This window comes from Cherax quadricarinatus, chromosome 88 (genome assembly GCF_038502225.1).
Source record: "Cherax quadricarinatus isolate ZL_2023a chromosome 88, ASM3850222v1, whole genome shotgun sequence".
Classification (NCBI taxonomy): domain Eukaryota; kingdom Metazoa; phylum Arthropoda; class Malacostraca; order Decapoda; family Parastacidae; genus Cherax; species Cherax quadricarinatus.
In genome coordinates, this window is record NC_091379.1 from 2346160 (window position 1) to 2453447 (window position 107288).

General features: G+C 42.5%; 5 protein-coding genes and 1 long non-coding RNA gene across 7 annotated transcripts; 3 read left to right on the forward strand and 3 right to left on the reverse strand.

Annotated features, from left to right (window-relative positions):
* Window positions 1–31513: 31513 nt before the first annotated feature.
* Window positions 31514–57174, reverse strand: Ts (Thymidylate synthase). Its single transcript, XM_070103846.1, has 7 exons — window positions 56929–57174; window positions 54301–54348; window positions 53798–53933; window positions 53089–53372; window positions 51277–51519; window positions 36331–36543; window positions 31514–31998 (listed from the first exon to the last, which is right to left on the reverse strand). Exons 1-6 carry the CDS (start codon window positions 56998–57000, stop codon window positions 36334–36336), a joined length of 993 nt encoding a protein of 330 aa, XP_069959947.1. The 5' UTR covers window positions 57001–57174; the 3' UTR covers window positions 31514–31998; window positions 36331–36333.
* Window positions 47707–55306, forward strand: LOC138855286 (uncharacterized). Its single transcript, XR_011394491.1, has 4 exons — window positions 47707–48866; window positions 51363–51589; window positions 54224–54365; window positions 54680–55306. It is a non-coding gene; the product is annotated as an uncharacterized lncRNA (long non-coding RNA).
* Window positions 55355–68010, forward strand: RpS16 (ribosomal protein S16). Its single transcript, XM_070103848.1, has 6 exons — window positions 55355–55435; window positions 57921–58027; window positions 58140–58187; window positions 59805–59936; window positions 61920–62034; window positions 67827–68010. Exons 2-6 carry the CDS (start codon window positions 57980–57982, stop codon window positions 67970–67972), a joined length of 489 nt encoding a protein of 162 aa, XP_069959949.1. The 5' UTR covers window positions 55355–55435; window positions 57921–57979; the 3' UTR covers window positions 67973–68010.
* A 2051-nt stretch (window positions 68011–70061) lies between these two features.
* Window positions 70062–73625, reverse strand: RpS23 (ribosomal protein S23). The gene is made up of 4 exons (XM_053790927.2): window positions 73560–73625; window positions 72357–72516; window positions 70418–70602; window positions 70062–70173 (listed from the first exon to the last, which is right to left on the reverse strand). The coding sequence occupies exons 1-4, from the start codon at window positions 73561–73563 to the stop codon at window positions 70091–70093; spliced, it is 432 nt and encodes a 143-aa protein (XP_053646902.2). The 5' UTR covers window positions 73564–73625; the 3' UTR covers window positions 70062–70090.
* Window positions 73626–74389: 764 nt separating this feature from the next.
* On the forward strand, window positions 74390–89761 carry LOC128698595 (V-type proton ATPase subunit S1). 2 transcript variants are annotated; one of them, XM_053790925.2, is made up of 11 exons: window positions 74390–74512; window positions 75203–75320; window positions 76905–77045; window positions 78225–78354; window positions 79088–79170; window positions 79363–79508; window positions 82252–82383; window positions 83549–83630; window positions 85476–85604; window positions 87972–88227; window positions 88805–89761. In XM_053790925.2, exons 1-10 carry the CDS (start codon window positions 74415–74417, stop codon window positions 88176–88178), a joined length of 1266 nt encoding a protein of 421 aa, XP_053646900.2. In that variant the 5' UTR covers window positions 74390–74414; the 3' UTR covers window positions 88179–88227; window positions 88805–89761. The 2 variants fall into 2 exon arrangements, with proteins under 2 accessions (XP_053646900.2, XP_053646899.2); XM_053790924.2 differs by lacking the exon at window positions 88805–89761 and having other exon boundaries at window positions 87972–88752.
* A 270-nt stretch (window positions 89762–90031) lies between these two features.
* LOC128698597 (beta-1,3-glucan-binding protein) lies at window positions 90032–101060 on the reverse strand (the record flags this gene model as incomplete). Its single annotated transcript, XM_053790926.2, is given in 11 exon segments — window positions 90032–90414; window positions 91294–91410; window positions 92303–92432; window positions 92818–92889; window positions 93517–93619; window positions 93807–93884; window positions 95228–95283; window positions 95853–96043; window positions 96690–96764; window positions 98828–98940; window positions 101006–101060. Coding segments are annotated over 11 exon segments (1095 nt in total). The 3' UTR covers window positions 90032–90303.
* Between the last annotated feature and the right edge of the window lie 6228 nt (window positions 101061–107288).

Sequence of the window (107288 nt, forward strand, 5' to 3'; positions counted from 1 at the left end):
CTGAAATTTCCCTGATTATATTTCCCCTATCCGCGTTTTCATTCATTTCTTCCCATTAAAATAATATATATAATCTAGTCTTTCGGTTATCATGTTTGCTAGTTCCCGAAACTGGATTTGTTGATGGTTCTGGTGTTTTATTCGTCAGGAGAAATGTGTAAGCCTCTTGTGTGAGATACTGACCAGAATACTGTATAAGATATGATACTTCGTTGCTCGGTTGGTAGCGCACTCAGCTCACACACCGAGGTCCCGGGGTCGATTCCCGGTACGGCTGGGAAACATTAGGACGTGTTTCCTGCTGTCAGTGTTCACCTAGCAGTAAAATAGGTACCTGGGTGTTAGTGAACTGGTGTGGGTCGCATCCTGGAGACAAAATTGACCTAATTTCCCGAAATGCTCAGCATAACAAGCGGCTTTCTATATAGTAGTATGTCATTGATGTCAGCTATGGTCTGTATACCTTGTACATGTAGACAAAGATTATTATTATTATTATTATTATTATTATTATTATTATTATTATTATTATTATTATTATTATTATTATTATTATTATTATTATGACTACACTGGTGGTCAAGTATTGCGTATATACTTAGTGGTGAGGAGGTTACGTGGAGTCTTAATGACCCTCGTGTGGTGAATAGGCCTTGAAATCCCATTACTCAACCAGGACCTCGTGAACTATCTCCGAGGTAGCACTGTGTCATTGACCTGTGTCTCCTGCTGGTGGTGGTGCTGGTGGCTCTGCTGCTGTTGCTGCTGTTGTTGTTGCTACTGTTTATATGATTGCCGCTGTTACTGTTATTCTTACTGCAACTGGCTGGTTATTGGCGTGTGAAGGCTATCTATTATACGAGGGTTATTAAGACTTCATGTCACTTAATCACACCAGTCAAGAGTACTTTAATACCTAAAATATTTTGAGGTTATCCATGTATATCTCTCATGTGTATACACAGGGATCAGAAGTATATATACTCTTGTAGGGGTGTATATCTCAGCGTTTACACAGTTTACTCAAAAGTTTACATTATGAATTAAAGTATCCTTGACTGGATGGTGTACAGGTGACGTGCAGCCTTAAAGACCCTCGTGCAGTCGACAACCTCCAAACCTAATCCCTACACAGACTTCTCATTATATTTATACCAGTGTATTTGCAGTGGTGTAGGACGTGGGTCTCTCTCTACCACTGGTGAAAGTATAATCAGAAGCCGCCACCTGTTCGCCGCCACACCTACATACTTTCTCACGGACCTGTGTCAGGTGAAACTTAATATCCTTGGTCAGGTATCCCTGCAGTAGATGTAGCATATGATCACCAACAGCCTGGTCGATCAGGAAGAAGGGTCGAGATTGGAGGACTAGAGGGGTCCAGTCTCCATAAATTCCATGAGTTTAACGCAGGGGTGGGCAAAATACGGCCCGCCAAGGAATTTTGTCCGGCCCGTCACTGTATTTAACAATTTAAGAAAAAAATCCCGTGCCTCCAATATACGAAACAATTCCCTTTTAATTTTGACATGATATGAAATATTTGGATATTATTATTTCCGAAACTTTTCGAATACACAACAGGCTCTTCAGGTCGAAATGAGACGAATACAACACCAGAGACAGTAAAAATAGTTCTGATGTGATCAGTCTATTATCCCTGGTAAGAGGTGGTCAGTCCCTCCAGCCTGAAGCAAAGGTAAGGGGCCAGGAGACCTTGTATGCTAGAGCAGAAGTGAGGTGAAGCTGCCGGAGTTGTCTATCCATCATCTTGTCGGTAGTGAATACCATCAATAAATTGATTTGATTATATCCTTATCCGGAGCTGGTGTTGGTCAGTCAAAGCAACAAGACCTGGCGATGCTGCACGCACTGTAACCAGACTAGGTATGTGTTTCGGCTTAATATCAGGGGAGAGACATGTTTCTCGTGTGAAGGCAAATGACTGCTGCTGACAACTTGGGCGAAATGGACATAAATGCATTCAGTTATGATGCCTTTAATGAATCTCGATGATATTGGGTTGGATATTTTTCAATACAGGTGTCCTACACAGATGCATTCGTGTTCATTTTCCAAGGCATGTTTACCAAAGACACGTTTCCCCATAGACATGTTTCCCGAAGACATGATTCTTCTGATAACCCAAAGGTGAGCGCATGTCAGCACCACCTATGCTCCAGGTTTCGTACCTTCAGGGCCTCGCAGCTTCGATACGGCGCAAGCTGTCAGTGGCCCTATAATTCCCCAACAAAAGGTTGACTCAGCTGGTAGCTTATATATCCTCCATTATTTTCCTTATTGATCATTGTTTATTGGTGCCCCAAGAGGAAATGGTCCACTTTACCTACCATTTTCAACTCGTTACCTCTTCATTACTGATTTAGATTTGGACAATATATCAGATTTCAGGGAGTAGGGCTCGTACGGCACACGCCGCCATAGCCCTACAAAACAACAACAACACTGTTTTATAGGGCTTCGACTGCTTGAACCGTATAGGCTCTGCCCTTCCTTGATATCCCACTATGTACAACACATTCTCACATCTCGATTATACGCGCGCTTATTATTATTATTATTATTATTATTATTATTATTATTATTATTATTATTATTATTATTATTAATGTTACAAATGACTGTGTCTATATAACTCTGCGGACTAAGTCATCCTTGTTTCGTTGGGTTTTGCTCTTTGGCTTCACCATTTACATTTCCTTTAAGGTGAAGGGCTCTTGATCCGTAGAGTCGGAGCCATCTTTCCTTCCTTGGATCAAACCCAGACGCAACATGACCCTCTACGTGTGTTCTGTGCACTCTAGTGTCTAGTTAAGGTGCCCCGTGGCTGGGTTGGTAGCGCACTCAGCTTACACACTGAGGTCCGTAGTTCGATCTCCAGTACGGGTGGAAACATTAGGTCGTGTTTCCTTAAGACACCTGCTGTCCATGTTCACCTAGCATTAAGTGGGTACCTGGGTATTAGTCACCTTACACATGCTGTCCATGTTCACCTAGCATTAAGTGGGTACCTGGGTATTAGTCACCTTACACATGCTGTCCATGTTCACCTAGCAGTAAATAGGTACCTGGGTGTTAGTCGACTGATGTGGGTCGCATCCTGGGGACAAAATTAACCCAATTTTCCAGATATGCTCTGCATAACTAAGGGCATTCTATATATTAATATGTTATTGATGTCAACTATGGTCTGTATAAGTTATATCATGTGTTTGTAGAAATAAAGATTATTATTATTATTATTATTATTATTATTATTATTATTATTATTATTATTATTATCATCATCATCATCATCATCATCATCATCATCATTATTATTATTACTCAAGCGTATAGAGGATTACTAGAATAGGAAGGAGAGGTTAATGGTATGGAATGAGATATTGAATTGGGCAGTGGTGACGAGTGGGGTTCCCTAAGGATCAGTGCTTGCGACCCTTGTTGTTCCAGAGGAAAGTGGTTCCTACGTATCTCTGTTTGTAGATATTAATAAGGAAGACTCAAACAGACCGTGAAACACAATCCGGTAGATGGCAACTAGATATCAACCCCGAGAAGACCGGACACAAAACACAGTCAGCGAGGAGAGATATTTCAGACAACCCACAATGAGAAGGACCTGGGAGTAAGTATTACACTAAGCATATCACCAGAAATCCCCATCAACTATATAACTTCAGTGGCAATAGCCAAATTAGCTAACCTCGGCAAAAATTTATTCAGGCCCATCCTAGGGTCTCCAGCGCCAGTGTTGATCCGTGTCAAGCCATCTGTTAACACATGGGAAGGCCTAGACGTATAACATGACATGCCATTCTACACACATACACACACACACACCAGGGGCTAGGAGCTGTGAATCGACCCTTGTAACCACAAATAGGTGAGTACACACACACGGGAAGGCTCCACTGCACCAGGATCTCCAGCTTTCTCAGAGAAAACCCCCAGATCCTGTTTCCTTTCCTCTTCCCTTCCCCTCCCACCTATCATGCGTTCCCTCCTTGCGCTTAATAACTCACACGGGTTTAGCGCGTCACATAAAATATTCCCCCCATTAAGGAGCAGCGTGAGTGGTTCTAGCCTGGGGCAGACAAGAACCATCTTTGGTAAACAGGAAATATCTGAGGTACCCACAGCGTGAATGATAGCCTTGTGGGACGCTGTGATCCTGTGGTCTCTATACTGCGGTATGAGAGAGGGAGAGGGAGAGAGAGAGAGAGAGAGAGAGAGAGAGAGAGAGAGAGAGAGAGAGAGAGAGAGAGAGAGAGAGAGAGAGAGAGAGAGAGAGAGAGAGAGAGAGAGAGAGAGAGAGAGAGAGAACAGACAGTCAAAGAAGGAAAGGAGTGGTCTGTGTTAGAGGCTGACACAGTTATAAAGACTTTGATAAAACACTACACAGAGCGAAACATGGTCACAGTGAAAGCTTGCTCTGTACCCTATCGTGACCTGAACAACATGTAATAATAATAATAATAATAATAATAATAATAATAATAATAATAATAATAATAATAATAATAATAATAATCTTTATTTCTACCAGTACATGATACAACTTATACAGACCATAGCTGACATCAATGACATACTATTATACAGAAAGCCGCTTGTTATGCTGAGCATTTCGGGCAAATTAGGTCAATTTTGTCCCCAGGATGCGACCCATACCAGTCCACTAACACCCAGGTACATATTTTACTGCTGGGTGAACATGGACAGCAGGTGTCTTAAGGAAACACGCCCTAATGCTTCCACCAGTACCGGGGATCGAACCCCAGACCTGAATGTGCGTATCGAGTGCGCTAACAATTTAAGGTCTGGATGAAAGACCACATGATGCTCTGGTGACTGTTCATCTATGTATGGTGCATTGTCAGTGGGGACACCTATATATACAAATATAGATTCACTTCAGCATGATACATGGGTCACACAGGAATGGGTGACACTTTAGATAGGTCTAGGTTAGGTAAGGTTTGTCAGGAAGCAGGACAAGTGTTTCCTGACGTGGGTCTTAGTTATATGGTGATCCAATGCTGTAGCTTACGGTCATCTGACCGAGCACTTCCACTGGCTTACACCTCCGCCCCTTTAAAAATTAAAGTTATAATATCTATGCCACTTTAGAGTATATTGAAAGCCCATTGTTTAGCAGAGCATTTTGGGTCTTTGGTGTATGGGGCACACGACCTCCCTTTATCTTTTTCTCTCTCTCTCGCCTTATTATGTGAGATCTCCCGGGGAATATCATACTAGTCATCATTCCTGTGAGATACGACTGTACTATGGCTACTTTACCGGGTCGTGAACCTATTGTACCTATCTTTATCTCACATCTCTGGGTAGTAATGTCGTCAGCATCTCTCACCCTGACATTTGATCTTCACTGTGTATTTGTTTGATGCGTTTATATCTTGTCTTATGTCTTGGGAACATGAGGTGCACCCAGGTGTGGAAGGTGTGGAAGATGTGGAAGGTGGAGGTAGAGGTGGAGGTGGAGGGAGAGGAGAAAATGAGGTGGAGAGTGATGGACAGACAACTCCCCACCATAATGCTAGCCCTTCTTGTTTTCGGTTTATAGGGCCAGTGACGGCTTACGCCGTATCGAGCCCTATAATACTAGCTGGTCGACCACTGTAATAATAGTGGAGGAACATACCCGCTCCCCCCCCCTCCAATCACCATCACGCCTACATAACCCTTCCCTACTCCCTCACGCCCACTGCATCCCTCTCTCACGCCCACGTCACCCATGTTATCCCACATATTAACTTCTCCCACCCTCCTAAGCCTCGCATTTAGCCAAAAAAAAGCGTTACATAGAAACGTAGGAATACAGGAGAATATTATCTGCTGGACTAGAGATGGTATACCTCACGTCAAGACTTCACTGATAAAATGACGTTTCATTCTCAGTATAACTTTAACAAGTCATGATAACCCTCTTTACAAAGTAAAACGTTTCTTTGCAACCTGCGTCGTCTCTTCTGTGAAGAAAATTGGCCCGGTGCCCGGTGGCCTGGTGGCTAAAGCTCCCGCTTCACACACGGAGGGCCCGGGTTCGATTCCCGGCGGGTGGAAACATTCGACACGTTTCCTTACACCTGTTGTCCTGTTCACCTAGCAGCAAATAGGTACCTGGGTGTTAGTCGACTGGTGTGGGTCGCATCCTGGGGGACAAGATTAAGGACCCCAATGGAAATAAGTTAGACAGTCCTCGATGACGCACCGACTTTCTTGGGTTATCCTGGGTGGCTAACCCTCCGGGGTTAAAAATCCGAACGAAATCTTATCTTATCTTATCTGAGCTGGTAGCGCGCACTCGGTTCACGCACTGAGGTCCGTGGTGCGATCCCCGGTACGTGTTTTCGAAAACATTAGGGCGTGTTTCTTTAAGACACCTGCTGCCCATGTTTACCTAGCAGTAAGTAGGTACCTGGGTGTTAGTCGCCTTACACCTGCTGTCCCTGTTTACCACTGGTGTGGGTCGCATCCTGGGAACAAAACCTAAGTTCCCCGAAATGCTATGCATAGTTTCACTTGCCCAAAAGAGACAACTTCAGATGTCAACTTTAATCTGTTAACGCTGTTGGGTCCTAGTTCCTGGGACTTTTGTGTATCCGTATAGTCTAGTTCTACCATCCAAAGGATGGATACGGGATGCACTATGAACTAGCCACTAGCATCCACAGGATGGATATAAGGTGCACTATGAACTAACCACTACCATCCACAGGATGGATATAGGGCACACTATGAACTAACCACTACCATCCACAGGATGGATATAGGGCACACTATGAACTAACCACTACCATCCACAGGATGGATATAGGGCACACTATGAACTAACCACTACCATCCACAGGATGGATATAGGGCACACTATGAACTAGCCACTAGCATCCACATAATCGATATCAGGTGCACTATGAACTAGCCACTAGCATCCACATAATCGATATCAGGTGCACTATGAACTAGCCACTTCGGAAGGCAAAATCTAGGCTTAGTCTTGAGAGTGAAGGCGAGCATACGAATTAGGGAGGCAATCTACGAGGGTGGTGAGAGGAACTGCATGTAGGAATGTGAGGTAGTGGGTTGGGGAGAGGATGCCAAGAGTGGGTTGCAGGCCTTTCTGGTGGGTTGATTGAGGTTGCAAGGCTGGTTGCCGGGAGGTGGGTTTGATGCCAGGTACAAGAGGAAGGTGGCCACAGAGCCGCGGGGAATGACAAGTAGTACTGAGTGGAATGGACAAGGAGACTACTCACAAGAGGATTCGCTTACACCCTTCTCAACTCACACCTTTACACCCTGGTTCGGTTTACAGCACACTCAGCTCACACACTGAGTGCCCATGGTTCGATTCACGGTACGAGTGGTAACATTAGGGCGTATTTCCATAAGACACTTGCTGTCCCTGTTCACCTAGAAATAAAATAGGTACCTGGGTGTTAGTGGACTGGTGTGAGCCACATCCTGGGGGACAAAATAAGATAAGAGAGATAAGATTTCGTTCGGATTTTTAACCCTGGAGGGTTAGCCACCCAGGATAACCCAAGAAAGTCAGTGCGTCATCGAGGACTGTCTAACTTATTTCCATTGTGGTCCTTAATCTTGTCCCCCAGGATGCGACCCACACCAGTCCACTAACACCCAGGTACCTATTTGCTGCTAGGTGAACAGAACAACAGGTGTAAGGAAACGTGTCAAATGTTTCCACCCGCCGGGAATCGAACCCGGGCCCTCCGTGTGTGAAGCGGGAGCTTTAGCCACCAGGCCACCGGACCTAATTTGCTCGAAATGCTCTGCCTAACCGGGGCCTTTCTATACTGTACGTCATTGATGTGAGCTATGGTCTGTATAAGTTGTATCATGTACTGGTAGAAATAAATATTATTATTATTAACCCTTCTTACAATAGACGAGCAACCTGAGAGATGATCATATGATATTTTGTTTGTCACTGGAGACGTAGGGAATTTCACTCCAATCAAAAAATAGTTATTGAAAACCTGAAGGAAATCAATATCAGTGTTGTGTCGGAAAATTTCACGTTTAAGGAGCACAACAATGATATTATCGCAGGTGATAGAGGAAAATGATAGGTTGGATAACTAGAACCTTCAAAACAACAGATGCCAAGTCATTGATGATGCTCTTCCGGTCACTGTTTCTCTCTAGGCTGGAGATTTACCGTGTACTAACGGCCCCTTTCAAGGCAGACGAAATTGCTGGGATGAAAATTGTTCAGAGAACCTTCACAGTTGGTATAAACTCAGTCAGGCACCTAAATTACTGAGGTGACTTGGACTTGCTTAGCATGAGCCAGTAGTCCCGCAGTGATCCTTCTTTCTTATGCTCTTAGGTCCCTAGAACTGTACTCCTTAGAATGTAGGCGAGAAAGGTACATCATAATCCACACATGGAAGATACTGGAGGGATTGGCACCAAACCTGCACACTGAAATTATTGCTTATGAAGACAAGAGACTTGGCAGACAGTGCAGGATACCTCCAGTGACAGCAGGGAAGCGAGGAGTATACTGATTGGGAACTAAAGAAATGTATAGGGACCACGACTCTTCAACACCCTTCACGCATAAGATAATCTCACTAATAAACCCCTGGCTGTCTTCAAGACGGACTTCGACACAGTCTTCAAAGCAGCTCCTGATCAGCCGGGCTGTGTGCATACGTTAGACAGCGGGCGGTCAGCACTAACAGCTTGATCTATCATGCCAGGAACCAGGATGTCTTGTTTGGGACCGGGCCGTGGGGGCGGTGACCCCACCTGAAGCGACTACAGGTAATCATAGTCTGTGTGGGAGCTACATAGTGGGAACACCATCTTCTGTTATTGTTACCCGGGTCTGTAGGATGCTGTGGGAACTCCCACAGTGTACTCTATGTAATAATTACATGGAGTACAGTTCTCGAACTGGGCGAAACGTCAAGGAATATTTCCTTACACGTGCAACGTTTCACGCACCAGAAGGCTTTCCAGTCCTATTGTGGATCACATCCTGTGGAAATCTGGAACCCCTGTGGGACTAATACCCTGGTGTTACTAACACTGGTGTTACTAACAATGGTGTTACTAAAACTCTGGTGTTACTAACACCCTGGTGTTACTTCTCTTCCTCTTCCTTCTCCTCCTGTTCCTCCGTGTTCTGTGTGAGCCGCGCCTTCCCTGGACCGGTCTTGTGGTTATACTCGTCACCACAATACTTGAAGTCAGCCCAAGGCTGCTGCCGACCTTAAGTTGTTGAATTTTATCTTTCTTGTGCTGAAGTGAGTGGACGTGCTTGGTCACGCCATCTGAGACGCGCCACTGACCTGAGACATGAGGGGAGAAATGTGTGGGAGACGGTAGAGAGACAGGAGTCAGACTGGTATAATAATACAGCTTCGATGACAGGAACTGTTCCTGTGTTTTTTTTTCTCTCTCTCTCTCGTCAATAAACTAGGGTTACCGGCCGCGCTGGTCGGCGTCTGGACCTCCAGCCTCTTTATGTGACTAGGCCCACAGCCTCTATACGTGACTGGGCCCACAGCCTCTATACGCGACTGGGCCCACAGCCTCTATACGTGACTGGACCCACAACCTCTATACGTGACTGGGCCCACAGCCTCTATACGCGACTGGGCCCACAGCCTCTATACGTGACTGGACCCACAGCCTCTATACGTGACTGGGCCCACAGCCTCTATACGTGACTGGACCCACAGCCTCAGTATGTGACTGGACCCACAGCCTCTATACGTGACTGGGCCCACAGCCTCTATACGTGACTGGACCCACAGCCTCTATACGTGACTGGACCCACAGCCTCTATACGTGACTGGGCCCACAGCCTCTATACGTGACTGGGCCCACAGCCTCTATACGTGACTGGACCCACAGCCTCTATACGTGACTGGGCCCACAGCCTCTATACGTGACTGAGCCCACAGCCTCTATATGTGACTGGACCCACAGCCTCTATATGTGACTGGACCCACAGCCTCTGTACGTGACTGGGCCCACAGCCTCTATATATGACTGGGCCCACAGCCTCTATACGTGACTGGGCCCACAGCCTCTATACGTGACTGGGCCCACAGCCTCTATACGTGACTGGGCCCACAGCCTCTATACGTGACTGGGCCCACAGCCTCTATACGTGACTGGACCCACAGCCTCAATATGTGACTGGACCCACAGCCTCTATACGTGACTGGGCCCACAGCCTCTATACGTGACTGGACCCACAGCCTCTATACGTGACTGGACCCACAGCCTCTATACGTGACTGGGCCCACAGCCTCTATACGTGACTGGGCCCACAGCCTCTATACGTGACTGGACCCACAGCCTCTATACGTGACTGGGCCCACAGCCTCTATACGTGACTGGGCCCACAGCCTCTATATGTGACTGGACCCACAGCCTCTATATGTGACTGGACCCACAGCCTCTGTACGTGACTGGGCCTACAGCCTCTATATATGACTGGGCACTGGACCCACAGGCTCCGTGACTGGAGCCTCTATACGTGACTGGAGCCCACAGGCTCTATATGTGACTGGACCCACAGGCTCTATACGTGACTGGGCCCACAGCCTCTATACGTGACTGGGCCCACAGCCTCTATACGTGACTGGGCCCACAGCCTCTATACGTGACTGGGCCCACAGCCTCTGTACGTGACTGGGCCCACAGCCTCTATACGTAACTGGGCCCACAGCCTCTATACGTGACTGGGCCCACAGCCTCTATACGTGACTGGACCCACAGCCTCTATACGTGACTGGGCCCACAGCCTCTATACGTGACTGGGCCCACAGCCTCTATACGTGACTGGGCCCACAGCCTCTATACGTGACTGGGCCCACAGCCTCTATACGTGACTGGACCCACAGCCTCTATACGTGACTGGACCCACAGCCTCTATACGTGACTGGACCCACAGCCTCTATACGTGACTGGGCCCACAGCCTCTATATGACTGACTGGACTGGACCCACAGCCTCTATATGTGACTGGACCCACAGCCTCTATATGTGACTGGACCCACAGCCTCTGACGTGACTGGGCCTACAGCCTCTATATATGACTGGGACCACAGACTCTATACGTGACTGGGCCCACAGCCTCTATACGTGACTGGACCCACAGCCTCTATACGTGACTGGGCCCACAGCCTCTATACGTGACTGGGCCCACAGCCTCTATACGTGACTGGGCCCACAGCCTCTATATGTGACTGGGCCCACAGCCTCTATACGTGACTGGACCCACAGCCTCTATACGTGACTGGACCCACAGCCTCTATACGTGACTGGGCCCACAGCCTCTATACGTGACTGGGCCCACAGCCTCTATATGTGACTGGACCCACAGCCTCTATATGTGACTGGGCCCACAGCCTCTATACGTGACTGGGCCCACAGCCTCTATACGTGACTGGGCCCACAGCCTCTATACGTGACTGGACCCACAGCCTCTATACGTGACTGGACCCACAGTTTTTCTGCAATAAATCTTCACATATCAGCGAACTCTAGTTTACTGTGTACCCCGTCTCCATCTACTGTAAACTGGATGAGTTTCCTTAAGACACCTGCTGCCCCTGTTCACCTAACAGTAAAATAGGTACCTGGGTGTTAGTCGACTGGTGTGGGTTGCATCCTGGGAACAAAACTGACCTAATTTTTCCGAAATGCTCAGCATAACAAGGGGAACTGTCAGCTATGGTCTGTATACCTTGTACATGTACTTGTAGAAATAAGATTATTATTATTATTATTATTATTATTATTATTATTATTATTATTATTATTATTATTATTATATCCTCGTTCTTTACTCTTGCTGCCCATCCTGGTCAGTAAGACTTTTTAGGCTTATATGCCCATGTTGAGGCATAGCTCTGGGTCCATTACGTGCGCCTCTTCTTTGGACCTACCCGAGGCTTGGTCACAGACCGAGCGGCGGGGGCGTTGATCCCCGAAACCTCTCCAGGTATACCACTGGGAGAGACACAGGCGGGGCCAGGAGGTATGAATCAACCCCTGCAACTACAATTAGATGAATAACTGCTGGATTAATCGAGGTCAGTTTCACTACGAGTACGTAAACAAAAGGGGTCACACTTGTTTCTGCTTAATATTGTCTGGCTCCCTTCCCTTCTCGCTACAGTGTGTCTTGTTAATGGTTCACGTAGTCTTCTAGGTGAAGGAGGAGATTGATAGATAGATAGATAGATAGATAGATAGATAGATAGATAGATAGAGAGAGAGAGAGAGAGAGAGAGAGAGAGAGAGAGAGAGAGAGAGAGAGAGAGAGAGAGAGAGAGAGAGAGAGAGAGAGAGAGAGAGACAGAGAGAGACAGAGAGAGAGAGAGAGAGAGAGAGAGATAAATTACTACAGCTTGGCTACCACCATCACGAGTCCAAATAAACTACATGAACAACCCCCTACCTCCCCCTACCAACATTACCACCACCCCCTACAACCCCTCCCCATTACCTGCAGCCGCCCATCACTACCCCAGCATTCCCGTGTCTGCCGCCCACCACACCTGGGGAGTCTCTCACAACAACTACTACCATCACCTCCATCACATACCACCACCACTATTACAACTACCACCACCACAACTACCGCAACTATCACCATCACTACCACAATTACCGCAACTACCTTCACTATTGCCACAACTGTTGCAGCCACGATATTGTAGGTTAGTTGTGAATTGTTGCAATCACGGTATTGTGGGTTATTCTTTGTGTTGTTGTTGTGAATGATTTAGGGGTTAGTGGGTTGGAATTGTGAAGGACCTGCCTAGTATGGGCCAATAGGCCTACTGTAATGTTCCTCCTTTCTTATGTGCTTACGTAAATATTTTGTATACAGTCAGTATATGTAGTCGGTGTTAGGGAGTAGTGGTGGTGTTAGGGAGTAGTGGTGGTGTTAGGGAGTAGTGGTGGTGTTAGGGAGTAGTGGTGGTGTTAGGGAGTAGTGGTGGTGTTAGGGAGTAGTGGTGGTGTTAGGGAGTAGTGATGGTGTTAGGGAGTAGTGGTGGTGTTAGGGAGTAGTGGTGGTGTTAGGGAGTAGTGGTGGTGTTAGGGAGTAGTGGTGGTGTTAGGGAGTAGTGGTGGTGTTAGGAAGTAGTGGTGGTGTTAGGGAGTAGTGATGGTGTTAAGGAGTAGTGGTGGTGTTAGGGAGTAGTGGTGGTGTTAGGGAGTAGTGATGGTGTTAGGGAGTAGTGGTGGTGTTAGGGAGTAGTGGTGGTGTTAGGGAGTAGTGGTGGTGTTAGGGAGTAGTGGTGGTGTTAGGGAGTAGTGGTGGTGTTAGGGAGTAGTGGTGGTGTTAGGGAGTAGTGGTGGTGTTAAGGAGTAGTGGTGGTGTTAGGGAGTAGTGGTGGTGTTAGGGAGTAGTGGTGGTGTTAGGGAGTAGTGGTGGTGTTAGGGAGTAGTGGTGGTGTTAGGGAGTAGTGGTGGTGTTAGGGAGTAGTGGTGGTGTTAGGGAGTAGTGGTGGTGTTAGGGAGTAGTGGTGGTGTTAAGGAGTAGTGGTGGTGTTAGGGAGTAGTGGTGGTGTTAGGGAGTAGTGGTGGTGTTAGGGAGTAGTGGTGGTGTTAGGGAGTAGTGGTGGTGTTAGGGAGTAGTGGTGGTGTTAGGGAGTAGTGGTGGTGTTAGGGAGTAGTGGTGGTGTTAGGAAGTAGTGGTGGTGTTAGGGAGTAGTGATGGTGTTAAGGAGTAGTGGTGGTGTTAGGGAGTAGTGGTGGTGTTAGGGAGTAGTGATGGTGTTAGGGAGTAGTGGTGGTGTTAGGGAGTAGTGGTGGTGTTAGGGAGTAGTGGTGGTGTTAGGGAGTAGTGGTGGTGTTAGGGAGTAGTGGTGGTGTTAGGGAGTAGTGGTGGTGTTAGGGAGTAGTGGTGGTGTTAGGGAGTAGTGGTGGTGTTAGGAAGTAGTGGTGGTGTTAGGGAGTAGTGATGGTGTTAAGGAGTAGTGGTGGTGTTAGGGAGTAGTGGTGGTGTTAGGGAGTAGTGATGGTGTTAGGGAGTAGTGGTGGTGTTAGGGAGTAGTGGTGGTGTTAGGGAGTAGTGGTGGTGTTAGGGAGTAGTGGTGGTGTTAGGGAGTAGTGGTGGTGTTAGGGAGTAGTGGTGGTGTTAGGGAGTAGTGATGGTGTTAGGGAGTAGTGGTGGTGTTAGGGAGTAGTGGTGGTGTTAGGGAGTAGTGGTGGTGTTAGGGAGTAGTGATGGTGTTAGGGAGTAGTGGTGGTGTTAGGGAGTAGTGGTGGTGTTAGGGAGTAGTGGTGGTGTTAGGGAGTAGTGGTGGTGTTAGGGAGTAGTGATGGTGTTAGGGAGTAGTGATGGTGTTAGGGAGTAGTGATGGTGTTATGGAGTAGTGATGGTTTAAGGAATAGTGATGGTGTTAGGGAGTAGTGGTGGTGTTAGGGAGTAGTGGTGGTGTTAGGGAGTAGTGGTGGTGTTAGGGAGTAGTGGTGGTGTTAGGGAGTAGTGGTGGTGTTAGGGAGTAGTGATGGTGTTAGGGAGTAGTGATGGTGTTAGGGAGTAGTGATGGTTTAAGGAATAGTGATGGTGTTAGGGAGTAGTGGTGGTGTTAGGGAGTAGTGGTGGTGTTAGGGAGTAGTGGTGGTGTTAGGGAGTAGTGGTGGTGTTAGGGAGTAGTGGTGGTGTTAGGGAGTAGTGGTGGTGTTAGGGAGTAGTGATGGTGTTATGGAGTAGTGATGGTTTAAGGAATAGTGATGGTGTTAGGGAGTAGTGGTGGTGTTAGGGAGCAGTGGTGGTGCTAGGGAGTAGTGGTGGTGTTAGGGAGTAGTGATGGTGCTAGGGAGTAGTGATGGTGTTATGGGGTAGTGATGGTTTAAGGAGTAGTGATGGTGTTAGGGAGTAGTGGTGGTGTTAGGGAGTAGTGATGGTGCTAGGGAGTAGTGGTGGTGTTAGGGAGTAATGATGGTGTTAGGGAGTAGTGATGGTTTAGGGAGTAGTGATGGTTTAGGGAGTAGTGATGGTGTTAGGGAGTAGTGGTGGTGTTAGGGAGTAGTGGTGGTGTTAGGGAGTAGTGATGGTTTAGGGAGTAGTGATGGTTTAGGGAGTAGTGATAGTGTTAGGGAGTAGTGATGGTGTTAGGGAGTAGTGATGGTGTTAGGGAGTAGTGATGGTGTTAGGGAGTAGTGGTGGTGTTAGGGAGTAGTGATGGTGTTAGGGAGTAGTGGTGGTGTTAGGGAGTAGTGATGGTGTTAGGGAGTAGTGGTGGTGTTAGGGAGTAGTGATGGTGGTGTTAGGGAGTAGTGGTGGTGTTAGGGAGTAGTGGTGGTGTTAGGGAGTAGTGGTGGTGTTAGGGAGTAGTGATGGTGGTGTTAGGGAGTAGTGATATTGATGTTAGGGAGTAGTGATGTTGGTATTAGGGAGTAGTGATGGTGATGTTAGGGAGTAGTGATGTTGATGTTAGGGAGTAGTGATGGTGGTGTTAGGGAGTAGTGATGTTGGTATTAGGGAGTAGTGATGTTGGTATTAGGGAGTAGTGATGTTGGTATTAGGGAGTAGTGATGTTGGTATTAGGGAGTAGTGATGTTGGTATTAGGGAGTAGTGATGTTGGTATTAGGGAGTAGTGATGTTGGTATTAGGGAGTAGTGATGTTGGTATTAGGGAGTAGTGATGTTGGTATTAGGGAGTAGTGATGGTGGTATTAGGGAGTAGTGATGTTGATGTTAGGGAGTAGTGATGTTGATGTTAGGGAGTAGTGATGGTGGTGTTAGGGAGTAGTGTTGGAGATAGTGATGGAGAATGCGGCCACACCCCGCGGCTACCTAACAGATGGAACATGCACAAAATACGGAGCACCAACGCCTGTCTCACTAATTTCGAATCCCGAAGGTTTAATTTGATGGTGTACGTGAGACGCATGTAAACAGCTGCGGGTATACATAAAGCCGGTCCTACAGGAACGCCAGGCTGTTGCTGCTGGCATCTCAAAGTCAGAGAAGTCCCCCCCCCCCCCCCCCCCCCCCCGAGAGTGCTCCAGGATCACCAGACTGTTGCTGCAGGTTCCTCCATGCTGCTGATGTTGGCGTCTTTAGCCTGTCCTTACCGTCTAGCACTACAGGAACATCCGGCTCTTGCTACCTCATTAAGGATCTTCAGCTTACCCTTCCCGTCTAACGCTACAGAAACAGCCGGCTCTTGCTCCCTCAGTGAGGATCTTTAGCTTTTCATTCCCGTCTAACGCTACAGGAACATCCGGCTTTGGACATAGGCTTGTCTACGTGAACAAGGTTTTTGTGCAGCCGCTGACCCACGGTCGATCCTATCCTGCTAGGGGCCGGAGGCACGACACTCCAGCATCCCTCACAAATATTATTTCTACCCACATCCACCACCGACACGCGGATGATAGGCTCTCACATAAGCTTATTTAGGTACTGGCACACATAAATACAATTATCTTACCTAGTAACATATGTGTAAATTACAAATGATAACCCGAAAGATCAAACAAGGGGAATTATTTCCATTTGACGCTGTGTACCATGAAAATCACATAAAAAACATTAGCCAACAGTGTTATTAACCCGGAGATTTAATAATCAACCTTTTGTTTTATTTACAAAGGTGTACACGTCACCAGTGGGGTGTTACTCTGTACCATAGTCGCACACTGGAAACAAGAGTTGCAATTCCCTGTCATATTCCATCACTCAGGATGATGCCCATCCGAGGTGTTGAAATCTGTCAGCCTGAGCTGGGAGACTTCAGTGGGGTAATGAAGATATCGTCATTGTATGTCAGTGATGTCAGCTAGGCCTGCATACCTTGTACATGTACTTGTAGTAAATAAAGATCAGCTACGACAATATTAGAGGTTTCCTTCCAGCCGAGGTGCAGTTACTATCGCCTGGGAAGTACCATCCCTCGGGATATCCTATGCCATCCTCAAGCGTAATGGAATTTTTATGACGATATCTCCATCATATGAGAATGAGAGCATAAGAAATCATACATGGGAGACAGAGAAGTGGAGGGGAAGAAGAGAAGTTTGGATATAATATAAGTAACTAAAGATAAAGGAGAGTGGGAGGGAAAGTAGAAGGGCAGAATATCTAACTACATGTGTACAATAGTAGCTAACAACAGCGTTTGTATATCGTACCAAAAGGCACAATACGTGACTGGAACAACACACAAATAACCCTCATATAGGAGAGAGAGGAGTTGACGACGACGCTTCGGTTCGACTTGGACCATTTACAAAGTCACACTGTGACTTTGTAAATGGTCCAAGTCGGACCGAAACGTCGTCGTAAACTCCTCTCCCCTATGTGCGGGTTATTTGTGTACTGTATACTACATATGTCTTAGCAGAGCGTTTTCAGGGCAGTTTGACTTGATAGAACTGTACACAGGGCGACACGCCCTCACAAGCTTATGTCTGCATGTATATCTTCACTACTAACAAGTGTAAGAACACTGCTAGCCGTCTCGCTTCGCCCAGCAATCTAACCAGGGTCCCTGAGGTTGTGAGTCAGTCCCTCTCACCACCGAGCTGCATGTCACCTCTCCTGTTGTATCCTTCTCAAGGTGATCCTGTGAGGGGGGACAGGTTAGAGTCGGACAGGTTAGCACCTTCCTGCACAACACAAGCCAAAGTTTGCACTTGTCCGGCTAAACCCACACCATCATTCACGAGGACCAGCTGAGCATGACTAGGAGAGCCCAGGAGTGTACTGACAAGATACTGTGTCCACACGCCTCACCTCGTGTCAAGTTATCATATAAATAAGATATCTTTCCTGTGAATGTGTAGTGAGATCACACAGGCCCACCTTGGGTAAGCTTGATATCACTGCTGGCAGTGTGACCCAGTACACTGAGTACAGTGACCGTCGGATCACTGGACACAACAAGGATCGTCCTCCCTAAGGCACAATACCGTCTACTTACCTGGAGGGCATTCCAGGGATCAATCCCACCGGGGCCCGGTCCACAACCAGGCCTCCTGGTGGATCAAGGCCTGATCAACGAGGCTGTTACTGCTGGCTGCACTTCGTCCAACGTTCAAACCACACTGAATTTAGGTATTTGTCCAGTTCCCTCTTGAATACAACCAGGGGCCTATTGGTAATCCCCCTTATTGCTGGTGGGAGGCTGTTGAACAGTCATGGACAGACTGCAACAATACACAAATAACCCGCACATAAACTCAATCTGGTTGATGGTGAAGCAGGACCGAAACATCGTCATAACTCTGTCTCATAAGAATATGTTGAAAATGGTGTAAAATATTGACAACTTGAAGATTAAGACACATGTGCAACAGTTGGGTATATTAAATGTTGAAGCTTTTCGCCCATACAGTAGACTTCTTCAGTCAAATACAGAGGCAGCAGGTGTAGTGGTGAAATGAAGATGTAATCAGTCCCTCAACCTTGGAGAAACAGTATTTGAGGTGGTCAGTCCTTCATATCGGTCCAGACTATGGTGCTGAACTCTTCTCCAGGCTGAGGGACTGACCACCTCAAGGTCTGATAGACTGATTACATCATCTTCATTCCCCTACTACACCTGCTGCCTCTGTATTTGACTGAAGAAGTTGTTTAGACGAAACATTTCAAGAGTATAGATACCCAGCTGTTGCACACGTATCATCAGACACTGCAATAGGCCTACTGGTCCATACTAGGCAGTTTTTGTTTGTATTGTCTCCCCTTATCAACAAACATAGAGTTTACTGGTTCTATACGACTATTTCAATACGTCTTGGACGACTCTTAAGTCAGGACCGAGAGGACAAATATGATTAGTCTCTCAGTCGTGTTTGGTGACACTAGGAGAGACATACATGTCTTCTGGAGGTTTCTTTCTCAAATTGTGGGTTAGTTGTGGCTTGGGTTACTTGTGGCTTGCTGCAGCCACGGTATTGTGGGTTTCTGGGTTAGTTGTGGCTTGCTGCAGCCACGATATTGTGGGTTTCTGGGTTAGTTGTGGCTTGCTGCAGCCACGATATTGTGGGTTTCTGGGTTAGTTGTGGCTTGCTGCAGCCACGATATTGTGGGTTTCTGGGTTAGTTGTGGCTTGCTGCAGCCACGGTATTGTGGGTTTCTGGGTTAGTTGTGGCTTGCTGCAGCCACGATATTGTGGGGTTTCTGGGTTAGTTGTGGCTTGCTGCAGCCACGATATTGTGGGGTTTCTGGGTTAGTTGTGGCTTGCTGCAGCCACGATATTGTGGGTTTCTGGGTTAGTTGTGGCTTGCTGCAGCCACGATATTGTGGGTTTCTGGGTTAGTTGTGGCTTGCTGCAGCCACGGTATTGTGGGTTTCTGGGTTAGTTGTGGCTTGCTGCAGCCACGATATTGTGGGTTTCTGGGTTAGTTGTGGCTTGCTGCAGCCACGGTATTGTGGGTTTCTGGGTTAGTTGTGGCTTGCTGCAGCCACAGCATTGTGACATAGTGGGTTAGTTGTGAATTATCCCAAACAATGCACCATATTTCAGTTGAGTTGGTTAGGGCCTTACCCAGCAGTAAATAGGTACCTGGGTGTTAGTCGACTAACACCCAGGTACCTATTTACTGCTAGCGTGAACTGGAACAACAATGCACGAAAGCTCCCCAGCATATCTCCCCTCCCGTGGTGGGTAAACCTGTATGTTCTTAAACCTATATGTGGACCAGGACCTGATCAGTCAGTCTGTTGCTGCAGCAGTAACAGCCTGGTTGCTCAGGCCACCGGAGCCAGGCAGTAGTGACATCCAAGAGCACTTATTTTCCCAGATGCACCATAGACATGTGGCTCCTCCTGTGTGTAAGAATGATAATAGGACTGACGAGTGTCACTGTCATAAGAACATAAGAAAGAAGGAACACTGCAGGAGGCCTACTGACCCTCAATCTTAAGTCAGTTTAATTCAATTGAATGTCTTTGCACTGATCCACCACGAGGCCTGGTCACGGACCGGGCCACGGGGGCGTTGACCCCACGAAACCCCTCTCCATGTACTCCAGGTATTGTAACAAGCTGACTGCTGTTACTTGTAATGGAAGGCCAGGAGGACTATTTGTGTTGTTAGGTAAGACACAGTTAGGTATCTTTATTTCGAAACGTTTCGCCTACACAGTAGGCTTCTTCAGTCGAGTACAGAAAAGTTGATAGAAGCAGAAGAGACTTGAAGACGATGTAATCAGTCCATCACCCTTAAAGTTTTGAGGTGGTCAGTCCCTCAGTCTGGAGAAGAGCATTGTTCGCCTACTGTGTAGGCGAAACGTTTCGAAATAAAGATACCTAACTGTTACATATGTGTCTTACCTAACAATCTGTCGGTATTTTATACCATTTTAATGTTCACTATTTGTGTTGTTGGTAGCGGCGGCGACAAGCAAAGGTCACAGTTTTTGAAAAAGAAAAATGACCTTTGAGGGCGGAGTTTATAATATGATTTTTTTGGGGGGCTACAGATGGAAGAATAAAATTTTTTTTTTCATATATTTAGTGAAAGATTTGATCCTTAGGGGTAAAAAAATACCTTTCTTATAGATTTATGTTGCCTTATCAATCAAAGTTTACTTAAATATACAATTTTTGGAAAAAAATATTAAATAAAAAATGGTAAGCGAGGAGACACCATTCGCACGAGTCCTCCTGAGGCGAGGAAGGTGCCAGAGCTAGAGCTTGCTACCACCTGCAGCTCACAAGACTGCCATTCCCACGAGCCCCCTGGGGCGGGGAAAGTGGCAGACCAGAGGCCTAGCTTCTCCCTACGAGCCCCGTGAAGGTGATGAATGGGGCTAGGCCTGGGGACACTTGGTCCCAGAAGATGAGGAGGTACTTATACCTCCTCCCATAGAAGACAGGTCTGAGGGAGCCAAGACCAGGTCACCATCTGGAAAAGACCCGGACCGGGAGAGTACCGGCGGATCAAGAAGATAAGTCAATACAATATAACTTTTTTAAAGTGGTGGAGGGGTAAGCCAGCGGAAGGCCTCGGTCAGATGACCATAAGCTCCAGCTGTGGGTCATAATACTACTAAGACCCGCGTCATGAATTACTTTTCCTGTTTCCTGACACACATTATACCTACTTACCTCCGGGTTAGAGTACGGATACAATGTACCTGAGTACCGGATATATACGCACCTCCATGGTAGCGCAGTTGACGCATGTAGCTACGTCAGACGGCGGCAACACAGTGCTAAGAGAACCTCCTGTCATTCCAGTGGTTCTCAAGAGCATGTACATGTATATATCCTGTCTGACCTGTCGTTGCGTCAGGCAGTGTGGGTCAGCGTGAACCCTTCCACTACACGGGTGTCTGCAACAACACACGGGTGTCTGCAACAACACACGGGTGTCTGCAACAACACACGGGTGTCTGCAACAACACACGGGTGCCTGCAACACAACACACGGGTGTCTGCAACGACACACGGGTGTCTGCAACAACACACGGGTGTCTGCAACAACACACGGGTGTCTGCAACAACACACGGGTGTCTGCAACAACACACGGGTGTCTGCAACAACACACGGGTGTCTGCAACAACACACGGGTGCCTGCAACACAACACACGGGTACCTGCAACAACACACGGGTGTCTGTAACACAACACACGGGTTCCTACAACACAACACACGGGTGCCTACAACACAACACACGGGTGTCTGCAACACAACACACGGGTGTCTGCAACACAACACACGGGTGTCTGCAACACAACACATGGGTGTCTACAACACAACACACGGGTGTCTGCAACACAACACACGGGTGTCTGCAGCACAACACACGGGTGTCTGCAACACAACACACGGGTGTCTGCAACACACACGGGTGTCTGCAACACAACACACGGGTGTCTGCAACACAACACACGGGGACGTAGTCACCCTAGAAGCAGGAAGTGACGGTCCAGTATAGAGAGGTGACAGTATCCAGTATTAGGTGACACAATATCCGGTATAAGGAGGTGACACAGTATCCGGTATAAGAAGGCAACACAAGAGAATAAGTTAGTGATCGTCTCTAGAATATTAAGGACCGCTATAAATAAATGATTTACAAAGTCTGGAGTGTTGTCATGGGTTGGTGTAGTGTGGCCAGGGGTGGGTGTAGTGTGGCCTGGGGTGGGTGTAGTGTGGTCAGAGGTGGGTGTAGTGGGCATAGTGCCAGGGGTAGGTGTAGTGTAGTGTGGCCAGGGATGGGCATAGTGTGGCCAGGGGTGGGTGTAGTGTGGCCAGAGGTGGATAATAAATAACCATACCTCAGGAAACAGGACAAGTGTTTCCCGACGCGGGTATAGTCATATGATAACCCACAGCTGGAGCTTTTCGTCCTCTGTCTGAGGCCTTCCACTGGCTTACCTCTCCACCCTTGTAAAGATTAATTATATTATAATTAAAGCACCAACCAAAACTAGTTTATAGTACTTCGTGAGAAATAAATTGCAAATACATATAAGGAAAGTATGCAAATACACAGATTTGCTAGATTATTATTATTATTATTATTATTATTATTATTATTATTATTATTATTTGAAGGTCAGGTCTCCACTACCTGGTGTTAACCAGGTAGTGGTGTTACCCTGTCAGTCAGGGTAGACAGGCAGGGATGGAGGGTCCTGTCAGTCAGGGTAGACAGGCAGGGGAGGAGGGTCCTGTCAGTCAGGGTAGACAGGCAGGGGTTGGGGGTCCTGTCAGTCAGGGTAGACAGGCAGGGGTGGAGGGTCCTGTCAGTCAGGGTAGACAGGCAGGGGTGGAGGGTCCTGTCAGTCAGGGTAGACAGGCAGGGGTGGAGGGTCCTGTCAGTCAGGGTAGACAGGCAGGAGTGGAGGGTCCTGTCAGTCAGGGTAGACAGGCAGGGGTGGAGGGTCCTGTCAGTCAGGGCAGACAGGCAGGGGTGGAGGGTCCTGTCAGTCAGGGCAGACAGGCAGGGGTGGAGGGTCCTGTCAGTCAGGGTAGACAGGCAGGGGTGGAGGGTCCTGTCAGTCAGGGAAGACAGGCAGGGGTGAATATTTTGCCAGTCAGGGAAGACAGACGGACGGGTTGTGAAAGTGGGCAGAGTGTCTGCTGACCAGGTGGTGGTCATTAGTGTGAGCACGTGTGAGAGGGGGCACAAGAGAGAGTGGAGGGGGAGGGGGAGAAAGGAGGTATTATGTCCATCACGAGAAGTGGAAAATTCCTCCGGAGGAGATTATTATTTGGAATTGATCGGCTCAGTGGAGTGTTTGACCATGTCACCGAGGCCTTCTACTGGCCTACTGGTCCAGCGTATGCATGCAGTTTAATCTGTGCATGCAGTTCAGTGCACGCATGCAATGTATGCGTGCAATTTAGTGAAGTGACGGGTTTCGAGCCCGTAAATCTGGTGGCCGTATAGATACAAGCCAGATGTAATTCTAGGACCTCCAGATTACGGGGTTTAAATCCTCGTTATTATATTGAACTGCTCCGCGCAGGTTCATGTGTTTGAACAGTGGGTTTCATAGTGTTGAGGGCGGAGAAAATAAGCCACTGAATTTATTGGATTACACTTGGTTAAATCTACACTGTGTGCTTATGTGTCCATGCGTGCCCTCACGACCAGCGGCGGACTTACATTTTTGGGGCCCTGAGGTTTGAACTGTTATGGGGGCCCTTTCGCAACCCTTTCTCATACATTAGACCTAAAAAAATTTAATTGAAGCCTAAATAAAAATTCAACCCATGTATCCTTGCTGATCAGAAGCGGCTATCCGTTGCCTCTGGCTTCAGTATTCCAGGTGTTATGGAGTATCATTAGTGGGTTCTCTTACCTCTTCTCCTTGTGGCACTCTGCTGGTGGTCCTAACATTAGTCCAGGCGATCTGCTGGTGGCCCTGACGTTAGTCCAGGCGATCTGCTGGTGGCCCTGACGTTAGTCCAGGCGATCTGCTGGTGGCCCTGACATTAGTCCAGGCGATCTGCTGGTGGCCCTGACGTTAGTCCAGGCGATCTGCTGGTGGCCCTAACATTAGTCCAGGAGATCTGCTGGTGGCCCTGACGTTAGTCCAGGCGATCTGCTGGTGGCCCTGACATTAGTCCAGGTGATCTGCTGGTGGCCCTGACGTTAGTCCAGGCCACAACTGGCCATACCTACTTCGTTATTCCTTTGTGGGTCGCATTGCTCTACTGACGTCTTGGAGCTCCGGTTGACAGATTTCAACACCATGTTTGTAGCTCATCAAAGTAATTTTTAAAGGGGTGGACCGGTAAGTCAGTGGAAGGCCTCAGTCAGATGACTAAAAGTTCCAGCGGCAGGTCATTATATGACTAAGACCCGCGTCAGGAAACACTCGTCCTCTTTCCTGATGAATCTTACCTAACCTAACCATCCTAAGTGAAGGAATATAACAGGGAAACACAGCTAGCTTTCATTTGCATTGTGCAGTTATTATAGAGAACAAGGTAGCAACACGCTGTTGTTATTGGGTCAAATTTTGCAAAATAAAATAACAAGGTCGCATTTTGGGGGAAATGACAGGACGTCCACGGTAGTAAGTCCCATTGCTTGGTTTTCCGAAAAAGGTATTGTCGTAGCTAGCTAACGCAGTGGCCTGTGAATATTAGGACTCGCCATGGGTTCAAACGCCACCCGTTCCGTGGTTTGGTCGCTGTAGCTAGTAGTGATGTAGTGGTGGATAGGTGAGTGTGATTGATACATCAGTACTTTCTCTTACACTGTTGTTCCTTCCCTGGAACCATCCCCCTTACATCTTACCTCCAACACAGTTACCTGTCCCCAATACTTCGCCACCTAAGACCTCCACCATTCCTAGTTCCCCTTCTCACCACCACTCCTCCCAACAACAATTACCCTCCCAACAACAACTACCCTCCCAACCACCACCTTCTTACAACCATCCCTATCCTACTACCATTCCTTCCCTATTACCATCTCTTCCCAACCACCATCCTCTCCCTATCACCAGCCTCTCCCTACCACCACCCCCTCCCTACCACCACCCTCTCCCTACCACCATCCCTTCCCTACCACCATCCCCTCCCTACCACCACCCCCTCCCTACCACCATCCCCTCCCTACCACCACCCCCTCCCTACCACCATCCCCTCCCTACCCCCCTCCCCTCCCTACCACCACCCCTCTCCCTACCACCATCCCCTCCCTACCACCATCCCCTCCCTACCACCATCCCCTCCCTACCACCATCCCCTCCCTACCACCATCCCCTCCCTACCACCACCCCCTCCCTACCACCATCCCCTCCCTACCACCCTCCCCTCCCTACCACCATCCCCTCCCTACCACCATCCCTTCCCTACCACCACCCCTTCCCTACCACCACCCCCCTCCCTACCACCATCACTAAAGCACTAAACAACACATCAACACTCACGCCCACGACAACACTTGCAACATTTATATAGCCACTGCTCTAAAACCACAGGAGCCACACAGCGCCTGGGGAATGGGAAGAGAATCAGGTTGGATCGATGGATAAGGGAGCTCCAGTTCCTTGAACCAAAAGCCCTTGAGAGCAGCATCAAGGCACCTTGAAGGAGGCAGCTGACATAATATATGCATGTCACGTTCCCTCAGTGGGTACGATTTTAGGATGACTTGTGGGCAGGGGCATGACTGTCATGGTGAATCATGTATACACAGAGGTACACCCTCCCCCAACTCTCTCTCTCTCTCTCTACACTCTTGAGTGTAGAGCACTGGGCTTACAATCTCTTGGACCTGAATTCGATTACCGGGTGCAATTGGGTGGTTATGTTTTGTCAGATGATGAACCACGGATACTGTCTGTGGTTCAATCCCCAGGAAGGGTGGAAACGTTGGGCATGTTTCCTTACACCTACTGTTCCTGTTCACCTAGCAGTAAGTAGGTACCTGGGTGTTAGGTGACTGGTGTGGGTGGCATCCTGGGGGACAAGATTGAGGACCACAATGGAAATAATTATTATTATTATAATCAAGGGGGAAGCGCTAAACCCGGAGGATTATACAGCGCCTGGGGGGGGGGGGATGTGGAAGGCATTCAGGCTTAATTCGGGGAACTGGAGCACAGATCCAATTCCCTAAATCAAGAGCCCCTCACCACACAATGGAAATAAGACAGTCCTCCATGACGCACTGATTTTCTTGGGTTATCCTGGGTGGCTAACCCTCCCCCAGGTTATCCTGGGTGGCTATCCCTCCCCCAGGTTATCCTGGGTGGCTAACCCTCCCCTGGGTTATCCTGGGTGGCTAACCCTCCCCTGGGTTATCCTGGGTGGCTAACCCTCCCCTGGGTTATCCTGGGTGGCTATCCCTCCCCCAGGTTATCCTGGGTGGCTAACCCTCCCCCAGGTTATCCTGGGTGGCTAACCCTCCCCCAGGTTATCCTGGGTGGCTATCCCTCCCCCAGGTTATCCTGGGTGGCTAACCCTCCCCTGGGTTATCCTGGGTGGCTATCCCTCCCCCAGGTTATCCTGGGTGGCTAACCCTCCCCTGGGTTATCCTGGGTGGCTAACCCTCCCCCAGGTTATCCTGGGTGGCTAACCCTCCCCTGGGTTATCCTGGGTGGCTAACCCTCCCCCAGGTTATCCTGGGTGGCTAACCCTCCCCCGGGTTATCCTGGGTGGCTAACCCTCCCCCGGGTTATCCTGGGTGGCTATCCCTCCCCCAGGTGGGTTATCCTGGGTGGCTAACCCTCCCCCGGGTTATCCTGGGTGGCTAACCCTCCCCCAGGTTATCCTGGGTGGCTAACCCTCCCCTGGGTTATCCTGGGTGGCTAACCCTCCCCCAGGTTATCCTGGGTGGCTAACCCTCCCCCAGGTTATCCTGGGTGGCTAACCCTCCCCCGGGTTATCCTGGGTGGCTAACCCTCCCCCAGGTGATCCTGGGTGGCTAACCCTCCCCCGGGTTATCCTGGGTGGCTAACCCTCCCCCGGGTTATCCTGGGTGGCTAACCCTCCCCCGGGTTATCCTGGGTGGCTAACCCTCCCACGAGTTATCCTGGGTGGCTAACCCTCCCCCAGGTTATCCTGGGTGGCTAACCCTCCCCCAGGTTCAATATCCGAAGAAATTTTAGCTCTTATCAAGGTTTACTGTACTATGGTGATTTTGTAACTGCAAGTGACAAATTTTCATCCAAATTTGAATACGTTTTGTGAAGTCATTTACGTTAAACCATTTGGGGTTTATACAGTGCCTGTGGGGGGGGGGGGCAGGAATGGCAATAAGTCACTTCGACTTTTTTGGGTTATCCTAGGTTCTCTACACATGCTGCTATGTATGATAATCTGTGTAACTGTATTTGTGTATATCTGAATAAACTTACTAATTCAGTTTCAATTTCATTTTTCTTCAAGAACTTACATTCTGACATGAATTTTAGCCATACGGTGACTCCAGAATCATTATTCTCGCTAGTGAAATGCTCTGCATAACCAGGGGCTTTCTGCATGCACGGCCGATGTCACCCATCTCTGTACAAACATTGTATCATGTGGTCCGTCAGCTGGGGCACAGAGTGCCATCAGGCAGTTACAGTGCTGCAGTTTACACTGAATGAATGGCAGTACATTAATGTTGCCCAATGGCAGTACATTAATGTTGCACAATGGCAGTACATTAATGTTGCCCAATGGCAGTACATTAATGTTGCCCATGTGTGTGATGCTGGTGAACTGTTATTGTCATGGCAGAGGTGCATGGTTGTCTCCCAGTAAAGGCTGAAGGCCCTCGAAAAGGCCAACAGCTTCTTAAATAAAACAAAAATAATAATGACAAATCTCTCAGATAGGTCCTCAGGCCTCTGTCTTCCAGCCAGACTGCCACCCCTAAGCCTCTCCTGTATACAACCTCTAGACCCCTCAAGGAAAGTTCCTTGATGCTAGTGAGGGGCTCTTGATCTAGGGAATTGGATCTGTGCTCCAGTTCCCTGAATTGAGCCTGAATACTTTCCATTCACCCCCCCCCATAGGCACTGTATAACTCTATGGGTTTAGCGCTCCCCATGATTATAGTAACTTCCTGAGCTGCTCATGGGAGACTTACATATTTATGTGAAGCATTACATCCATGGACCATTCAATGCAAGTAGCAGTGGTAGTAGTAGTAATAGCAGTAGTTGTAATAGTAGTAGTTGTAATAGTAGTAGTTGTAATAGTAGTATAATCATGAGGGAGCACTAAACACACAGGATTATAAAGCTGTGTCAAGGAACCTCCCTTGAGGGTAGTAGTAGTAGTAGTAGTAGTAGCAGCAGTGGTATTATAATTATAATAATAATGGGGAAGCACTAAACCCATACGATTACAAGTAGTAGTACTAGTGTGTGTGTGTGTATACACAAATGCATGAAGTTAAGAGATAAGGCAGGTTGTACAAGCAGTACTACAATATATGCTTCTACGTTGGTTCAAAGATGAAATCTCTGCTGTCAGCCTCACTCTTCAACATCTCAGAAACTGTCACACATAATTTGTGACCTCGTAGGCCCCTAGTTTAACTGGGGAAGTGCCAAACCCATATGACCTGAGGAAGTATACGAGCTACTCAAATTCCTTGGATCAAAAATATTATTCAAGCAAAGCACTCCAATTCCTTGGACCAACTTCTTTACCAGTATCCAACATTATCCCCTCACAGGAAAGGGATGAAGCACTTTAGGAGGCATTCAGGTTCAACTCAAGAAAGGGGCAGTTAAGTCCCATTCCTTGGATCAAAAGCCCCTCACTGGAAGTGAATTCTGCTGGCCTGCTGACAGGCTGGACAATTTATTAAGAGATGTCGAAATGGCAGTGAAGCTCAACAGTCCTTGCAGAGCAGTGCTAGTTTTCCCATGAGGTGTCCACGAGTGAGGCGCATGTGGCCGATGCATACAGAGAAGAGTGCAGTCTCCCAGATATGACAGCAGTGGGAAGATATCTAGATTATAATTATAATTATGGGGGAGCACCTGTAGGATTATACAGCGCATGTGGGGGGGAGGTATTCAGCCTCAATTCGGGGAACTGGAGCACAGATCTTATTCCCTAGAACAAGAGCCCCATACCAGTGTCAAGAAACCTCCCTTGAGGGAGATGATAGCTAGAAACCTAAATGGTATGACAAAAAAGTTTGTTGGGGACCAACTCAGATTAACATTGTTGTCATTTGGCTGAGGAGTTGTCAAGATCACTGAAAAACAATCCGAGTAAAGAATCTTTCTTTTTCTTCTTTCTTTCAACAAACCGGCCAATACCTGTGGGAAATTGGGAGGTCATGAACAGCTGATTAAATGGACGAGTCTGCTTGTTCATTACCCTAAACATTGACACATCCAGGGATCCAGCAAAACTGATGTCTTTGCATTTACCAGAAATGTGGTATTAATCATATTTGAATGCGAAGGGTGATGGGAGTTAAATTTCTGGATAGCCTGTGATGCTCTATAAGAGTTCAAAACAATGAATGATGAGGCAGACATCAGCTGTACGTGCATAACAGCCATGAGAATTGCATATAACTGATTTGAGAATACAAGCAGAATCTTGTAATGAAAATGACCTCAGGTGATTTTTGTCAGGAAAAACTACTCCATATCCAACACCATCAGCCTATTTAGAGCCATCACTGTACACTGCAACAGCACGAGAATGAGAATGGAAGTGATCAAGAAAGAACGAGCATAAAATAATACCAGGCAAGTGAGCTTTCCCACATGGAAGAGGGAAAGAGCAAACATGAATCATCGAGATTTATCAAGGAGGAAGGGGAAAAGGAAGATGCAGGGTGAACATAGAGGGAAGGTAAATTACAGGAAGCCAACAGAGTGAATAGAGAGAGGAAAGGGGCACGACTATCAGTTTGAAGCTTATCAACTACACGTGGGTCACTAAAGTGACACTGGCACCAATCAGTTAACACTCAATGTACTGGACTAATGGGGGAAGTAAGTGACTGTTATCCCTTCTGAGGGTTCCTTGATGGTAGTGAGGGGATAATGATCTAAGGAATTGAACCTGTGCACCCCTTCCTTTGATCAAACCTGAATGTATCATATTCCCCCAGGCACTGCATGATCTCTACAGGTTTAGCACCCCCATAAAAGTAATAATAATGGTAATGCAGTTATGGATAGAGAAGCTGTTTTACTGTGATAGTAACAATAACAATTTTTTGTACCTAGTGGACATTGTTTCTGAATAGACTGACCCAATAAATTTTAGTTCCAGTCATCATATAGATTCACCATTCTTATACCAGTCAAATTAGAACTAGGCTCAAGTGTGTACCCCTTTACCATTTACAAAGTCACAGTGTGACTTTGTAAATGGTCCAAGTCGGACCGAAACGTCGCCGTAAGCTCCTCTTTTCTATGTGCGAGCTATTTGTGTATGGACTGTTCCTCCACCACTTCTCATGCTGAATAATCCACATGGATTAGGACAGTACAGTCTCTCCCCTACTTACAAACAGGTTCGGTTCCGAGCAGTCGTTCGTAAGTCCAACGTATGTATGTATACAGTAGTGTAGTATACAGAACAACCACTGTGAAAAAATAGTGAAATTCCAAGTGCTTTCGTAACTTCTCGCATTATTTCCTTGATAATGTGAGAAGTCACAGAAGCACTTTGAATTTCACTATTTTTCACAGTGGTTGTTCTGCATATTGTGATATCACCTGTTTACTGTAATCTAATTGCAGTAGTGTAGTAGTATATAAACATATGAACATCAAGTAACTTAGAAGTGTACATAGTTTAAACACATACAATACAGGAAAAATACAAAAATACGTACACCCACCATCCGACTTATGACCTGTTCGACATATGACCACTCGACTTATGACCGGGTTTTTTATGCCAAATTTCTGGGAAATAAACAACTGTTTGTGTTGTACACAGTGTTTATCCTAAACCTTACAGTATAAAATACAGTACTAACAGCATAAAAAGTAAAGTAAAAAATGAAATACCAAAATAAAACAATAAAATAAAGTCATTACAAAAAATGTGATGCTGATATTCAGTAGTAAGGTTCGACTTATGTCCATTTCGACTTACGACCGGTTGGTCGGAACCAAGCTAAGTTGTAAGTCGGATGGTAACCTGTACATTATTCTGTCCACTTTTGTTTCCACTGTGATGGCCTGGCACTTCTTAGTACTAATAGTACTTGCATCACCACTGCTTTTGCTTAACAGCAGACATATTGGGGGTTATAATAATCACAAATATCACTGAATTTGTGAAGAGTGCACAAGCACACATACTAACGATACCACTAGAGTAACCTACTACGTATCGTTTACATCTCTGCTCTTCCCGCAAATTGTTCATTATCAAAAGTGCACAACACAAATGTTCATATGTTTGGGTTTCTGTACTACAGAAAAATGAAATAATCCATATGAATTTATTTGTTCGCCCTGGCCAGTGTTTTCCTGATGATATGGTGATGTCTCTTTGAATTTAGTTAAATTGTACAGAATATATTGAAATAATCCAATGATAATTCACCACCAAGTAATATGAGGACAGCCATCACCACCTCATCAGTGTTTCAACATATTACATACATGTGCCTGAAATGTAATGCATGCTAGTGTTTTTTTTTTTGTGCTTAACAATATATGATTACATGTAAACTACATTTTCTATACTGCAGAAAAGACATAAACTTGTAATGTATGAGGCAGCAATTTATTGGGTTAATGTTGCTAAGTAATTTGACAAATCACTACTGCAATGGTTGGAACCAACTGCTTATGGGATAGTTGTTTTATACAATGTAGCAATAGTGTTTTTTTTAGTGTGTTTGCAGTGTTTTGTTGCCACCATGGTAATACTCTCTAGCCAATGAAATGCTAGAGTTGAGACTTTATATTGCATGCAAATGCTACTAGTCTAAGTGTTCCATTTAAAGATAAATTCTCTGCACAATCTGCCTGATGCCATAATGCAAAATCAACTGCTACGCCACAAGCAACTAGAATGCAACTGCAATATGCTACCTGCAAAAATGTACATAAAATTAGTTACATAATTGAAATGGATAGATGAGATAAAAACAAATCAGACAAGTTTTTCTATAATAAAATTTAAAATTTATACATACTAATACAGTGCTGTATGTGAAAAATGCACGTACACAAACATATACAGTCAAACTCACAAATTCCTGAGATTTTATAATCATTTTACTGAATTTAAAAAGAAAAACTTTTTTCTTTTTAGATCACCCTGCCTTGATGGGATACGGCCAGTTCGTCAATATATATATATATATATATATATATATATATATATATATATATATATATATATATATATATATATATACATATGTAAATATATATACAGGTAGTAGGTTGGTAGACAGCAACCACCCAGGGAAGTACTACCGTCCTGCCAGATGACTGTGAAACAAAAACCTGTAACTGTTTTGCATGATGGTAGGATTGCTGGTTTTCTTTTTCTGTCTCATAAACACGCTAAGATAACAGGGATATCTTGCTACTCCTACTTACACTTTGGTCACACTTCACAGACACGCACATGCATATATATATATACATACATCTAGGTTTTTCTCCTTTTTCTAAATAGCTCTTGTTCTTTTTTATTTCTTCTGTTGTCCATGGGGAAGTGGAAAAGAATCTTTCCTCCGTAAGCCATGCGTGTCGTATGAGGCGACTAAAATGCCGGGAGCAATGGGCTAGTAACCCCTTCTCCTGTATACAATTACTAAAAAAGAGAAGAAGAAAAACTTTATAAAACTGGGTTGCTTAAATGTGCGTGGATGTAGTGCGGATGACAAGAAACAGATGATTGCTGATGTTATGAATGAAAAGAAGTTGGATGTCCTGGCCCTAAGCGAAACAAAGCTGAAGGGGGTAGGAGAGTTTCAGTGGGGGGAAATAAATGGGATTAAATCTGGAGTATCTGAGAGAGTTAGAGCAAAGGAAGGGGTAGCAGTAATGTTAAATGATCAGTTATGGAAGGAGAAAAGAGAATATGAATGTGTAAATTCAAGAATTATGTGGATTAAAGTAAAGGTTGGATGCGAGAAGTGGGTCATAATAAGCGTGTATGCACCTGGAGAAGAGAGGAATGCAGAGGAGAGAGAGAGATTTTGGGAGATGTTAAGTGAATGTATAGGAGCCTTTGAACCAAGTGAGAGAGTAATTGTGGTAGGGGACTTGAATGCTAAAGTAGGAGAAACTTTTAGAGAGGGTGTGGCAGGTAAGTTTGGGGTGCCAGGTGTAAATGATAATGGGAGCCCTTTGATTGAACTTTGTATAGAAAGGGGTTTAGTTATAGGTAATACATATTTTAAGAAAAAGAGGATAAATAAGTATACACGATATGATGTAGGGCGAAATGACAGTAGTTTGTTGGATTATGTATTGGTAGATAAAAGACTGTTGAGTAGACTTCAGGATGTACATGTTTATAGAGGGGCCACAGATATATCAGATCACTTTCTAGTTGTAGCTACACTGAGAGTAAAAGGTAGATGGGATACAAGGAGAATAGAAGCATCAGGGAAGAGAGAGGTGAAGGTTTATAAACTAAAAGAGGAGGCAGTTAGGGTAAGATATAAACAGCTATTGGAGGATAGATGGGCTAATGAGAGCATAGGCAATGGGGTCGAAGAGGTATGGGGTAGGTTTAAAAATGTAGTGTTAGAGTGTTCAGCAGAAGTTTGTGGTTACAGGAAAGTGGGTGCAGGAGGGAAGAGGAGCGATTGGTGGAAGGATGATGTAAAGAGAGTAGTAAGGGAGAAAAAGTTAGCATATGAGAAGTTTTTACAAAGTAGAAGTGATGCAAGGAGGGAAGAGTATATGGAGAAAAAGAGAGAAGTTAAGAGAGTGGTGAAGCAATGTAAAAAGAGAGCAAATGAGAGAGTGGGTGAGATGTTATCAACAAATTTTGTTGAAAATAAGAAAAAGTTTTGGAGTGAGATTAACAAGTTAAGAAAGCCTAGAGAACAAATGGATTTGTCAGTTAAAAATAGGAGAGGAGAGTTATTAAATGGAGAGTTAGAGGTATTGGGAAGATGGAGGGAATATTTTGAGGAATTGTTAAATGTTGATGAAGATAGGGAAGCTGTGATTTCGTGTATAGGGCAAGGAGGAATAACATCTTGTAGGAGTGAGGAAGAGCCAGTTGTGAGTGTGGGGGAAGTTCGTGAGGCAGTAGGTAAAATGAAAGGGGGTAAGGCAGCCGGGATTGATGGGATAAAGACAGAAATGTTAAAAGCAGGTGGGGATATAGTTTTGGAGTGGTTGGTGCAATTATTTAATAAATGTATGGAAGAGGGTAAGGTACCTAGGGATTGGCAGAGAGCATGCATAGTTCCTTTGTATAAAGGCAAAGGGGACAAAAGAGAGTGCAAAAATTACAGGGGCATAAGTCTGTTGAGTGTACCTGGTAAAGTGTATGGTAGAGTTATAATTGAAAGAATTAAGAGTAAGACGGAGAATAGGATAGCAGATGAACAAGGAGGCTTTAGGAAAGGTAGGGGGTGTGTGGACCAGGTGTTTACAGTGAAACATATAAGTGAACAGTATTTAGATAAGGCTAAAGAGGTCTTTGTGGCATTTATGGATTTGGAAAAGGCGTATGACAGGGTGGATAGGGGGGCAATGTGGCAGATGTTGCAAGTGTATGGTGTAGGAGGTAGGTTACTGAAAGCAGTGAAGAGTTTTTACGAGGATAGTGAGGCTCAAGTTAGAGTATGTAGGAAAGAGGGAAATTTTTTCCCAGTAAAAGTAGGCCTTAGACAAGGATGTGTGATGTCACCGTGGTTGTTTAATATATTTATAGATGGGGTTGTAAGAGAAGTAAATGCGAGGGTCTTGGCAAGAGCCGTGGAGTTAAAAGATAAAGAATCACACACAAAGTGGGAGTTGTCACAGCTGCTCTTTGCTGATGACACTGTGCTCTTGGGAGATTCTGAAGAGAAGTTGCAGAGATTGGTGGATGAATTTGGTAGGGTGTGCAAAAGAAGAAAATTAAAGGTGAATACAGGAAAGAGTAAGGTTATGAGGATAACAAAAAGATTAGGTGATGAAAGATTGAATATCAGATTGGAGGGAGAGAGTATGGAGGAGGTGAACGTATTCAGATATTTGGGAGTGGACGTGTCAGCGGATGGGTCTATGAAAGATGAGGTGAATCATAGAATTGATGAGGGAAAAAGAGTGAGTGGTGCACTTAGGAGTCTGTGGAGACAAAGAACTTTGTCCTTGGAGGCAAAGAGGGGAATGTATGAGAGTATAGTTTTACCAACGCTCTTATATGGGTGTGAAGCGTGGGTGATGAATGTTGCAGCGAGGAGAAGGCTGGAGGCAGTGGAGATGTCATGTCTGAGGGCAATGTGTGGTGTGAATATAATGCAGAGAATTCGTAGTTTGGAAGTTAGGAGGAGGTGCGGGATTACCAAAACTGTTGTCCAGAGGGCTGAGGAAGGGTTGTTGAGGTGGTTCGGACATGTAGAGAGAATGGAGCGAAACAGAATGACTTCAAGAGTGTATCAGTCTGTAGTGGAAGGAAGGCGGGGTAGGGGTCGGCCTAGGAAGGGTTGGAGGGAGGGGGTAAAGGAGGTTTTGTGTGCGAGGGGCTTGGACTTCCAGCAGGCATGCGTGAGCGTGTTTGATAGGAGTGAATGGAGACAAATGGTTTTTAATACTTGACGTGCTGTTGGAGTGTGAGCAAAGTAACATTTATGAAGGGATTCAGGGAAACCGGCAGGCCGGACTTGAGTCCTGGAGATGGGAAGTACAGTGCCTGCACTCTGAAGGAGGGGTGTTAATGTTGCAGTTTAAAAACTGTAGTGTAAAGCACCCTTCTGGCAAGACAGTGATGGAGTGAATGATGGTGAAAGTTTTTCTTTTTCGGGCCACCCTGCCTTGGTGGGAATCGGCCAGTGTGATAATAAAAAAAAAAAATAATAATAATATAATAATAATAATATATATATATATACATATATATATATATATATATATATATATATATATATATATATATATATATATATATATATATATATATATATATATATATATTATATACATGTATATATATACCCTTTAAGGTCTAACAAATCTGGAATTTGCAAATATAAAAAACTGTCCATTTAAATTTTGTTGTGGACCATATCTATTTATATAATACTCTTATCAGGTTACAGTAATCCTATAAAGATTTTGGTGCAGGAAAACTATTGAGCACATTTTGAACAAAAACTACCTTTGAGGATATTTTTTGACAACTTTGACAACAGTCTAGGAGAGCCAAAAATTTGAAACAAAAAATTGAGTGATATTTTTACTTACTTATTACACAGCCATTTCCATTTGAATCTTGGGATGAGGATTATAACCCACCAACTCAAAATCTTCAAATTTAAAGTCATTGATAGATTCAACATTTCTTCTGATATTTAGCTTTGGGAATGGTCTTGGTTCTCGCTTCAGCTGTTCCTCTAGAGCAGAGCAGTGGTTGGAGTACACATGTGCATCTCCAAGCGTGTGTACAAAATCCCCAGGCTGCAGAAGAATCAAGTCAACTTTAATACAGAGAACAAATACACAGGCTTACTATGAAATTGAAATCAAGAAGCTAGGGGATAAATTAAAGCATGTAGCAACAGCCTGGTTAACTAGGCAAGCCTGGCCATAGCCGGGCTCCGGGAGCAGAAAAACTCTCGTAACACATCAAAGGTATGTATTACAGAACAAGTGAATATGAACCGGGATACCTTTGATGAGATCTGAGAGTTTGTCAACACCCAGAGCCAGGCTCATCTGGTGCTTGAAATATCTGGCAGAGAATGATAGGTGAAAGTGTTTCTTTGTACGAGTTGCTCATTCCTGATGGTAAAATGACACATTACAAAGAAAAAACCCTGTATATACACCTACCATCTGACTTACGACTGAGTTTGGTTCCGAGAAACCGGTCGTAAGTCGAACTTTACTACTGAATATCAACAAAACATTTTTGTAATGATTTTATTTTATTGTTTTATTTTGGTATTTCATGTTTTACTTTACTTTTTATGCTGTTAGTACTGTATTTTATACTGTAAGGTTTAGGATAAACACTGTGTACAACACAAATAGTTGTTTATTTCCCAGAAATTTGGCATTAAAAAACACGGTCATAAGTTGAGTGGTCATAAGTCGAGCAGGTCCTAAGTCGGATGGTAGGTGTATATAAATTATAATTATTTTAGACCTAAAATTGGAAACCAGTTTTAAGCTAGAGGTGAAGTAAGAAACTGGTACAAAATTTCTGAATTTTTTAAACTAAGAGAAGGAAGAACTAAAAAAAATACCAGGTGTATGATAGAGTTCTACAAGAAATTAGAAGTAAGACAATTAATTTATACGGTGTAGTATTTCATAGCATTACATTTGTAACTGGCAAAGGAGTTGCAAACATTGATAGGGAAACTGGAAATAACTGAAATAAGTGTAATCGAGTTGACAAGACTAAAAATACATATGAACAACAGGGTAATGAATAAAAACAAAAAATGTAGATTGCTGCAGAACAGAAATGCTAAAAAAAAAAAAAAAATGAAACAGAGTTAATATTTAGGGTTTTAACAGCTTTTTAACCCTGGAGTAAATCATACTGTGTTAGGGCTCAGTGACTACCTAAAGTACAATTTATGGTACTAACCAGAGTATTTGTAGCTACAGGACCCTGGTCACCTATCAACACTATTTCATTGGTCACATATTTTAGTTTCTACAAACATTACCTCTATGTCCACAGCAGAACTCTAACCTGCAAACTCTGCATCAGAGCACTGTATACTCTGATGCAGAATACTGGTGTCATGAATAAAGTACAGTGGACCCCCGCATAACGATGGCATCACATAGCGATTATTTCGCATACCGCTTACTTTAATTGCAAAAATTTTGCCTCACATACCGCTTAAAAACCCGCTTACCGATTTTCCTCCGAGACGCGTCCAATGTGCGGCCTGAGCCACGCTCACATGTTCCGCCGGTGGCATTGTTTACCAGCCAGCCTCCGCGGTAACATCCAAGCATACAATCGGAATATTTCGTATTATTACAGTGTTTTCGGTGCTTTTTCTGGAAAATAAGTGACCATGGGCCCCAAGAAAGCTTCTAGTGCCAACCCTACAGCAATAAGGGTGAGAATTACAATAGAGAAGAAGAAAAAGATCATTGATAAGTATCGCTACTATTGGTGGTACAGCTGCTGCTGCTGCTGCTGCTGCACTGTCAGCTGCTGCTGCTGCTGTAGCATCGTCTGCTGCTGCTGCTGCTGCTGCTGTAGCATCGTCTGCTGCTGCTGCTGCTGCTGTAGCATCGTCTGCTGCTGCTGTAGCATCGTCTGCTGCAGCTGTAGCATTGTCTGCTGCTGCTGCTGCTGCTGTAGCATCGTCTGCTGCTGCTGTATCATTGTCTGCTGCTGCTGCTGCTGCTGTAGCATCGTCTGCTGCTGCTGTAGCATTGTCTGCTGCTGCTGCTGCTGCTGTAGCATCGTCTGCTGCTGCTGTAGCATCGTCTGCTGCTGCTGTAGCATCGTCTGCTGCTGCTGTAGCATTGTTGCTGCTGTACCACCGTCTGTTGCTGCTGTACCACCGTCAGCTGCTGCTGCTGCTGTAGCACCGTTGTTGGTGTGGCTTATTGAGAATACCAAGAAACAATTAACCCCAGAGGATTTGCCACCCAGGATAACCCAAAAAAGTCAGTGTCATCGAAGACTGTCTAACTTATTTCCATTGGGGTCCTTAATCTTGTCTCCCAGGATGCAACCCACACCAGTCTGGAACTAGTGCTCATATTGGTGAATTTAAAGCCAGCAAAGGTTGGTTTGAGAGATTTAAGAATCGTAGTGGCATACACAGTGTGATAAGGCCTGTTCTGGAAGAAAATGCCAAACAGGACCTACAGTACTCAGGAGGAAAAGGCACTCCCAGGACACAGTGTCTCATCAGTCATTGCTGCATCTTCAATAAAGGTAAGTGTCATTTATTCTTCATTTAGTAGACTAGTACATGCACAATATATACTGTGCATGTACTACTCTACTATTGTGCATGTATCCTTCTCTTTGTGTGTGGGAAAATGTATATTTCATGTGGTAAAATATACTTTTGGGTGTCTTGCACGGATTAATTTTATTTCCATTATTTCTTATGGGGAAAATTCATTCACATAACGATTATTTCGCATAACAATTACCCCTCTTGCACGGATTAAAATCGTTAACCGGGGGTCCACTGTACTGTGTACTCTGACAGAATTTGCAGGTTCGAGTCCTGCTGTGGACGTAGAGATAATGTTTTTAAATACAGTGGACCCCCGCATAACGCTATTAATCCATTCCTGAGAGCTCAATGTTATGTGAAATTATCGTTATGCGAATTAATTTTCCCCATAAGAAATAATGGAAATCAAATTAATCCGTGCAAGACACCCAAAAGTATGAAAAAAAATTTTTTTTTTTACCACATGAAATATTAATTTTAATACACACAAACTTAAGAAAACATGCACAGTTACATGACACTTACCTTTATTGAAGATGTGGTGATGATTGATGGGATGGGAGGAGGGGAGACTGGATGGTTTTAGTGTTTAGAAGGGGAATCCCCTTCCATTATTACTTGAGGTGTCAAGTCCTTTTCCGGGGTTGCTTCCCTTCTTCTTTTAATGCCACTAGGACCAGCTTCAGAGTCACTGGACTTCTGTCGCACAACATATCTGTCCATAGTGGCCTGTACCTCTCGTTCCTTTATGACTTTCCTAAAGTGTTTCACAACAGTGTCAGTGTAATAGTCACCAGCACGGCTTGCAATAGCTGTCTGAGGGTGATTTTCATCCATGAAGGTTTGCACTTCAAGCCACTTTGTACAGATTTCCTTAATCTTTCAAGTAGGCAACTTCTTCAATTTCTCTCTCCGAACTGGCAGCCTCACCATGCCTTATCACACTATGTATGCCACTACGCCTCTTAAATCTCTCAAACCAACCTTTGCTGGCCTTAAATTCACTCGCATCACCACTAGTTGCAAGCATTTTTCTAATTAAATCCTCGTGCAACTTCCTAGCCTTTTCACTTATGATCGCTTGAGAGATGCTATCGCCTCCTATCTGTTTTTCGCTTATCCACACCAATAACAGTCTCTCAACATCTTCTATCACTTGCGATCTCTGTTTCAAAAGCACAGTTAAACCTTTGGCAAGAACAGCTTCCTTGATTGCCGTTCTCTTGGACACAATAGAAGCGATGGTTGATTGGGGTTTACTATACAACCTGGCCAGCTCGGAGACATGCACTCCACTTTCATACTTAGCAATGATCTCTTTCTTCATCTCCATAGTAATTCTCACCCTTATTCCTGTAGGGTTGGCACTAGAAGCTTTCTTGGGGCCCATGGTCACTTATTTTTCAGGTGAAATCACTATAAAAAGGCTGTAATAATACGAAATGTTCTGATTGTATGCTTGAATGTTACCGCGGAGGCTGGCTTGTAAACAATGCCACTGGCAGAACAAGTGAGGCTGGCTCAGGCCACATGGACGTGTCTCGGACGAATCGCGTTGAGCGAATTTTTTAACACTATGCGAGGCAAAATTTTAGCGATAAAATGTATCGCTATGCGGATTTAACACTATGTGATGCCAACATTATGCGGGGTTTAACTGTAATTTTTGCCTGTTTGTGCATTGTTAAGCATTCCAGTTTTCAGTGATTGAAGCACAGAGTTTGCATTATGCCCCATAGATGCTCATTAAATACTTAATCACATTAAAAATTAGTTCTTTGCAGCAAGTGTATCCTAAGGGCATAAAATTCCTTCTATGAAAATTATTGCAGCAAGTGTATCCTAAGGGCAAAAAATTCCTTCTATGAAAATTAAGCTGAGACCTTAAACACAAAAATTTATATTGAGAAATCACATCCTAGTATAACAACTCGGTAATAGGATATAATTTATTTTGTGCCAATATGTCAAAGTTAAAATTTAAATTCACTCCGAGAGAATGCATACGAGGTCAAAAATTTATTGAGTAAATGTATGTACAGCTGATTGCACATAACTTATCACCAATTAACAATCTTGTAACATACAATTAGTTGTCAAAACAATCTTGTAACATATAATTAGGTCTCAAAACAATCTTGTAACATACAATTAGTTGTCAAAACAATCTTGTAGCATACAATTAGCTGTCAAAACAATCTTGTAACATATAATTAGGTCTCAAAACAATCTTGTAACATACAATTAGTTTTCAAAATAATCACTAGGACTTGTACTACATAATTTTAAAAAGTCTGGAATTTAGAATGGAAACGTAGCTGATATTTTGGCCCATTCCAGACCATTACCATCTGTCATTGGATGATGATCAAGGATGAGCTCAAATATCATCTATTATAGGTTAATCATCAGTTGTTCCAGCCATGGCACTAACATTTTTCAATAAGCTCTGTGTATTTTAACTAAATTCAAAGAGACACCAGCAGGATCTCATCAGGAAAACACTGGCAAGGACAAACAAATAAATTCATAAGAAGAATAAATAAATCATTAAAATACATATAATGAACAGGCTCTTATGAGAGAAAACATTAGGTTAACAAGATATAAATAATAAAGAAAAAAAAACACATGCTGGCATAAACAAGAAGTGAGTGACAACAAAACTAGCCATTGTGTAAGTTGAACAAATGCAAAAATCAGTCTGGGAAAATCTGATGTAGTATATCAATTAAAAATGACTTACTGCTTCAGGGCCCATGAACCACTCTCGTTACTGCGACCTGTTGGTAGACCTCTCATTACATCAAGATAAACAATATAGGGAGATTAAGTTAAACAGAAACATGATAGAGCTTATAAATAACACTTGCGAGAAATGACAGAATTTTCTAATACAAATAATTTTAAGAAACAAAATCATGAAAAATCAAATGAGAATGCATAGTTATGTCAGATGGTTAACCCTTCAACTGTCCAAACGTAGATCTGCGTTTGCACGCGTAGCACTTCAACCTTGATTTTCTCCATAAGAAACAATGTAAAACAAACGTAGATCTACATTTGGACAGTTTAAGGGTTAAAAGCAAAATTTAAGAAGCACTGTATTTGAATAGATATAAAAATTTATGAAGGGATTTAGAGAAACCAGTTAGCCAGACTTAAGTCTGGGAGGTGGGAAATACAGCACCTGCACTCTGAAGGAGGGGTGGAAATATTTGCAGTTTTTAACTGTAGTATTAGTGCCTCTCTGGCAAGACAGTGATGGAGTGAGTAATGGTTAAAGTGTTTCTTCCCTTTTGGGTCACCCTACCTTTTAGATGGCCAGTTTATTGAAAAAAAGGATGGAGCAACACATAGCTATACTATATTAGTAGGCACAGTATCCTCTTTGAAACTGTAAAAAGCATTGAAATTAATATATGAACAGATAATTCCCACGTAACTGGAAAAATCAAACACAGTAGAAAGGATCTATACATTTTATCCTCAATTCAAGCCCCTCTTCAGCAGATGGAAAATTTACCACTTCAATAATAAATGTTACATGTGTTCAATATTGGTATGATTGTGTTCAAAATTAGGTTCAGGAGAATTCTAGGAAGGTTTTTACATTAAAAATTAAAGAAAGTGAAGAAACATCTGAAGTAGAATATCGAGATTTATCTCAAGTCTTCGAAAAAGCACATACGTATATGAACTAAAAAGATAAAAAAAATAGCTTTATGGTATTTACAACAGATTTTTTATATACAGTGGACCCTCAGCTAACAATATTAATTCATTCCTGAGAGCTCATCGTTAACTGAAATTATCCTTAGCTGAATTAATTTTCCCCATAAGAAATAATGGAAATCAAATTAATCCGTGCAAGACACCCCAAAGTATGAAAAAAAAATTTTTTTACCACATGAAATATTCATTTTAATACACACAAACTGACACTTACCTTTACTGAAGATCTGGTGATGATTGATGGGATGAGAGGAGGGGAGAGTGTGGAAGGGGAATCCCCTTCCATTAGGACTTGAGGTATCAAGTCCTTTTCCGGGGTTACTTCCCTTCTACGAGACTTTAACTTTAGTCATATTGATTGGAATTTCTTGACTGGGAATTTAGAATCATACGACTTCTTAGAAGTAGTTCAGGATTGTTTTTTGAAGCAGTTTGTGACAGAACCTACAAGGGGAAATAACCTGCTTGACTTAGTTATGGCAAACAATGAATCCCTTGTTAATAATTTAGAAATTTCAGAGGAACTGGGTGCTAGCGACCACAAATCAATTACATTTAACATTGAATGGAAGTACGATAGTAGCGATAACTCAATAACAGTCCCAGATTTTCGCTTAGCAGATTACGATGGGCTTAGAGAACACTTATCATCTGTTGACTGGGGTAACGAAGTGAGATATCAATATGACAGTATTCTGAACACTATACATGCTGCTCAAAGAACGTTTATCCCATACAAAGAAATTAGATCAAATAGAAATGACCCAAAATGGATGAATAAGAGGCTCAAATATCTACTAGGGCATAAGAAAGGAATTTATAGGCGTATCAAAAGAGGTGAGGGTCATCTTATGAATCAGTATATTGACATTAAGAGGGACATTAAAAAGGGGATAAGAAAAGCTAAAAGGGACTATGAAATTAAAGTTGCTAGGGATTCTAAAACTAACCCAAAAAGTTTTTTCCAGGTCTATAGAACAAAAGTTAGAGATAAGATAGGTCCCCTTAAAAATAACTATGGGCACCTTACTGACAAAGAGAATGAAATGTGCTCGATTTTTAATAATTATTTTCTCTCAGTTTTTACACAGGAAGACACTAACAATATTCCAGTAATTAATTTTTATAGTGGGCTAGAAGAAGATAAATTATGTAACATCACAGTCACTAGTGAAATGGCTGTGAAGCAGATAGACAGACTGAAGCAAAATAAGTTGCCGGGTCCTGATGACGTTTTTTTCAAGGGTTCTTAAGGAATGCAAAATGGAACTCTGTGAACCATTAACTAATATTTTTAATTTATCTCTTCAAACAGGTGTAGTGTCTGATATATGGAAGATGGCTAATGTAATTCCTATTTTTAAAACAGGGGACAAGTCGTTACCGTCAAATTACCGCCCAATAAGCCTGACCTCAATTGTAGGCAAATTACTAGAGTCAATTATAGCTGAGATTATAAGAAGCCATCTCGATAAGCATAGCTTGATTAATGATACTCAGCATGGATTCACAAGAGGCCGGTCTTGTCTAACTAATTTATTAACTTTCTTCAGTAAAGCTTTTGAGGCTGTTGACCATGATAAAGAATTTGATAGTATTTACTTAGATTTTAGTAAGGCTTTTGATAGAGTTCCGCACCATAGACTGTTAAAGAAAGTGGCAGCTCATGGCATTGGGGGAAAAGTGCTCTCGTGGATTGAGTCATGGCTCACTGACAGGAAGCAGAGAGTGTCCATAAATGGGGTTAAATCCAAGTGGGGATCTGTAACAAGTGGCGTTCCACAGGGATCAGTCTTGGGCCCGTTGTTGTTTATAATATATATCAATGATCTTGATGAGGGAATTACTAGTGATATGAGCAAATTCGCCGATGACAAAAAGATAGGTAGGATAATTGATTCAAACGTAGATGTTATGGAACTTCAGGAGGATTTAAACAAATTCTATTCTTGGTCAGAAAAGTGGCAGATGCACTTCAATGTAGATAAATGCAAGGTTCTGAAGCTTGGGAGTGCCCATAACCCTAGTGCCCATAACCCTAGTACTTATAAGTTTAATGATGTAGAACTTAGCCATACAGATTGCAAAAAGGACTTGGGGGTTATGGTGAGCAGCAACCTTAAACCAAGATAGCAATGCCTAAGCGTATGTAATAAGGCAAATAGATTACTGGGATTTATATCAAGAAGTGTAAGCAACAGAAGTCCAGAGGTCATACTGCAGCTTTATACATCATTAGTAAGGCCTCACCTAGATTATGCAGCTCAGTTCTGGTCTCCATATTACAGAATGGACATAAATTCATTAGAAAACATTCAGCGTAGGATGACTAAATTAATACATAGCATTAGAAATCTTCCTTATGAAGAAAGATTGAAGACTCTTAAGTTACATTCACTTGTTAGACGAAGAATGAGGGGAGACCTGATCGAAGTGTATAAGTGGAAGATAGGTATTAATAAAGGGGATATTAATAAGGTCTTGAGGATGTCTCTCCAAGAGAGAACCCGCAGTAATGGATTTAAATTAGATAAGTTTAGATTTAGAAAGGACATAGGAAAGTATTGGTTTGGAAATAGGGTAGTAGATGAGTGGAACAGTCTACCTAGTTGGGTTATTGAGGCTGGGACTTTGGGTAGTTTCAAATTTAGGTTGGATAAGTACACGAGTGGGAGGGGTTGGATTTGAGTGGGACTTTCACATCAGAGCTTATTTCTTGGGTGGCATTGAAAATTGGGTTGGGCAAATGTTTCGTTATTGGGATGAATTGTAAAGGATCTGCCTAGTATGGGCCAACAGGCCTCCTGCAGTGTTCCTCCTTTCTTATGTTCTTCTTTTAATGCCCCTAGGACCAGCTGACCTTGGTGCAGCAACAGCTGACCGTGGTGCAGCAACAGCTGACTTTGGTGCAGCAGCAGCTGACTGTGGTTCAACAACAGCTGACTGGTGCAGCAGCAGCTGACCGTGGTGCAGCAACAGCTGACTGTGGTGCAGCAACAGTTGACTTTGGTGCAGCAGCAGCTGACCGTGGTGCAGCAACAGCTGACCGTGGTGCAGCATCAGCTGACTGTGGTGCAGCAGCAGCTGACGGTGCAGCAGCAGCTGACTGTGGTGCAGCAACAGCTGACTGTGGTGCAGCAACAGCTGACTGTGGTGCAGCAACAGCTGACCGTGGTGCAGCAACAGCTGATGGTGGTGCAGCAGCAGCTGACGGTGGTGTAGCAACAGCTGACTGTGGTGCAGCAACAGATGACGGTGGTGTAGCATCAGCTGACCGTGGTTCAGCAACAGCTGACTGTGGTGCAACAGCAGCTGACCGTGGTGCAGCAACAGCTGATGGTGGTGCAGCAGCAGCTGATAGTGGTGCAGCAGCAGCTGACTGTGGTGCAGCAACAGCTGACTGTGGTGCAGCAGCAGCTGACTGTGGTGCAGCAACAGCTGACTGGTGCAGCAGCAGCTGACTGGTGCAGCAACAGCTGACTGGTGCAGCAGCAGCTGACTGTGGAACAGCAACAGCTGACCGTGGTCCAGCAACAGCTGACTGGTGCAACAGCAGCTGACCATGGTGCAGCAACAGCTGACTGGTGCAGGAGCAGCTGACTGTGGTGCAGCAACAGCTGACTGTGGTGCAGCAACAGCTGACTGTGGTGCAGCAACAGCCGACCGTGGTGCAGCAACAGCTGACTGGTGCAGCAGCAGCTGACCGTGGTGCAGCAGCAGCTGACCGTGGTGCAGCAACAGCTGACTGGTGCAGCAGCAGCTGACCGTGGGGCAGCAACAGCTGACTGGTGCAGCAGCAGCTGGCCGTGGTGCAGCAACAGCTGACTGGTGCAGCAGCAGCTGGCCGTGGTGCAGCAGCAGCTGACCATGGTGCAGCAGCAGCTGACCATGGTGCAGCAGCAGCTGACCGTGGTGCAGCAGCAGCTGACCGTGGTGCAGCAGCAGCTGACCGTGGTGCAGCAGCAGCTGACTGGTGCAGCAGCAGCTGACCGTGGTGCAGCAGCAGCTGACCGTGGAACAGCAGCAGCTGCCCGTGGTGCAACAACAGATGACCGTGGTTCAGCAACAGCTGACTATGGTGCAGCATCAGCTGACCATGGTGCAGAAGCAGCTGACCGTGGTGCAGCAGCAGCTGACCGAGGTTCAACAACAGCTGACTGGTGCAGCAGCAGCTGACCGTGGTGTAGCAACAGATGACTGGTGCAGCAGCAGCTGATGGTGGTGCAGCAGCAACAGCTGATTGGTAGATAAGACACATAGGCAACATTTAGGCAACTTTATTTCGAAACGTTTCGCCTTCACAGTAGGCTTCTTCAGTCGAGTACAGAAAGTAGACGGGTGCAGTAGAGATGTGAAGACGATGTAAATAGTCCATCACCCTTGAAGTCGTAGATTTGAGGTTGTCAGTCCCTCAGCCTGGAGAAGTTCTGTTCCAAAGTCTGAAACTAACTGAAGATCAAGCGAAAGTGTGAGACTTAAATACTGTCGGAAGGAGAGGTGCAGAGTAGTAGTAGTGAGAATGTAGTCACTGAGAGGTCATGTCTGTTTGATCTGAGAGGGACATGACCTCTCAGTGACTACATTCTCACTACTACTACTCTGCACCTCTCCTTCCGACAGTATTTAAGTCTCACACTTTCGCTTGATCTTCAGTTAGTTCCAGACTTTGGAACAGAACTTCTCCAGGCTGAGGGACTGACAACCTCAAATCTACGACTTCAAGGGTGATGGACCGATTACATCGTCTTCACATCTTTACTGCTCCCGTCTACTTTCTGTACTCGACTGAAGAAGCCTACTGTGTAGGCGAAACGTTTCGAAATAAAGTTGCCTAAATGTTGCCTGTGTCTTATCTACCAACCTGTCGGTATTGTATACCATTTGATCAGCAACAGCTGATGGTGGTGCAGCAGCAGCAGCTGACTGTGGTACGATAGTACATATTTCTCACCCTTTTTACCACAGGGTTGGCACTAGAAGCTTTCTTTGGGCACATGGTGGCTTATTTAGCAGTTACAAGCACTATAAACAATGGAATAATACAAAATGTATCGAATGTATGCATGCAAGCGGCCACCCTGGCTTGTAAACAATGACGGCAGTGCTGGATGGACAGGTTCAGGACCAGTCATGTTGGTCAGAAAGAGCTGATGGTGGTGCAGCAGCAGCTGACCGTGGTGCAGCAGCAGCTGACTGGTGCAGCTGCAGCTGACCGTGGTGCAGCAGCAGCAGCTGACTGGTGTAGCAACAGCTGACCGTGGTGCAACAACAGCTGACCGTGGTTCAGCAATAGCTGACTGTGGTTCAGCAACAGCTGACTGTGGTGCAGCAGCAGCTGACTGTGGTGTAGCAACAGCTGACCATGGTTCAGCAACAGCTGACTGGTGCAGCAGCAGCTGACCGTGGTGAAGCAGCAGCTGACCGTGGAACAGCAGCAGCTGCCCGTGGTGCAACAACAGATGACCGTGGTTCAGCAACAGCTGACCGTGGTTCAGCAACAGCTGACTGTGGTGCAGCAGCAGCTGACTGCGGTGTAGCAACTGACTGTGGTGCAGCAGCAGCTGACCGTGGTGCAACAACAGCTGACCGTGGTTCAGCAACAGCTGACTGGTTCAGCAACAGCTGACCATGCTTCAGCAACAGCTGACCGTGCTTCAGCAACAGCTGACTGTGGTGCAGCAGCAGCTGACTGCGGTGTAGCAACTGACTGCGGTGCAGCAGCAGCTGACCGTGGTGCAACAACAGCTGACCATGGTGCAACAACAGCTGGCCATGGTTCAGCAACAGCTGACTGGTTCAGCAACAGCTGACTGTGCTTCAGCAACAGCTGACCGTGCTTCAGCAACAGCTGACTGTGGTGCAGCAGCAGCTGACCGTGGTGCAGCAACAGCTGACGCTGGTGCAGCAGCAGCTGACTGGTGCAGCAGCAGCTGACCATGGTGCAGCAGCAACTGACTGTGGTGCAGCAACAACTGACTGTGGTGCAGCAGCAGCTGACCATGGTGCAGCAGCAGCTGACTGTGGTGCAGCAGCAGCTGACCATGGTGCTGCAGCAGCTGACCATGGTGCAGCAGCAGCTGACATAAACTGAGAAAGGTAAATAATTTTAATGTCCAGTGTAATGGGGAGTCCATCACTTTGGTTTCATCAGTTAAATATCTGGGAATCCCCTTTGACCCATGCATGTCAGGAGAATTGATAGGGAACAGTGTAGTAAAGAAAGCGAATGCCAGACTGAAGTTCCTCTATAGACAAGCACAGTGTCTACCTACTGAGGCTCGCAGGACCCTATGTCTAGCCCTGGACAAGCACCTAAAGTCGGTACTGTGGCTCGTAGCCCTTACACAATGCCATATGGATTACGCTTGCTCTTCTTGGTACTCTGCCTTGACAAAAAAAAACTGAAAGATAGGCTGCAAATCACCCAGAACAAAATCGTAAGATTCATCCTGGGGCTGGGACCAAGAGAACATGTAGGCCAGGATGAATTACAGCAGTTGGATATGCTGAATGTTGAAGACAGAGTAAAACAACTGAAGCTAAATCATGTTTATAAAATTGCTCACGAACAGTGTCCAGAATATCTTGCTGTCAATTTTGTCAAGGTTGGGAACCAAAGCAATCATAGTACTAGGGGGAGAGAGCACAACTTTGTAGTACCCACAGTCAGTGGCCAGGCTTCAAACACCTTTTATTGTACAGCAATAAAGGAATGGAACAGACTGCCCGCACATGTCAAAGCCAGTCATAGCATGAACCAGTTCAAGAAGAGTGCCAAAAGGTGTCTGATGAATGTAGCTACAGAAAGGGAGGGGAATGATTTTTTTATTTTTTAGCTAACACGTGTAATTTTACCTTATTCCTAGTAATGACCCTCGTATTGTAGATAGTCTTAATGACCCTCGTGTAGTAGATAGTCTTTTTAGTGTAATAATAATATGTTATCTTCATTATAGAATAATAAGAAAATATTATAACCTTTATGTTATAATAATAAGGTAAAAGGACCCCAATGGAAATAAGTCACTCTGTCTGACTTTTTTGGGTTATCCCAGGTTCTCTACACATACATAGCAGCATATGTGTTTACCTGGAGTGAACTCTCTCCAGGTAAACTCCAGGTAAACACATATGCTGCTATGTATGATAATCTATGTAACTGTATTTGTGTATACCTGAATAAACTTACTTAGCAACAGCTGACGGTAGTGCAGCAACAGCTGACCATGGTGCAGCAGCAGCTGACCGTGGTACGATAGTACGTATTTCCCACCCTTTTTACATATGATCGCTTGAGAGATGGTATCTCCTGCTATCTGTTTTTCGTTTATCCACACCAATAACAGTCTCTCAACATCTTCAAGTACTTGCGATCTCTGTTTCGAAAACAAAGTTGCACCTTTTGCAAGAACAGCTTCCTTGATTGCCGTTTTGTTGGCCACAATAGTAGCAATGGTTGATTGGGGTTTGGTATACAACCTGGCCAGCTCCGAGACACTCACTCCACTTTCGTACTTAGCAATTATCTCTTTCTTCATTTCCATAGTAATTTTCACCTTTTTTACCGCACGGTTGGCACTAGAAGCTTTCTTGGGGCCCATGGCGACTTATTTTGCAGGTACAATCACTAAGAACGCTGTGATAATATGAAATGTTCCGATTGTATGCGTGGATGCGACTGCACTGGCTGGCTTGTAAACACTGGCACCCAGGGGACAAGTGAGGCGCACTCAGGCCACACGTGGACGCGTCTCAGACGAATTGCGTTGGGCGAGTTTTTCAGCGTTAGCTGAGGCAAAATTTTTGCGTTAAAATGTATCGTTAGCTGGATTTAACGTTAGGTGATGCCATTGTTAGCCGAGGGTCCACTGTACTTTTTTTTTAACACACTGGACATATCCCACCAAGGCAGGGTGACCTAAAACAAAAAAATGAAAGTTTTTTCATTTTAAAATTAATAATTTATACAGGGGAAGGGGTTACTAGCCCCTTGCTCCCTTTTTTAAAATCTTCTTTATTTCAACACACCGGCCGTATCCCATATCTCTTTTAAAAATTACAGGGAAAAGCATGTAACTGTTTTACATTCGTGAGGCAAAAACTGAAATGAAGAAGAACGACTTAGCCTGTAAGTTCATATGTATAAAAAAAAAAAAATGCTAAGCAAAAGTCTTCGGCAAATACTTCAAGCATTATTACACAGGCACAGATAAAAGCTGTATAACTTAAGTGATGACTGAAAATCATTTCAGTATGTTCCACCCAGCTGTGATTAAAAAAAAAAGGGAAAACAATATAAATGGTTATAAACAAAAGGATTTTTAAGCGTTTCTCTTACTCGAAAAAAAGACCAAAATCATAAACATTTTGACCTCTACACCAAGATCCTCAGTACAGAAAATGTGTTAATCCCAGTGCAGAGATTAAAATATTAAGCTGTTTCTTATATGTGAGGTTTCTGAGTGATTTACAAGTTTAACACAATAGTTATGTTTGTCTCTCTTACCTTCAAATTTGTTACATGAGCTATCATGTAAGTTAAGAGTGAGTAGCTAGCAATATTGAAAGGTACACCTAAGCCCATGTCTGCAGAACGCTGGTAAAGTTGACAGGAGAGCTCTCCATCAGCGACGTAGAATTGACAGAGGCAGTGACAAGGAGGCAATGCCATCTTGGGAACATCCACTGGGTTCCAGGCACACATGATGATCCGGCGGTCATTTGGATTGTTCTTAATGGTGTCGATTACCTGCCAGATAAGCCGGTTGATTAGCTGTACAACACAATATTACAATACATCCAATTGCTCTATGATAATGGTAAGTAAAATTAAGAATGATTTAAAATTTTGAGACTCAAACTGCACAAGAAAATAAATACAATGAGACAAAGAAATCTACATTACTGTCCACATATTTTTTTAATTACAATAATTAAGGCACTCTCTCTTTGCTAAATTTGCAGAAGAAAAGGAGGCAGTGATTTCATGCACTGGCCAGAAAGGTATAACATCTTTTAGGAGTGAGGAAAAGCAAGCTGAAGTGTGGGGGAGGTGTGTGTTTGTGTGTGTGTTTGGCAGTGGGTAAAATTTAAGGAGGTAAAGCAGATGGGATTGACAGGATCAAGACAGAAAGTTAAAATCGGGGATATAGTTTTGGAGTGTTTAGAGGGAGGGGATAGAGGAGATTTTGTATGCAAGGGGTTTGGACATCCAGCAGGCTTGTATGACCGTGTTAGATAAGGAGTGAGTGGAGACAAGTGGTTTTTATGAGTTGATATGCTGTTGGTGTGTGAGCAAGGTAAAATTTATGAAGGGAGTCAGAGAAACCAGCTAGCCAGAAGCACAGTGTCTACACTCTGAAGGAGGGGTGGGGATATTTGCAATTTTGAAGGGGGACCTGAACTGTAGTATTGGTGCGCCTCTGGCAAGAAAGAGATGGTGAACGTATTTCTACTTTTTCGGGTCACCGTACCCAGTGGGAGACGGCTGGTGTGTTAAAAAATAAAATGTTCAGTTTCTTACAATTCTGGTCTTGGCATAAACTTTTCATTTCTACAGTGACACCCTATGCTTGGCTAAACCTCCTGTTACCTTCTTATTTATTGCACTGGTATTTTGAATGCACAGTAGTTATATGAGTTCAGTTAATTTATTACACATTATTTCAAGAAGCAGCATCTGAAATCATTAAAAAAAAAGTAATCATATTAGAACATTTTTAAAAATGCTCCTGAATTCAGAAGAATTTAGTAGAAATAACTGTGAAGATTTGTTTACACATTACAGGCTTTAATGAAAGAATTTTACTGGCACATGATACTGAATGTGCTTAACAAGTCTTACAATAAGTAATAATGTACCATATAACATGTGAGAGATACTTTAATCTTGTTTACCTGGTTTGAGTCTTCCCCTGGTAAACCCCTTAGTGACACAGTCAAAGTCAACACAACTTCAACTTATATTCATGGAGCAGCTTTATACAAAACTGTGATGATTATTGAATTTCAGCCCCCAGCATTCATTCATTAGAGGTTCGCCGGTACTTCCGGCCCGGGTCTTCTCCATATGGTGACCCGGCTCCTCCAGCAAATTTTTTTAACAATTTCCTGAGTTTTACCAAATAAAATTAGCCTAAATGAGTACACTGAGATTCGATGGGTCATTTGAACTTTGAGATTCATGCTCTTCTGGAAAAAAGAGCTGAGGAATGAGTAATGGTGAATGTCCATCCATCATGGAGTCACTATACTTTTTTGATAAATAAAATACTACAAGTACAGTATTAAAAAACTCGTAAATGTTATAAAAACCAACCTGCTGGAGTTGATCCACACCCTGACCAGAGTAGTCAGTATGCATGTCCGTGTATGCTGCCCCAAAGTGCCGCCACTGAAAGCCATACACGGGGCCAAGATCCCCCTCTTCTCGTTCAGAAAATCCTGATTTGTCAAGAAATTCTCGGGAGGAGTTTCCATCCCATATGTGAACACCTTTATCCTGCAGGTTTTTGGCATTTGTAGAACCTTTGATAAACCAAAGCAGCTCTTCTGCAACCCCACGCCAGAAGACCCTCTTTGTTGTGAGCAGTGGGAAGACTCCTAGCAAGACAAGTAAGGCATTTATAAAATATATCTGTTGCTAATGATGCTAAACATTTAGCTAGCAAAAAACATGTCAAATACATTAATACAGTACATAAAACCATTCTACAGAATGCAGGCACTGCCCTTCCACCTCCAGGACTCAAGCCCAGCTAATATACAGTAATAATAACATAATGATCCTGGACTTGTCCTCTTCAAACAGGAAAGATAAGGACAATCACCTCATTACATTGAATGAAAACTAAATTTCCTCTATTTCCAGTAATAAGATCTCTAAGAGTATTATCATCTCAGTGCAACCAGCATCCACAGAGCTACCAATAAATGACACTATCCATCAAACCAATCTTTCACCATACTGTCAAAACAGGGTCATGGTATGATCATATTACACAGGAATACTGAGAATACTAACTCACCAGCTCTGAGAGAGAAGCGCATCTGGGCACCAAAGAGAGAGAGAGTGCCTGTGCCAGTGCGATCTCCTTTTTTGTTACCTTTCTTCAGTATTGTTTTGATTAAGTCCAAATACTTATGCTCATCATGCTTTTCACACTGCAAAAGTTAAAATTTTATTTAATTTCAGTAATGTGATGGTTCAAATTACTTCCTTTATAAAATGTGCTACACAAATACATGCAAAATATTACATATACATACTGATAACGTATTTCTTTCATTTAATATATGTTAGAAACTAAATTATTATTATTATTATTATTATTATTATTATTATTATTATTGTTATTGTTATAATAAACTTATGATTAAATGCTGAACCAGTAAAGGTCGTGTTACACCTTGGGAATGGGAAGCATTTTCAATCAAAGGAAGTATAATTCCAGTTCCTTGAATCAAGAGCCCTTCAGTAGCATGAAGGTACCTGCAAGAGGGACACATGACAGAACATTGACCAACTCACCTCCTGGCCATTAGCTTCAGCTGATGGTTTATTGTCTTCAGCCACCATCTGAAAGAAAGGAATCTGTAAGTAATTCTCTTGAAGATAGAAAATATGGATCAATATTAAGTTTGGCTACTGGGATTTGAGCTTAATGATAGATTATTTTGTTAATGCCTCCAGTATCAAGTGATTTGTGCACTCAAAGGAGTGACACTTTCAGGTTTACAGCCCCCACCCTTCATGAATAGAGTAAATCCTCCATATAACAGACTTTGGAAATATGGAATAAAATCCAGTGAATTAATCTATTTGGAAACAATGTCCAAAGTCCATTACTTACAGAATTGTCCATTATTGTTAAAATATATAATGGAAAAACAATCTTTTCTCTATCCAGCCGGGCTATGGTTCATACGCTGGTTTGCATGTGGCAGACAGTAACAGCCTGGTTGATCTGGCCCTGATCCACAGCGAGGCCTGAACATGGATCGGACCATGGGGGCACTGACCCCCAGAACACCCTCCAGGAATACTCCAGGTCTACCACAACTGTCATTATCACCCACCCACTTCCCTTACCAGTCCGTTATATGGAGAGTTCACTGTATAATAGGAGCCACTTATATTTTGTGCCTAGAGAGAAGAGCCGCTCTTTGGTGAGCCACTGCCCAATAAAAATGACTTAATCTACCCTAAGTAAACTTAAATTATGAGTAGAGTTCCACCTCCCCCCTTTTTTTTTCCTTAAAAAACAAACTTTTTCCCCATCAGTCCAAAATATGTCTCAGTCCCACAGACCACTAAATTTTAAAGAATTTACACAGTAAAAACACTACTAGTTAAACTCAACAGTGATCAAAATATGTAATAGTTCCTCTAATCTAACATAACCTGAAGACAAAAGCATGAGAATAGATGGCCAAATTATTATAATTATTATTACTGTGATTATCATTATTATGATTATCAGTATGATTATCATTATTATGATTATTATAATTATAATAAAACATTTAAGCATTAAACCCAGGTGGGCTATTCAAGACAAGGCATGTCAGATGTTCGATCCTCATGGAACCTTACCAGAACCTGCTTCTTGTCAGAGTTAAGAAAGTTTACTTAGGTACAGATAAGTAAGCTTATTCAGCTACAAGTAAGTTTATTTGGGTACAAGTAAGTATATTCAGGTACAAGTAAGTATATTCAGGTACAAGTAAGTTTATTCAGGTACAAGTAAGTAAGTTTATTCAGGTACAAGTAAGTTTATTCAGGTACAAGTAAGTAAGTTTATTCAGGTACAAGTAAGTAAGTTTTTTCAGGTACACATAAAGTTACATAATTATCATACACAGCAGCATATGCGTAGAATATCCAAGATAACCCAGGAAAGTCACACAAAGTGACCTATTTTCAATGGGGTCCTTGAACTTGTAGCACCTAATAAATATGTTTTAAAAAATGCAAATAGAGTAGCAATGCCGTAGGCCTACTGGGCTATGCTAAGTAGGTATGTAAGATTTTATTTGGGCTATGGGTACATAATTTTTTTTTACAATGGTTTTCAGTATTATAATCATAAGCGCTAAACCCACAAGGGTTAAACAGCGCTGCTACAATGATCTTAAGGTAAGGTCAAGATTTACACTAGGATAACCTGGTAGTCAGTGACTCAGCTAAACCCATATGGGCCCTGCTGCACCTGGGCAATACGAGACAATCATGTTCAATCCAAGGAAGGGAATTTTGGTCCAATCCCATGGATTAAGAGCCCTTCACCCACATGGGGTGAAACTCATTCTGTCACTGGAAATTACTCAGCAACTATTATTTATAGGGAGTGCTAAATGCGTAAGGGCAATACAATGGAGGGTAGGGTTGATAATCAGGTTTCACCCCTGATAAAAGAATGAATGAATGAATGAGGACTCAGGTAAGGACCCACTAGGGGCGAGGGGCAAGCGGAGACAAAGCAAAGAATAAGTAAGTAAGTAAGTTTATTCAGGTATACACAAATACAGTTACATAGAATTATCATACATAGCAGCATATGTGTAGAGAACCTGGGATAACACAAAAAAGTCAGACTGAGGTGAGAGGAATGTCTTGAGTCGATAATAATTATTATTATAATAATGGAGGAGCGCTAAACCTGTAGGATTATACAGCGCATCTGGGGGGGGGGGATGGAAGGTATTCAGGCTCAATTCAGAGAACCGGAGCACAGATCCAATTCCCTAGATCAAGAGCCTTTCACCAGCATCAAGGAACTTCCCTTGAGGGGTGTCTTGAGTCGAAGATAAAGAGTCGGGACTAGACCCAAGAGCTAAGCCTAGGCCTGGTGGCTAAAGCTCCCGCTTCACACACGGAGGGCCCGGGTTCGATTCCCGGCGGGTGGAAACATTTCGACACGTTTCCTTACACCTGTTGTCCTGTTCACCTAGCAGCAAATAGGTACCTGGGTGTTAGTCGACTGGTGTGGGTCGCATCCTGGGGGACAAGATTAAGGACCCCAATGGAAATAAGTTAGACAGTCCTCGATGACGCACTGACTTTCTTGGGTTATCCTGGGTGGCTAACCCTCCGGGGTTAAAAAGCCGAACGAAATCTTATCTTATCTTATCTTATCTTAAGTTTGAAAATACTCACGATGCAACACAAACAAGTTGGCGCCTTTTTTCTTGTTGGTATTATTAAGGGCCACCAAAACTGAGGCTTCATTGAACCCTGTACCACCAGTGACCTTGGGATAATATATAAAAAATAATAATAAATAATAATAATAATTATAATTATAAGATAAGATAGGATATCGTTCGGATTTTTAACTCTGGAGGGTTATCCACCCAGGATAATCCATGAAAGGTAGTGTGTCATTGAGGACTGTCTGTCTTATTTCCATTGTGGTCCTTCAATTTTGTCCCCCAGGATGCCGCCCACACCAGTCCACTAACACCCAGGTACCTACTTACTGCTAGGTGAACAGGACAACAGGTGTGAAGAAACGCGTCGGAATATTTCCATCCGGCTGGGAATCGAACCCAGGCCCTCCGTGTGTGAAGCGACAGCTTTGCCAGCCAGGCCACCGGGTCACCAATAATAATAACCTTTATTTCTACAAGTACAACTTATACAGGCCATAGCTGACATACAACTGTAAAGAAAACCGCTTGTTATGCAGAACATTTCGGACAAATTAGGTTAATTTTGTCCCAGAATGCGCCCCAAACCAGTCTACTAACACCTAGGTACCCATTATTACTGATGGGAAACATGAAAACACGCCCAATGTTTCTACCCTCGCCGGGAATCGAACCTGGACTTTCACTGTGTGAAGCGAGAGCTTCAGCCACCAGGCCACGGGACCCCAGTTGTACTTATGTGTACCTGTACCTAAATAAACTTACTTCAGGCCTATTTTCAATCTGCCTGCAGTACAAGTCACTTGCTGGACGAGTATTATCATTATTATTATTATTATTATTATTATTATTATTATTATTATTATTTAACATTTTTGAAAGTAAAGAAATTTCCCGCTTGAATGTGGATTCATATAACCTGCTATAATTTGCTAATTCACCTCATAATCCACAGAACATTTACGTCCCCCACTGCATTAATAGTTATTCTAAAATCAGACACTACAGATTTCCGAATATATTTCCAAAAAATACATAAAAAACGTGATTAGAGGTGGATGTGGTTGCGAGTTGCTGTAGCTCCTCCCTCTCCCCCGCTGCCCGAGGTGAGTACCAACCTCGGCGCTCCCTTTATTATTGTCCAATTACTGCTGTATTATAGAAGCTGGAGGTTGTTAAAGTAGCCAGAGGGTTAATTAGTGACTGGTGTTGTTGCAGATGACGACCAAAGAGACGGTACCAGCGGTGCAGGTGTACGGCAGGAAGGTGAGTAGTGGAGCCACGTTGTGTTGACGTCTGCCAGGAAGACTAGCCAGTCTGGCTCCCACCTAAGAGATTAAGATTTCGTTCGGATTTTTAACCCCGGAGGGTTAGCCACCCAGGATAACCCAAGAAAGTCAGTGCGTCATCGAGGACTGTCTAACTTATTTCCATTGGGGTCCTTAATCTTGTCCCCCAGGATGCGACCCACACCAGTCGACTAACACCCAGGTACCTATTTGCTGCTAGGTGAACAGGACAACAGGTGTAAGGAAACGTGTCGAAATGTTTCCACCCGCCGGGAATCGAACCCGGGCCCTCCGTGTGTGAAGCGGGAGCTTTAGCCACCGGGCCACCTACGTTATTTTTTTTTAATTTTCATTGTAGTGGGTGTCTTGGTGAGAGTAAATGGGGTGTTGATCCTGGGGATTGGAGGTAGTCTTCATGTGGGTTAAGCCTCGTGATCGACTAGGACTTGCCAGGACCCCTGTGGAAATGATTTACAGGTACTCATAAATAGTTATATAAATTATCATAAGTAGCAACATATTTATAAATTACCCAGGAAAACCTCAGAAAAGTCAATGACTTATTTTCATTGGCGTCCCTTTTTTTTTTTTTTTTTTTTTTTTTTTTTTTTGTTTGTAATTTGCCTGGTGGTAAAAACTCTGGCTTCACACCGTGAAGATCCGGGTTCGATTCCAGCGAAGGGTAAAAACATTGAGCATGTTTCCTATAGCAGTTGTCTATGTTCACCCATCAGTAAAGTGGGTACCTGGGTGTTAGTGGACTGGTATGGGTCGCATCCTGGGACAAAACTTACTAATTTGCGGGAAATGCTCAGTATAACAAGCAACTTTTTATGTAGTATGTCATTGTTATTGTAATCAGATAATAAAGTGCTAAACCGACAAGGGTCATAGAGCATGCATGTCATTGATGTCAGTTAGGCCTGTATACCTTATACTTGTAGAATTAAAGATATCAAGTATGATAATTGTACGTACTTCTGTGTATCTGTACCTGAATAGCATTACGTACTTGCTTGAAATGCTCTGCCTAACCAGTTTTTTTTTTTTATATTTAATTTTTAACACATTAGTGGGTGCAGTTGAGGAAAGGTGGAAGCACTTAGTGTGAAGAAAATATAGTATACAGTAGACCCCCGCTTAACGATCACCTCCCAATGCGACCATTTATGTAAGTGCATTTGTACGTGTATGTTTGAGGGTCTGAAATGGACTAATCTACTTCACAATATTTCTTATGGGAACAAATTCGGTCAGTACTGGCACCTGAACATACTTCTGGACTGAAAAAAATATCGTTAACCGGGGGTCCACTGTAGTATCCATGTGGCAATGCTTAAGAAATAGTAATGAAGGTACTGAAGCAGTAGCAGTCAGATTGCAACAAATAGCAGAATTTAGGTTTACAGTTGGGCAGTGAAATAGCACACCACTGTGCAGTGGTGCTTATATTTTTTTTGTGATGTTTCAGTTTGGTAGGTAGTGTATAAGAAATAGTTTATATTTATGAGTAGTTTAAAATATCAGATTTTTCCATACAGGACTTTTTTTGTGGGAATGGGTTTAATAATGCTAAATGTTGATTATTCAACAGAAAACTGCTACAGCGGTTGCTCACTGCAAGCGTGGACATGGCTTGATCAAGGTCAATGGCCGGCCCCTGGAGCACATTGAACCCAGGACTCTACAGTTCAAGCTGATGGAGCCTGTCCTTCTCCTTGGAAAGGCAAGTTAACCAGAATTTTTGGTAACCTCTTGACAGCAGTTGCATCTCAGGCATGAACCAGCATATCATTTGCAAGTGAACAAAGTAGAATAGCATGTTAATAACTTGTATTAGTCAATAGTTAATGCATTCATTTTGGCTAGTAAATTGGTCGCATTTCCTGCTGGTAGGTCAGTTTCTGCTAACTTTGTGTCTGGGAAAGTTTGGTAAAGCTAGTCAAGAATTAAACGTTTACAATAGACTTGCTCTGCATTTTCTTTGCAGTTCGTGCCCCCATCTCAAGGGGGAAGGAGGGAGTGGCAGTAGACTTATCCTCTTATTTGAAGTGTAATGCATCCCATTTCCCAGGCATTATTACTCCCAAGGGCTTAGTACGTCCCTCTGATTAAAATGAATAAATGCAGCCCTTGCCAGTATAGTGTAGCTCATAAGCAATATTGTAGTAAACAGCACAGGCCTATTTGATTTACATTTTTTTTTGATAAATTAGACACATCTGCAACTCTTGGGTATCTTTATCGAGGAAACGTTTTGCCACACAGTGGCTTCATCAGTCCATACAAAGGAGAATCTTTAAGAACACGAGTAGAATGAGGTAATCAGTCCCTCAACCTTGAATTCTTCAAGATTCTCCTTTGTATGGACTGATGAACCCACTGTGTGGCGAAACGTTTCCTCAATAAAGATACCCAAGAGTTGCAGATGTGTCTAATTTATCAACATGTCGGTTCTCTGAACCATTCATCTACAAACCTGTCAGACACTGCAACTTCTTGGGATCTTAATACTTGAGAATTCTTCGCTTGCCTAATTCTTGGGCACGACTTACTTCCACATTGAATAAATGTGACACCGCCTATGACTGCTGCACCTCTCCTACCAACGGTTTATAAGCTCCTTCTCCACACGTATGCCGTATTCTATTCAAGATTGATGGACTGACCACATCGACTCAAGGTTGAGGGACTGATTACCTCATTCTACTCGTGTTCTTCAAGATTCTCCTTTGTATGGACTGATGAAGCCACTGTGTGACAAAACGTTTCCTCGATAAAGATACCCAAGAGTTGCAGACGTGTCTAATTTATCAACATGTCGGTTCTCTGAACCATTCATCTACAAACATTTTTTTTTAACTATGGCTGACCTTTATTTAACATTGCTGTATTAGGTAAAAATAACTAATTATATATTTGGTCATTTTGCTTGTAGTACTCGAGTTAGTAGAGGGAGGGTTGATGGTGTATTGGTCTTGGATGGGTGGCTATAGTTCCTGTGTTGATGCAGAAACAACATAGTTGATGGTTGTCTTAAAATAGTCAAATAGACTATTCTGTAATGTGTTGACTTTTTATTATTTTTCTGCAGTATTTAGGAAGTGGCATTATGGCTTGATCAGTCACTTGTGGCCCTCCTTCAGAATAAGGTTTTATAACTGTCATGATTATTTTCAGTGGAAAAATCTTTTAAGCAGACCATGAATAAATAAATAAAAATATTTTTCATAACTAATTTTCTAATTCCAAAATCTATAAAACTTATTCCTATACACGAGTATTATTTAGTGTTAGTTCTCATGCAGCAGAGTGAATGCATTAGTATATATCTGAAGTACTTGGGGTCAAATGAGCTTCCTTGTAATTAGAAGTCCACATTGATATTCAGTGTAGAAAATAATTTTTTTGTGAGTAGTCCCAACTGTTGCTCAACCTTCACACAGGCTTTGTGGAAACGGTATCAGATGCCTGGAACTGGTTAGTTTTCTTTCATTGTATAAGGAGATTCTCATATTTGTGGGAAACCTTGTTAAAAATGTTACTTATTTGGTATTAGTAAATATATTTGCTTAGAACCTCTTACAATTCTGTTTGATTGCCTTTACTGTAGTAAAGCTTATGGTTTAATTTAAATTTGAAGCTGTCATATTTTGGGAATGCAGTGAAAATGAATGCTACATTGTTACATGTCTTGTCATCATTTCAGGAGAGGTTTGCCAATGTGTCAATTCGTGTACGTGTGAAGGGTGGTGGCCACACATCTCAGGTTTATGCCATCCGTCAAGCTATTTCAAAGTCTCTAGTGGCCTACTATCAGAAATGTAAGTGAAAAATGATGGAATATTCAATGTAATGTCAGTATTGCACATACAGTGGTCCCTCAATTATTGTCCTTAATCCGTTCCTGGAAGTGGGACTATTATCGAAATAGACGATTTTCGAATCAATTTTCCCCATAAGAAATGATGTAAATCCAATTAATTCATTCCAGACACCCAGAAGTATCAACAACAAATTTTTTTTTGCCTAAAAGATAGATTTACATGCACAAGAGAATGAACATTCAACACGACAGTTACCTTTATTGAAGGCTGTTTTTAATAAATGGAAGACAGGGAGGAGGAGAGAGGGAAGAGAGGTTATTGTTTGGAAGGGGGAATCCCCCTCCATAAGGACTCTAGGTCGTTAAATTAGACACGTGCAACTCTTGGGTATCTATTGAGGAAACGTTTTGCCACACAGTGCCTTCATCGGTCTGATGAAGCCACTGTGTGGCGAAACGTTTCCTCAAAGATACCCAAGAGTTGCACATGTCTAATTTAACATGTCCGTTCTCTGAACCATTCATCTACAAGGACTCTAGGTCACTTCAGGGGACACTTCCCTAGCATAAATATAGAATGACATGGAAAGCATATAAATCTATAGGGGAAGGAAAGAGGGGTAGGGGTCGTCCTCGAAAGGGGTTGGAAAGAGGGGGTAAAGGAGGTTTTGTGGGCGAGGGGCTTGGACTTCCAGCAAGCCTGCATGAGCGTGTTAGATAGGAGTGAATGGAGACGAATGATACTTGGGACCTGACGATCTGTTGGAGTGTGAGCAGGGTAATATTTAGTGAAGGGATTCAGAGAAACTGGTTATTTTCATATAGTCAGACTTGAGTCCTGGAAATGGGAAGTACAGTGCCTGCACTTTAAAGGAGGGGTTTGGGATATTGGCAGTTTGGAGGGATATGTTGTGTATCTTTGTGTGTATGCTTCTAGACTGTTGTATTCTGAGCACCTCTGCAAAAGCAGTGATAATGTGTGAGTGTGGTGAAAGTGTTGAATGATGATGAAAGTATTTTCTTTTTGGGGATTTTCTTTCTTTTTTGGGTCACCCTGCCTCGGTGGGAGACGACCGACTTGTTGAAAAAAAAAAATGCAGAAAAAATGCCAAATAAATGTAAAGCACTAATAAAATGTATAAATGAACATTGGTAATAGGGGTAGTTGATGAGTGAAATGGTCTTCTGTTGGGGTTTCAGAGCCACTGACAGCATACGCCGTATTGAGCCCAAGAGTGGAACGGTCTGCCTAGTAGGGTGATCGAAGCTAAAACATTGGGTAGTTTCAAATTTAGGTTGGATAAATACATGAGTGAGAGGGGTTGGATTTGAGTCGGACTTGCACCTGAGCTTCTTTCTTGGATAGCATTTGTTCTGTTAGTGGGTTGGATTTGTGAAGGACCTGCCAAGTATGGGCCAACAGGCTTATTACAGTGTTCCTCCTTTCTTATGTTCTAAAAGCTATGGCTTAGGTAGCTTCAAATTTAGGTTGGATAAATACACGAGTGAGAGGGGTTGGATTTGAGTCGGACTTGCACCTGAGCTTATTGCTTGGGTAGCATTTGTTCTGTTAGTGGGTTGGATTTATGAAAGACCTGCCTAGTATGGGCCAGCAGGCCTGTTGCAGTGTTCCTACTTTCTTAAGTTCTTATGTTCTTATTTAACATCACACTTACCAGTAGGGTGATCGAGGCTAGGACCTTGGGTAGCTTTAAGAAGAGATTGGACAAATATATGAGTGGGAGGAGCCGAGTTTGATTTGTGTCAATGGGTACGGGAGTAAATTCTTGGGTAGCTTTGGGTAGAGGTCATTTTGATAAGGACCTGCCTTGTATGGGCCAGTAGACCTGCAGTGTTCTTCCATTGTTATGTTCTTTGTGGGAAGGATTGTAAAGGACCTGCCTAAGAAGCAAGATCACCACCCATCTAGAAACCCATCAGTTACACAACCCAGGGCAACATGGGTTTAGAACAGGTCGCTCCTGTCTGTCTCAACTATTGGATCACTACGACAAGGTCCTAGATGCACTAGAAGACAAAAAGAATGCAGATGTAATATATACAGACTTTGCAAAAGCCTTCGAGAAGTGTGACCATGGCGTAATAGCGCACAAAATGCGTGCTAAAGGAATAACAGGAAAAGTCGGTCGATGGATCTATAATTTCCTCACTAACAGAACACAGAGTAGTAGTCAACAGAGTTAAAGTCTGAGGCAGCTACAGTGAAAAGTTCTGTTCCACAAGGCACAGTACTCGCTCCCATCTTGTTCCTCATCCTCATATCTGACATAGACAATGATGTCAGCCACAGCACCGTGTCTTCCTTTGCATATGACACCCGAATCTGCATGAGTGTCTTCCATTGCAGGCACTGCAAGGCTCCAGGCGGACATCAACCAAATCTTTCAGTGGGCTGCAGAAAACAATATGAAGTTCAACGATGAGAAATTTCAATTACTCAGATATGGTAAACACGAGGAAATTAAATTTTCATCAGAGTACAAAACAAATTCTGGCCACAAAATAGAGCGAAACACCAACGTCAAAGACCTGGGAGTGATCATGTCGGAGGATCTCACCTTCAAGGACCATAACATTGTATCAATCGCATTTGCTAGAAAAATGACAGGATGGATAATGAGAACCTTACACAAATAACCCGCACATAAAAGAGAGAAGCTTACGGCGACGTTTCGGTCCGACTTGGACCATTGACAAAGTCAGTGTGACTTTGTCAATGGTCCAAGTCGGACCGAAACGTCGTCGTAAGCTTCTCTCTTTTATGTGCGGGTTATTTGTGTATTGTTCCAGTCACGGTATTGTGCCTTTTGTTATTTAATGAGAACCTTCAAAACTAGGGAGGCCAAGCCCATGATGACACTCTTCAGGTCACTTGTTCTATCTAGGCTGGAATATTGCTGCACACTAACAGCACCTTTCAAGGCAGGTGAAATTGCTGACCTAGAAAATGTACAGAGAACCTTCACGGCGCGCATAACGGAGATAAAACACCTCAATTACTGGGAGCGCTTGAGGTTCCTGAACCTGTATTCCCTGGAATGCAGGCGGGAGAGATACATGATTATATACACCTGGAAAATCCTAGAGGGACTAGTACCGAACTTGCACACGAAAATCACTCACTACGAAAGCAAAAGACTTGGCAGACGATGCAACATCCCCCAATGAAAAGCAGGGGTGTCACTAGCACGTTAAGAGACCATACAATAAGTGTCAGGGGCCCGAGACTTTTCAACTGCCTCCCAGCATACATAAGGGGGATTACCAACAGACCCCTGGCAGTCTTCAAGCTGGCACTGGACAAGCACCTAAAGTCGGTTCCTGACCAGCCGGGCTGTGGCTCGTACGTTGGTTTGCGTGCAGCCAGCAGTAACAGCCTGGTTGATCAGGCTCTGATCCACCAGGAGGCCTGGTCACAGACCGGGCCACGGGGGCGTTGACCCCCGTGGACTCCAGGTAAACTCCAGGTAGTAATGGGCCAACAGGCCTACTGCAGTGTTCCTCCTTTCTTATGTTCTTATCGGAGACTTGTTTGTGTGAGGGAGAGATGGCGAGTTTGTTGGAGAATGACACTAATATCAACTCTACGGCTTATTTATCTATCACAATTCAACTAATGTGACATAAACAGTATTAATAACTTAGAAACATGGAATATACTCTAGAATGAATAAAATAAGTCATTACGTATGTCACGAGAGGTGTTGTGTTGTTGGGTATATAAGGGCCACTGAGAGTAAGCCGTCCATAATGGTGGTGAAGCAGCAGCTGAGGCGGTGGTGGTTTCTGTAGCCCTATATAACTCCAACAACATTGGAGGAGTTAGTAGAATCGCTGAATCACTAAAGAAGGAACCCTCTACCACCATCACTACGACCTTCTACCACTATTACAACTGTTACCACCATCACTATCTTCTATCACCATCACTACCACCATCAACCACCACTATTACAACTGCTTCCACTCTACCACCACCACCTTTGTATTTTTCTACAAACTTTTTCATAAATTATGTGTGTTTCTCACATTCTTTACCAAAGGGCTGGCACTAGAAGCTTTCTTTGGAGCCATGGTAGCTCATTTAGCACTTGCAAGCACTAAAATCAAGGGAATATTATGAAATATTTCGTAGGAGCATGTGAGGGGACCGTCGCTCACTGGTAAGCAATGGCACACTGGCTGGGAAGGCAGGCCCAGGCGGCTCAGAGCGTGAGCACGCGTCCCGGACGAAGGACGATTAGCGAGTTAATGGACCATTTGCGAGCCAATATTTAGACGAAATAACGGGACTATTTCCGAAATGGACGACTTTCAGGCCGGACGATTATTGAGGGACCACTGTACTTTTGATATAATGTATCATTATATTAACGGTACACAATACCAAAAGGTTGATAAGAGAGATATGTCACACCTGGTTACCTTTGTTGATGAAACAGTCAACCAGTGGCTTTTTCAATCATTTGCAGAGTACATGCATATATATACCAGACGGTAAAGTGAAGGTAATTATGAAGTCCCTCAGCCTTGATAAGCATGAATACTGTACCTAAAAAAGGAATAAAAAGGCACAATACCATGACTGGAACAAACATATTTTCCATTAAAAATTACATCTCACTTCTACCAAATTCATCCACCAATCTCTGCAACTTCTCTTCAGAATCTCCCAAGAGCACAGTGTCATCAGCAAAGAGCAGCTGTGACAACTCCCACTTTGTGTGTGATTCTTTATCTTTTAACTCCACGCCTCTTGCCAAGACCCTCGCATTTACTTCTCTTACAACCCCATCTATAAATATATTAAACAACCACGGTGACATCACACATCCTTGTCTAAGGCCTACTTTTACTGGGAAATAATTTCCCTCTTTCCTACATACTCTAACTTGAGCCTCACTATCCTCGTAAAAACTCTTCACTGCTTTCAGTAACCTACCTCCTACACCATACACTTGCAACATCTGCCACATTGCCCCCCTATCCACCCTGTCATACGCCTTTTCCAAATCCATAAATGCCACAAAGACCTCTTTAGCCTTATCTAAATACTGTTCACTTATATGTTTCACTGTAAACACCTGGTCCACACACCCCCTACCTTTCCTAAAGCCTCCTTGTTCATCTGCTATCCTATTCTCCGTCTTACTCTTAATTCTTTCAATTATAACTCTACCATACACTTTACCAGGTACACTCAACAGACTTATCCCCCTATAATTTTTGCACTCTCTTTTGTCCCCTTTGCCTTTATACAAAGGAACTATGCATGCTCTCTGCCAATCCCTAGGTACCTTACCCTCTTCCATACATTTATTAAATAATTGCACCAACCACTCCAAAACTATATCCCCACCTGCTTTTAACATTTCTATCTTTATCCCATCAATCCCGGCTGCCTTACCCCCTTTCATTTTACCTACTGCCTCACGAACTTCCCCCACACTCACAACTGGCTCTTCCTCACTCCTACAAGATGTTATTCCTCCTTGCCCTATACACGAAATCACAGCTTCCCTATCTTCATCAACATTTAACAATTCCTCAAAATATTCCTTCCATCTTCCCAATACCTCTAACTCTCCATTTAATAACTCTCCTCTCCTATTTTTAACTGACAAATCCGTCTCCAGTATATATTCTGTGTATTGGATTGAAAAGCATTGGTTAGTAAAATGATTCGTCAGTTAAGGTACTCAGGTGCTGCATACATCTTGTTCAAAATATTGATGTATTATACAACTTCCAATTTTCTATTTAATACAGTTGTGGACGAAGCCTCCAAGAAAGAGATAAAAAACATCTTGATAAACTACGACCGCTCCCTGTTGGTTGCTGATCCTAGACGCTGTGAGCCCAAGAAATTCGGAGGTCCTGGAGCCCGTGCTCGCTACCAGAAATCCTACCGATAAGCTTCATTTTTGTCCCTTAAAATAAACCGAAGGATGTATACTGTCTTTTTATCTCCTTTCAGAATTTTAATGGCGATACATTTATAATGAAGGCCTACTGCTTTCCTAGTGTGAGAATTTTGATATTGATGTGCATGGTATGGCTGTGAAGAGCTCTTGATCCAAGGAATTTGAGCTACCCACCCATTTCTCAGACCAAATTGATTACCTTTTGATTCTCAGTGTATGACCTGCATGAATTTAGCACTTCCTTAAGAACTTTTCATGAGCTCTTCAAGGGGTACAATGAGTGGGTATGATTTCCTTTTCCCTTGTGCTGCATAATCCCTGTGGATTTAGCGCTTCTCAAGAATTGTTACAATCGCAATTAAGTGCTAAACCCATAAGTCATACAGTGCTGCGGGGTAGGATGTGCTAAAGGTGCTTTATTATTATTATTATTATTATTATTATAATCAAGCTGTATAGCCCTTGTGGTTTAGCGCTTCTTTTTGATTATAATAATTATAATCAAAAAGAAGCACTAAGCCACAAGGGCTATAAAGAAAGGTGCTTGATAAGAGAGACAGCATATTACATGCTTCTCAAGGAACATGGGAAATATTTGCTATTATAGGTTACTTGAACGTGTTTACCGTTTGTGTCATATGCAGTCAATTCACCAAAAATGAAATATGGATATGCAGTGAAGCAATCAGTTGTAGCTTTTTATTATGCATTTTGTATTCATTCGTATGCTTCAGTTTTAGAAATGTACTGGATGCAAGTTATGGTCAACAGGCAATAAGTTAGTGGAGGGATCTGTGGTCCCACTTGCAACACCCTTAAACCTTTGCAAATAGTGCTGCATGACCCTAGTGGATTTAGCATTTAGTTACGATTGCAATGTTCAACCAGATACGTATTTTGATAGTGCTATGACCCATATCTTTATGCTGAAGGACTCGGGTCTAAGGATTTGGAGCTACCCTCATTTTCCTTGTCAAACATAATTGCTACGTATTCCCCAGGCACTATAACCCCAAAGTTTCATAAGAGCTAAACACATTTCATGGGGAAAAAACATTGAGTCCATGTTGGGCATACAGCATCTGAGAGGGACATCCAATCCCTTCAATCAAGAGCCCCTTACCAGCCACAAGGTACAGTACCTTTGAGGAGATAGAAGAGGGTAGCTTCTTAGTCCTAGGATCAAAGGCCCTTCTCCATAAAAGCAACTCCCTTGAAGAAACACCCTTGTGATTATCTTGCTTATAAGCAAGATGGAAGTTTCAGTGTAAGGAATGGGAGAATATAAAATGCCCTTCACCAGTGTTATATGGGAAGGAAGTTTAATCCAAGGAAGGGGAGGATATGTACACCTGATCAAGGATACCTCGCCAGTATTAAGGGGGGCCAAAGGGAAAGCTTCATGCCTATTCATGCCAAACACTGACCTTGAATTATCAAAACTAGGTGCTAAACCCATGAGGGTCATAGAGCACTGACCTTGACTTGCTCAGTCTCCCCTTTGACACCAGTTTGTGCATTCTTTTGCAGTTCTGTCATTTGTATATTCTTCCTCTGCAGCACTACGACCCTTTTGAGTTTAGCACAAGTTGATTATTATTATTATAATCAAGGGGGAAGTGCTAAACCCGGAGGATTATACAGCACCTGGGGGGGGGGGGGGATGTGGAAGGCATTCAGGCTTAATTCGGGGAACTGGAGCACAGATCCAATTCCCTAAATCAAGAGCCCCTCACCAACATCAAGGAACCTTCCTTGAGGGGAGCACAAGTTGAGATACCTTTATAATATAAAGGGACCAACTGGGATGCATTAAACCCTGTTACTGATTGGGAAATTTAAGACAATTTTGATCCAAGGATGTTACTTTTTATTCATGGTGCTCAACCCATATAAGGGTAAAAACCTGGGAATGGGAGGTAATCATTTAAAAATTCCTTGGACCAAGAGCACTTCATCAATAAATAAAATAAAAAATAAGTAATTAATATAAGCATTAAACCTTCAGCAGAAGACTGAAGAAAAAAAAAGTGTTCAATGTAATTTTTTCAAGCAAATTGGGGGGCAATGAATCAAAATCTAGTTTAAATTTTTTTTATTGAAATGAATTTATGAGCGAGGCCTTTCCTTTTTCTCCTTGTATAGAGCAAGTAGAGATACGTTGGCAACCTTCACTACCTTGAATCGGATACCTGGAAACAAAAACAAGAGGATAAGAATATTGTATTTCTTGACCTGCCCTAGCAATTACTCCATTATATAACTACCCAGTATACAGAATTAAAGCATTCACTGTACAAAATGTCAAAGTATTAAGGTAATACTGTGCTTACATTGTGCTAAAAGTACAATAAATTTAACAACAGCGTAAAAATGATAGCAAAATAGTTTTAACAGAAAAAGTCAAATCTTTAAAGAAATTTACAGTAGTCTTACCAGGAATATCACCAACGGCATGCCCTTTACGACCAAATCCTGCCACCAACACCTCGTCATTCTCCTCAATGTAGTTCAGGCAACCATCACGGGGCACAAAAGCAGAGATCTTCTTGCCATTTTTAATCAACTGAACACGCACACATTTACGGATGGCAGAGTTTGGCTGTTTGGCTTCAATACCACTGAAAAAAAGCAACAGGCGGCGTTACAATAAAACAGAAGTAAAGGAAAGCATATGAAATTGAATATACATGTCTAACACATTCCACCGAGAAGCAGTTGTAGTTGGTTTGAATCGTCACTGAGAAGCTTCAAGTTCATAGTACTGTATGATTTTTTAGGTTTTAAATAGCAAGATACCTACATTTGTTTCAGCAGTATTTATCTTCTGGCAAGATGTTAAAAATTCTGGGACCATGGATATTGATACAACATTCTTTTCTTGTGCCCCGTGTCCCTGAACTATGTATGGGTTTATTCCATACATTCTCTCATCTCTTACTCTAGGATGTTATGGCATGCAGATTTGGGTCCAGACCCTCAAGCACCTTCCCCATATACATTATCATGCATCTCTTCCCCTCTGCTGTATTAAGTACATATTTGTGAGTGAGGCACTCTCAGTAATTTAAATGCTTTATTGGTTATATGTAGGCAAGGCAATACAATGAGGTTCATGAATGTGCATTTTAACTCAAAAGTATGACATTTTTACCTGGAGAGAGCTTTAAACAGTATTTCATCATATATTTGTTACCAGAGTGTATTTATATGAAAAGCATTAAAAGTGAAATGCACAGCACTTTTCAACACTGCAGAACTAATCATTTTAAGAACATAGGCCGTCGAATTCATTCTGACGAGGACATTCGAGCACTCCAGGAAGATTTGAAGAGACTGATGCAGTGGTCGGAGAAGTGGCAGATGCAGTTTAATATAGACAAATGCAAAGTTCTAAATGTTGGACAGGACAATAACCATGCCACATATAAACTAAATAATGTAGATCTTAATATTACGGATTGCGAAAAAGATTTAGGAGTTCTGGTTAGCAGTAATCTGAAACCAAGACAACAGTGCATAAGTGTTCGCAATAAAGCTAATAGAATCCTTGGCTTCATATCAAGAAGCATAAATAATAGGAGTCCTCAGGTTGTTCTTCAACTCTATACATCCTTGGTTAGGCCTCATTTAGATTATGCTGCACAGTTTTGGTCACCGTATTACAGAATGGATATAAATTCTCTGGAAAATGTACAAAGGAGGATGACAAAGTTGATCCCATGTATCAGAAACCTTCCCTATGAGGATAGACTAAGGGCCCTGAAACTGCACTCTCTAGAAAGACGTAGAATTAGGGGGGATATGATTGAGGTGTATAAATGGAAGACAGGAATAAATAAAGGGGATGTAAATAGTGTGCTGAAAATATCTAGCCTAGACAGGACTCGCAGCAATGGTTTTAAGTTGGAAAAATTCAGATTCAGGAAGGATATAGGAAAGTACTGGTTTGGTAATAGAGTTGTGGATGAGTGGAACAAACTCCCAAGTACCGTTATAGAGGCCAGAACGTTGTGTAGCTTTAAAAATAGGTTGGATAAATACATGAGTAGATGTGGGTGGGTGTGAGTTAGACCTGATAGCTTGTGCTACCAGGTCGGTTGCCGTGTTCCTCCCTTAAGTCAAGTGACCTGACCTGACTAGGTTGGGTGCATTGGCTTAAGCCGGTAGGAGACTTGGACCTGCCTCGCATGGGCCAGTAGGCCTTCTGCAGTGTTCCTTCGTTCTTATGTTCTTATGTGAGAGGAAAAGAAGGGGATAAAAGAGTAAGGAGAAAAAAAGAAGGGCATGTGAAAATAAAATGTATAAATGATCAATGAATTGCAGTATTATTTATACAGTGGCAAAACAAGAATGGCATAAGAAAATAACTTACATTTTTTCTAGAACAATGCCTTTAGCATGGGAAGCTCCTCCGAAGGGATTAGCCTTCCAACGGGTACCCAAGTGGGCCCTCTTATAGTCCTTGTCGTGCCACCTCTGGACACGACGGTGGGTCAGATGCTTACGGGCAGTGCGAAGTCCACGAGGTTTTCCTAAGAAGATAAAACCAAGTTAGGGATTAATTTTTTTTAACACAAACTATTTCTTTCTGCAGTATACATTATAATCATGGGGGAGCACTAAACCCACAGGGATTACACAACACCTGTGGGGAGTGGAAGGGATTCAAGCTCAATGCAGGAAAATGCAGCACAGATCCAATTCCCTAGATCAAGAGCCCCTCACCCTTGAGGGGTCTGCAGTATACAAAATAATAGTTTTTACATGTAATAAGTCACAATTTTGGCTAGGAAAAAATGTCACATTACGTTAGGCTGAGATTTTTTCCCTGGATCCGCTTGGGGTTGCCCACCATAGTCAACTAGGCCTATGTCACACTTCCTGGAGTTTATCTGGAGAGAATTCCGGGGGTCAACGCCCCCCACAGCCCGGTCTGCGACCAGGCCTATGGTAGTACAATAACCAGCTCACATAATTTGAAAGGCATAAAATACGAACACGATGGACAATGTTGAAAATAGTATAAAATACCGACAACTCGAAAATTAATTGATGAAACGTTTCGCCTACACAGTAGGCTTCTTCAGTATTTCATGAGCCTACTGTGTAGGTGAAACGTTTCAGCAATAAAGATACCAACTGATGTACATGTGTTTTAATCACGATGGATAATAATTATACTGAAAGCTTCATAGTAACGACGTCTGGCACATTTATACTTCGTGGGCGAAACGTCCGTTCTTTCACCCTCCCCTAACTTATTCTCCCCTTCCCTGGATAGAAACTTAATGCCTCCACACGCCCTAGCTGCTACATAATCCATACAGTTTTAGCGTTTACCCTCATTAAAATAATAAAAAAAAAAGTCTCGCACAGCTTCCAGGAGCAGCTTTTCTCTCACGTGTCCGCCACCACCATATTTAACCCTCCCTCACGCTAAAACTACGCCATTTAACTACCTCGTACCACCCTAGCAACCCCCTGCCATTACTACCACGCAATTATAAATAAGAAACACGCCAAAAATGAGAGAAATACCGGGTAAAAACTGGTAAAAATAAGAGAAGGAACAGACCCATGACGCCGCCGTAGTGTTGTTGATGAGGGAAGGATCAGCGGACTACAACAACCACAAGTCAACCACAATATTAACCAATTTTAACCTGTTTTTAGCCGTTAAATCAACCTTTTAGCATGGTTAGTAAAGATAAAAATATAAAATTATTATATACGCATGTTTTTATTAGTTAAATCCCATTGTTAGCAACTACAATAACCACAAGTCAACCACAATATTAACCAATTATAACCTGTTTTTAATTATTAAATCAACCTTTTAGCATGGTTAATATAGAGAGAAACATAATATTCTTCTATATGCATGTTTTTATTAGTTAAATCTCTCTTTAACATAGCTAGTCAAGAGAAAAATAAATAGAATATTTTTCTATGTACAAGTTTTAAATAATTAATTCCCACTTTTAACATATAAAATAAGTATAAAAAAATAGAACAATATTTTATACGCAAGTTTTTAACAGTTAAATTCCACTTTTAACAAAGCAAATAAGAGATTTTTTTTTGTAGAAATCCTTCTATATAAATTTTTTAACAGTTAAATCCCACTTTTAACATAGAAAGTAAATAAAAAAAATAGAACATTAATCTATATGAAAGTTTTTAATAGTTAAATCCCTCTTTTAGCATAGAAAGCAAAAATGAAAAAAAAATAGAACATTCTCCTGCAATATAAGATTTTAACCGTTAAATCCACTTTTACTACAACCAATAAAGATAAAAATGTTTTTAAAACACAAATCTCTACTGCAATTTCTCTCCTTATAAGAAAAATTTGACTTTTGTTAGTGTGGATTACTCGTGTTTGTAGTTTTATTGACAATCATATGATCAGTGTAACAGCTGACTCAAGATGGCAGGCAGCATCCTCACCACCCTCGCTCTTTTCTCCCTGATTTGTGCCTCTCTGGCCAAGGATCACGTCCCTGTGCTCATATGGAACACTCAACAGTACGTAATAACGCCGGTGGCGAGGGCGAAATGTTGCGTAAGTGGAAACGTAGTGCAGGTGATGTGTTTTATCGTGGCGGTGTTTCGCTCTCCTTCCTTTGGCAAATTATTGGCATTTAGGATCGGAACTAAGCGCTAAACCCGCAGGGGGTAAGAACTCTGCAGAATAGGATGTACTAACGTGTGGAGAGACCACCGAGGGCGAAAAGGACGCAGGAGCTTTCACGAAAAAAAAGGCTCCTGAAGAGCGAAACGTTACCGCAATAAAAATGTCACATTAATTGCAGCTGTGTACACTTACCAGACATATATATGTGTATGTTGTACCTTGAGGAAGAGGGGAAAGCCTTTTTACCCCTGGTAATAAGTTTATTTACTAAACGTGTAGCGCAGTATAATCCTCCGGGTTTAGCGCTTTCCCTTGATTATAATAATAATAATAATAATAATAATAATAATAATAATAATAATAATAATAATAATACTAAACGAGTATTGATTGCTCTGGTCTTGGTTGTATTTTGTTTTAGGCAAATTTATTTTAGTTTATTTAGGTACAGGTTCACATAAACATAATTATCATACCTAGTTTAAATTACCTAAGATAACCCCCCCCCCCAAAAAAAAAAAAAAAAATCAGTGACTTATTTTCACTGGGGTGTATTGTGAATTTTTTTTTTCTATTGCCAGGGCTCAAGGAGGTCTTCCAGCAGTGTCAGCTTTACAATATATTAACTATGGAACCTTTCAATCAAAATATCTGGAACCTTTCAAGCCAAAGAATATTCTCCTCTTTCTGCAAGATGCGGTAAGATCTGTTTCATTAATGTTTTTGTAGAAAATGTAGAAATTTCTCGTTAGGAATATACAGGAGTCCTTCCCCATGGGTGATACATTACAAGATGTACTGCGGATGCCCAAAACTGTGGATGGTAGTGAACCCTACATACAATTTGTTTTTATTGACATATTTATGATAACTTTTAATTGACAAATTACATTCAGTAAGGCATTACAAACATTAAATAATGATAAAATACATACCACCACCACCTGCTACTGCCATCACTGCCACCACCATGTTTTATGTACTCTTTATTCAAACATTAAAAAAGACATAATGAAATCAGGCTATAATAAAAAAAATCCACTGGGGTCCTTGTATATCCTTGTATTCAGATATTTAGGAGTGGACGTGTCAGCAGATGGGTTTATGAAGGATGAGGTGAATCACAGAATTGATGAGGGGAAAAGGGTGAGTGGTGCACTTAGGAGTCTGTGGAGACAAAGAACTTTGTCCTTGGAGGCAAAGAGGGGAATGTATGAGAGTATAGTTTTACCAACGCTCTTATATGGGTGTGAAGCGTGGGTGATGAATGTTGCAGCGAGGAGAAGGCTGGAGGCAGTGGAGATGTCATGTCTGAGGGCAATGTGTGGTGTGAATATAATGCAGAGAATTTGTAGTTTGGAAGTTAGGAGGAGGTGCGGGATTACCAAAACTGTTGTCCAGAGGGCTGAGGAAGGGTTGTTGAGGTGGTTCGGACATGTGGAGGGAATGGAGCGAAACAGAATGACTTCAAGAGTGAATAAATCTGTAGTGGAGGGAAGGTGGGGTAGGGGTCAGCCTAGGAAGGGTTGGAGGGAGGGGGTAAAGGAGGTTTTGTGTGCTAGGAGCAAGTGTGCATGAGCGTATTTGATAGGAGTGAATGGAGACAAATTGTTTTTAATACTTGATGTGCCTTTGGAGTGTGAGCAAACTAACATTTATGAAGGGATTCAGGGAAACCGGCAGGCCTGACTTGAGCCCTGGAGATGGGAAGTACAGTGCCTGCACTCTGAAGGAGGGGTGTTAATGTTGCAGTTTAAAAACTGTAGTGTAAAGCACCCCTCTGGCAAGACAGTGATGGAGTGAATGATGATGAAAGTTTTTCTTTTTTGGGCCACCCTGCCTTGGTGGGAATTGGCCAATGTGTTAATAAAAAAAAATGAAACCTCAAATTGCAACCTCCTTAATATTTTCAGGCCAAGGTAAACCATGGAAACCGAATCTGTGGATATGGGGGTTCTACTGTATGGTATATAGTATCTTGTGTGGAGTTTGATATTTACGAAAAGTTCCTAAATAATCCCCCTCGCCTCTCAGAAAGTAAAGGCTTGTACTTTCAATCCATAAAATATTGTCACTGCCTGAGTAAACAGACTGAAAATTATCTTGTTGATTACCCAACAGGATAATTTGAAAACTAATGATCCTGGCCCATCTTGCCTGAGGTTTACTACCATATGAAAGTCACAAGCAGAATAAAGACTTAACAATAATTTTAAATGATGCAACAGCTTCAATCTCTTAATTACTATGGATATATATTATATAATAATTTCTTTACCCCAGCTGAGTGTTGAAGATCTCTCAAGCCATGCCTCTGAATTGCACCATTTAAACCACTGGATGGAAACCAGCCATTCACTGTACCTGCCCAATGTTGAGAATGCTGCTCACCTAGCCCATGACCTTCCTTCACATGGATATAATGTGAGTGGTGTATTTTTCTTGCTGCTTAAAGTATGTAGTCTCTCCTCACTTAAAGACAGAGTTGCGTTCCTAAGACCACATCTTTAAACAAATTCATCACTAAGTGAGGAGCATACTATAATGATAATGGGTTTGCGTCGGCCATCTTTGATATCGTTTTAATGTCACCTTTGCACCATTTATAACATTTCTGGTATATTTTTAAATGTTTATTCAGTAGTGTACTGTATATTGTAATAAACAGAATAGAGGAAATCAGCTCTAATATACATTATTTAGGTATGCATACTGGTCAGAGAGCCTGTCATAAGTCCAAGTCGTCAGTAAACGAGTGCGTTGCTAAGTGAGGAGACTGTATTGTTGAAATTATAGGTGAAATTGGATTTATTTTGTCATTGTTTCCTATGCTAAATGGTGAGAGTGCAGCTCTATACAGTTCATTAGCATCATATTATAGCATAAATTTATTCATTACTTTGCATCCTGTTAAAGGTAATTAGACCTCAGTGTGAGGTTGATGTTGAAGCTAAAACCTGCGCAGTCAGTAAACATCAAGATGAATCAGTGCTTATATAAAAGGTTACCCTTCCTGTCTGTATGATAACAAATGGAAGCCCCTATATCCTTCAAACTTCAACAGTTTTAAGGATGAAACAAATGGTTTAGGGTCACTTGGAACATCAAAACTGTTCTTCTCCTTTTAATTTTATTAATTTTTATTATAATCTTGCATAAGGCTGTTTTAAATCTTTTATTCAAATATTGGTACATTTGTTTTATAATTGATTCATTACTTTTGCCCTAATTTAAGCACTTAGTTACCTAATTTTCTAAAGCTTTCAGCATGCTGTTAATATAATATGCAATACTAGAGCTAAGTTGCAGTCTTTATCAGTCCTGTGTTTTATATTTGGCTTATTTAATTGTGTGTATTACCTACAAACCAGATTGAATACGTAAGTATACCTCCAACATTAATGAAGGGAAAACAGGTGCAAAGCATGCTCTTGTGTAAATGGTTCTTGCTATAGGGGTTTATCAAATAATGCATTGGTTTGATAAAGCTCTGTACAGCAAACAGTTGTCACAGTAGAAGCTTCCTCTGTAGTTGTATGGTCATTGAAACCAGATATATTGCTGTCAAGTTTTAGCAACTACAGTATATTTGTGTTCGAGTAGGTGGTGGTTCTGGAGCCTGGTGTTCCATCTGCTGGATTAAACCTGAAGCAGCAAGACAAAAATCTTGTAGTGGTCAAACTACCCTCGACTATCACTAATCCCAGCAGGCGAAGAGCCCTGCAAAAAGCTGGTAAGATTCTGTGATTACTGCTCTTGTATCATTAACAATTATTCAAAATAAGTAGCTGTGTAATTTTTTTCTGATTTCATTTTAATAACTTTTTTATGTTTTAAATATTGAACTGCCTTTTAATATAGCTGCCTTGAGTTGACAGTGAAAATTGCATCTTTTTACACACACAGTGTGTTTTATTATTGAACTTAGTTATTAGAATTTTAAAAATGAAAATATAGGAAAAGTGTCAGTATCGGTATCGGCTGAAAATTTACCCAGTTGCCATTCCGTTTGTAGCTTATGGTTTCCCGTCTGTAGTAATTTCAAAATTGCATTGTGACCATCGTGGAATAAGTCATTGAAATGAAGTTAGTTGCTCGAATTTTATTTTTATATATAGTATGTAGTACATTATACTTTTTTATACATTGATGCTGCTTATTGGCTCTTGATCCAAGGAATTTGAACTAACCTCCCCTTGGATCAAACCTGATTGCCTTCCATATCCCAGATGGTATATGGCCCTTACAAGTTGAGCAAGCTCCCAAGAATATTTCGTAATAGTGTAGTGAACCGGTTATGTACAGCATATGTACCAAATTTATAGTACATTAAGCTTTAATAAAGGTTTTATGTAATTAATTCCCTAGCATCAGGAAACACTTGACCGGTTTCCTGACAAACATTATACCTACCTACTCTGGAATAATAATGATTTGAAACCTGGAAACTACTAAACCCATTTCAGATGAGGTGATGGAGAATGTCATCTCTAAGGTTGGAGCTCAGAGAGCATTCACTGTTATCTTCACCGGTCTGAAACCATCTGTGGTCAGTTCACAATACAAGTTATTTGACTTAAAATATATTTAAATGTTATGAATGTTTAATATTAATGTTTGTTTTGTCCGTCTTAAGTGTTAATAGTATTTCTCAGTTTTAACTTCCAAAAGTTTGGGTGTTAGCCTGTTTAGTTGTTAGTGTCTATCATTGCAGTGTTCTTCTATACAAGTCTCATTTCAGGAGGATCGCAGTGAGCAATATGAGGAAAGGATCAGAGTTGCTCGCTCGTTGCAGGCTGTTGAAGCCTCTCCATTAACAAGCTTCCATAACTCCTCATGTGTCAAGATTTATCTTTACAACAGCACTGTGCTAACACTTAATGAAGAGTGAGTTTTATGAGTATTTCTTAAGTTTTTCTACTCTGATGTGAGCACTGTACATACAGCACATGATTATAATGAGAAAATACTGCAGTGAAACAATAACAGAACATGACAGTAATACTCAAGATAGCTTTAAAATTCAGGTTAAACAGGCCTGTGAGTTAGAATGGTTGGATGTGAGTAGAACCTGCCTAGCATGGGCCAGTAAGCATTCTGCAGTGCTGTTCTTATGTCACATTAGAAGGTAGAAAATTGAATGCACTCATTACTCAGGAGAGGTTGTATCAGCAGTTGGGTCTATGAAGGATGAATAACAATGTAGAATAGATGAGGGGATTAAAATCTGTGAAAGGAATGTAAGAAGGATAAATCAGCATAGTGGTGCAGTTTTTTTTTTTTTTTTAGTATGAAACAATGGAGACAAAGAACCTTATCCATGGAAACAAAAAAGGGAAATGTACTTGAGTATAGTGGTCAAAACTTGTAGGGTGTGAAGCATGAGTTTTAACCCTTTCAGGGTCGCCAGGCCCTCTCTGAGACTTGTTCTCAGGGTCACCAAATTTTCAAAAAAAAAAAAAAAAAATTTCTTATGAAAAATAGAGAATCTTTTCCCAATCATAATGACACCAAAAGTATGAAATTTGATAGAAAACTTACGGAATTATACTCTCGTGAAGTTAGCTGTCTCGATGATATTTACGCATCAGCAATTTTGCCCACTTTGAGCTCTATTTTCGGCCAAATCCAGTGTACTAGTCGACAAAAATCATGACTATTTCGCTAGAACTCCATTTTTTCTATCGAATGAGTACAAGAAACCACCTATTTACCGATTTCAACTATCCAATAAAGTGGTCAGAGTTTAGCAATTTTGCCAATTTCACACAAATTTCAAAAGATGCCAATTTCCAAATAGGGTTCAGAATAAACAAGAAAGACATTCCTGGCACTAAAATAACATTTCCTCTGTTCATTAGTCATGTCCCCAGGCCCCTCTTACATTCTTTTGCTTTCCACTTTGAATTTTTATTCTCACAAAAAATAGAAGATTTACTGTTATGCAGACTACTGCATTAGTGTAGAAATGGTATAAATAATATCAGAGCACTTGTGAAAGAATATTAGACTCACCAGTTGATGTGTATTGGATGCGTAGCATGATTTGTTTACTTTTGAACTTTTGTAAAAATCGAACATTTCTGCTACTTTGAGCTCAATTTCAAGGTACTTTTCATTGTAAAACCAGTCAAAATCATCTCAGTTTCTGTAATATGTCTTCCATTCTATAAAATGAGACCAGGAAAACTAGAATACAACAATAAATACCATACGAAAATACAGTGCAAAGTCGCTGTTTTAATCCCAAAACACGGTCAAGTTTTTTTTTTCTCATTACGCACTGTGTGCTGCAGGATTATTTTTATACTGTGCACAATGACCACATAGACCCATTCTTTCATATGTAGGCCTACCAGCTTTCACTAGAATTTAGGCGTATTAGTATGTCAAAAACCCTGGTGCGTAAGCCGTACTAGTACGTCCAAAACCCTGAAAGGGTTAACTATTGCAGTGAGGTGGAGGTTGGAGGCCGTGGAGACATCATGTTTGAGGGCAATGTGCAGTGTGAATAATTATGCATGGGCTGCCTAACTCTCACAAACATAGCATCCCGCTGCAACCCATCACATCAGGAATTGGTAGCACTTCACACAAGCTAACAGGGACACTAGATATATAATTTCCCAAACTTCTAGGTACAATCAGCCAGGCACACCTTATATATTTAGGTGGTGGTCTAAATCACATCAAATATTACTGAATTTGAAGATTAGATGGTAAGGCTACCAAAAGTATTATTCGGAGAGCTAAGGAGAGGTTATTGAGATGGTTTGAACATTTAGAGAGGGTAATGTATAAATGCAGGATGGAAGGAGGGAGGGGTAGGGGTTGGCCCTGGAATTAAAGGGCATGTGTAAAGGTGGTTTTAAGTGCTAGGGGCTTGGACATCCATCAGGCTTGTGTGAGCACATTTAGATAGGAGTGAGTAGAAGCAAGTTTTTTTTTTTATTATGTCTTGCATGCTGTTGGTGTGAGCAAGATAACATTTATGAAGGGGTCATTTATGAAGGTATTCAGAGAAATTAGTTAGCCAGACTTGAGTCCTGGAGGTGGAAAGTACACTGCCTGCACTCTGAAAGAGGGGTGGGATGTTGCAGTTAGAAGGGCCATATGAACTGTGATGTCAACACGCTTCTTTCAAGGCTTTAAATGAGAAAGTGTTGCTTTTTTGGGGGGGGGAAGCACACTCCCAGCTGGTATGAAAAATAAAAATAAAGTGTTTCAGCAAGGAACAGATTGGAGGCGATTGAATTGCTTACAGAAATTTTGTGCAAGAATAAGGAATGAAAACATGAAGTGTGTTTTGATTTAAAGGGTAATTGAAAGAGCGGAAGAGGGATTTAGATAGTTTAGTTCTGTAAACAAAATATCGGTTACCTGTATCCAATTTTAAGTTTTACTCTTAAAACCAATCCTGATACTGAATTTTGTTAACTGCTGAATCCACCAGGTTGTTAATGAACAAAACAGGGTTTGACTTGATCCTAGTGAAGGACTCTTTAATTAATGGAATTGGAGTTACCCTTTTCCTAGTCAGATCAGATTCTCTCATATTACCCAGGAACTATATGAAGCTTATGAGTTTAGTGCTTTTCTGTATGTTATTAATAATTATAATCTTTTACAGACAAATTGTTATTGATGAATCAAAAGCCTCAGGTGGAGATACTGGGCACTGTCTTAATGATGATGCTAACATTTTGATCAAGTACCAAAGTGTGGACTTTCCTTCAAGAAAGTTACATAAGGTTCAGTTTACGTAAGTATTGGTTTGTATACCTTTTATGCGTATTTTATTAACCAAAATGTTTTCAACTGGTAATGTTTTGTACATTTTGGTTTTATTCTATACTGTAATAATATTAGATTGTGTATAATTGCTAGGTGTCAGGGAAAAGGGTGGAAAAGTGTGTGAAAATTATAGAGCAACAAGCCTGTTGAGTATACCAGGTCAAGTGCATGGTGGAATTATTATTGAAAGAGTTGAGAATCAGATAGAAAAGTAGGATTGCAGAGGACCAAGGAGGGTTTAGGAAGGGCAGGGTATGCATAGACAAAGTGGTTCTATTGAAGCTTGTAAGTGAATAATACTCATATAAATGTAGGGCTGTACGTTGTTGCTGCTTTGGTGCATGCATTGTTCAGGATCTTTTGCTTAACAGTGGCTAGCTTCATCTGGCCCCTACATGTTAGAAACTCCCCTTGCCACTGGATTAGAGTTCCCTGCCTTTATGATTTGGATCCTGGTTTCTTGCCTGTATTCTGCAGCTGTCCTTGCTGTGATTTAGGGTGCTAATGGCACAGCTCATAGTGGGTCATTAAAAGCTGCTGGACAGAATTAATGGTTTGGAAAGATGATTTCTACATTACTGATAATGCCTGGGGACCACAGAGATACCTTGCTTCTCCAGCTGTTCTGAGCAAGTTGTCAACTGGTGATTTAGGCATCAAGCTGGCCACTAAGGCTCTGACTGTGGTGAGAAACAACACAGGAGGCAAAACAAGAGTGGAAAACTTAGATAATCCTTACTGGGGTCTAGAGAGGGAAATCATATAGGAAAGTGTTGTTCCTAGTGGGTCTTCAGGTGCATTAGTTTTGTTCTTTGCTGACCATTTAGGTGCATTTGTATTCATAGTGGGCATTCAGGTGAATTGGTTGTTGCTAGTGGGTCTTTAGGTGTGTGGTTTTGCTCCTGTGGGATTTTCAGGTACATTGTTCCTAGAGGTATCTTCAGGTTTTTGTGTGCTTCAGTGGGTATTCAGATTGTCATATTGGGTCATTGGACCCCTGATGTAAAAAATTTTTTTTCAGCCTTCAAAACTATCTATTATTATACGAAACAAAGTTTTGTAATTGTTAATCATTACCAATTTCGTTTTTAACTGCATTTTTTCTGTAGCTTTATTTTTTCTATTATTTTCAGGTACCACTTTAGGAAAGCATTGGGACGGTGGTCACTGACACACATTGATGGCCTTTTTGACAATGATGTAATAGGCTTCATGGTTAGTATATTTTATTATGAAAATTTCTTTGTCTTGACAGTGTCTTGTGTGTATAGAAACAATGTAGGTCCACACATTAATCCTTAAACTGTATCCGACTTACTAGTACACAATTTTTTGTACCTTCAGATCTGCCACCTACCAATATTTTTACCTTAGCACAACTCTTTGGGTCATCTTCAATCTATTCATACATTTGAAAAATTCTAAGGCCAGCAGCATCCACACAGTGTATCATTAACTATTCAGGTGATGACTGTCTTGACATAATAGTATGTCTCACTAGTAACAGTACACAATGAACCAGGAACTGTTGCTCTACCACCAGCTTCTTTAACAGCAAATAGGGTTTGGAAGTGGCATGAGGATGACTTGTTCATTCTAACAGACTTATTCATGATACTAACAGTGGAATCCAGTCAGAGTGCACTAAATATATTTAAACCAGGATAACCCAGTAAGGTCAAATACTGTGAATTGTTTCCATGTTTTGAGGAATATTACACTGAAACAACTCTATATATAATAAGTATTCCTCGTACAGTGCAACTAGAATTTTAACCTGAGCTAGTGGTCGTGCCCTGTCATTGAGATGTCACCCTAATTTTTGAGGTGTGCACTATCGTTCACTTGCACGAGCACAAATTGCAAGAATGGCAAGATAAGTGGTTGCTTGAATTCAACCCCAATAAATGCAAGGCAATGAAGATTGGGGAAGAAGCAAGAAGACTGGAAACTAGGTATAGATTAAAGGGATATAGGCTGCAGAGCTCACTCAAAAGAAAAAGACCTAGGGGTGAGCATTGTGCCCAGTATAATGCCAGAGGCTCACATCAACTGAATAACCTCTGCAACTAATTCCCATTGGCAAATCTAAGAGTAGCCTTTATGAATCTCAACAGTAATTCTAGGCCCTTTATACGACATACATTAGGCCCATCATGGAGAATACAACACCAGTATGGAACCTGCCTCTGAAAAAGCATGTTAAGAAACTGCAGAAGTATGCAGCAAGGTTTGAGCCAAGGGGCATGTGCTATGAGGAGAGGCTAACAGAATTGGACCTAATGTCATTAGGTCCAATTCTGTTAGCCTCTCCTCATAGCACATTGGAGGGCAGAAGAACCAGGAAGAGGTATATAACTTATAAAGTACTTGGGGAAAATGATAAGGTAGACAGTGGTAGGTTGACAGACAGGAACTTTGGGGAGATTGTTGGAAGTTACAGGAACAAATGAGCCACAGGGATACTAGGGTAATCAATATATGGAATGATTATGGTGAGGAAGTGGTGGAGGACCTATGAGGCAGAAGGGGGATAAACCCCTCAAGGGAGGTTCCTTGATGCTGGTAAGGGGCTCTTGATCTAGGGAATTGGATCTGTGCTCCAGTTCCCTGAATTAAGCCTGAATACCTTCCATCCCCCCCCACCCACAGGTGCTGTATAATCCTACAGGTTTAGCATTCCCCCATGATTATAATGAGGGAGGGGGGGCCCAATCTGAAGAGTGGCAAGTTAAGAGGCAGGGCCATGATCCGAGAATCAACCCCCACAACTGAAAATAGGTGCATGCATGTGTATCAGGCCCCCCTCCACACATTTTATGACCTAGGCTATCTTGTACCCTGTAATATATATCTACAATAAAAATTGCAGTTTAGCATTTTAAAGAGCTGTGGTTAATAGAAAAAAGTAACATTTAGTGGTCAAAAAGTCAATTTTTGAACAGTATTTATCAAGCACAGAAAATATATTTTATAGTTACACTTGTACAGTAATACCCTGTTAACTATCTACCTCAAATTGACAGTTGATGAATTTCAAAATGTATTTTTCCTTTACAGCCAGAAAATTCTGACATCAGTGGCATCCCATTGGGCTTGTCATATGCCTGCGCACAGACCGTGAAATTTGGGGCAAACGAGACAGATCAAAATGGCACACATTATGGGATGATTCTGAATGGTGTTCAGGTATGAGCAGTTTTTGCATCTCCAACTTTAATTACATAATTTAAAAATTTCTAATTTTTCGTGCAGAGCTGCATGAAAAATGATTTTCTCTTGTCATTTATATCCACTTTTATTTTCAGTACTGGTACATGTAGTCATCAACAACAACAAAAAAAATGCTGCATAATTCAGTGTAATACTGAATTATGCAGTATTTTTTTTACAAAATGTTTATAAAAAAATTGCATTAAATTTGCAGATGCACATCACTGTACTTGTAAAACTAATGAACTTTTAATTTTTGCAAATTCCATATGCACACTATTTTGGGCAAGCCTGAATTTAATGACCATTACAATCAGTTATGAGGATAACAAAAAGATTAGGTGATGAAAGATTGAATATCAGATTGGAGGGAGAGAGTATGGAGGAGGTGAACGTATTCAGATATTTGGGAGTGGACGTGTCAGCGGATGGGTCTATGAAAGATGGGGTGAATCATAGAATTGATGAGGGAAAAAGAGTGAGTGGTGCACTTAGGAGTCTGTGGAGACAAAGAACTTTGTCCTTGGAGGCAAAGAGGGGAATGTATGAGAGTATAGTTTTACCAACGCTCTTATATGGGTGTGAAGCGTGGGTGATGAATGTTGCAGCGAGGAGAAGGCTGGAGGCAGTGGAGATGTCATGTCTGAGGGCAATGTGTGGTGTGAATATAATGCAGAGAATTCGTAGTTTGGAAGTTAGGAGGAGGTGCGGGATTACCAAAACTGTTGTCCAGAGGGCTGAGGAAGGGTTGTTGAGGTGGTTCGGACATGTAGAGAGAATGGAGCGAAACAGAATGACTTCAAGAGTGTATCAGTCTGTAGTGGAAGGAAGGCGGGGTAGGGGTCGGCCTAGGAAGGGTTGGAGGGAGGGGGTAAAGGAGGTTTTGTGTGCGAGGGGCTTGGACTTCCAGCAGGCATGCGTGAGCGTGTTTGATAGGAGTGAATGGAGACAAATGGTTTTTAATACTTGACGTGCTGTTGGAGTGTGAGCAAAGTAACATTTATGAAGGGATTCAGGGAAACCGGCAGGCCGGACTTGAGTCCTGGAGATGGGAAGTACAGTGCCTGCACTCTGAAGGAGGGGTGTTAATGTTGCAGTTTAAAAACTGTAGTGTAAAGCACCCTTCTGGCAAGACAGTGATGGAGTGAATGATGGTGAAAGTTTTTCTTTTTCGGGCCACCCTGCCTTGGTGGGAATCGGCCGGTGTGATAATAAAAAATAAAAAAAAATACAATCAGTTAAATTATTGAACTTGTGGAATTGATTACATATAAAAATATCAAAAAGGGTTGGAAAGAGGGGGTAAAGGAGGTTTTGTGGGCGAGGGGCTTGGACTTCCAGCAAGCGTGCATGAGCGTGTTAGATAGGAGTGAATGGAGACGAATGATACTTGGGACCTGACGATCTGTTGGAGTGTGAGCAGGGTAATATTTAGTGAAGGGATTCAGGGAAACCGGTTATTTTCATATAGTCGGACTTGAGTCCTGGAAATGGGAAGTACAATGCCTGCACTTTAAAGGAGGGGTTTGGGATATTGGCAGTTTGGAGGGATATGTTGTGTATCTTTATATGTATATGCTTCTAAACTGTTGTATTCTGAGCACCTCTGCAAAAGCAGTGATAATGTGCGAGTGTGGTGAAAGTGTTGAATGATGATGAAAGTATTTTCTTTTTGGGGATTTTCTTTCTTTTTTGGGTCACCCTGCCTCGGTGGGAGACGACCGACTTGTTGGAAAAAAAAAAAAATAAAGAGTAAATGTTTGTGTACATATACAATACTGTAAGTAGACCATAATGTTAGGTTGAGGTGTTACTGTGTAGAGGTGTAAACAAAATTTGAGTAAAAGGTAACTGAACGTCAGAGCAGAGTGAAAATTATGAAGGTGCGGATGAGTTGTAATTGGTAGGAGTGAATGGGATTAAGACAGGTATATCTGAAGAAATGAGCTGAAGGGGAAGTATCTATAATGTTAAACAAGTGTGAAAAGGAATACATGTGTAAATAATTTTAGAACAAGTGTCAAGCAAGAACTTGGTTATCAGAAACATATTTGCACCTGGTGATGAGAACAGCAAGTTCATGCAGTTCCTTGGGAATTTATGGTAATCAGGTTTGATCCAAGAAAGGATAGGGTAGCTTGAGTTCCTTTGACCAAGAGCTTTCTGCTAGCAACCAGGCACCCATGTAAAGGGCCCTGTTGTGATTAATGTAATGCCTAATTGATTATTAAAAAAGTCATATTACAAAAGCAGTTAATTTTTTTTTCTTAACCCTTCAGCTGTATAACCCTTGTGGTTTAGCACTTTTTGATTATAATTATAATAATAATCTTAACCCTTCAGATGCAACCGTTCTCGTTGAAGCCCAGCTTTGATGATGCCTGGGACTGTGTAGGCTTCTTCACTGTATCTATCTGGATGAGTCTTCTAGCAACTCTGCTGATGGTAATCATTCTCTCCATTGGGATGTACATGCTGAGTGACATCAAGACCATGGATCGCTTTGATGACCCTAAGGGGCAGCCCATCATGGTGCCAGTTGCTGACTAAATACCAGCCTCATTGTGGTTTCAAATGCTACTTATTAATCAGCTAAAATGTATGGAACCAAAAATCTTTGTTCAATCATGAACCCTATAACTGAAAATAATATTGGATTTAGTCTGAAATTATAGGCTTAATGTCCTTACAGTATAATGAATCCATGACTAACCCACAAATTAGAATAGCTGATTTATTTGCATATTCTGGATTATTAATTCTCTAGTGAAGGTTTGAAATGTACTATATCTTGAATTTGTGGTTTAGTTGTGAATTCTTCCAGCTATAGTATTGTAACTTATCATTGCAGTGAATTATTGTGACTTACGTTTCCATCTGCTATACAACTGCTTATAGTATTTATAACATAACTATCCATGCAAGTCACTGTTGAAAAAAAAATATTAAAGAATATGTAATGTAACTGTAGTTCAATATTTATGTAATGAAAAAGTAGTATCCTGCTTATGTAAGGATGAGTTGTGCATAAATGGGATTTTTTCAATGTATATTTGGGTGTTTTGTCAATAGTGAATATTTGTAACTTGTATACATTACCAACCAAAGTTTTGTGACTTTCATAGCCCTCCCAAAAATAGTTGTTAAATGCAATATTCTTGATTTTTACATTTTAGATGCATCAAAGTTATTGGAAAAAAATGGCTCCAAATTACAGCTGCTACTGTAGTGAAGACTCAAAATAAATGTAACAGAAAACCAGGAGTAATATTAATACAGAATTATTAACCCATAAACGGTCCAAACGTATATATGTTTTTTCAACATTTGAAAGTATGTAAAAAAGCTTTGATCTATTTTTTTTTTCTTTTGGTTATTTTCAGATATATGTAAAAATAACGTAGATCTACTTTTGTAGCACTACACGTGAATGTAGATCTGCTTGGACCGTTTACGGGTTAATAAGTGGGAGGGGGGGGGGGGGAGCAGTGCTAAACTTGTATGGGTCATTCAGCATCTTTGGGAGGGGAGTTACAGGAGGCAAACAGGTCAGATCAAATTTCTTGGATCGAGAGCTCACTGAAGGATAGTATTTCATAGTTATTCCTCTCCCCGATGTTAGTCCCTTGTTTAGTTAAAATGCCATTTTAAAAATGGCAACATTTGAGGTTAATATGTGTAGGTCAAGTTTGTTTGTAATATAGATATTTGAATGTCATGTCTATTTTGCTCTTAACATATCTTGTAATGTTCTTAGGCCTCCAGCACGACCTGTGAGAACCAAGACAGTTCAAGTAATATTTTGCTTCGAGTAGCTGCACAAAGTTTATGAACAAGGGGAACTAGAATAGACTAATTATATCCTGGATTGTAGTTATTTAACATGTAATTTTTCTCTTTTGTGTATATTTATTTTTCCCCAAAGATAGTCATCTTTATGCTTGTATACAAGTGCTAAATGTTAATTTTGTAAATAGTGCAAAGTCATTCTTAATGTTGAGTGTTTTTCTGTAATTAATAACCAACATTCCAGATACTCAATGATGTGGTCATTGTCAGCACCACTTACCTTATTATGTATTATATTTATGTATATGTACAGCTATATTTAAAATAAAAGGTGTTATGGAGAATTGAACTTAATTTATCAACTGCATTATGATTATGTAATCTGGCACAGTCCTAGGATTATACAAGTGTGTAGGGAAGCCCCAATTCTGTAAGGGTTGTACAGCATTGTGGAATGGGAGGTACGGTAAGACCTCGACATACCAGGGATTATCCAAGTGTCTTAAATTAAAACAAAAAAAAAAAAAGGTTCTCTACTGCATTTCGTATATTTCCCTGCACATGCTGACGCGATCTCTTATTTCAAATTTTATATATAGGTATAAATGAATAACTTGTGCGAGTGCTTTATTTTTTACTGTGCTGCTGGAGTGCAGTATTACATGCTGTACCCCTCTTGCTGTGACTATTTTAAATGTATCAAGTGTAAGGTGAAAAAAATTACCCTTAAGAGATGTAACAGTATTATAGACATGTGCCAAACTAAGGACTACACAGGAGTAACCCGAGATAAATGTTATACAAAGGACCCTTCATATAATGTGAAAGTGTTACACACGGTTTGTATACCAGGAGAGGCAAGCACAGCATGCAGGACGGGTGGTGTCTACTGGTCGACACTCTCCATCTTCCAGACCTTCACATAGTCCACCTGGAGCGCTGCATTCTCACTGATGCGACCCTCGCCTTGCTCCCAGGTGGGCAGCCATGAGTCACGCTGCAGGGAGTAAGTAACCTTGATGTAAGGAACTGGATATGTCCTCTTCCTTGGACTCAACCTGAATGCTTCTACCCCCTATTTGCCTAGGTGTTAAATGACCCCCTACAGGTTTAGCACTTCTCCATGAATGTAACTCCCACTGGGGTAGTAAGAGGTACTCCTAGTGGGGGGGGGGCCATCCCTCAATGGAAATGCCTTTATTAAAGTGCCCTTGATCCAAGGAATTAAACTTATCCCTTGAATAAAACTTAATTCCCTGATTATTTTGCCAGGTGTTCTACAGGCTTAACACTCCCTGTGAATGTAATAATCCTACTGGAGGAGGGAATAGAAAGTGAAACTGAAAAACTGGGGAAGGCTCCTGATCCAAAGAATTGAAGTTAATCCTTCCTATCCTTAGTTCACACAAGCTTGCTAGATATTTAGGACCCTAAAGCTCAAAGCCTCCAACCATTCCAAAATGCTCTGCATGGTCACACCATGCATTACTCTCAAACATGTCTATAGCCTCCTTTTAGCAGAAGCATTCAAAATCTATCTTCACACTTTTAAGTCTTGATACTACAGTTATACTCTAGTACATTTCCTTATTTTGCCTCCAATGATGTCTGACCACCCATATTTTACCCCTTGTCTATTTGATGGTTCACCTTAGTTATGGTTATAATCATCTTTCATAGACCCATCTGGTGGCATGTCCAGCTCTAAATATCCAGACATTACTTCCTCCATACACTCACCTTTATATACACATGCATACACTGATACAAACTAGACCCATACATTTCTCAAGGTGTACATAAACAAGACAAAACTCATTGTATAGTATATATACCTTTGCTGCACTTCCAATCATTCATAACTATCTAAACTCACCCCATTCCAGAAATCCAGGGCTGCTTGGGGAGAGCCATTACTCCAGGGCTTGTCTGTAATACCATCTGGGAAGAAGCCATTGACGCCACCCACAGCCACGTTCAACACCACGTAGAACTGGAACATATTCAGCATTATGTCACAAATCTCCCAATTTTCAATGATCTATACAGTTTAAAAAAAAATTTAAATAGTAATAAGTAACCACCCAGGGAGGTACTACTGTCTTGCCAAACAAGTTTAAGATGGAAACCTGTATTTGTTTTACACAATGGTAGGAGTGCTGGTGTCTCTGTCTCAAACACAAGATAACAAGTATATCTTGTTACTTTTACTTAGGTCTCGCACACAAGTTTTTTTTTATTTTTTCTTAATAGTTCTTTTTATTATTATTTCCTTTCATATCCATGGGAAAGCAAAATAATTTTTCCTCTAAGCCATGAGTGTCTTAGAAGTAAACTAAAATGCCAAGAGCAACAGGATAATAATCCCTTTCCCATATAGCTTAGTAAAAATAAAAATAAAACCTTTCAAGTGAGCAGGGCAATATTTTGTAAACAGATTCAGGGAAACTGGTTAGCTGGACTAGAGTCCTGGAGGTGGGAGTACAATGCCTGCATTTTAAAGGAGGGGTTTGGGATATTGGCTGTTTAAGTGACATTTGAACTGTCGTATCTGTGGGCCTCTGCAAAGAGTGATGTGTGATGGTGAAAGTGTTCCTTGTCTTTTGAGTCACCCTGCCTCTGTGGGAGGCAGCCAGCATGTTGAAAAAAAATAGAAACAATCATCTAAGTAGAGCATTCTGTTTCTACTGACCCATCAATGGGGTGCTTTGGCACTGGTAAAGGGTTATTGATAAAAGGAACTGGAGCTGCCCTGCCCTGCCCTTGGATTGAACCTGATTACCTTCTAACCCTCAAGAGTTGCACAAGGTCTATGGGTTTAGTGTTTCTCTGTAAATAATATAACAATAATAAAAATAATAATAATGAATAGTCTGGCTGCCCACCTTCTGGTCGAATGGAGCCATCTTTGAGCCAGCCTTCCAAGGGTTGTCCAGTTCATTTCCAAATCCACCGAAGTCCCAGAAATTGGTGCCTGGGTCCACTGTCAGCTGAAGTTGGTCATCCAGGTAGAACCTGCACCAGACATTTAATACTGCACATACACTGTTATACAATATCTATTGTCTCTTAGTGCTGTATGACCCTTGTGGGTTTAGCACTTAGTTTTCATTATAACAGTATTATCTACTAATAATTCTGAAGATCAATGGACCTGTGGTCTGGTCTCAGACTAGAAAGGATTTACTATACTTTGAAGTAAGAAACAACTGAAAAGTATATAGCACATGTAAGAATTTCACTTATCTTAAATATTCAGGAGGCAAAAGAAATGTTCAGCAATGCTGACAGTGCAACGTAACAGGTTTCTGTTTCTCACTTATATGACAGCATTGATGTTGTCCATGTTACTCATGCTGTAAAAACCAGACATTAAATGGTAGTGTCAACTGGTACTCACAACATATTGTCCTTGGTCCAATCTAGCCTCCAGGTGTGGAAACTGTTAGCGAAGGATCCATCACTGGCAGCACTGTGGATAAAGATAGTGTTAGAGAGCTGATGTAGGTAACGGCTTTTAGCTCGTAAATAAAGTTATGAATGCCCAGAAGAGCCAATTCCAAAGCTGAGGGACTGATTACCTCATCTTTTGTATATACTTCTGTTTTCCAATTATGTCCTTTAATTTATATTGATAAAACCACCGGTTATTTTCATATAGTCGGACTTGAGTCCTGGAAATGGGAAGTACAATGCCTGCACTTTAAAGGAGGGGTTTGGGATATTGGCAGTTTGGAGGGATATGTTGTGTATCTTTATATGTGTATGCTTCTAAACTGTTGTATTCTGAGCACCTCTGCAAAAGCAGTGATAATGTGTGAGTGTGGTGAAAGTGTTGAATGATGATGAAAGTATTTTCTTTTTGGGGATTTTCTTTCTTTTTTTTTTGGGTCACCCTGCCTCGGTGGGAGACGACCGACTTGTTGAAGAAAAAAAAAAAAAAAAAAAAAAAAAAAAAAAAAAAAACTGGTTGGTGAAACATCTACAATAGAGATGCTGTATAGCCCTTGTGGCTTAGCGCTTCTTTTTGATTATAATAATACAATAGAGATACTCTTATGTTGCACGTGTAATTTTCATCATAAGAAAGAACACTCACTAGTCAGTGTGTGTCAGCTCGTACATATTCCTCTGCCAGTTAGGTCCCCAGTGGACAGTGGAGCCTCCATACTGGTTGCCCAGGTTACCATAGTTCTCATTACCTGTAGTGGAGGAGACAAGTCAGTTTATTATGATAATTTTGATTATAATAATAAAGCTAAGTGCTCCTACTGTACATGAAATATACAGTCTTCATTTTACATTCCCAGGGTTAATTTAGAACATTCCTTATAAACTTGCATTTTTTTCTGTATTTTTGGTTAGATATCTTAGTGTCAGTGTACTCACCCCTGGACTCCACAATGTCAATCTCACCGCTGGCGGGCCAAAGACCATAGGGCCAGTACCTCGGGAGAAGCCAGATAGCTGTGAAAGGAAGAATATGTTAAAGCACCTCACTACATACACGAGGAAAAAACGCAAATATCTGGAGTTTACCTGGAGAGAGTTCCGGGGGTCAATGCCCCCGCGGCCCGGTCTGTGACCAGGTCTCCTGGTGGATCAGAGCCTGATCAACCAGGCTGTTACTGCTGGCTGCATGCAAACCAATGTACGAGCCACAGCCCGGCTGGTCAGGTACCGACTTTAGGTGCTTGTCCAGTGCCAGCTTGAAGACTGCCAGGGGTCTGTTGGTAATCCCCCTTATGTATGCTGGGAGGCAGTTGAACAGTCTCGGGCCCCTGGCACTTATTGTATGGTCTCTTAACGTGCTAGTGACACCCCTGCTTTTCATTGGGGGGATGTTGCATCGTCTGCCAAGTCTTGATTTCGTAGTGAGTGATTTTCGTGTGAAAGTTCGGTACTAGTCCCTCTAGGATTTTCCAGGTGTATATAATCATGTATCTCTCCCGCCTGCATTCCAGGGAATACAGGTTCAGGAACCTCAAGCGCTCCCAGTAATTGAGGTGTTTTATCTCCGTTATGCGCGCCGTGAAGGTTCTCTGTACATTTTCTAGGTCAGCAATTTCAACTGCCTTGAAAGGTGCTGTTAGTGTGCAGCAATATTCCAGCCTAGATAGAACAAGTGACCTGAAGAGTGTCATCATGGGCTTGGCCTCCCTAGTTTTGAAGGTTCTCATTATCTATCCTGTCATTTTTCTAGCATATGCGATTGATACAATGTTATGGTCCTTGAAGGTGAGATCCTCCGACATGATCACTCCCAGGTCTTTGACGTTGGTGTTTCGAGTTGTTGCTGCTGTTGGTAATTGTTAAGAAACTCTCAACCTTACACTTTTTTTGGGTTTAGATAAATACATACAGTACATGAGTGAGGTTGGATTTGAGTGTTCTAGTTTGTGCATGGGGAAAGCCAGGATTTTCTGCAAGTCAGTTAACCCTTTATACAGAAGTGTAACCATAGTGATACTTGTGAAAACAGGACAAATGAGGCTTGTGTTGTGTGTCAACAGTGATTGCCAGATTGGGCACCTGAAGTTCCCACACCCAACAGAATAAGATGAGGTCAAGCATGCCAGGACAGAAAAATGGGAAAAAACTATCATTAATACTCATTAGAAAGCGAAATATCATACTACAAAGGCTGCGGAAATCTACTGCCTTTTTTGGGGTTAGTCTAGTTAATTTACATGTATGATAATTGTACTTATGCATGCGTGTGCCTAAACAAACTACGATCTGTATTAGCACCGTGTTGTTTAATGCCGCATAAGAATAATACTGACAATTGCTATTTGTTCATCACTCACCTGGCCACAGCCAGTCTCCTCGCGGCATCTTCGCACGAACCTCAATACGACCGTACCTGCCAAATTAAGGTATTTATTAGGCAAACAAATAAATATACTAAGGAAAAACTACAGACTCATAACTCTTAAATTATGATCTGTACATTCCCTCGCTTATACTGGGACTAGGCTTAAACATTTTGTCAGTTATTCGATTCGGCTATAAGATTGAGCTGTTTTTGATAATAGGTTACATAATGAATTCACTCACTCAAGTATTACATGTAATCTCTCGGTATATATACACAGTGTAATGGAATATGTCGTATCTTGCTGTTAGTCACCTTGCACCTGCTGCCCCTGTTAGCTTAGCAGTAAGTACATACGTACCTGGATGTTAGTAGACTGTTGTTAATTGCATCCTGGAGGACAAGACTTAAAGATCACAATGGAAATAAGACAGTCCCCCAATGATACACTTACTTTCTTGGGTTATCCTGGATGGCTAATAATACTGGAGAGGGTTTTGGGGGGTCAATGCCCCCACAGCCCAGTCTGTGACCAGGCCTCATGGTGGATCAGGGCCTGATCAACCAGGCTGTTACTACTGGGTTAAAAATATGAACAACTCCTAATCTCGGGGTACCTGAAGGCGAAATCCGAGAGGGTCCTGAGTCTGGCACTCATCACAGGGTTGATGATGTTAACAGCGTTGCCTGTACGTTCACAGCCATAGTAAGAATTACCAGTACACACGTCTCCACGTCCATTCATCCCCCACAGGTTGAGGTCTCCGCTCGTCAGGAAGCCTTCAGTCTGCCAGTTCGACGTCAGATCCTGCCGAGAAGAAATGGTTATAACTACAGCCATAATTTTTAAAGAGGTGAAGGGGTAAGCCAGTGGAAGCCTCTGATGACCAGAAACTCCAATTGGTGGGTCATCATCTAAGACCCGCATCAGGAAACACTTGTTCTGTTTCCTGACGAACCTGACCTGACCTGACCCGACCCTACCGATGTGGTTTGTTCGGCTTAAAATCAATCGACTGAAAATAGACTTCACTGCAATGACTTTATAAAGCTTACCACAGCTCTACATACAACTTTGTTCAGCAACTTTATCCCGTTTCCAATCTTTACACAGCCAGTCTGAAGACACTTTAATCTGTAAAGCAAGAGTTGATTGCTTCAATGGCTTTAAAGCCCAACAACCACACGAAGGCCATTAAAACTCCATGTAACCTTCACACAACCAGTCAAGGCTACTTTAATCACCTAAATAGAGAGCGAATTAAACCTTTAAGTATATATACCAAGAGATGCACACCTCCCAGCATATACACATCGTGTGATGGAGAAAACTGACCATTGAATTTTGATGAGCATACATGTATGAAGGTCGGAGGAAGTAAGATATTTCTCCAGGCTTGAAATCTAACTAACCTTATCTAACTTATCTAACTTATCTAACTTGTGTATCTTACCGGTTTAATGAAGAGCGTTGAGTCTCGAGTATAGCTGATAGACCGGTTGTTTAAATAGACCTGGAATTCCCAGTTCTGTGGAGAAAGGAGATTGGATTACTCATAACTGTTTTCACCATAGTAACTCATACTGTTACTCACACTCTTAACTCATGTTTATTATAATAAATGTATAAATACCCCTCAGTGTATATACACCGAGGGTGTTTATACAATGTTGGCGGTGGTCACCCCACAGCCAATCCCCTGGGCGGTGGTCACCCCACAGCCAATCCCCTGGGCGGTGGTCACCCCACAGCCAATCCCCTGGGCGGTGGTCACCCCACAGCCAATCCCCTGGGCGGTGGTCACCCCACAGCCAATCCCGTGGGCGGTAGTCAAAGAATTACAGACACCCGCAATGTGTCCAGGAACTGGACCCCAACATCTGTGCTGAGGGACTGACCACCTCAAAACTACGTCTTCAAGGGTGATGGACTGATTACATCGTCTTCACACCTCTCCTGCTTCCTCTGTATTCGACTGAAGAAACCTAACTGTTGCACTTGTCTATTATCTGTACTTTTACAATAAGCAAGCTAGGGATATTTTCCCAGAAGGGCTCCTATTATGCTACAGTGGAAAATTATTATTATTATAATCAAAAGGAAGCGCTAAGCCACAAGGGCTATACAGCGCTTACAGTGGAAAAAATATTTTGGCATCTCCAGATCCAAATTTGCGAACGAAGTATTTGTGAAGTCATGATTTTTCTTTCGGATTCTGGCACATATTGAGTCTTATCACGGCAGTGTGGCAGTAGTTTCTTTGGCAGGATATAGTTTTTGTACTCTCCTAGTTGTGGGGGTCGATTCACAGCTCCTGGTCACTTCTCGCTCCGTGAGCTTTATCATACCTGCCTCCCCTACATCACTTCCCAGACTATTCCACTAACTGACAACTGACTGAAGAAATACTGCCTGACATCCCTGTGGTTCATCTGAGTCTTCAGGTTGTGTACATTAGCTGGTGGTACAACCTTCCACAGATACTTGTAGGCCAACCTCAGCATAGCAGTAGTGACATCTAAGAAGCTGTTGATCTTATTCAATGTTCCATAGACTTGTGTGTCCTCACACGACATACAGCAGTTGATGATTAAGGCATGTGCAGCAGTTAGGTATATTTATTGCTGAAACATTTCGCTTCTTGGATAAATAGTATTTGAGGTGGTCAGTCCCTCAGCCTGGAGAAGAGTTCAGCTCCATGGTCTGGAACGTTACGAAGGGACTGACCACCTCTAATACTGTTTCTCCAAGGTTGATGGACTGATTACATCATCTTCATTTCACTACTACACCTGCTGCGTCTATTTGACTGAAGTTTACTGTGTAGACGAAACGTTTCAACAATAAGATACCCAACTATTGCACATGTGTCTTATTTAAACAAATACAGCAGTGTTTAAATACCGAGGAGTGTATCACTATATACACTGAGAATTTACTTTAATTCCGAGTACTTGATCGTGTGCTGTGTGTCATTTGGAAGATTCTAGTCAAAACTGATTGAACAGATCGAATCCAGGCCGAGGGACTGATTACTTCAAACTTCTCATCTTCCACCTTTCTCTGCATCTGACTGAAGAATCCACTGCGTGGCGAAGCGTTTCCAGAGTAAAGATACTTAGATGTTTCACAAGTGCCTTATTCATCAAGATTCTAGACGTCTGGAAGTGTTCCCACTGTAACTTATTGAAATGTATCAGTGTAGCTACGCAACCCACTACGAGACACGCAGCATGGGTACTCGACCCACCACGGGACACGCAGTATGGGTACTCGACCCACCACGGGACACGTAGCATGGGTACTCGACCCACCACGGGACACGCAGCATGGGTACTCGACCCACCACGGGACACGCAGCATGGGTACTCGACCCACCACGGGACACGCAGCATGGGTACTCGACCCACCACGGGACACGCAGCATGGGTACTCGACCCACCACGGGACACGCAGCATGGGTACTCGACCCACCACGGGACACGCAGCATGGGTACTCGACCCACCACGGGACACGCAGCATGGGTACTCGACCCACCACTAGACAACATGGGTACTCACCCCACCACGGGACACAACATGGGTACTCACCCCACCACCAGACATGGTAACCTCGTGTTCCCACACATCGTGATCGAAGTAATCAAACTCCTCGTTGAAGATGAGACAGGGGAACCCCGTACAGTCCTCCGGCTCCACCAGGTCTGTCAAAACACACAACATCATTTTTCTGCCAGTACAAGATAAATATATCAGTATAAAACTTTGGTGTAAGTTCACTACTACACTGAAGAGGTATGCAAATGAGGAAGATGTTACATATGTGAGAAATCGCCAGAGACTGGAAATTCTTTTTTTTTCACGGTTATTTTGCATAAGAGGGTAGCTCTAGCTCCTTGGAACACGAGCTCTCCTCATTCAGTTAGTAGTAAGAAGTCAAGGAATAATATTCTTCCGTATATAATGCACCTTTATCTCTGTTATATTACCACTATATCGCAAAAAATCTTCATTCTTGAAAACTAAAATAAAATTCGGCTGATTGATCAAATTAAAGCCAGCTACCACCAACAGCCTAATGGAGCTGTTAATGATTGCGCTTATCTTAAGTCTTGGTCAAACTGCAAGAACAGTTCGTAAATGGTTGTTAAAGTTTAAAGCCGATAATGTCTAAGTAATGAGGATAAGGAAAGATAAGCTGGGACATGTGTGGCGTGAGTGGGAAGTTTTTCTAGGTATTTTAGCTTCATGGTGGATATCTATCATATCATGAACCTCTCATATCATGAGCCGCATCAGTTACATATCTCCCATGGGACACAAAGAGCTGCACGAGGGTAGCTATCACATGTGTCACATCTCTCGTGGGAAACAGATAACTAGCTAACACCAGCGATACATGTTAGGCTCGGATTAGTTTTACTTGGATATCAAGAAGTACAAGTAACAGGAGTCCCAAAGTTATTTTACAGCTCTGTACATCACTAGTAAGGCCAGTAAGCCTGTAGTCGTGCTCCTCCGTTATGTTCTTAAGAATTCCCTTTAAGAACTTCAAGGACTCGCGGAAGATTGTATGAGTTACGTACAAGGTCACTCCTTGAATATATAGCACCAGCATTACCCTCCAAAAATATCAATACTTCAGGAAGTATGATATCAAGTTTGTCTCTTAGTTAAGAGATATGAACTATGAAGAATAACAGATTATATAAACTCGATGGGTATAATCATAACTATAATTTTTAAGGGGGTGGAGGGGGTAGCCAGTGGATGGCCAAAAGCTTCAGCTGTGGGTCATCATATGACTAAGACCTGCGTCAGGAAACACTTACCCGGAGTTTACCTGAAGAGGGTTTCGGGGGTCAACACCCCCGCGGCCCGGTCTGAGACCAGGCCTCATGGTGGATCAGGGTCTGATCAACCAAGCTGTTATTGCTGGTCCTGTTTCCTAACAGAATTGCTATTATAATCATCGGGAGCGCTAAATCCGTAGGATTATACAGCGCATGTGGAGGGGGGGCATGGAAGGTATTCAGGCTCAATTCAGGAAACGAGCACAGATCCAATTCCCTAGATCAAGAGCCCCTCACCAGCATCAAGGAACCTCCCTTAAGGGATTCCTAACAGAAGAATATGTCTGAAGAGAACTAATAACTCCTCATGGACTTACAAGACATATACAACAGTGAATATACCTAATTGTTGCACACGCGTCTTATCAACTCGCTGGTATTGCATACCATCATCATATTCACAAGTTTTAGTATAATAACGTTATACGAGAACTTGGGTATTCGTTTAACATCTTTATTATGCACTCTATACCCATTCTGTGAGTGGTAGTCAAAAGATTAGAGGTAAATAATGGGTCCAGGGACTGGACCCCAAAGTTCTGATAGCTGAACAAGTGGACTGCACACTCTTATACTGCTAAAAACTATTTGATACTAACAGCTCCAGAAACCTGACCAAAAATTTAGAGAAGGTGGGAGATGAGAGATTTTAAAGTTGATTAAGGATTACCAAACAAATTTTCCAGAGGCTGGGAAATTTGCGATGATTGAAATATAACTGGCAAACTGCAGCTTTAAAAATAAAAAATATTAACTGGGAAGATAGAAGAAATTAAATGAGCTATGGTTAGAGTGGAGACAGACTCCACACAAGTTCAGAAACAGTTAATATAGAAGCCAGGACGTGGAAGCCAAATACTGTAGTGATTATAGTCAGTTGAAAGAGTTGGGGTCCAGGAGCTAGGGTTCAACTTACCGGCGGCAAAAGCCCCACAGGCGAGCAGCAGCAAGCACAGTGTCTTCATCCTGGTCTGAAAATAATAACATGTTAGTGTTATATTTTAGGCGAATCTTCAAAACCTGTGTGGGCACTTCAGCGCCAAGAATACTGGAAGTTCGATCCTCCGTCCACTAAGCTAGAGACACACCTAACTCTGGAAACGATGGATATATGACAGATTTAGAAAGGATATTGGATAGTATTTGGTTTGGCAGAGTTGTAGATTTTTTTTTTTTTTATTCGCCGGTATTCTCCCGGCCCGGGTCTTTTCCAAGTAGTGGTGACCCGGCCTTGGCTCCCTATCTGGGGAGTATAGATGTGTAACTCCTAGGTAGTATTACTGAGGCAAGACCTTTGGGTAGCTTTAAATGTAGATGGGATTGGTACAATAGTGGGTGAGTTAGACCTGCCTAGGATGGACCTCTAGGCTTGCTGCAGTGTTCCTTCATTTTTGTGTTCCGACAAAGTCTTATAAACATGAGTGTTTCTGGTCATGTTTTGGAATTTGACATTTTCATGTGTAACTATTCTGAGCACCCATTAAAAAAAAATCCTGTACAAATTGTTAATATATCCTAGGTGTCCCGTAGCTGGGTTGGTAGCGCACTCAGCTCACACACTGAGGTCCGTGGTTCGATCCCCGGTACGGGTGGAAACATAAGGATGCGTTTCCTCAAGACACCTGTTGCCCATGTTCACCTAGCAGTAAAATATGTACCTGGGTGTTAGTGGACTGGTGTGGGTCGCATCCTGGGGACAAAATTAACCTAACTTGCCCGAAATGCTCTGCATAACCAGGGTATTTCTATATAGTTAAATATCTATTATGCACCCCATACCCATCCTGTGGGCGGTAGTCAAAGGATTACAGAGGTACATAATGGGTCCAGGGACTGGGCCCCAAAGTTTTGATAGCTGAACAAGGTACAAAGGTAATGAACTCCAGGTAGATCTGGTCACAATGATGACCAAGTTACGAAGGTAATTATCTACACGTGTATATATGGTCACAATCATGAACAAATTACAAAATAATGAGCAATTCACACGTCCACAACCGGTCACAACTAACGAGTTGCTAGTGCAAATATTACTTGGTTGTTTCATGTACTTGTAGAAATAAAGATTATTACTCTAAATGTCTTCTAGAGATTCTCAGTAATATAGGCTTTTTCTCTCTCAACTAATCTACTTGCTCATGGCCCCGGAGAACTTCCTCTTGGGAGGGATGACGAGCATCAATGTGAAGTACGGAAAAAAAAGCGGTTCCAGGTAACAAGTTTGTTGCAGTCAGATGAACACTGGGGTGGTGGTGTTGCAGAGTTGCCAAGTGGAATTTTCAATTGAACTAGACCCCAATGGAAGTAAGTCACTATGTATGTAGCTTTTCTTAGCCTGGGGCTAACAAACGGGCTAGCATACTGTGATGGATCACTGCTGTCATACTCACGGAAGAGATCCCAATAGTGTATTTATAAAAACTTATGAAAGAGGTTTAAAACAAGTTCCATGAGCTATTAATATAATGGTACTCTTTATTCCTACAAGTACATGATACAATTTAACTCACGAAATCGTAATGACACGATTGCAAACAAACCAAATCACAGGTGGGGACAGAACCCGCGGTCAGTCATGAAACTTCAGACCGACGATTAGCCACTGGGACATTATTATAATAATAAAAAAAGAAGCGCTAAGCCACAAGGGCTATACAGCAGCCACTGGGACAGTGGCTAACGCGTCGGTCTGGCGTTTTTTGACTGACAGCGGGTTCTTTCCCCACCCGTGGTATGATTTATGATGCACCTTAGCTAGAAAAGCAGGCAGGAGTAGACAGGAATAACAGGAAAGGTACTATAATGGATCAGGGAATACCTGACAGGAAGGAAACCAACAATTGATGGTATGTGACGAGGTGTCAGAGTGGGCGCCTGTAACGAGCGGGGTTCCATCTAGGGCCGGTTCTGTCTCTGGTATATTTGAATGACATGACGGAAGGGATAAATTAAGACGTGTCCCTGTTTGCAGACGATGTAAAGCTAATGAGGAGAATTCAAGTGAACGAGGAGCAGGTGGGACTATAAAGGGAACTGGACAGGCTGCAAGCCTGGTGCAACAAGTGGCTCCTGAAGTTTAACCCCACCATGTGCAAAGTCATGAAGATTGGAGGAAGGTCAAAGAAGACCCTAGACTGAGTACATGCTGAGGAGCTAAAGATTGCAAACCTCGTAAAGGAAAAGGATGTTGGGGTGAGTACAATACCGAGCACATCACCAATGAAGCACATCAACCAAATAACTGCTGCAGAATATGGGCGCCTAGCAAACCTAAGAATAACATTTCGACACCTGCGTAAGGAGTTATTCAAGACACTATACACTGTGTACGTTAGAACCATACTGGAGTGTGCAGCACCAGTATGGAACCCACACCTAGTCAAGCACGTTAAGAAGTTAGAGGGAGTGCAAAGGTTTGCAACAAGACTAGTCCCAGAGCTAAGAAGTATGTCCTACGAGGAGATACTAAGGGAAATCAACCTGACGACACTGGAGGACAAGAGACATAGGGGAGGGAATTGACAAGGTGGATAGTAACTGTTTGAAAGATGGGACACAGCAACAAGAGGTTACAACTGGAAGTTGAAAACTCGGATAAGTCACAGGGATGTTAAAAAGTATTTCTTTGGTTACAGAGTTGTTAGGAAGTGGAACAATCAGGAGAGTGGTATAGTGGAGGCAGGATCCATACACAGCTTTAAGAAGATAAGACAAGATATCGTTCGGATTTTTAACCCCGGAGGGTTAGCCACCCAGGATAACCCAAGAAAGTCAGTGCGTCATTGAGGACTGTCTAACTTATTTCCATTGGGGTCCTTAATCTTGTCCCCCAGGATGCGACCCACACCAGTCGACTAACACCCAGGTACCTATTTGCTGCTAGGTGAACAGGACAACGGGTGTAAGGAAACGTGTCGAAATGTTTCCACCCGCCGGGAATCGAACCCGGGCCCTCCGTGTGTGAAGCGGGAGCTTTAGCCACCAGGCCACCGGGCCACGATGAATGAACAAGGCTCTTGGAGCAGGAAGAGTGACCTAATAGTGACTAGCGAAGAGGCGGCGCCAGGAGCTGTGACTTTGCCCCTGCAACCACATAGCCGAGTAAATAATGGGTCCAGGGGCTGGGCCCCAAAGCTTTGATAACTGAACTAGTTACAGCGGTAATGAACTATGTACAGGTTTATATCTGATTACAATCGTAATTTCTAACGTCTCCATTCATTTTTCTGCACAATATTGTATACTGTAAGATGAAACATTGCGACTGGTTCTAACCTTGCTGCATCATCCAAGGAGAGTGGAAAACAGGATTCAAGTATAGTGATGACATTGGGCTCCTAAGGTCCCGGGTTCATGTTCATGGAGAGGCCCGGTGGCTAAAGCTCCCGCTTCACACACGGAGGGCCCGGGTTCGATTCCCGGTGGCCTGGTGGTTAACGCTCTCGCTTCACACGGTGAGGGTCTGGGTTCGATTCCCAGCCAGAGTAGAAACATTGGACGTGTTTCTTTCCACCTGTTGTCTATGTTCCCCATCAGTAAAATGGGTACCTGGGTGTTAGTCGACTGGTGTGGGTCGCATCCTGGGACACTGACCTAAGGAGGCCTGGTCAAAGACCGGGCCGCGGGGGCGTTGACCCCCGGAACTCTCTCCAGATAAAACACCTGTTGTCCTGTTCACCTAGCAGCAAATAGGTACCTGGGTGTTAGTCGAATGGTGTGGGTCGCATCCTGGGGGGGACAAGATTGAGGACCACAATGGATTAAAATAAAAAAGAAGCGCTAAGCCACAAGGGCTATACAATGGACCCCAATGGAAATAAGTTGGACAGTCCTCGATGACGCACTGACTTTCCTGGGTGGATAACCCTCCAGGGTTAAAAATCCGAACTGGTGGAAGGAATCGGTCAGATGACCAAAAGCTCCAGCTACGGGTCCTCATATGACCAAGACCCGCATCATGAAACGCTTGTCTTGTTTCCTGACAAACCTTACCTAACCTAACCTGCTGGCCACTACTGTCCTATAACCTACTATTGTGGGTGGCATCCTGGGCTGTGGTAGTAGTACATTATTATTTTAATCAAAAAGAAGCGCTAAGCCACAAGGGTTATACAGCGCTGCAGGGCAGGGAGGAAGCGAGGGCTGATATGAGGTGGCAAAAGGGAGATGGATGAGTAATAGGTTACGGATAACAGCGGGGCAGTGAAAGGGTAAAGGGCAGCAAGAGACTGAGCTAGGAAGGGCTGAGGGGAGTGCGAAAGCTATCATCAGAGTTTGTGGAGTAAATCAGTCGTTGTCAAGAAGTCAATGAGAGAGTCAGGATTAAAGGAGGGTCCATCAGCAAGAAGGGAAGGTAAAGAGAGAGTAATAGAACGAAGACGACGTTGTAGGTAAATTCTGCGTGCTCGTTGATAGAGAGGGCAGTCTAACAGAATGTGGCTAATCGATACTGGAACTTGACACTGCTCACAGAGAGGAACAGGGTGCCTCTCCATGAGATACCCATGAGTAAGAGGAGTGTGGCCAATACGAAGGCGGGAGAGAGTGGTCTCCCAACCTCGGCACTGATGACAAAAAGACGGCCAGTAACCTATGCTCGGTTTAATAGAATGAAGTTTGTTACCAAGCATTATTATTATTATAATCAAAAAGAAGCGCTAAGCCACAAGGGCTATACAGCGTTGTTACCAAGCAGAGTTGACCAACGTTGTTGCCAACGGGTGTGAAGGTGGGTAGCTATTGTAGCAAAATAGTCCAGAAATGGAACACCTCTATAGGAAATTGGTAGGTCATGTACTGCTGGCCGCGTAGCAGTGTCTGCCTGTTCATTGCCCTGTACGTCAACATGACCAGGGACCCAACAAAAAACTATCTATGCTTGGTAGAGATACAGCGTAGCCAAAGTTGGATACGGAGAACTAGGGGGTGAGGTAGTAGTACAACTTAGGGCTTAGAATCTAAAGTATACGACAGCCTCATTTAAGGCTTAGACGAGGCTAAGCTTGTATATTAGAGCCAATTATTATAATCATGGGGAGCGCTAAACCAGTAGGATTATACAGCGCACGGGGGGGGGGGAGGTGGAAGGTATATCAGAGCCGAGATAGGATAAGCATCATTTAGTCTGTAAAGTCACTGGTGTAAAAAAAATACCTCTGCCAACAGTAACAGCCTGGTTGTTCAGGCCCTGATCCACCATGAGGCCTGGTCACAGACCGGGTCGCGGGGGGCGTTGACCCCCGAAACCTTTTCCAGGTAAGGTGTACTTTGTTATGTATTTTCCCGTTTATGTGTGAATTGGCAAAAATTTATTGTCTTCAATGTAACAGATAAGTAAACTGTAGATTTAAAACCAAATGTGCATCTGTTAACCCTTTGGAGGCCTAGTTCCTAGGCCTGTTATGTATCCAGATGCTCTTGTGCTACCATCCACAGGATACATACGAGGTGTACAATAAACTGACCACTTCGGTGGTAAAATCTAATCAAGCTAACAACATGACTCACGAAATCGTAATGACAATTGCAAACAAACCATACCACGGGTGGGGTTTGAACCCGCGGTCAGAGAGTCTGTTAGGTAAGACACATATGCAACAGTTAGGTATCTTTATTATGAAACGTTTCGCCTACACAGTAGGCTTCTTCAGTCGAGTACAGAAAAGTTGATAGAAGCAGTATCTTCTGCTTCTATCAACTTTTCTGTACTCGACTGAAGAAGCCTACTGTGTAGGCGAAACGTTTCATAATAAAGATACCTAACTGTTGCATATGTGTCTTACCTAACAACCTGTCGGTATTTTATACCATTTTAATGTTCAGTCCGAGAGTCTCAAAACTCAAAACGCGACGGTCTGGAGTTCTGAGACTCTGACCGCGGGTTCAAATCCCACCCGTGCTATGGTTTAATCAAGCTAACCTATGCTTTTCTCATTATTTACATTCATATATTGACCACACCAACGAAGACAATATTATCCTTACTGGTATCCACATTCCCACAATTAGAATTGAAAATAAGTCACTGTGTAACTTTCTTGGGTTATCCTAGGTAATTTTCACATAGCCTATGATAATTGTACTTACATAGACCTGTACCTAAATAAACTTATTAAGACTGTAGTTATCTACGATACAAGATGCAACAAATATTTCTAAATGCCACAAAATAGGGAACAATCACGAAAAATCATCCAATT

Coding starts and splice junctions, on each gene's coding strand:
- LOC128698595 (XM_053790925.2), top strand. CDS start 74,415: ATGGCAGGCAGCATCCTCACCACCCTCGCTCTTTTCTCCCTGATTTGT. Junction 74,513..75,202: donor CTCATATGGAACACTCAACA/GTACGTAATAAC, acceptor TTCTATTGCCAG/GGCTCAAGGAGGTCTTCCAG. Junction 82,384..83,548: donor TTACATAAGGTTCAGTTTAC/GTAAGTATTGGT, acceptor TATTATTTTCAG/GTACCACTTTAGGAAAGCAT.
- Ts (XM_070103846.1), bottom strand. CDS start 57,000: ATGAAGCCTCAGTTTTGGTGGCCCTTAATAATACCAACAAGAAAAAAG. Junction 53,934..54,300: donor CTGAAGCTAATGGCCAGGAG/GTGAGTTGGTCA, acceptor TAACTTTTGCAG/TGTGAAAAGCATGATGAGCA. Junction 51,520..53,088: donor GTGTGGATCAACTCCAGCAG/GTTGGTTTTTAT, acceptor CTTATCTGGCAG/GTAATCGACACCATTAAGAA.
- RpS16 (XM_070103848.1), top strand. CDS start 57,980: ATGTGGTTGCGAGTTGCTGTAGCTCCTCCCTCTCCCCCGCTGCCCGAG. Junction 58,028..58,139: donor CCTCTCCCCCGCTGCCCGAG/GTGAGTACCAAC, acceptor GTGTTGTTGCAG/ATGACGACCAAAGAGACGGT. Junction 59,937..61,919: donor CTGTCCTTCTCCTTGGAAAG/GCAAGTTAACCA, acceptor TCATCATTTCAG/GAGAGGTTTGCCAATGTGTC.
- RpS23 (XM_053790927.2), bottom strand. Junction 70,603..72,356: donor GGCATTGTTCTAGAAAAAAT/GTAAGTTATTTT, acceptor GCTTTTTTTCAG/TGGTATTGAAGCCAAACAGC. Junction 70,174..70,417: donor TGCCGTTGGTGATATTCCTG/GTAAGACTACTG, acceptor TTTTGTTTCCAG/GTATCCGATTCAAGGTAGTG.